Source organism: Schistocerca piceifrons, chromosome 4, assembly GCF_021461385.2.
Source record: "Schistocerca piceifrons isolate TAMUIC-IGC-003096 chromosome 4, iqSchPice1.1, whole genome shotgun sequence".
Lineage (NCBI taxonomy): Eukaryota > Metazoa > Arthropoda > Insecta > Orthoptera > Acrididae > Schistocerca > Schistocerca piceifrons.
The window spans coordinates 155,947,509-156,091,687 of record NC_060141.1 but is presented as its reverse complement, the minus strand read 5'-3'; positions in this window follow the sequence as shown (position 1 = coordinate 156,091,687).

Sequence of the window (144,179 nt, the reverse complement as noted above, 5' to 3'; positions counted from 1 at the left end):
TCGGCGAGGAGTTTGACAGACGGCGAAACTGATGGTTTCGCCGAATTTCACATTATCGATCTATAGTGTATTCCTTTACTTTTATTGAGGATTATCCGATAGCGATTGCCAGTATATGAAGTACTTGTAGGCGTTTTGTTTCTCGAGAATTATGTTTGGCTGGTCTGGTACTTTCACAGACAGACAGAAGATCAAAGTGGGCCGAAAGGCACCATTAACTTAACGCAGGTTGTAGAAGATGAAGCCAACACCAGGTAGGACAGCATTCGCCAAAGGCTGCTGTCTATACTGGACAGGATGAAGTCACGCCCGTCGCAAGTTGACTCAATGCAGACGGCAGGTAACGCCCCGGCCGTCTGGGTGGCCGCAGACGATTCATTGGAATCCTACACGATATGACCACCACTCAGCCGTTCCTCAGGCGTTTTCTGCAGTGAGGGCGATGTAATGTACAGTAAAGGTCCCACAAAGCGGGCAACAATGAGCCTTGGGAGCAGATTGTAGAGAAGACAGCTCCCGTCTGCCGACAGGAGGGCAGTATGCTGGTGGACACTGTGGAGACTCTCAACGTAATATGTAGTTATGTAATGGCTCTAGGCTCTCTGCAGAAAACAGCAGACGAGGTGTGAGGATTCTCTAAGTGTGAGGCTGCATATTTCTCGTCCCAATAATACCTGCAGCTGCCAGTCCCCCCTCCCCCCCCCATATAAACACTCATGCTCATAAATCAAGGACAATGCTGATACATGGGGAAACAACGCTCTGGTGGGCGGTTTGCGGGTTTAAATCACCTCGGGGTATGATCATGCGGTGGATTTGACCTGCGGTCGGCGCACAGTGGCGCTGGCAGAGGTGTGTTGGAGCATGTCAGAGTACGGTGCAGCGAGTAAGTGTTCGGGCGTTTTCAGACGTGCTAATGGTGACTGTGAGGGGTACAATACTAGGGTGACTGGAGGCTGGTCAGACGCGTCGTAGCATGGGCCCTCCGTGTGCCACAAAGTGTGATCTCAAGATTATGGCAACGATTCCAGCAGACAGGAAATATGTCCAGGTGCTACAGTACGGGACGTCCACAGTGTACAACACCACAAGAAGTCCGATATCTCACCATCAGTGCCCGCAGACGGCCACGGAGTACTGCAGGTAGCCTTGCTCGGGACCTTACTGCAGCCACTGGAACAGTTGTCTCAAGACGCACAGTCTAGAGACGATTGAACAGACATGGTTTATTCGCCTGTACACCTGTAAGGTGCATTCCACTGACCCCTGGTCACAGGAGATCCCGTAAAGCCTGGAGTCAAGAACACAGTACATGATCACTGGAGCAGTGGTCACAGGTTATGTTCACGGACGAGTCCAAGTATAGTCTGAATAGTGATTCTCGCCGGTTTTTCATCTGGCGTCAACCAGGAACCAAATACCAATCCCTTAATGTCCTCGAAAGGCACCTGTTTGGAGGTCTTGGTTTGATGGTGTGGGGTGGGATTATGACTGGTGCACGTACACCCCTGCATGTCTTTGTCAGATGAAATGTAACAGGTCAGGTGTATCTGGACGTAATTTGCACCAGTTTGTCGGTATTTACAGGGGTGCAGTGGGTCCCACCTTCCTCCTGATGGATGATAATGCACGGCCCCACCAAGGTGCCATCGTGGAGGAGTACCTTGAAACAGAAGATATCAGGCGAATGGAGTGGCCTGCCTGTTCTCCAGACCTAAACCCTATCGAGGACGTCTGGGATGCTCTCGGTCGAAGTATCGCTGCACGTCTCCAAACCCTTGGGACACTTCATGAGCTCCGACAGGCACTGGTGCAAGAATGGGAGGCTATACCCCAGCAGCTGCTCGACCACCTGATCCAGAGTATTCCAACCCGTTGTGCAGCCTGTGTACGTGTGCATGGTGATCATATCCCATATTGATGTCGGGGTACATCTGCGGGAAACAGTGGCGTTTTGTAGTACATGTGTTTCGGGACGGTTTTCTCAACTTATCACCAATACCATGGACATACAGATCTGTGTCGTATGGGTTCCCTATGTCCGTATGCTATTAGCGACAGTTTTGTGTAGTGCCGCGTTGTGTGGCACCACACTCTGAAATTATCCTTAATTTATGAGCATGAGTATATATGGTTCAAATGGCTCTGAGCACTATGGGACTAAACTGCTGAGGTCATTAGTCCCCTAGAACTTAGAACTAGTTAAACCTAACTAACCTAAGGACATCACAAACATCCATGCCCGAGGCAGGATTCGAACCTGCGACCGTAGCGGTCTTGCGGTTCCAGACTGCAGCGCCTTTAACCGCACGTCCACTTCGGCCGGCCATGAGTATATATATATATATATATATATATATATATACGTAGGTTGGAACTTAAATGGTGGCAACACTGCTGTGGAGACGCTATGCAATGGAATCTACTATTGTCGCTTACAGCACATTTTGTTGACATTCGTGCCTTACCCTAGAGCAAATGGACTCGCACAATCGAGGGAAAAACAGTCCCTTGTGAGCGAGCGGTCTAACTTAACGGTGTCACTATGTTTCCGAAACAGGAACAAAGTAGTTGGATCAAGATCGAATGTGCCAGAGGTCGTACACCATGACAGTGTCATCAAAGCCTTCAAGAGGCGTGCGGGGAATCGGCATTGCCATACGGAACAGAGGAAACTTGGGTAAAAGCCACAAACGAAAGTCGGCAAACTGTGGCAGACAAGCTTGCCGCGTTAGTGGACAGTGATCGACGCCATACGATTCGTGAGCTCGCCCACGAAACCAGATTAGCGCATACGACTGTGTTTCGCATCCTGAAGGAACACCTTGGCATGCGAAAAACTGCATCACGATGGGTTCCGCATGACTTCACGGAAATGCAGAATTGGATGCGTTACGACGCTGCTAAGACGCACTTGTCGCGCCATGAGCGCGAAGGAGAGGCTTTCTTACGCCGTATCGTAACACTGGATAAGACATGGGCCACATCTTACGAGGAAAAACTGAAACGCCAGTCCGACGAATGGCATCATTATGGGTCGCCGCCAAAGTCGAAAAGTGCGTCAGAGCCCCAGTTCAGATGGTTCAAATGGCTCTAACTAAGCATTATGGGACTTAACATCTAAGGTCATCAGTCCTCTAAACTTAGAACTAATTAAACCTAACTGATGACCTCAGATGTTAAGTCCTATAGTGCTCAGAGCCATTTGAAGTAACTGAATAACAAATACGTGATTAGACAGATAAGAAATACGCACTTGAAACAAAATGACCTCTCATAGGACAGAATAATTACAAAAACAACTACGTTTATATTACATATAATATGAGCGCTCAGATATCGCACATTAGCAACCAGTGGCAATATTAATGTTCATATTAATGACGGCGTGACCTCCACAATAGAATGCTCAATCCTCAGAACAACAGATGCTCAAAGCGGTCTCCCTGCAAGTCAAAACATAGCGCAGCCCGCCGAATCATACAGCTTTGGACCCTTCGGAGCAAAGCTGATTTCACAGTAACAAGAGCAGCATGAACTCGTGCTACCGATTCTTCCACATTCGTCGGCGGAGTAGATGTGCTCCTTCAGGTATCCCCACAGAAAGAAATCCTGGGGCTTAGCTCAGGTGAATGCTGTGGCAACACAACTGGGCCTCCACGTCTGAGCCTTTTCCCTGGAAATGTTGTGTCCAAATACCATCTGATATTAATTCCAGAATGTGGAGTTGCACCATCATGTTGGAACCATATCCTCTGCCGAACATGTAGTGGAACATCTTCCAGCGCATCAGTCAGACAGTTTGAGAGGAATGCATGATATCTTGGTGCAATCAACTGGTCAGGCAACATGTGGGGGCCCAAACATTTGTCGCCCAATATTCCGGCCCAGACGTTGATACCAAAGGGAAGGCGTGCGGATTAACCTCACAACAATGGAGGGCATTGTGCATATTGAAGACAACCTCACGAGCGAATGTTGCTTTATCCAACTACAATCCTGGAAATGGAAAAAAGAACACATTGACACCGGTGTGTCAGACCCACCATACTTGCTCCGGACACTGCGAGAGGGCTGTACAAGCAATGATCACACGCACGGCACAGCGGACACACCAGGAACCGCTGTGTTGGCCGTCGAATGGCGCTAGCTGCGCAGCATTTGTGCACCGCCGCCGTCAGTGTCAGCCAGTTTGCCGTGGCATACGGAGCTCCATCGCAGTCTTTAACACTGGTAGCATGCCGCGACAGCGTGGACGTGAACCGTATGTGCAGTTGACGGACTTTGAGCGAGGCCGTATAGTGGGCATGCGGGAGGCCGGGTGGACGTACCGCCGAATTGCTCAACACGTGGGGCGTGAGGTCTCCACAGTACATCGATGTTATCGCCAGTGGTCGGCGGAAGGTGCACGTGCCCGTCGACCTGGGACCGGACCGCAGCGACGCACGGATGCACGCCAAGACCGTAGGATCCTACGCAGTGCCGTAGGGGACCGCACCGCCACTTCCCAGCAAATTAGGGACACTGTTGCTCCTGGGGTATCGGCGAGGACCATTCGCAACCGTCTCCATGAAGCTGGGCTACGGTCCCGCACACCGTTAGGCCGTCTTCCGCTCACGCCCCAACATCGTGCAGCCCGCCTCCAGTGGTGTCGCGACAGGCGTGAATGGAGGGACGAATGGAGACGTGTCGTCTTCAGCGATGAGAGTCGCTTCTGCCTTGGTGCCAATGATGGTCGTATGCGTGTTTGGCGCCGTGCAGGTGAGCGCCACAATCAGGACTGCATACGACCGAGGCACACAGGGCCAACACCCGGCATCATGGTGTGGGGAGCGATCTCCTACACTGGCCGTACACCACTGGTGATCGTCGAGGGGACACTGAATAGTGCACGGTACATCCAAACCGTCATCGAACCCATCGTTCTACCATTCCTAGACCGGCAAGGGAACTTGCTGTTCCAACAGGACAATGCACGTCCGCATGTATCCCGTGCCACCCAACGTGCTCTAGAAGGTGTAAGTCAACTACCCTGGCCAGCAAGATCTCCGGATCTGTCCCCCATCGAGCATGTTTGGGACTGGATGAAGCGTCGTCTGACGCGGTCTGCACGTCCAGCACGAACGCTGGTCCAACTGAGGCGCCAGGTGGAAATGGCATGGCAAGCCGTTCCACAGGACTACATCCAGCATCTCTACGATCGTCTCCATGGGAGAATAGCAGCCTGCATTGCTGCGAAAGGTGGATATACACAGTACTAGTGCCGACATTGTGCATGCTCTGTTGCCTGTGTCTATGTGCCTGTGGTTCTGTCAGTGTGATCATGTGAAGTATCTGACCCCAGGAATGTGTCAATAAAGTTTCCCCTTCCTGGGACAATGAATTCACGGTGTTCTTATTTCAATTTCCAGGAGTGTATATTGCGGTGTTCACGAAGTCACCGTTGGCTTCCTGTTATTGTTGGAACCATACACAGAATTGCATCTGCTGATGGAGATCTGCAGGATGCAGATGTTGCGTGAAAGCATAATGATAGGGGAGCAGCCCATGCTCATACTGCACGTTAACGGCTGTGCGTTGCGAGACACGCAGCTGCCATACTACGCTACGTGTACTTCGCTGAGCTACTTGGTGTATGACCTCCAGAAAGGCTCCCTCAGTAGCCGGAGTATGGCGAGTCCGTGGATGACCTCTGTCATGCGATGGTGGAAGGAGAGAACCTGACTTCCGAAAGTGGCATATTCATGAGCGGCAACACGAGCCCGGTTATCAGATGCATCAAGAACCAGAAGCATATCCACATACTCATCGTTTGTGTATGCCATACGTCTGCCACACTGGTTTAGAGGTTTACAATGAGAAAATTCGATTCCTGTACGCATCTAAGTTGGAGTCTGTTAAGGGCACGTTACGCTGCTCGCAACTAGTCCCTGTCTGGTGGACAGCGCATACAGTATAAAAACCCCGTCAGTCCTGCGCGCTGTTCCGCCTAACGCACATTACCCCTCTGACAGATATTTTTCTGCATGATTCATCCCGACACCGCTTTATATACAGAGTGGCTCCAAGAACACTCTTCTGAGTTTGAACATTTCCGCTAGCCACCAGACTCCCCAGACATGAACATTATTGAGCATATCTCGGTTGCATTTCCCAGGGTGAGTTCCGAAGAAGAAGTATTGATTGAACTGCCGCATTAGTGGTTGTGGGGTTACACCTGGCGGCAGTGACCTATAGGTAACGTGGACGTGTCGCTCCTAACATGGCGCCGCGCGGGATTAGCCGAGCGGTCTAAGGCTCTGCAGTCATGGAGTGTGCGGCTGGTCCCGGCGAAGGTTCGAGTCCTCCCTCGGACATGGGTGTGTGTGTTTGTCCTTAGGATAATTTAGGTTAAGTGGTGTGTAAGCTTAGGGACTGATGACGTTAGCAGTTAAGTCCCATAACATTTCACACACATTTCATTTTCCTAACATGGCAAACCTTTTGCTCTCGCTTTCTGAAGTGTATGCAAGTTTGTTCCTGCGATCACCTATATTGTATCAAAGCGTAGTTTCTCCATCGTAAATTCGGTGTCTGGATTTATTACAGGATCAAAATAAAGAAAATTTTCCGCCTTCCACGCCGTTGAATTTATCTTCTTGCGCCATACTAGCCGTTAAGTTTGTTCATTTATCCATAGTCAGTATTATTTTCTGGAGTCTGATAAACTCAATATTTTTAATCAGGTTTAATTAAAAAATAATGTAAAATAATATATTATACTTTGCTTTTGCCGTTAAAATTATGCTGTTACGTAAGAATGAGAAAAATTCAATAACGGCATTGAAAATCGTACCAAGGCCGCATTAAAATACTGCCCATTACGGATACGAGCTGGGTGGTTGAACGTCAAATGGTGGAAAATGTCCACAGCTTTCGGTATGAGCGAGAAAGTAACAGAGACTGAGCGAGATGGCGCTCGGGAGGACGACGGTTCAAATACCTGGTCGCCCATACAGATTTGGGTTTCCCGTGGTTTCCGTGAATCGCTCTTGACAATTGCTCGGATGGTTCCTTTTAAAAAGGCATGACCGATTCTCTTTCCCATCCTTTCGTAATCCGAGCTCAATGTCTAGCGACTGCGCCGCCGACTGGAAAATTACAGACCAACTAGAACAAATATTCCAGAAACTGCGATACACTATGATGACAACCTATGGTAAGAAGGTACCGAGTAACACCGGATTGCAAAATTATGTAAGGAATATGATTTTGTTTGGAACAGAGATGACCCAATACCTGTTATATAAATGCGTGGTGTCTGATCTTTCGGACATGTCCGATAGAACAAACACCTCTCATTACTATAATTGGTTCGTCTCTATGGGCAATGAATCCACGACCTTCACGGCGGATGCACAGTTACCTTCGACCTCCTGTGGGAACATCAGAGTAACGAGCATGGAAGACATGGGCGGGGACTCTAGGTAGGTGGCACTAGGTGGGAGTGTGGGTCGGCCGGGAGGCGTGGCCAGATAGCCCGCGCAAATGATGTGAACACTGTGTCCGGATGGCGCAGTGGTTAACGCAAATTACCGTCTAAACTCACAATTGAATATAAGACCCAATCCTACGGAGCGAGAAAATGGTCGTAAGTAGATTTATCGCTTCCTAGCAAGCAGGAAATGCCGGGTTCGAATCCTTGTCCGGCACACATTTTCACTCATCGCTGATGATTCTACATAAAGTTCCGACGAGACAGATATCAATAGTTAGTTCATTCTCTTTTCCTTTCTCCCCCTTCAGTTTATATGATATGATCCCGTATGCCATTGAGGAAGAGGACCAAATATAATTGAGAGATATCTGGGACTCAAAAAACTAGATGAAATTTAAATTTACCAATCGAGAGGAGTAGTATGATAGTGTGAAACTTGTTTCGTCGAGGATAGGGAAAAGAAAAGGAGATTTGCGGGACACGTCATGAGGATAAATGACAAAATCTTGAACAAGAAGATATGGAACGCAACAAGCTTAGAGGGATGAGTCAGTTAAAAGCAATCAGGGAGAGCTGGACAGCGGTTGAAACAAGGGAGGAAAATCAGAACAGAGGAGTGAAGGACAGATCCAGCTACAGGAAAATTATGGAAACTCATAAGTGGATTGATACATGTATCTTTTTTCTTTTTTTTGTGTTTAAGTGATCAGTCGTCAGTCACGTGACTGATTTCATGCAACCCGTCAAGAATTCCTCTCCTTCGCCAACACCATCATCTCAGAGTAGCACTTACGCCATATTTCTTCAATTATTTTCTGGATGTATTCCAGTCTCTGTCTTCTTCTACAGTTGTTACACTCTACAGCTCCCTCTAGTGCGAGGAAGCTATTCCCTGATGTCTTCACACATGTCCTATCATCCCCTCCCTTTTCTTGTAAGTGTTTTCCATGTATTCATTTCTTCGCCTATTCTATGAAGAACCTCCTCACTGATCACCTTACCAGTCCACCTAATCTTTAACATACTTCTAAGCTTCGAGTCTTTTGCTTTCCGGTTTTCCCACAGTCCGTGTTTCACTTCCATACAACGCTGTGCTCAAAAACGTAGATTCTCATAATCTTTTCCTCAAATTAAACCTTTTGTTTAATACTAGTAGATTACTCTTGGCCAGAAATGCCCTTTTTGCCTGTGCTAGTCTGCTTTTTATGTCCTTCTTGCTCCGTCCGTCAAGGTTTATTTTGCTGCCTAGGAAGCAGAATTCCGTAACTTCATCTACGTTGATCACCAATTCTGATGTTAAGTTTCTCGCTGATCTCAGTTCTGATACTTTTCATTACTTTCGTTACTTTCGTCTTTCTTCGACTTACTCTCAATCCATGTTCCGTACTCATTAAAATGTTCATTCCATTCAGCAGATCTTGTAACGCTTCTTCAATATCAATGAGGATAGCACTGACATAAGTGAATCTTATCATTGGTATATTTTTCACCTTGAATTTTAATTCCGCTCTTGAAGCTGTCTATTACTTCCCTCATTGCTTCTTCAGTGCACTGATTGAACAGTAGGGGCGGAAGACTACATTCCTGTCTTAAACCCTTCCCCTTCTTAATCAAAATTAAGATTTCAGAATTATAGACCAGCAAATGCGAGCTAATGAAGAATTTACGTACGTCATTAGTAAATCTTAAGTGTCGATACGAACCACATACAAAAAATGTTCAAATGTGTGTGAAATCTTATGGGACTTAATTGCTAAGGTCATCAGTCCCTAAGCTGACACACTACTTAACCTAAATTATCCTAAGGACAAAGACACACACCCATGCCCGAGGGCGGACTCGAACCTCCGTCGGGACCAGCCGCACAGTCCACGACTGCAGCGCCTCAGACCGCTTGGCTAATCCCCCGTGGCGAACCACATACAATAAATATAGATAGACGTACATAGAGTCGTATTTTGTTAGTGAAATTTGCTGTATGGAACGCATGCGTACTCTTAGGTGATATGGTCCCAGAATGTGAACCCAAAGGATGTTTGTGCAGAGAAACTCTCATTAGCCGCGAGGTAATTTCAGCAGCAGTGTAGCTCGGCTCGCAAGAGCTCTGCGAACGGAGTGAAAAGTTAGCCGGAGTCCAGTTAGCAAGGTACTCTTAATTCTCATTTATCATTAAGCGGTATAAAGTGATGCGGAACGAATCTCCGGACAAAAGTCGTGCCGACTTGCGAGGCGCGGTGCGGCGTCGGCGCCGGCGGCGCTGGAGTTTCCAGCGCGGCAGCTGCGACGGCGAGGGAGGCAGCGAGCGCGCTGGAATTCACCGCGCTCGGGAGGAGCAAGGCGAGGGAAGTTTTCTGCACGCGGGTTGGCAGCACTTGCCTCTTCCCCCGGGCCGCGCAGCGCCGGCGGCGGCGGCCGGCTGCTGTCAGACTGCGAGCTAGTCACCTTAATTTAATTACCTGGCTGGCAACTCTGTAGCAAGTTTGCCGGCGAGCTGCTCCTCCAGCCGGCGCAGAATTTTATCTGGCCCGGCCCCAGCGCTGCTGCTGCCTGCACCGCCCTTGCCGCCCCCGCCGCCCCCGCCGCCGCCTCTGTCTCTGCTGCCGCTTCTGCCGGTGCTGGTGATAGCGAGTGCCGCCCGTCAAGCCGAAGTTGCCTCCCCTTTCTACAATACTTTCCGCACCAAAGCGTGGCACTTTTTGGCCATTTACTACAGGGTCGTTGCATGAACAAGACATTTTTTACTATTCTGTAATAGCTGGAGCTCATTTAGAATACTATAGAAAAGTTCAGAGGACGTAAAAATTAAAATATAAATGAAAGAAAGCCAGAAAATAGGCGCCAGTGCTTGAACTACCATGCGATAAGTTTAGTGAGCTCGACATACTACGAGGGCTATTTGGAAAATACAGTGAAATTCCGATGAATCTTTGCACGTATGTGTTGGGCAGTGTCCCTAGTGCGCCTGTCGATCGCGTCACTTCCATGTTCTCAGTTCCGAGCACACAATGTGCACGTGATGATGCCCAGAATAATAGTGTCTCCCATCCATGTATAGGTGTCCGCTGCGAGGTTTCGCCTGATTTAATGCAACCCCACATAACGTTCCTGTCATGCATTTCCTTCTTCATAATAGTTCTTGGCCACACAGTGCCGGAATAATGACGACGCCCCTCAAGCCACCATATACCCCGAACTTTGCTCCCTCTGATGTTCATTTCTGCTCACATGAACTGTTGGCAATGAAGACAAATTTTGTCACAGACAACGAACTGCAGACCAGCCAAGAGATGTGGCAGAAAGCAAAGGCGGCTGCCATCTATGACGCCGGTATTGCAAAGTTGGTACAAAGCTACGGCAGATATCTAACTCTGAGCGGCGACTGTAGAGAAGTGGCTGGAAGATGTACCAAACTGTTGTATAGGAAACATTTCTGATTTTCATTGAGATTTCCGTTTCGCCACGGATCGGATCTTACTTTCCGAACACCCCTCTGAAATACACGTAAAAATATTGGAAAAATGCTTGTCCGTAGTTAGTGACATCCTTCCGACGTAAACACCATGCTACTTTAGGAGAAATCGTTGCTGCTCCGATAGTATATTTGTAGTTTTTCGCGGCGGAAAAGAAGTACTAGCAATGTCGTATCGCAAAATTGCAGCACTGTGAAGGCGGCAAGCAATACAGGTCAAACTGGCATGAATTGTATAAAATACTTGTATACGCCAATGGTTACCTCGTGAGCGCAACTACACTACGCGAGGAGGAATAGTGCCATCTACATTCTGTAAATAAGGCAAGGTAATGCAGCGTGTTTGTTGAGTTCCTTAACTGACCTTTGACAGTTCTAGTGGTATATTGCAAACTGAAGAGACCAGCTTGTCCATTATAATCTCCTCCTGTTAGGAAATATTGTAACTCGGGTACACCGAAATGCACCTTCCAGGTCTTTTGTACACGCAGTTACCTCTGAGTGGCCGGCCGGGGTGGCCGAGCGGTTCTAGGCGCTACAGTCTGGAACCGCGCGACCGCTACGGTCGCAGGTTCGAATCCTGCCTCGGGCGTGGATGTGTGTGATGTCCTTAGGTTAGTTAGGCTTAAGTAGTTCTAAGTTCTAGGGGACTGATGACCTCAGAAGTTAAGTCCCTTAGTGCTCAGAGCCATTTGAACCATTTGAACCTTCGAGTGGACGCAGAGAGCGAATGCCCCAGGTAGCCTGGGGACACCGGAGCGAAAGGAAAAACACGGCGCAACAGAGTTAAAGAATCACTTTTTTGAAAACCCATAATTCATACCCTTTGTGACGCTTAAGCTTGAAATCTGGCTCAAAGTTGCTTCCATCCTTCCTCTGTAACGATGCAAAAGCGTGGCACCCTGCGACGTCACCCTCGGGATCGGCAACGCTCATACAGCAAGCTGTCGACACTGGGGGGATAAAAAGGCGACACATCAGGGGTTCATTTTACGTGTAAGGTGTGTTAACAACGTCACCTTTATGACCAAATTTCACCAAAATTCTGCTCAATGCTACCAAGGGCGTGTCACACGATGGATAGTTCGTGACAACCCATCATACCCACATTTCACCCCTTCTTTTGACGTCTCTGCAATGGAAGTCAGAATGGCGATTCCAAGCGTTGAAACCATGCGGGTTCCGTATGAGTAGCCTAGGAAAACATTCCAGACACACTGTCGCTCATATTCGACACGGGAACGCTGCAGAGGGCGGCATAAAGGGCGTCACAGGAATCACTCCTTTCAACAGGGCGTCGACGTCTACACGTTTCGCGATCGGAAACGACAGTTCTCAGTGCGATAAGGAACAGGAAGAATTTCTTCACGCCCTTCGACACTGTTTACACCCTCGGGTGTTTCAACCCTTCCCTAAGATCATTGTGGGGTTGCATCCCCATCGAATGTATCACACCCGTTTGGAGCGCAGCGAGGCCACAATTTTTGCTCCTGTCTACACTAGGGACCGTTCAAAATCTTTCGAAGGAATCTGAATGTGATCCAAAGAAGGCAAGGGTGCTTGTGATTTCTCTTCGCTCCTACTTTGTGTCCTCCTGTGGCGTGCTCACAGGGAGATGCGATTCTGACACATGCGTGAATAAAATATCGAAGAATTCCTCTAAGAGCCCCAATTCTCAAAATTCTTGGTGTCATTGGCCAACTTAACAGAAAATTTTAAACATATACCTGGATAGACTGACCCAGTGACGAAGTCTTAGTTCCTCCAAGTGCCTTGGACACTATCCGATTCGGGATGGCCTACTATGAGCGCCCCCCCGCCCCCTCCATGAAGCCGTTGGAGGAGAGGCTTGCATGCATCAGTGACACAGATAGTTGTATCGTAGGTGCAACCACAATGAATGGAGGGGTATCTGTTCAGAGGCCAGACAAACGAGTGTTTCCTGAAAAGGGGCAGCAGCGTTTTTAGTACTTGCGGAGCCAACAGTCTGGATGATTGACTGACCTGGTCTTGTAAGATTTACCAAAATGGCCTTACGGTGCTGGTACTGCGAACGGCTGAAAGCAACGGGAAACTACAGCCGCAATTTTTCCGAGGGCATGCACCTTTATATATGGTTAAATGATGATGGCGTCCTCTTGGCTAAAATATTCCGGAGGTAAAATAGTTATTACCCGTGGTCTAGGGGAGCCGGCACGGTAGCTCAGCGTGTTCGGTCGGTCAATCGATCAAAATGGATCATAAATGGATGTCTTACGACGTCCGCGCCGAGCAGATGCAACGAACAATAGCGAACAAAATGAGAATTAAAAAAAAAAAAGGGGTAGCGTCTTTGATTCATAATCAAAACGTTTTCGGTCCTGGGTTCGATCCCCGCCACTGCCTAAATTTTGCTAAATAAGAAGTCACCCTCATTCTGCCAACGGCCTTGTCAAAGAGGGTGGAGGAGCGGATAGAGGTTCAGGGCACTCTCTTGTCCTAGGGGTGGGAAATTGCCCCTAAAGGCGGAAGAATCAGCAATGATCAACGACATGAGGATGCAGAAGGCAATGGAAACCACTGCATTAAAGACACGTAACGTGTATCCACAAGACATGTGGCCAGTAATTGAAGAAGTAACATTATGATCTCTCCATTGGCAAAAGATTCCGGAATAGTCCCCCATTCGGATCTCCGGGAGGGGACTGCCAAGGGGAAGGTTACCATGAGAACAAGATTGAATAATCAACGAAAGGATAACGTTCTACGAGTCGGGGCATGGAATGTCAGAAGCTTGAACGTGGCTGGGGAACTAGAAAATCTGAAAAGGGAAATGCAAAGGCTCAATCTAGATATAGTAGGGGTCAGTGAAGTGAAGTGGAAGGGAGACAAGGATTTCTGGTCAGATGAGTATCGGGTAATATCAACAGCAGCAGGAATAACAGGTGTAGGATTCGTTATGAATAGGAAGGTAGGGCAGAGGATGTGTTACTGTGAACAGTTCAGTGACCGGGTTGTTCTAATCAGAATCGACAGCAGACCAACACCGACAACGATAGTTCAGGTATACATGCCGACGTCGCAAGCTGAAGATGAACAGATAGAGAAAGTATATGAGGATATTGAAAGGGTAATGCAGTATGTAAAGGGGGACGAAAATCTAATAGTCATGGGCGACTGGAATGCAGTTGTAGGGGAAGGAGTAGAAGAAAAGGTTACAGGAGAATATGGGCTTGGGACAAGGAATGAAAGAGGAGAAAGACTATTTGAGTTCTGTAACAAGTTTTAGCTAGTAATAGCGAATACCCTGTTCAAGAATCACAAGAGGAGGAGGTATACTTGGAAAAGGCCGTGAGATACGGGAAGATTTCATTTAGATTACATCATGGTCAGACAGAGATTCCGAAATCAGATACTGGACTGTAAGGCGTACCGAGGAGCAGATATAGACTCAGATCACAATATAGTAGTGATGAAGAGTAGGCTGAAGTTCAAGCCATTAGTCAGGAAGAATCAATACGCAAAGAAGTGGGATACGGAAATACTAAGGAATGACGAGATACGTTTGAAGTTCTCTAACGCTGTAGATACAGCAATAAGGAATAGCGCAGTAGGCAGTACAGTTGAAGAGGAATGGACATCTCTAAAGAGGGCCATCACAGAAGTTGGGAAGGAAAACATAGGTACAAAGAAGGTAGCTGCGAAGAAACTATGGGTAACAGAAGAAATACTTCAGTTGATTGATGAAAGGAGGAAGTACAAACATGTTCCGGGAAAATCAGGAATACAGAAATACAAGTCGCTGAGGAATGAAATAAATAGGGAGTGCAGGGAAGCTAAGACGAAATGGCTGCAGGAAGACATCGAAAAAGATATGATTGTCGGAAGGACAGACTCAGCATACAGGAAAGTCAAAACAACCTTTGGTGACATTAAAAGCAACGGTGGTAACATTAAGAGTGCAACGGGAATTCCACTGTTAAATGCAGAGGAGAGAGCAGATAGGTGGAAAGAATACATTGAAAGCCTCTATGAGGGTGAAGATTTGTCTGATGTGATAGAAGAAGAAACAGGAGTCGATTTAGAAGAGATAGGGGATCCAGTATTAGAATCGGAATTTAAAAGAGCTTTGGAGGACTTACGGTCAAATAAGGCAGAAGGGATAGATAACATTCCATCAGAATTTCTAAAATGATTGGGGGAAGTGGCAACAAAAGGACTATTCACGTTGGTGTGTAGAATATATGAGTCTGGCGACATACCATCTGACTTTCGGAAAAGCATCATCCACACAATTCTGAAGACGGCAAGATCTGACAAGTGCGAGAATTATCGCACAATCAGCTTAACAGCTCATGAATCGAAGCTGCTTACAAGAATAACATACAGAAGAATGGAAAATAAAATTGAGAATGCGCTAGGTGACGATCAGTTTGACTTTAGGAAAAGTAAAGGGACGAGAGAGGCAAATGGTTCAAATGGCTCTGAGCACTATGGGACTTAACTACTGAGGTCATCAGTTCCCTAGAACTTAGAACTACTTAAACCTAACTAACCTAAGGACATCACACACATCCATGCCCGAGGTAGGATTCGAACCTGGGACCGTAGCTGCCACGCGGTTCCAAACTGACGCGCTTAGAACCGCACGGCCACACCGGCCGGCGACGAGAGAGGCAATTCTGACGTTACGGCTAATAATGGAAGCAAGGCTAAAGCAAAATCAAGACACTTTCATAGGATTTGTCGACCTGGAAAAAGCGTTCGACAATATAAAATGGTGCAAGCTGTTCGAGATTCTGAAAGAAGTAGAGGTAAGCTATAGGGAGAGACGGGTTATATATACAATATGTACAACAACCAAGAGGGAATAATAAGACTGGACGATCAAGAACGAAGTGCTCGTATTAAGATGGGTGTAAGACAAGGCTGTAGCCTTTCGCCCCTACTCTTCAATCTGTACATCGAGGAAGCAATGATGGAAATAAAAGGAAGGTTCAGGAGTGGAATTAAAATACAAGGTGAAAGGATATCAGTGATACGATTCGCTGATGACATTGCTATTCTGAGTGCAAGTGAAGAAGAATTAAATGATCTGCTGAATGGAATGAACAGTATGAGTACACAGTATGGTTTGAGAGTAAATCGGAGAAAGACGAAGGTAATGAGAAGTAGTAGAAATGAGAACAGCGAGAAACTTAACATTAGGATTGATGGTCACGAAGTCAATGAAGTTAAGGAATTCTGCTACCTGGGCAGTAAAATAACCAATGACGCACGGAGCAAGGAGGACATCAAAAGCAGACTCGCTATGGCAAAAAAGGCATTTCTGGCCAAGAGAAGTCTACTAATATCAAATACCGGCCTTAATTTGAGGACGAAATTTCTGAGGATGTACGTCTGGAGCACAGCTTTGTATGGTAGTGAAACATGGACTGTGGGAAAACCGGAACAGAAGAGAATCGAGGCATTTGAGATGTGGTGCTATAGACGAATGTTGAAAATTAGGTGGACTGATAAGGTAAGGAATGAGGAGGTTCTACGCAGAATCGGAGAGGAAAGGAATATGTGGAAAACTCTGAAAAGGAGAAGGGACAGTATGATGGGACATCTGCTAAGACATGAGATAATGACTTCCATGGTACTAGAGGGAGCTGTAGAGGGCAAAAACTGTAGAGGAAGACATAGATTGGAATACAACAAGCAAATAAGAGAGGTTAGCACAGGAAAGGAATTCGTGGCGGGCCGCATCAAACCAGTCAGTAGACTGAGGACAAAAAATAAAAAAATAAAAAAGTAAAATGGTCCCCAATTTGGATCTCTGGGATGGGGCAGGAATGGAGAGGGGGGGGGGCCGGTTCTACTCAGGAGGACGTCATATCAGGAGAAACGAAACTGGCGTTCTACGGATCGGATTAATTGGGTATGTAGGTTACAAAATTTAAAAAGGGAAATGTATAGGTTAAAGTTATATATAGTGGGAATTAGTGAAGTTCGGTGGCAGGAGGTTCAAATGGCTCTAAGCCCTATGGGAATTAACATCTGAGCTCATCAGTCCCCTAGACTTAGAACTAACTAGCCTATGGACATCACACACATCCATGCCCGAGGCAGGATTCGAACCTCCAACCATAGCAGCAGCGCAGTTCCGGATTGAAGCGCCTAGAACCGCTCGGCCACAACGGCCGGCGTGGCAGGATGAACAAGACTTCTGGTCAGGTCAGTACAGGGTTATATATACAAAAGGAAATAGGGGTAATGCCGGAGTAGATTTAATAATGAATAAGAAATAGAAGCGTGGGTAAGCTATTACGAACAGCGTAGTGAACACATTATTGTAGCAAAGATAGACACGAAGCCCACGCCTGCCACAGTAGTACAAGTTTAGATACCAAGTGGCTCCGCAGATGACGAAGAGATTGAAGAAATGTATGATGAAATAAAAGAAATTATTCGGATAGAGAAGGGAAACGAAAATTTAATTGTCTTGGGGGACTGGTATTCGATAGTAGGAAAAGGAAGAGAAAGAAAAGTAGTAGGTGCATATGGAATGGGGGTAAGGAATGGAAGAGGAAGCCACTTGGTAGAAGTTTGCAAAGAGCATAACTTAATCATAGCTAACACTTGGTTTAAGACTAACGAAGGAAGGATGTATACGTAGAAGAGGCCTGGAGACACTGTAAGGTTTCAGATAGATTATATAATGGTAAATCAGAGATTTAGGAAGCAGGTTTTAAATTGTAAGACATTTTCAGGGGCAGATGAGGACTCTGATTTCAGTCTGTTGGATATGAACTATAGATTAAAACTGAAGAAACTGCAAAAAATTGGGAATTTAAGGGGATGGAACCTGGATGAACCGAAAGAACCAGAGGTTGTAGAGAGTTTCAGAGAGAGCATTAGGGAACGACTGAGAAGAATGGGGGAAAGAAATACAGTAGAAGAAGAATAGGTAGCTTTGACAGATGCAATAGTTATGGCAGCAGAGTATCAAGAGGGTAACAAGACAAGGGCTAGTAGAAATCCTTACCTAACAGAAGAGATATTGAATTTAATTGATGAAAGGAGAAAATATACAAATGCAGTAAATGAACCAGGCAGAGAGGAATATAAACGGCTCAAACATGAGATCGGCAGGACGTGCAAAATGGCTAAACAGACATGGCTAGAGGACAAATGTAAGGATGTAGAGGCGTATATCACTAGGGGTAAGATAGATAATGCCTACAGGAAAATTAAAGAGACCTTTGGAGGAAAGAGAACCACTTGCATGAATATCAAGAGCTCAGATGGAACACCAGTTCTAAGCAAAGAAGGGGAAGCAGGAAGGTGGAAGGAGTATATAGACGGTCTATACACGGGCAATATTACGGAAATGACGTAGATGAATATGAAATGAGAGATACGATACTGTGTGAAGAATGTGACAGAGCACTGAAAGACCTAAGTCGAAACAAGGCCCCGGGAGTAGACAACATTCCATTAGAACTACTGATAGCCTTGGGAGAGCCACCCCTGACGAAACTGCACCAACTGGTGAGAAAGATGTATGAGACAGGTGAAATACCCTCAGACTTCAAGAAGAATGTAATAATTCCAATCCCACAGAAAGCAGGTGTTGACAGGTATGAAAATTATTAAATTGATAAGATTAATAAGTCATGGCTGCAAAATACTAACAGACGAATGGAAAAACTGGCAGAAGCCGACCTCGAGGAAGATCAGTTTGGATTCCGTAAAAATATTGGAACACGTGAGGCAATACAGACCCTACGAATTATTTTAGAAGATAGATTAAGGGAAGGCAACCTACGTTTCTAGCATTTGAAGACTTAGAGGAAGCTTTCCACAATGTTGCCTGGAATACTCGCTTTCAAATTCTGAAGGTGGCAGGGATAAAATAGAGGGAGCGAAAGGCTATTTCCAATTTGTACAGATACCAGACGGCAGTCACTATAGTCGAGGTGCATGAAAGGGAAGCAGTGGTTGGGAAGGCAGTGAGACAGGGTTGTAGCGTATCCACGATGTTATTCAACCTGAGTACTGAGCAAGCAGGAAAGGAAACAAAAGAAAAATTTGGAGTAGGAATCCATGGAGAAGAAATAAAGACTCTGAGGTTTTCCGATGACATTGTAATTCTGTGGGAGAGAGCAAAGGACCTGGAAGAGCAGTTGAACGGAATGAACAGTGTCTTGAAAGGAGGATATAAGATGAACATCAAGAAAAGTAAAACCAGGATAATGGAATGTAGTCAGTTTAAATCAGGTGATGCTGATGGAATTAGATTATGAAATGAGACACTTAAAGTAGTAAATGCTTTTTGCTATTTGGGAATCAAAATAACTGATGATGGTCGAAGTAGAGAGGATTTAAAATATAGACTGGTAATGGCAAGGAAATCTTTTCTGAGGAAGAGAAATTTGTTAACATCGAGAATAGATTTAAGTATCAGGTAGTCTTTCCTGAAAGTATTTGTACAGAGTGTAACCACATATGGAAGTGAAACATGTGCAATGAATAATTTAGACAAGAAAAGAATATCAGCTTTCGAAATGTGGTGCTACAGAAGAATACTGAAGATTAGATGGGTAGATCAAGCAACTAATAAGGAGGTACTGAACAGAATTGGGGAGAAGGGGAATTTGTAGTACAACTTCACTAGAAGAAGGGATCGGTTGGTAGTATATGTTCTGAGGCATCAAGGGATCTCCAATATAGCATTGGAGGGTAGCGTGGAGGATAAAAATAACAGAGGGAGACCAAGAGATGAATACAGTAAGAAGATTTAGAAGGATGTAGGCTGCAGTAGTTGCTTGGAGATGAAGAAGCTTGCGCAGTGTAGAGTAGCATGGAGAGCTGAATGAAACCAGTCTCTGGATTGAAGACCACAACAACAACAATGAGCACAAGAGCAGCATTACAGTAGGGAAAGAGCAGCTGGCTACCCTGCCTGCAGGTGCTTGGCTCTCTCGTCACTATTCTTGCCCAACAGGTATATTTTTAAAAGTCTCGGTAATGGTGGTTGGGTACCACATAACATCAGTGTTACAAATCATTAGTGTGCTTACGACTCTTTTCCAGTGGGTACACACAGTTTTCGATTCTGAGACTGGAAATTGGTATTATCAGTTACCGCAAGAAATCAAGAATCGGACAAGAACGAGATTACGCTGGAAAACCCACAGTTTTTCATTCATTTGTTGCAGCATCTTCTCAAGATAAGGAATATCCTCAGGAAATTTCACGTGAAAGTGGTTTTCGATCCATCGTCTAAGACTGTAGAAATTCTTAATCGGTGAAGGGTGATTTATTATTGCGGAAGGTTGAAGTATAACAAAATACCCCGACAAACTGGTATGGCTTTTATAGATCAGATCACACGCACCGTGGGTGTAAGCTAAGTAAAACATCAACACTGCACTTTCATTTTGCAGCCACTGAAGTCTGGTGTTGCTGAACATTGGTTTCCACCTGGAATACAATGGAGTACGATAAAACAACAGTTTCCGCTGATGTAAATTAATTTTGGAATTTAATTATCAGATAGTCAGTGGAGATACTCAAGGGGGAAAACCTTGTTAACGTTACAGCTACTTCCAGCTGGGTAACGCACAGATTACGCCGAGGGCCAAGACGAGCGGCAACCCAGCGGACATCTGACTTTCGCAATTCCGCCATCGAGTGCGCTGTCTGCTGACCGTGTGGTCGGTGTTGCATTTACGATCACTACGGTCACGTACAAGACGCACACGGCACATTAATAAACTGCGCGACATCGCGAGTCGATGTCGGTCTTCGACAGTTAATCTGAAGATGTCCGGCAGGTGCCTAGATGAAATACCGCACGAGGCAGAAAACCATAATCCCTTGCACCACGAGACTCACAACACACTTCCATCCTTAAGCTGTTTATTGAATCGAGTACTTTATTGTCTTGCCAAACAGGTAGGAGAAAGGAATAGAGATGTATTTCTTGTGATGTTGTGATAGCTGAATGTAATGCCCACCAATGTACACATTTCAACTGGCTATCATTTAACTAAGGTATCACGAGTATTGGAAAGGTGTGAAAGTAAATACACTGCAAGAGAAAAAGTACATAGTGACAAGGCTAAAATTTTTGACGAAACAATTTCAAGCAGGTAAATTTCCGGTTTCTCAGAAATATCTCCCGATAAACACATGTGTTTTCGTCAGATTGTTACTGTAAGTGCGAAAAGGAGTAGAAGCGAAATGTAAGTAAAACTGTAGGACTTGCATCTTGACAGAAACGTCCCATTCGAATCACTTTAATATGTATTGAATTTTGTATTTAGTATATGCAGTTGACGTTAGATACTTTTCTTCTTCATTATCAATCTTTCGATTGGTTGTGAGGTCTCGACCTGGATCCATTAGAAGCTAGTTTCTTCATTTACGCGTAGTTAAAGAGTCTTGTCTGATACATAGCTTTTTACAAATAAATGTCAGTCGCGGTCTTCCTTGGGTTATCTTTCATTGTAGTATTTTATATATCTATATTCTCTTTCGGCTTGGGAGTATGACGACAGCTTGTCAGTGTATGATGATTGAGGGTAACGCTTTTAGCCCAATGTTTACATTTCATTATTGAAATGCGAACGATTTCCATTCAATTTTTGCCAACTGAGGGTCTATGACGGTGCAATGTATCAGCGAAACCGGTCACGTTTGAAAAACGAAATTTAAACAAACAGCAGGAAGTGTTACCATGAAACCTGATATATCATTTGTAAGACTACTTCTATGAAGTCTGTCTGGTTGTCGTAGTATGTGGCCAATCCATTGGTGTCTCCATTACTCTACTGTTCTCTTAATTGCCATTTCCACCCCAGCTCTTTGGAGGACTTTGTGGTTGGCATTTCTATCTGTCTATTTTAACAGGTCTCTCCAGCACGATACCTCAAATGCTTCAAGATTTTTCGTTTCATTTTGTCCATTGTCCATGTTTACATCCATGCATGCTACGCTCCAGATACAACTCTTAATTATACTTTTGTTCACTCCAATGTTAGTGTTGTTTGAACAAAGCGTTCTTTTATACATAAACACCTTTTCGCCTCTCTAATCCTTTGTGTTAGGTCTTCATTTATTCTTTCGTCTTCAGTTATTATAATTCCTACATATCTGCATTATATTCTTAATTTTATTTTATTCCCTCTAATTTTCATGTTTATGCCTAATGGTACCTTGGAGCACACGAGTATTTCACTGTTTTCAATTTTATATCCATCCCATACTGCTGCATTCATAGCTTATAAGATTGTATCAAGATTTCATTAATATGCAATTATCACAGCTATGTCATCCACAAACCTAACCATCGTTATTCTTTTTTTCATTTATTCTGATACTTTTACAGTGTTCTTTGCACAGTACATTTTTTATTGTACGTGTAGAAAGAGGAACAGGTAGGACATAAGGTAAAAAATGCAGTTCGTGAAATAATTTCGGAAATATTGCCAGCGTCCAATAGTGCTGGCATAAACAATTATCAATGGGGTTAAGCTACACAGTATTCCATGTAGGAGTGAAATTCGTGTTTTTATTCAATTTCATGCAAAATTCAGTATAATGGTCGTTTCACTTAAAAGTATTTTTCCATTAATTGTAAAGCATGTAAAGTACCCATCGTGAGATATATTTTAATTATGTAAGAGCAAAATAAGAGCCCTTGCATCCCACGTGGTACATAGTTTGTGTCTATATGAAGTAATCATAATATCTTGGGCGATTTTTTAAAATCTTCTGCTGGAGTTAGCTCTCGTGTGTTTTCTTTGCGTCCTGTTGTGATGTGGAATTCAGTAGATGGCTGTCGCGTATTTGCAGAATTATTAGTTCAACGCGTATTTTAAATCAAGAACTTTGGACGAGATAAACCCATTTTAACGCAGAAAACAAAAGTAAACACTTAATTGAGCAAAAAATCTGGCATCGGTTTGGAAGACTGCGAACGTTGCCAAGGCCACGAGAGCGGAGGGCCATCCAGTATGTAAGTCGGGCGGGTATACAACGCGCCTCTCAAATTACCACTAATGATTATGCTCCACATTCGCCAAAACTCTTTAAAAAGCAGTTAGGAGCACATTATGCAAATCCGCCGTCGCTACTAAAGTTTTTCCCTCAGTCGTTCCCCGCAGGATAATCGCACTCTTCCTTGCGCGCTCAGCCGTTCAACTATAAACGTTTAAATGAGGATGGAGGAGCATTTCGCTGACCTGGAAACGTCCTTGCAAACAAGCGCTCAGAAGTTTCGATGATCTGTACGTCAGTGGCTTAGAAATCATATTATGCCAAACAGATTCATAAAAGTGTTTTTATCACACTATACTCTCAGCTGATACTAGAGCGAAGTTCCTATACTTACCACGGCTGATGAATCTATAACTGTGGTAGTATTGTGAAGGACCCACGTGAGGCGCAAAGAGCTTAAGTAAGCTTGGGTGAGTGGTATGTGAAGGGGAAATATATGACGTTCTGAACAACTGTAAGCCCAGTATATTCGCTCTCTGTGGCACGGTATTACATGCCAGACTTAAGTACTTATTACAGAATTCTTGTTCATTGTAGAATAAAATTCTAAATACGTTGTCCCACTACAAAGCATTTGATGCACAGGTTGCTACGGGTGTAAGTGCTGATATTTTTATTGGTGACTGAGAAGAGATTATTGAACAAATTACACCAGTATTTACCTCATTTTCAGACTAATAATTATAGCTATTGGGAGAACAACGTAAGTACATGTGGAAAGAGGAAGCCATTCATGCTTATTTTCCCCTGGCTGGAGGTCAGGTATTGAAGAGCGGACGTGTGGACGAAAAATGGGTAGTCTGTACTCACAGGTATAGTCTACGTAGTCGTGCTGTTACGACTACGCAGAGAACATCAGATGGTAAATTATGTGACGTGTTTGCGGGAAGACAGAGGCAGAGAAAAAAAGCAACTTATGCACTGAAGTGGGTACATATTAACGTACCAATGTTCACAATTTCTGCACCTATAACCCTAACTCCCTGTATTTACACTGAAGGTAACGACGTACACGATTGTCATATGATCACTATTAATTTATTCATTTTCAACAGTGTATTTATTTCAGAAGTACCTCTGCACGGCCCTCACATCCCTCCACCTGGTTTCCTGAACAAATGCACATTTTCTCTTTATAAAAATACCAATTCATTAACAGCTTCACAGTATTGGATTGGCAATCACGTTGTAATAAAAGATATCAGAAATTAAAATGAAATGTAGCTCGACAAAAGACGCTGAAATTCACGTCTCGCCAGCAGAAGGAGGCTTGTACCTAAGGGCTCTTTTCTCATTTATAGATAACCAAACAAAGGTGCCTAGTGTATCACATCACGGAGGAGTGACAGTGAAACGCTGGCCCCACTTTACTGACGGAGTTGAGACGTGGTACTTAGGGAATGGCAAATTTGGGTGTCGACGGGGCCTTACTCGGTTACTGTCGGTTGCTCAGTTTTTTTTTTTTTTTAAAAATCACGTACACTTTATTTGGAACCAATTGCATATAAGGTTGACAATAAGGAACAATTATCAAATTTGACTGTTAAGACAATATCTAATTAAAATTCTTTAGACAAATTGCATTCACGGCTCAAGGCCTTATTGACCATGAATTCAAATTATGTGTCGGCTGAAGGCCCCAATAGTAATTACTCAAAAACAATTTGACGGCTGAATGCCTAGATAGTAAATTCTTACTAAATTATTATAAGAAAAGGACAAGCATATTAAGAAGCAATATCTAACGAAAAATTCTTAAGACAAATTGCATTCACGGCTGAAGCCCTTATTGACAGTCATCACAAGTTGACCAAATCAAGAGAGAATTGGGTCTCAGACAGTGCTCCAAGGATTGTCCTTGGAAAGTCGCTCAACTTCGTAAACGCTGAGACAGGCGGCCAAGAGTTGTATTCACTTAACCGGATGGCAACTCAAACTAGTGGCAGTTTAAACGCCGGCCAGTACCCTTGCAACATCTACCTAACGTCTGATAACCACCACAATGATGGAATAATTAATTTTACCAACTCCAAAAAATGTTCAAATGTGTGTGAAATCTTATGGGACTTAACTGCTAAGGTCATCAGTCCCTAACCTTACACACTACTTAACCTAAATTATCCTAAGGACAAACACACACACACCCATACCCGAGGGAGGACTTGAACCTCTGCCGGGACCAGCCGCACAGTCCATGACTGCGGCGCCCAGACCTCTCGGCTAATCCCGCACGGCTCCAACTCCAAACACGCCACTCGTTGCTCTTCGTCTCAGCGACCCGGCGAGCAGCTACACGCGCACAAACGGCGTGATCTCAAAATAGTGGTGGTTTCACTACTGGTTTGATGTTCACTCAACTCAAACGTCCTGGGTCCAGTGGAGAATGAGGATGTCGCCCTCGCAACTACAGCCCCTTGGTCCGGCAGTGCCTGCATGCCGCCAGTGGTCCCGGTATGTCCTCATGATATCGGACCTCACTGCCGCTCTGTCCCAACGGAACTACCCGACACACTCCCTTCCTGGAAAACACTTAACGTTCCTCCAAAGACAGTACCACCGTACAAGATATCGATAACCGCTGCTGCTGCCACTCATGGACAGACAATGCTAGCAAATGTAGTGGCGCCAGCAAACACAAGAAGAAAACGGGACGCCACTGGCCCTATTACACAATGCCAACCTACCAACGGCACCAATGCGAGCCGCAATACGGCTCAGTGTTTTTCTTGTCATTTCATTGTGTCAGTCGGATTCCAGGTCTTGTCCTATTTCCAACACCTTCCTTTTCTATATGAGCTTCGTCTCTAATCGCCTCAGTATATCATTCTAGGAACTCAGAGTTGTTGCAGTAAAAAATAGGGAAATTTTCGATAACACATGGAACGTATATCTGAACGATGATTTAGATTCTCCAGAAGGAGGATTTTTTATTTCGAGAATCAGAAACATTGGGTCCAGTGAGGTTCTCAATGAATCCGATTGCGAACTGGTATGGACAAGAATGACTAGGGTCGCTGGACTCAGATTAATGATCAGCTTTTTCTACCGAACACCAGGTTCAGACACATTTATCGTAATTATTCATATATAGCCTAAATTCGACAGCGTACTAATACCGCGAGCACACTGTAATAGTAGATGACGATTGTAGCCCAGTCAATATCTCCTATGAATACGTTATTGGCTATAAGGGCAAACAAAGAGCGTACTGAAGTAACACTGATAACTTTGTAAAACAGCTGTATCGAACTACTAGTCCCATAACCAACTTGGGACAGAAGCAGTCCAGATACGTTCCTTTGAAAATGGTCATCAGTGAGAGATTACAAGATTCTATTACAAGAACAATGGATACAAAATGCAAAAAGATCATGAAGAAACCTAGGAATGGGCAACATTTATTTAGTCCAGGCTGCCTAATCATTGCCTGCATTAAACTCTACTTCTCTACTCGGTAGTTATTCCAGTGTTTACAACATCTGGGGTCGGGAATCTGAAAGTAAGTTAGGGTGCACAATCATTTGCCGGCCGCTTCGGTCGCAAGTTCGAATCTTGCCTCGGGCATGGATGTGTGTGATATCCTTAGGTTAGTTAGATTTAAGTAGTTCTAATTTCTATGGGACTGATGACCGCAGCAGTTAAGTCTCATTGTGCTCAGAGCCATTTGAACCATTTGCACAATCATTTCAGGCCATCATAGATTATAGAAGGTGCCTGTAATATTGACCATTATTGCGACTGCATATTTGCGGCCGAATTACTAAGTGGAACGACTGATTAACGGGTTCATGAACGGAACGAAGCTCGCTTAGATCGGAATATCTCTGGTTAAGACCCAGAAGTTCTCTGTATTCCTGCATTCCGGCAGGCAGGAGGTGCTCCTCGACCTTAGCCAGAGAATTTATGAGGCAAGTATGTACTCCTGTAAGACGTACTGCCTGCAGGCTCGTTGAATTCAAACTTCTAACTCATGGCTATTCTTGAAGATATCTAACTCTCTGCAACCCTTCCTAGTCTTATAGACCGTAGAATCATTCTGTGGGGAGAGAGACTATTGCACAACAGTGCGTCGGGCTAAATAGCGTAACGACCTGAGGTTTTCGTAGGCTTATGTTTCGGTAACGCCTCCGTAACCTCGTGTTGCATGAATAGTAGTGATTACAGTTTAAGATTAAGCATCTTAAAAATCTGCTCTTAGTATACGATGCTGCAGCTAGTCTGTGACTCGTATGTTGCCTAGGAGGGGCTTGCCTAGCGGTAACTCTGCTATGAGCTATACTTCCATCGTGCCATGTAACCGTTGAAAGAACCATCAGTGTTTTAATGCTTTCCGATAGGAGTTTGCATGGTCTGCTCAAAAGATGTAGCACAAGCTGCGAATGAAGGTGGGTCTCCCAGTGTTCCTGCCATAACCTGAATAGCTCTTCTTTAAAGTCAACTTTCTGTTCATGGTTGCACTGCAACCGCATGTTGCGTTCCTGGACTGACACTGCTTTGTGATACAAGTACCTCAGAACTCTTGGTCTCCTCTCAGGATACGTTAATACTTGTGTACTATCAGAGATAGTTAGCAAAGCTACTCTGTTACGAATGCACGGGCATTCTGATTCATTTTCCTAAAAGCTATACTCACGTTTATGTACACTATAGGTGCATTAAAGTATGACAGAGAACATGATAGATGACCATGACTTAGAGTGATATAAATTCTTATCGCTTCCTGGCAAGAATTGTGGCATAACTCTAAAATGCAATGCTAGAAAAAAATCGACTTAGAGCTTATATTGGAAGGCTATAAGCATCCTTCAAATTTCAAGCAAGGAATTTTGGCAGTAAATTCCGTTACAGTCTATACAACAGTAAAATGGACACGTTGTTCTGCTCTCGTCGAATGAGAGGTGTTATCAGGTAATTACTAATTAATTCTTTGAATTGTGTCACTTTCCATGTTTTTCCACAATCATTTTAAGTTTTTCTTATGACTCCTCATGTAATACTTTTGCCATTTTTCTGCACCAAATAAGACGTTTTTTACTTACTATAATACAATGTGACTTCGAACCTCTTTCAGGCAGAAGTAGAGCTTAAATTAAACTAAAAAACGAAAAACAAATTCAAACTGTTGTATTAGAAAAACACAAAACGTATAATTGTAATTTATGAAAATTAATACAATTTAGTAAGGAACATCAATTACGTGCTATTTAAGCAACATAATTTTTGAAAATATAGAATCATAAATAGGCTTATGTAATGCAGGAATACTTCTCGCCCAGAAAAGGAATTCAGTATAAATGTTCTTTATACCAAAAATTTCCATTTTTTTCTTTTATGCACAAAATTTCAGTTGTAATCATCTGATCAGTGTCTTTTCCTTCAGACATGCACCCACACCTGCGAGTAGCAACGCTGAAGTGATACTGTTCTTGCCTCGGCGAACCATGAAGTACCATACCACAAAACCGTCACAACTGCGCACTGAATTGGTGAAATTACTAGATAGAGATGTGAGCTGTTTCGTGGACGTTGGAACATATCACACGTATTTTTCAGAGACATATACACTTGAAGCTACATAATTACATGCAGTGAGAAAAGGCAATAATTTATTACTGCGGTTTCACATTCTTGCACCTTTTTTCCCTCTCCGCTCCCACAGCCCCTCCCTCACACAGAAGCACACACACATACACACACACACACATACGCACGAACACACGCACACACAAAACCGAGTAACAAATAAAAACATTGTCATCCTTACGGTCTATGTGCGTGAAAACCATTTGTTCACAAAGACTTTGAATGCTTGCTTATATCCTACATTTGTATTTTCTGATGTCATATTTATTTGATCTATTCCTCAAAAAATTCATTTTAAGAACAATTATCATCCCACAAGCCTTTCACATTCTCGCTAAACAAGGTAAGGTGTACATCTGAATTTCATGTTGAAAAGGACTGTTTTTGTAAGGCAAAATTCTCTGCTGTATGAAGTAGGAAATTCATTTTATGCCTTTCACTCTACCATGGGCATACAGTTGATAGATGTTACTTCCAGCAGACTTAGATGTTGCTGTACAACTTTCGGGTTTTCAGGTGGATGTCAGTGTTAAAATACAGCGAAGTTTTGAAGAGCGTCGTACTCATCACCTCTTGGCGAAGATGATGAGTATGGCACTCTTCGAAACGTCACGGTATTTTAAAGTTTCCACCTGGCTGGAAAGCCTAGAGCTTGTCCAACAGTATAAACCGGGAAAATCTACATTCAAACATAGGTATTTTAAATCTGTATACACAGACAAGATGTGACATGGTTGAATATTAAGAGACAGGTCTTTTACACATGTTTTCTTTGTAATGATCATAGCTCGCAAGGCCTTTCCGAAATGAAAACAATGTCTGAGGTAGATGGAGAAAGTGATCGAAACATGTATTATACCAACAAACTACGGTACAGTGTTAACAGTCTCTAATTGCCATTTGAGATTAATCTGGTCGATCTGCCAGGTTTTACATCACTTTCGATTCTCGTTTTTAGATGTTTAAATTCAAATAGATGGTTCTGCATAGGAAGGTAATTTCGAATAGTTTCAAATAAAATTAATCACTAGCTTCATAAAATTATCTACATTCGTATAAGATTTCAATCAAGTTTACTTAGTAGAAGAAGAACGTCTCAGTCGAGATCACTATAAAAACATTATTGTAGATAAGCGGTTTCGGAGGGACTAAGTTACCATCTTCGGTTCTTCATAAAGGTTATTTCAAAAATCTCGTGCCAGCTACACACAAACCCTTTCACTGTATCTCTAAGTACATAAAACATGGGACGTCAGAATTAAAATTACCATATACTTCAAAATTCACCAAAACATCGTTTCCATAACACACAGCAATTACCAGGGCGTCACACGACTAACTGTCAATGGCCGAAGCATGAGACGAACTGACCACAAGAGGCTAAGGAGTTCTTCTTCTCTTACGTAATCACTACAGATCGCTCCTTTGAGCTCAACATCATTAAACTAATCAATCAAGTTTGCAGAGCTGCAAGAGTAGTGAAGTAACTTTCTTAGAATATGTGATCTACAGTTTTTTTATTCTTTTCCGAGTGCATATTAAAGGAAACAAGACACAATGAAGTTGATTAAAGTACTACAGTCTGTTTAAAAAATATATCTCACACATCACATATGGAAAATGTATAGGATAAAACGCTATTTTCTGAAATCAATAATGAACCAAAAACCGACATACTATAAATTTAATACGTAGCGTGAGATCTAGAGTACGTAATATACAGGGGTTGAAATATGTCTTGTGCACGAAATTTTTTATTACACACTAATGTCAAATTTTGACGTTTAAGTCGCTGTCAGGTAAACATGTTCTAATTTCGTACGTGTAGCAATAACAGATAGTACCTTATGTCATAACAGAAACAAAAAATGATACAATATTGCAAGAACGTTGGGATTTCGTAAACGATACTGATAAATGAGCCGTGGTAAAAATTGCGGTTTTGAAGAGCGCGCCGCAGCGCGTAGTGTGAAGCAGTCGCCCTCCGTTTCTGGCGGTGGCGCCGCTGTGGTAATCGCAACTTTGGTGTCTCCCTCTGGTGGGAAAGGGGAAAGGTTGCCTGTTTACGTGCATTTAAGGGGCGCTATGAGCTCGCCAGTAGGCGGTCGGTTGGTCTGAGTCGGTGCAGTCTGGGCGAGTCTGGTCAATTGGTCAGCCGGCTCAGTGTGGGGCAGTCAGTGTCTGTCTGTCGTCCGGAGTGCGAGTATGTGTTAGGCCGCCAGTCTGCTCGAAGTTGTTCAGGCAATGGTCATTGGCGGTTGAATCGATCGGTTGGCGGTCGCGCACTGGACACAAGATGACTTGTCCATCTTGAGCTCCGGGGCATGTGAGGTGGCCACGTCAGTCTAGTGGGCCGTGCGTAGTGGCTTCGCGGCCGACACGAGAGCAACAGGAGTCAACCCACGACATCGGTCTGGCCGCAGCGAGCTGCGACGCCGTGACACAGGAGATCGGCGCGAACTTCCTGCGTCCGTTGAAGCGGCTGGCAGCGGACGGTTCGGGAGAGCGATTTGGGGCTGCTGCGCCAGGTCTTCGCCAAAAATCGCAGTTATTAGAAGTTAAGTGGTCCGTGATATGTTGTTTCAGTTACTTGTTAAATAAATTCTACTTCTTTTCTTGGTCAGTCTCTCGTCCCCAGTTTGCGCGTATGTCTCTCGTCCGCATTTGTTAGGCAGTTAGTGTCTGTCTGTCTGTCTATCGGTCTGCCATACGTTAATAGCTGCCTCTGTCATGTTTGTCGGATTCGGTGTTAACGAATTTATTTGTTGAGGTGTAAAGGCCGAATTCCTGAAATATGTTTTTTATCTAGCCTATCATCTTGCGAGGTGGTATATGTGTAATGTAGAACAGGTGGGTACATTTTATGTAAACTTGTGTTTCATGGATTTTTATTTAAGTGGTCATTTTAGTATATAAAGTTGCCACCCTTCCACCGTAAGAGTTCTTTTAAAAACAAGTTGCACTTTCGGTGACAAATATTTTAATGTGAGTTTTGTACCATTTCCATCCCTCTTACGGGATGTTTGTGTGAGTTGTTAAAATTTTTGGTTTAAAGTAATCTGGTGTGATGCAGATTTGCACCAGTGTAGTCTTTCAGAGGTTGTTGTGAGTGGTCATGACTACGGCCGTGTTAAAAGGGAGCGGAAAGGTTCTCAGCCCGAAAGCTCATACTATCAAAAAAGAAAAATTGTTATCTCTGCCTCTGAATAAATTGTAACTTGATATTTATAGGGTGCTTTCTGATTATAACTTTAAATCTGTTTCAAAAAAAAAAGAGGCTCTTACGAATAAAATTTCCATTTGTTGAAATTTAATTTGTTTCCATCAGTTACTCCCTGGCAAATACTTCCACGCTCACATCGCGTGATTAAATGTGTTAATGTTCTTGATGAATCGCTAGTAAAGAAAGTAAATTCTTTAAGAAAAGACTGGAAAGTAAATTCACGGTTCAATAAATATACCGATAATCTGAGTTTCAGTGTGATAAGGCCTATCCACACTCACAATGAAGTATCAGGTACTGTGTTTTTCAGTAGGTTTCCTGGGATACAATTTTTCCTGGAATATTTTCTCGTGATTCGTTGTTTATTATCGCACTGTATGTAGTCTGGTAATGCCATAGGAAATGAAAATAGGTACTTGAAGGTAAGAAAACAGTTGAAACTAGGCAACAGCGAGGAACGAAACATTTTGTTTCAAATAAATACACTAAAGCGTGGAAGACAATCAGATTTACAAGAGCAAAATGTCGTTAGCAAACTGACTGAAACAACTTCAGTGTTTTGAAAGACAATTAATGCTTGCTCTGCCAATAACGAGGAAATAAAATCAAATAACTAGATTAAATCAAGTCACTATAACTAATAACATAATACTAGTCTAACGCCGCTATATGAAAACTCATTGCCGGCCGCGGTGGCCGAGCAGTTCTAGGTGCTTCAGACCGGAACCGCGCGACTGCTACGGTCGCAGGTTCGAATCATGCCTCGGACATGGATGTGTGTGATGTCCTTAGGTTAGTTAGGTTTACGTAGTTCTAAGTTCAGGGGACTGATGACCTCCGATGTTAAGTCCCATAGTGCTCAAAGCCATTTGAACCACTTTTTGAAAACTCATTTGACAGCTCCCAGTCATACACACATAAAAAAAGTTTTCCATCACCTCGGTTCAGAGTGTTCCGGAACCTGCCCACAAAATTGGAATAGCGGTCAATATAAACGTCATTTCCGCCGTTTTTATTGCTCATGAAAACCACACACTGAATGTTGTACCACCATAGAGCGAGACCTTCAGAGGTGGTGGTCCAGATAGCTGTACACACGGGTACATCTAATACCCAGTAGCACGTCCTCTTGCATTGATGCATGCCTGCATTCATCGTGGCATACAATCCACAAGTTCATCAAGGCACTGTTGGTCCAAATTGTCCCACTCCTCAAGGGCGACTCGGCGTAGATCCCTCAGAATGGTTGGTGAGTCACGTCGTCCATAAACAGCCCTTTTCAATCAATCCCTGGTATGTTCGATACGATTCATGTCTGGAGAACATGCTGGCCACTCTAGTCGAGCGATGTCGTTATCCTGAAGGAAGTCATTCACAAGATGTGCACGACGGGGGTGCGAATTGTCGTCCATGAAGATGGATGCCTCGCCAATATGCTGCCGATATGGTTGCCCCCCCCCCCCCCCACCCCATGAACCCTGGACCTCGCCGTTGGTGGGGAGGCTTGCGTGCCTCAGCGATACTGATGGCCATACCGTAGGTGCAACCACAACGGAGGGGTATTTGTTGAGAGGCCAGACAAAAGTGTGGTTCCTGAAGAGGGGCAGCAGCCTTTTGAGTAGTTGCAGGGGCAACAGTCTGGATGATTAACTGATCTGGCCTTGTAACAATAACCAAAACGGCCTTGCTGTGCTGGTACTGCGAACGGCTGAAAGCAAGGGGAAACTACAGCCGTAATTTTTCCCGAGGGCATGCAGCTTTACTGTATGGTTTAATGATGATGACGTCCTCTTGGTTAAAATATTCCGGAGTTAAAATAGTCCCCCATTCGGATCTCCGGGCAGGGACTACTCAAGAGGACGTTGTTATCAGGAGAAAGAAAACTGGCGTTCTACGGATCGGAGCGTGGAATGTCAGATACCTTACTCGAGCAGGTAGGTTAGAAAATTTAGAAAGGGAAATGGATAGGTTAATGTTAGATATAGTGGGAATTAGTGAAGTTCGGTGGCAGGAGGAACAAGACTTTTGGTCAGGTGAATACAGGGTTATAAATACAAAATCAAATAGGGGTAATGCAGGAGTAGGTTTAATAATGAATAAAAAATAGGCGTGCGGGTAAGCTACTACAAACAGCATAGTGATCGCATTATTGTGGCCAAGATAGACACGAAGCCCACGCTTACCACAGTAGTACGAGAGTATATGCCAACTAGCTTTGCAGATGATGAAGAAATTGATGAAATATATGATGAGATAAAAGAAATTATTCAGATAGTGAGGGGAGACGAAAATTTAATAGTCATGGATGACTGGAATTCGAGTGTAGGAAAAGGGAGAGAAGGAAACATAGTAGATGAATATGGATTGGGGCTAAGAAATGAAAGAGGAAGCCGTCTGGTAGAATTTTTCACAGACCATAACTCAATCATAGCTAACACTTGGTTCAAGAATCATAAAAGAAGGTTGTATACATGGAAGAATCCCGGAGATACTAAAAGGTATCAGATAGATTGTATAATGGTACGACAGAGATTTAGGAACCAGGTTTTAAATTGTAAGACATTTCTAGGGGCAGATGTGGACTCTGACCACAATCTATTGGTTATGAAATGCAGATTAAAATTGAAGAAACTGCAAAAAGGTGGGAATTTAAGGAGATGGGACCTGGATAAACTGACTAAACCAAAGGTTGTACAGAGTTTCAGGGAGAGCATAAGGGAACAATTGACAGGAATGGGGGAAAGAAATTCAGTAGAAGAAGAATGGGTAGCTTTGAGGAATGAAATAGTAAAGGCAGCAGAGGATCAAGTAGGTAAAAAGACGAGGGCTAGCAGAAATCGTTTGGTAACAGAAGAAGTATTGAATTTAATTGATGAAAGGAGAAAATATAAAAATGCAGTAAATGAAGCAGGCAAAAAGGAATACAAACATCTCAAAAATGAGATCGACAGAAAGTGCAAAATGGCTAAGCAGGGATGGCTAGAGGACAAATGTAAGGATGTAGAGGCTTATCTCACTAGGGGTAAGGTAGATACTGCCTACAGGAAAATTAAAGAGACCTTTGGAGAAAAGAGAACCACTTGTATGAATATCAAGAGCTCTGATGGAAACCCAGTTCTAACCAAAGAAGGGAAAGCAGAAAGATGGAAGGAGTATATAGAGGGTTTATACAAGGGCGATGTATTTCAGGACAATATTATGGAAATGGAAGAGAATGTAGATGAAGATGAAATGGGAGATACGAAACTGCGTGAAGAGTTTGACAGAGCACTGAAAGACCTGAGTTGAAACAAGGCCCCGGGAGTAGACAACATTCCATTAGAACTACTGACAGCCTTGGGAGAGCCAGTCCTGACAAAACTCTACCATCTGATGAGCAAAATGTATGAGACAGGCGAAATACCGTCAGACTTCGAGAAGAATTTAATAATTCCAATCCCAAAGAAAGCAGGTGTTGACAGATGTGAAAATTACCGAACAATCAGTTTAATAAGTCACAGCTGCAAAATACTAACACGAATTCTTTACAGACGAATGGAAAAACTGGTAGAAGCCGACATCGGGGAAGATCAGTTTGGATTCCGTAGAAATATTGGAACACGTGAGGCTATACTGACCTTACGACTTACGTTAGCAGAAAGATTAAGGAAAGGCAAACCTACGTTGCTAGCATTTGTAGACTTAGAGAAAGCTTTTGACAATGTTGACTGGAATACTCTCTTCCAAATTCTAAAGGTTTCAGGGGTAAAATACAGGGAGCGAAAGGCTATTTACAATTTGTACAGAAACTAGATGGCAGTTATAAGAGTCGAGGGGCATGAAAGCGAAGCAGTGGTTTGGAAAGGAGTGAGACAGGGTTGTAGCCTCTCCCCAATGTTATTCAATCTGTATATTGAGCAAGCAGTAAAGGAGTAGGTATTAAAGTCCATGGAAAAGAAATAAAAACTTTGAGGTTCGCCGATGACATTGTAATTCTGTCAGAGACAGCAAAGGACTTGGAAGAGCAGTTGAACGGAATGGACAGTGTCTTGAAAGGAGGATATATGATGAACATCAACAAAAGCAAAACGAGGATAATGGAATGTAGTCGAATTAAGTCGGGTGATGCTGAGGGAATTAGATTAGGAAATGAGACACTTAAAGTAGTAAAGGAGTTTTGCTATTTGCGGAGCAAAATAGCTGACGGTGGTCAAAGTGGAGAGGATATAAAATGTAGACTGGCAATGGCAAGGAAAGCATTTCTGAAGAAGAGAACTTTGTTAACATCGAGTATAGATTTAAGTGTCAGGAAGTCGTTTCTGAAAGTATTTGTATGGGGTGTAGCCATGTATGGAAGTGAAACATGTACGATAAATAGTTTGGACAAGAGAATAGAAGCTTTCAAAATGTGGTGCTACAGAAGAATGCTGAAGATTAGATGGGTAGATCACATAACTAATGAGGAGGTAATGAATAGAATTGGGAAGAAGAGGAGTTTGTGGCACAACTTGACGAGAAGAAGGGACCGGTTGGTAGGATATGTTCTGAGGCATCAAGGGATCACAAATTTAGCATTGGAGGGCACCGTGGAGGGTAAAAATCGTAGAGGGAGACCAAGAGATGAATACACTAAGCAGATTGAGAAGGATGTAGGTTGCAGTAAGTACTGGGAGATGAAGAAACTTGCACAGGATAGGGTTGCATGGAGAGCTGCATCAAACCAGTCTCAGAACCGAAGACCACAACAACAACTTGGTTGCCCTATCGTTCGGAGGATGGCATTCGCGTATCGTACAGCCGTTACGGCGCCTTCCATGACTATCAGCCACCCAAAAACAGCAGGGAACTTTTAGCTCGCTGTACTCGCTGAACAGTGTGTCTAAGGAATTCAGCCAGAGCCAGTTGTCTCCAAACACGTCTCCGAGGACTGTCTGCTTGAAGGCATATGCGACGGTCAACGGTGAAGAGAATCTGATGTCAATTCTAAGCGGTCCATTCGGCATATTGTTGGACCCATCTGTACCGCGCTGCATGGTGTCGTGGTTGCAAAGATGGACCACGCCATGGACGCCGGGAGCGAAGTTGCACATCTTGCAACATATAGCGCGCAGTTCGTAACAAGACGTCCTGCGGCTGCACGAAAAGCGTTATTCAACACTGTGGCGTAGCTGTCAGGGTTCCTCCGAGCCACAATCGGTAGGTAGAGGTCATCCAATGCAGTAGTAGCCCTTGGGCGGCCTGAGCGAGGCATGTCATCGACAGTTCCTGTCTCTCTGTATCTGCTCCATGTCCGAACAACATCGGTTTGGTTCACTCCGAGACACCTGGACACTTCCCTTGTGAGTGCCCTTCCTAGCACAAAGTAACTGCGGTATTGACCGTCTAGGTATGATTGAACTATAGACATCACGAGCCGTGTACCTCCTTCCTGGTGGAGTGACTGGAACTGATGGCTGTCGGACCCCCTCCGTCCAATAGGCACTGCTCATGCATGGTTGTTTACATCTTTCGGCGGGTTTTGTGACATCTCTGAACAGTCGTGGGACTGTGTCTGTGATACAATATCCACAGTCAACGTCTGTCTTCAGGAGTTCTGGGAACCGGGGTGATACAAAACTTGTTTTGATGTGTGTATATGAAGGCAGGGGTGCTTCACTGTAAACCTTCAGCTTTCGGTATACGTGACTGTTTGCTGTTTCAAGATACTGGAAAAATTTGCTCTGGCCACTGCTCGAACAGCTTGTGACCACACGCAAACAGTAGAATATGCTGTTCGGAAGTAAATTTCGTGTTGTGCTTGCTCGTGACCTTCGCAGAACGCTTCTTGAATAAACCTAATCTCTGTGCCCATTACATCAGTTTCTATTAACAGTAACCGAAAGAAAGTATTCTAAGGCGTGCGTAATTTCGAACCTCTTTTGCACATCTCACATAACTCTTATCAAATCGATGTACAAGGTCAGTAAAGACTTGTTCAACAAAATCATACAGGACAGAGGAGTAATGACTTCTTCAACAAAGTCAAAAGGGTAGAAACATAGTGTCGTTTGGATGGGAAGATTATCATTTTATCATCTGCTAGGTTTCAAATGATTGGATATGATGCACGGGTGGACAACGAAAAGGTAAGAAAACATACATCTTAAAGACGCAATCTCAACATTCTTCTGAAGGAGTTTAAGAAAATTACGGCCAATGAAAATCTGGAGGGCTGTTGGGGAATGTGAAAACGTATTTTGCAGAAATATGATTCAGAGTGTGAACACGAATCGGAGTGGGGTTCTGTAGAATGATGTTCCTCAGGTAGTTAAAAATCATTTACAGGGCGTCGTTTTAGAGAAAAACAGATGGTGGAAAGATATTACCAAGAAACAATTTTGATGGCAATTTTTAAATTCTTTTCTTTAAATTTGGCTTCTCCGCGTAAACCATTAAGGTCGCCATTCACTTTAATGAATGTGACAAAAATCAACGAATGGTAAAACTGAAAATAAGTTCACTGAGGTTCCTTCAAGGTCAACAGATTCGTCTAAAGCAAATATTTTTATTGTACTGTTACGCCACAGCATTCTTTCGTTGTACCTGCTTAAATTTTTTAAAATGTACCCGGTTGGCTCACGGCTGAGATGGCAGATTCTGGGTTGGTGTGCCATTCGGAAACTCAACAAGCTCTACTGCCAATATAACGGACTCAGGGCAGCAGGCGAACATTTCCGCACACCCTCCGAATGAGGGAAGCAGAAAATCAATGACCGTAGTGCTACATGACAATGTAGTATGAAGTAACACTCCGTAACTTCAGCGCAGAGTTCCACTGCCGTAGTAAATTGTTGTAGAAAGACTGTTTTAGGCGACCTAGAATAATTACTGAATACGCTGCGAGGCAGGAAGCACTGACGACACCAATAAACGAGGATGCGAGCATACATCCAGAGCTACCGTGATCTTGGGGTAGACTCGATTCTCTAAATAATAGAGCTTCCGGATCTCAAAGACACATCCAGCCATGCTGTTATTTTTTCCGTTTCGCTGGAACCAGAGGGAATGACAGTCTACTGAGTTTCAGTGAAACCACGACGAGCTGATCGATGATGGCCTGCCCGCTACCCGCTTACTGACTTCAACCCCATGTCATCAGTGCGGGCGACTCCTTCGCGCCCCTACGTCGCCGCCAGCATGCAGCTGAGGCTCGCTGACCTGTGGCTGCGACGTCGCTGATGAGGCTTCAGCGCTTCCTTGTGGCATGCGCTTACGTCCGGCCACTCCGACGCCCAAAGACACATAATAACTCTGTAAACTCTACCTGAAAAATGAAAATTACTGCCGACACCACTATGTCGCTCACACCTCCATCCATAAACTGGACCACTGTCCCACACTACATGCCTGGCCTCCGGCACACAACACGACCCCAGCTGCACAGGTGACAACGTACTATGGTAGGATGTTTCAGTGCATACCCCTGACTTCCATTTCCACAGCTGTCAGTTTTACCTTGGAGTTCCTTTACCCTAAAATACACTTACCTCGCAGGCACATCTTGCGTTTACAAATGTGGCACCAAAAAAGTGTGATTTGTTGTCTACGCATATTACGTCATATACAGGGTGCATCACCTAAAACTTGTCTCGCAAATAGTTCGGAAATGTAAAGTGCTATTGACGTGCGGTTTTCACAGAATGTACTGGTAGTTAGTGGCTCGTACTGTTAGTTAATCGCTGGCCGGAGTGGCCGAGAGGATATAGCCGCTACATTCTGGAACCGCGCGACCGCTTCGGTCGCAGGTTCGAATCCTGCCTCGGGCATGGATGTGTGTGATGTCCTTAGGTTAGTTTGGTTTAAGTAGTTCTAAGTTCTAGGGGACTGATGACCTCAGAAGTTAAGTCCCATAGTGCTCAGAGCCATTTTAACCATTTGTTAGTTAATCAATATACTGCTATAATAATTATAAAGTGTATTTTTGTGCCAAAATACCTTTTCTAAAAAAGTAACGACGCCTGTTGACGTTAACAAACCAAAAGTAGGGTTAATTAGAATGTCAGTGGTGTTTGTTGCAGGATTATAGTACGAGTCATTTACGAGATATCGTATTTTAAACACTTTGCATACCGACACTTGCTTGTGCCATTCAACCTGCGTAGTTGCTAAGGACTATGTAGTTATGTTTGCTTACGGTGTGCTTGTGTGTTCCTTGAAAGCACTGCGACCAACTAGTCAGTTGGTGTATGACAGTCCAAGGAGGAGTTTGTTAATGGACGATGGGATTTACCAATGCACATAGTAGAGGAAGAATACGGTTCGTTCTTGTACGGTGCATGCGACAAGATATAACAATAGACGTCAACCATATCGGCAATTATTTATCAATCTCTTGAACCAGTTTCGTGAATGTAGTAGTGTAACATCTAGACGACGTAACAGAAGGATACAAGTCACGACAGGAGAGGGGAGGGTTAATGTTCTTGCTGCTTTTGCAGTCGATCCGCACGTTAACTACTGCGCTGTCGCACGAGGAAATGGTACGAGTCAGGCAAATGCTCTACGCATTTTCTATCGACATACATTCCATACCTATCACATCTCTCTCTATCAAGAGCTCCATCGAAACGATTGTGGGAATCGTGTTATCTTCTGTACATGGGCATTATGATAGGATACTCCAGATATATCATGTATCTTCTTTAGTGCTGAAACCGCATTTACCAATGTTGTGGATTGGCAAGAGAGCCAACCCACTATGAGAGGAAGCCGAAAGGCACGCGTTTTAGCTCACGCAGGCTGGCGTGAGGTCTGGAAGAGGTCAAGGAAATGAGACTAACAAAAAACGTACGTAGCTGCTGGAATACTTAACTTTAATCCATAATCGGTGAACATCGCTCTTGACGGTACATGTTTTACAGCATCAATAGTAACTGGTAATGGCGCCTTGCTAGGTCGTAGCAAATGAAGTGGCTGAAGGCTATGCTAACTATCGTCTCGGCAAATGAGAGCGTATTTTGTCAGTGAACCATCGCTAGCAAAGTCGGCTGTGCAACTGGGGCGAGTGCTAGGAAGTCTCTCTAGACCTGCCGTGTGGCGGCGCTCGGTCTGCAATCACCGATAGTGGCGACACGCAGGTCCGACGTATACTAACGGACCGCGGCCGATTTAAAGGCTACCACCTAGCAAGTATGGTGTCTGGCGGTGACACCACAACCGAACCGCTGAAACATACACTATTGGTCTGTCGACAGTCCACATTGGCTTCGTCAGGTGGAACGTCAGTGTCGATGGAGTGTAAACGTATAGTGTGGGATGGTAAAACATCAGCTCATAGGCCCGTTCGTTGTAGACGGAACACTTTTTTTTTGGTCAATAGTCTACTGACTGGTTTGATGCGGCCCGCCCCGAATTCCTTTCCTGTGCTAACCTCATCATCTCAGAGTAGCACTTGCAACCTACGTCCTCAATTATTTGCTTGACGTATTCCAATCTCTGTCTTCCTCTACAGTTTTTGCCCTCTACAGCTCCCTCTAGTACCATGGAAGACACTCCCTCATGTCTTAGCAGATGACCTACCATCCTGTCCCTTCTCCTTATCACTGTTTTCCACATATTCCTTTCCTCTCCGAATCTGCGTAGAACCTCTTCATTCCTTACCTTATCAGTCCACCTAATTTTCAACATTCGTCTATAGCACCACATATCAAATGCTTCGATTCTCTTCTGTTCCGGTTTTTCCACAGTCCATGTTTCACTACCATACAATGCTGTACTCCAAACGTACATCCTCAGAAATTTCTTCCTCAAATTAAGGCCGGTATTTGATATTAGTAGACTTCTCTTGGCCAGAAATGCCTTTTTTGCCATAGCGAGTCTGCTTTTGATGTCCCCCAACCTCCTTCCATCATTGGTTATTTTACTGCTCAGGTAGCAGAATTCCTTAACTTCATTGACTTCGTGACCATCAATCCTGATGTTAAGTTTCTCACTGTTCTCATTTCTACTACTTCTCATTACCTTCGTCATTCTCCGATTTACTCTCAAACCATACTGTGTACTCATTAGACTGTTCATTCCGTTCAGCAGATCATTTAATTCTTCTTCACTTTCAGCGAATCGTATCATTGATATCCTTTCACCTCGTATTTTAATTCCACTCCTGAACCTTTCTTTTATTTTCATCATTGCTTCCTCGATGTACAGATTGAAGAGTAGGGGCGAAAGGCTACAGCGTTGTCTTACACCCTTCTTAATACGAGCACTTCGTTCCTGTTCTTCCACTCTTATTATTCCCTCTATGTTTTTGTACATATTGTATATGACCCGTCTCTCCCTATAGCTTACCCCTACATTTTTCAGAATCTCGAACAGCTTGCACCATTTTATATTGTCGAACGCTTTTTCCAGGTCGACAAATACTATGAAAGTGTCTTGATTTTTCTTTAGCCTTGCTTCCATTATTAGCCGTAACGTCAGAATTGCCTCTCTCGTCCCTTTACTTTTCCTAAAGCCAAACTGATCGTCACCTAGCGCATTCTCAATTTTATTTTCCATTCTTCTGTATATTATTCTTGTAAGCATCTTCGATTCATGAGCTGTTAAGCTGATTGTGCGATAATTCTCGCACTTGTCAGCTCTTGCCGTCTTCGGAATTGTGTGGATGATGCTTTTCCGAAAGTCAAATGGTATGTCGCCAGACTCATATATTCTACACACCAACGTGAATAGTCCTTTTGTTGCCACATCCCCCAATCATTTTAGAAATTCTGATGGAATGTTATCTATCCCTTCTGCCTTATTTGACCGTAAGTCCTCCAAAGCTCTTTTAAATTCCGATTCTAATACTGGATCCCCTATCTCTTCTAAATCGACTCCTGTTTCTTCTTCTATCACATCAGACAAATCTTCACCCTCATAGAGGCTTTCAATATATGCTTTCCACTTATCTGCTCTCTCCTCTGCGTTTAACAGTGGAATTCCCGTTGAACTCTTAATGTTACCACCGTTGCTTTTAATGTCACCAAAGGTTGTTTTGACTTTCCTGTATGCTGAGTCTGTCCTTCCGACAATCATATCTTTTTCGATGTCTTCCTGCAGCCATTTCGTCTTAGCTTCCCTGCACTCCCTATTTATTTCATTCCTCAGCGACTTGTATTTCTGTATTCCTGATTTTCCCGGAACATGTTTGTACTTCCTCCTTTCATCAATCAACTGAAGTATTTCTTCTGTTACCCATGGTTTCTTCGCAACTACCGTCTTTGTACCTATGTTTTCCTTCCCAACTTCTGTGATGGCCCATTTTAGAGATATCCATTCCTCTTCAACTGTACTGCCTACTGCGCTATTCCTTATTGCTGCATCTATAGCGTTAGAGAACTTCAAACGTATTTCGTCATTCCTTAGTACTTCAGTAGCCCACTTCTTTGCGTATTCATTCTTCCTGACTAATGTCTTGAACTTCGGCCTACTCTTCATCACTACTACACTCCTGGAAATGGAAAAAAGAACACATTGACACCGGTGTGTCAGACCCACCATACTTGCTCCGGACACTGCGACAGGGCTGTACAGGCAATGCTCACACGCACGGCACAGCGGACACACCAGGAACCGCGGTGTTGTCCGTCGAATGGCGCTAGCTGCGCAGCATTTGTGCACCGCCGCCGTCAGTGTCAGCCAGTTTGCCGTGGCATACGGAGCTCCATCGCAGTCTTTAACACTGGTAGCATGCCGCGACAGCGTGGACGTGAACCGTATGTGCAGTTGACGGACTTTGAGCGAGGGCGTATAGTGGGCATGCGGGAGGCCGGGTGGACGTACCGCCGAATTGCTCAACACGTGGGGCGTGAGGTCTCCACAGTACATCGATGTTGTCGCCAGTGGTCGGCGGAAGGTGCACGTGCCCGTCGACCTGGGACCAGACCGCAGCGACGCACGGATGCACGCCAAGACCGTAGGATCCTACGCAGTGCCGTAAGGGACCGCACCGCCACTTCGCAGCAAATTAGGGACACTGTTGCTCCTGGGGTATCGGCGAGGACCATTCGCAACCGTCTCCATGAAGCTGGGCTACGGTCCCGCACACCGTTAGGCCGTCTTCCGCTCACGCCCCAACATCGTGCAGCCCGTCTCCAGTGGTGTCGCGACAGGCGTGAATGGAGGGACGAATGGATACGTGTCTTCTTCAGCGATGAGAGTCGCTTCTGCCTTGGTGCCAATGATGGTCGTATGCGTGTTTGGCGCCGTGCAGGTGAGCGCCACAATCAGCACTGCATACGACCGAGGCACACAGGGCCAACAACCGGCATCATGGTGTGGGGAGCGATCTCCTACACTGGCCGTACACCACTGGTGATCGTGGAGGGCACACTGAATAGTGCACGGTACATCCAAACCGTCATCGAACCCATCGTGCTACCATTCCTAGACCAGCAAGGGAACTTGCTGTTCCAACAGGACAATGCACGTCCGCATGTATCCCGTGCCACCCAACGTGCTCTAGAAGGTGTAAGTCAACTACCCTGGCCAGCAAGATCTCCGGATCTGTCCCCCATTGAGCATGTTTGGGACTGGATGAAGCGTCGTCTCACGCGGTCTGCACGTCCAGCACGAACGCTGGTCCAACTGAGGCGCCAGGTGGAAATGGCATGGCAAGCCGTTCCACAGGACTACATCCAGCATCTCTACGATCGTCTCCATGGGAGAATAGCAGCCTGCATTGCTGCGAAAGGTGGATATACACTGTACTAGTGCCGACATTGTGCATGCTCTGTTGCCTGTGTCTATCTGCCTGTGGGTCTGTCAGTGTGATCATGTGATGTATCTGACCCCAGGAATGTGTCAATAAAGTTTCCCCTTCCTGGGACAATGAATTCACGGTGTTCTTATTTCAATTTCCAGGAGTGTATATTGTGATGTGAGTCTATATCTGCTCCTGGGTACGCCTTACAATCCAGTATCTGATTTCGGAATCTCTGTCTGACCATGATGTAATCTAATTGAAATCTTCCCGTATCTCCCGGCCTTTTCCAAGTATACCTCCTCCTCTTGTGATTCTTGAACAGGGTATTCGCTATTACTAGCTGAAACTTGTTACAGAACTCAAGTAGTCTTTCTCCTCTTTCATTCCTTGTCCCAAGCCCATATTCTCCTGTAACCTTTTCATCTACTCCTTCCCCTACAACTGCATTCCAGTCGCCCATGACTATTAGATTTTCGGCCCTCTTAACGTACTGCACTACCCTTTCAATATCCTCATACACTTTCTCTATCTGTTCATCTTCAGCTTGCGACGTCGGCATGTATACCTGAACAATCGTTCGCGGTGTTGGTCAGCTGTCGATTCTGATTAGAACAACCAGGTAACTGAACTGTTCACAATAATACACCCTCTGCCCTACCTTCCTATTCATAACGAATCCTACACCTGTTATACCATTTTCTGCTGCTGTTGATATTACCCGATACTCATCTGACCAGAAATCCTTGTCTTCCTTCCACTTCACTTCACTGACCCCTACTATATCTAGATTGAGCCTTTGCATTTCCCTTTTCAGATTTTCTAGTTTCCCTACCACGTTCAAGCTTCTGACATTCCACGCCCCGACTCGTAGAATGTTATCCTTTCGTTGATTATTCAATCTTTTTCTCATGGTAACGTCCCCTTTGGCAGTCCCCTCCCGGAGACCCGATTGGGTACTATTCCGGAATCTTTTGCCAATGGAGAGATCATCATGTTACTTCTTCAATTACAAGCCACATGTCCTGTGGATACACGTTACGTGTCTTTAATGCAGTGGTTTCCATTGCCTTCTGCATCCTCATGTCGTTGATCATTGCTGATTATTCCGCCTTTAGGGGCAATTTCCCACCTCTAGGACAAGAGAGTGCCCTGAACCTCTATCCGCTTCTCCGCCCTCTTTGACAAGGCCGTTGGCAGACTGAGGCTGACTTATTATGCCGGAAGTCTTCGGCCACCAATGCTGATTATTTATGAAAATTTAGGCAGTGGCTGGGATCGAACCCGGGACCGAAAACGTTTTGATTACGAATCAAAGACGCTACCCCTAGACCACACTTAATACTGACAAGTATTGCAGCTGTCTAACAAAACATCTTTCACGAATGCTAAAAGACGTTCCTCTGCAGACTAGTAGGAACATTTGGTGCCAACATGATGGCTGTCCAGCCCATAGTGCATGAATACTACGGCATATCTTTACGAATTGTTTCCAGATTTGACGCCTGTTGACTTTTTTCTGTGGGGAAAGCTGAAAGATGCTGTATACAAGAACATACCAACTACACACGATAATATGCAACGACGTATTGTTGCAGTCTGCACGGACATACACGCTGAAATGCTAGCATGTTTGCAGCAGTCGTTCCATAACAGACTGGAAGCGTGCTTTGCCGTTGTCGGTGGTCATTTACAACACAACCGGTGGTAGTCATCTGCCTCGTTACTGGTCAGAATCCACATAACTAGTATATGCCCTTGTGTTATGTACAAGTGTTGGTGTGGGAACTATTCAAACTACGATATCTCGTAAACAGATTGTACTTGAATCCTGCAACAAACACCACTGACATTCTAATTTACTCTGCTTTTGGTTTCTTAATGTCAATATGCGTTTTTCTATTCAAAAAAGTGTATGTTTGCACAAAAACACGATTTCTAAGTGTTATTAGACTCTGTTGATTAGCTTACAATACGAGCACCTGACTACCAATCCATTCTACGAAACCCGCACATCAGTACATATAATTACCGCTTTCCATTTCCGGAATATTTTCGGTGAAAGCTTTACCTGATTCACCCTGTGTACAGCATGATTTCGTTTAGTTGTTTGAAATTTAAACTCAATGTATTTTAACAGTCACTGCCTGTAAATACGCATTAAATGTGACATGTTGCCTTCAAGAGGTCATTTAACTATATTTTCGGTTTAAGTGGGAAAATATCTTTAAATACGCATTAAATGTTCTCATGTTGTCATTAAGATGCCATTTAATTATATTGCTCAGTTTAATTGGGAAACTCTACCTGGTAAACGAGGAGGAGTGTGGAGTGTCTGGAGAAGTGAAGGAGATTGTTATTGTAAAATATTTGTAAAATGTCTATGGAGATGAGGCAGATATGAATTGGTGACTTAGCAGGAGTCTTGTGCAAGCCATCTACGTGCTGCCTGCAGAGTCTGTGTGGGAAGACTTCACCACTGGGGCAGCTCCTTCTGTGCGTAATCTACATTGTGGTCGTGCTCGTCCTGGTCACCTACTTCCGATGCTGCTGGTGGCAAACTGGCAGTGTCGGTGATGGAACAAATCGGATGTGAGGGGTCGACAGTCTTACAGCCTTACAGCCTCACTGGAGCTGACACTTACGCTTCCTTCACCGCCGCCAGACTGCGGCTGCAGGGCACATGCAAATCAGCGCTTATCTCAGCAGGTGTGGATAACCAGTGCCATTCAGGCGCTGGCTGGCTGGTGCGCCTCTGCACTAACTCGTGTATTCTGATTAACAGAAATATAGTTTTTCCTGTTTCACTGCGCTTCATTGGGCAACTAACAAGAACCTACACACTACACCACTGCTTATAAAGAAACGGTTGAAGTGGCTCTAAGCACTATGGGACTTAATATCTGAGGTCACTACACCACTGCTTATAAAAAATGGTTCAAATGGCTCTAAGTACTAAGGGACTTAAGATCTGAGGTCATCAGTCCCCTAGACTTAGAACTAATTAAACCTAACCAACCTAAGGACACCATACACAATCATGCCCGAGGCAGGATTCGAACCTGAGACCGTAGCATCAGCGCGGTTCCGGACTGAAGTGCCTAGAACCGCTCGGCCACAGTGGCCGTCTCACTGCTTATACACGACCTGGGGTGGTGCCTCGATATTCTGACCTCCACCTGCCACTCACCATCAGCACCACCACTGCCAAAAGAGCAGGCACACGTTACAGTAGCTACAGAAGTATAAATTTTTTCGACGATTTCTGAGATTTGTCCTAGTTTTGACCAGTGTTTATGATTCGGGGAGTGTAGTTGTTCACTTGTAAGTTAACGAAGGAAAAAAGAAAACAGTTTAATATCTCGTTGACACTGCAGTCATTATGGACGGAGCACAAGCTCGGATTATGAAAAGATGGGGAAGGAACCCGGCAGTGCTATTTCAAAGGATCAATCCTGATATTTCCCTGGAGCGATTTTAGTGAAATTACGGAAAACCTAGATCTGTATGACCAGACGGGTATCTGAACCTTGGTCCTCCCAGGTGAGAACTCAGTGTGTAACTACCGAGCCACGTCGCTCGATTTTTTATAAGTTAATACAGCAGTCATTCCAACAAAAGTTGGTGCAGCTGCCATAAGTTGTTAAGTCGTATGTACATGGTGAGTCAGATGCCACTACCACTGTCGTTTTATGCAACCCGCAATGTAATAGCTAACCTTCATAACCCACACGCGAAATTTTCTTATTCTTTCACTCGCTATGCGCAGACAAATAGTCCTTCAGAAAAAACGAACTGAACTTTTTTGAAGGAACTTTAATGTACTAAAATTTTGTACTGGGATATGTTTTCGCTTGAGGTCGCAGTTTTCGAGCCATTCAATAAAAAAGGACATTTAAACACACTAACACTCCCAAACTCAGCTCCACCGGCCGGGATTTGTTGTACATTGTTCATGGAACTCCCTCCTACCACTGTACGAATATTTGCGACTACACGAATTACTTCTAGCAATCGTCTTTGTTTGGTCTTCATTGACTGGCCTTATTGCGCTACTGTCTTAGTCGAGCACTTGCAAATTGTAAAACTGACACTTGCGTAAATTTTACCTAAGAATTTTGTGAATTTTAACAGCATAAAATAAACAATAACACCTTTGTATTCGTTAGGTCTACTGACTACGGAACTACTATGCTTCTAAGTGCCAAGTTTGGATCGAACTGTAAACGTAATTAGTTTTAGCGTAACGTTCACAAAAGTTATTTTTAATTCATTGCGCTCAGGGATACGTTTAAATGCTACGTTGACTGTGTAACAGCTAAATCAACAGAGGTCAGAAAAGGTTCGGATTTCGGGAATAGCCCACGTAGTCTGAATTTTTTGTACTGTGGTAGAAGGGAGTGCCACGAACAACGTATTAGATATCCCGACAGGTGAGGGATGATTGTGGGGGTCGGAGGTTCGTTTCAAGGTCACTTTAGTGCGTTTTCTTGAACAACTCGAAACGATGGCCTCCAGTGAAAATACACCCCGATACAAAATTTAACTACGTTAAATTTCTTACAAGAAGGTCCTGCTCATTTTTTCTCTAGGACATACAGTTTGCGCGAAGCAAGCGAGAGAATATGTAAATCTCGCACTTGCTATATAATGCGAGATATAGCATTGCGGTTTGCATAAAACGACAGCTGTAGGAGCAGCTGAATCGCCCTCTATATTTTTACCTACGCCAAAATACAGATACAGTGACCTCTGCAGTAATAATGGTTGCAATTTTTGTTTTTTATTTTTCAACGACTTGTTTCGACTTATTTAGGCATCTTCAGGTTATCTTTCTAGATGGACGGGAGAGGCACCAAAATCTTCATAACGCGTTCCCGTTCACAGGAGCGAGTAACAGACTATGACGCGTTATGCAGATCATGGTGCCTCTCCCGTCCATCTAGAAAAGATAACCTGAAGATGCCTAAATTGGGCGAAACGCGTCGGTGAAACATAAAAAACTAAAACTGCAACCAAGACTATTTTTAACCAACACTGTTAAGCACTAGTTTGCTGTATGCCACATATGGATTGGAAGAATTTCCGTAGTAATAAATCAAATTTTACAACTTCAGTAGCAAAATTTGTACAATTTTGCTTCATTTCTGAATTTTCTCAAAATTTTCTTAACACGGTAAAGTCCAATAACAGTTATAAACAAAGGCGACCTTACATCATTTGAAGATTGTTTAGCCCTGTAGGCGCGTACGGAGCATCCCAGCATAATTTCGCGCGACTTTGCCCCTTATGCGGCTGAGCGCCGGGTGGTTGAGCTGGCCAATGCGCGTGTTATTAGCGCGGCGGCAAATCGGCTGGCCAGCCGCGTTGGTCTTTACCTCGTAATGAACAGGAGAGCGCCATCTGTCGCGGTAATGAGCACGTTTGCATGGCAGATTACAATCGTGGCTGATTCACCGCCGACGCGCCCGGCGTTGCTTGGCCGCTACGCCGTTTCAATAAGCAACGTGACAATTAGCTAATGACGGCGCTAATAATTCCCGCTATGAAACCTGCAGAGGCGCTCTTCGGCCGGCGGAAATGCTTATTTGCGCCGCGAGGCCAGATGATGCGCCCAATAGGGCGTATTACCGGCCCTCCGTGCATAATGGCTTTGCGACTGCGGCAAGTGCTGGCCGAGCATAGCGCTTGCTTCGAACTCGTACACAGCTGAGTGAAGCCCCGTATTGCACCCTCGTCCTACCCATAGCCGGAGGGCTATTGTTACAGATGAATTCGCTGCATTGCAGTGCCTCATGCTTTCCATTTCCTCACTGTTGAAATCATATTCTTAAGGTTACCGAATCTTTTAGAATTTCAGAAAGATGTAGAGCTGTAGAGCTACGTGTAAAGTTCAGACTAATGCACAGCTGGAAAAAATAATTAGCACGCACAATTAAGAGGTTTTCAGTTCACTCAAGATTTGTTTTTGCAACAGTGCGTATGTGTCTGTGTGGTCTTCAGTCCAGGGCCTGGTTTGATGCAGCTCTCCATGCTACTCTATCCTGTGCAAGCTTCTTCATCTCCCAGTACATACTGCAACCTCCATCCTTCTGAATCTGTTTAGTGTATTCACCTCTTGGTCTCCCTCTACGATTTTTGCCCTCCACGCTGCCCTCCAATACTAAACTGGTGATCCCTTGATGCCTTAGAACATGCCCTACCAATCGATCCCTTCTTCTAGTCAAGTTGTGCCACAAATTTCTCTTCTCTCCAATTCTATTCAGTACCTCCTCATTAGTTATGTGATCTACCCATCTAATCTTCAGCATTCTTCTGTAGCACCACATTTCGAAAGCTTCTATTCTCTTCTTGTCCAAACTGGTTATCGTCCACGTTTCACTTCCATACATGGCTACACTCCATACAAATACTTTCAGAAACGACTTCCGGACACTTAAATCTGTACTCGATGTAAACAAATTTCTCTTCTTCGGAAACGCTTTCCTTGCCATTGCTAGTCTACATTTTATATCCTCTCTACTTCGACCATCATTAGTTATTTTGCTCCCCAAATAGCAAAACTCATTTACTACTTTAAGCATCTCATTTCCTAATCTAATTCCCGCAGCATCACCCTATTTAATTCGACTACATTCCATTATCCTCGTTTTGCTATTGTTGATGTTCATCTTATATCCTTATTTCAAGACACTGTCCATTCCGTTCAGCTGCTCTTCCAGGTCCTTTGCTGTCTCTAACAGAATTACAATGTCATCGGCGAACCTCAAAGTTTTTATTTCTTCTCCATGGATTTTAATTCCTACTCCGAATTTTTCTTTTGTTTCCTTTACTGCTTGCTCAATATACGGATTGAATAACATCGCGGATAGGCTACAACTCTGTCTCACTCCCTTCCCAACCACTGCTTCCCTTTCATGTCCCTCGACTCTTATAACACAGCTGTCTGGTATCTGTACAAATTGTAAATAGCCTTTCGCTGCTTGTATTTTACCCCTGCCACCTTCAGAATTTGAAAGAGAGTGTTCCAGTCAATGTTGTCAAAAGCTTTCTCTAAGTCTACAAGTGCTAGAAACGTAGGTTTGCCTTTCCTTAATCTAGCTTCTAAGATAAGTCGTAGGGGCAGCATTGCCTCACGTGTTCCAACATTTCTACGGAATCCAAACTGATCTTCCCCGAGGTCGGCTTCTATTAGTTTTTCCATTCGTCTGTAAGAAATTCGTGTTAGTATTTTGCAGCCGTAGCTTATTAAACTGATAGTTCGGTAATTTTCTCATCTGTCAACACCTGCTTTCTTTTGGATTGGAATTATTATATTCTTCTTGAAGTCTTACGGTATTTCGCCTGTCTGCTGCAGTGTGTCGGGAATATATGAAATGATTAAATTTACTGATCAACAGCAAAAGCGTTTGTGAAGTAACAGGTATCGACTCATGCTGAAACACCTATATTAGTACGTGGTGTAGCCTCCAGTGGCAGAAATGCAGGCTCTGACTCTCCAGTGGATAGTACAAATATCGAATACTGACCTGGGATACGTTTAGCCATGCCTGCTCGACCTGTTCACGTAGTTCTGTAATACTTGTTGGCTGACGAGCCGAACGAGTAAAACTTAATTTTCTCTGCAAGATGTGCAGCAACTTCCCTCGTCAGTACGATCTCCGAACTTGTCTCAAACCGTGCACGTGTGTGATATAATGAGACGACTTCTCGTCTCATTCTATCCCATTATGTCTCGATTTGAGACAAGTTCGGGAGCCGGCCACCGTGGCCGAGCAGTTCTAGGGGCTTCAGTCCGGAACTGCGCTGCTGCTTCGGTCGCAGGCTCGAATCCTGTCTCGGGCATGGATGTGTGTGATGTCCTTAGGTTAGTTAGGTTTAAGTAGTTCTAAGTCTAGGCGACTGATGACCTCAGATGGTAAGTCCCATAGTGCTTAGAGCCACAAGTTCGGAGATCGTACTGATCAGGGAAGTTGCTGCATAGCAAACTGAGTTTCATGGACAGTGTGTGGGCGAGCATTATCTTGTTGGACCAACACATCGCCTTCCTGTTGTAAGAACGGCGAAAGGGCGGGTACAACAAAATTCTGCGCATGGTTAGTGCATCCTCCAGAAACATCAAAGGTAAAAGAGTGGTAGCTTATCGCACACCTGGCCTGGGATAGGACCAGTGCATTTTGGACGAATGCAGTCTACGAAACTGCGCTCACCAGGCCTACTTCGTAGGCCCAAAAATGTTCAAATGTCTGTCAATTCCTAATGCTGAGGCCATCGGTCCCTAGACTTACACGCTACTTAAACTAACTTATGCTAAGAACAACAAAAACATCCATGGCCGAGGGAGGACTCAAACCTCCGGCGGGAGGGGCCGCGCAGTCCGTTACATGGCGCCTCAAACCACGCGGCCACTCCGCGTGGCTCGTAGGCGCAGATGACTGTCACTTGCATGCATGCAGAATCAGCTTTCGTCACTGAAGACCGCGGCCGGTGTTTCCATTTCCCAAATGATCCCTTGATGACACCAGTCAAGCCGTGTACATCGACGCTGTGGTGTGACTGGAAGACGGACTAGAAATGTGCATGCCCGTGCTCCCACAGCTAAGAACTGGTTCGCAACAGTTCGCGTTGACTCGTCTGGGATGGCAGCTGTACGATGTGCCACTGCTGCCCTTACAGTACGACGATCTAGGCGGGCGTTTGTGTTGCTTGGACGTCCAGAACCTTGTCTACGGGTGTGAGAATGTTCACTTGACCACTGATACCAATATTGTTGCAGAATTGTAACAGCACGTCCAACCTGTGTGGCAATTCTCGGAAAGGAACGTCCCGCCACTCGGAAGGCCATAATTTGACCCCTTTTCAAACTAGCGCAGTTGGCTGTAGGGAGCACGAGTGCTTCACCGTGGCATGGTTGCCTGCTTGCTTCACATGTTTGCACCACACTAGCTATTTCTGTCTGTGAGCATTCTCTATTAAAGGGTCCACACAAATAGCGCTCTGGCAGCTACGCCACTACGCTATCTGTTGGCGGACGACGTTGGAACCATCATCGGTGCATCTGCTATTCCCCAGGTGGCATATGCCGTCATCGGATTAAAATTGACGGCGGCTTTCCATGTGTACTAATTATTTTCCGGCAGTGGTTTGTTACGCTAAAATTCATTTTTATTCAGATAAACTTGGTGTAGCAAAATGTTGCACTATATTTTTCAACGAATTTAATTTACTATTTAGGCAGCAAAATAAATGCGAGGAGTAGAAATGATGCACGATGCAGATGAGCATAGTATGAAAGGAGTTCCTGTGAAAGAGAAACTTAATTACCTCGAATATAATTTTAAGTGTTACGAGTTCTTTTCTGAAGGTATTTGGTTGGAGAGCGGTGTTGTACGGAACTGGAATGTACGCAGTAAACATAAAGGATAAGAAGAGGATACAAGTTTCTGAAGTGTCAAATGGTTCAAATGGCTCTGAACACTATGGGACTTAAAATCTGAGGTCATCAGTCCCCTAGAAAGTAGAACTACTTAAACCTAACTAACCTAAGGACATCACACACACACACATGCCCAAGGCAGCACTCGAACCTGAGACCGTAGCAGTTGCGCGGTTCCGGACTGAAGCACCTAGAACCACTCGGCCACAACGGCCGGCTTCTGAAGTGTCATGCGATATGAAGATGGTGAAGATAAGCAGGGTGTAGAGGATAATTAATGATGTTGTACTCAATGGAATTGGAGCAACTTGTCTAAATTAAGTGTAATATCTCCGCTGGTACACACGTCTGCCGACTCCCAGCGCCAACGGCCTAGGATGATGGGAAATTCGGACGTCGTATAGTGAGCAGCAGAGATGCTGACATGGGGTCATTCTGCAACTGCGCAGTGGGTAGCTTGACAGATGCCCTTCATTCCCCTAAGAATGGGCGGGCACCTTGCAAAATGCCTGGTGGGCAATGAGAAACTAGCCAAAAATTCGCGGACCCCAGCAGGCACTAAGATTGATTATAGTGAGGAGAGTATCACTGGCATGTGGCAGCAAGTTTGCGCCTGCCTTAAAAATACTAGAAACACGCTGATAATCCACGGGCACCTGCAGGCACTGAGACGGAACATAGACATAAAGTATCAAGAATTCGCTCAGCGAGGCATGTGAACTTTAGAACTTCAGAAGAAATCAGACTCTGATTCTCACTCACAGCCGAAAGTTCATCACTTTGTGACTTATGCTTTTCCTGTTCCATCTTAAATGGAAGAATCCTTGAGAACAAAGCACTCGACTGAGCGTAACAGTTTCACTACCTAACATCCATCCCTCGACACCACTATAGCGCTGGTTTGGCTACACAACCCACGGTGAGCAGTCGACGTGGAGACTGGGTTGGGGTCTGATCGCAAAAACACGACACAGTTGAGAGTTACCGACTCCCGCCGCACCGCCACGAGGCGATCCGACGTCACTACATGACTAATGACTATGAAGAATGGTGAGATGATTCATTCCCCCTCCTTCCCCTTAATAAATGAGATGTGTCCAAATCCAGTCATTTTGACCCTGAGATTTTTAATTTTGTGAAAAACGTACTGCAATAAAAGAGAACATTTCAAGTTTTAATCCTCCAATTACTCTGTTCTATTAACACATCTGTCCCTTAATCTCGTAACCTTTTTCTGTTTGATTTCGCTGTATGACGGTAGTGTAACTGGGTAACCTCTTTTGATGCTAATCAATTGTCAGGATGAGCATTACTGCAAAGGGCCTTTGATTCTAAAGCATTATGTCAGGGTGAAAAAACACTAAATAAATTACTTTTTCTCTCTTAACAACATATGGGCAGGGTGAGTTATTCCTTGGCTCGGGTATGAGGTAGAATGAAACGGCATTTTTACATAAGATAACTTTTATTGAAAGATTTGTACAAATGTTTCCTTACTGGGCTGTTCTGGCTGGGAGAGCGGCAGCTGTGTCGTTTGCGAAGCCTTCTGCTGCATGAGCGGCGGCGTCTGATTATGCCTGGTGGTGTGTATCTCATGTCGCTGTTTCGCCCAGTTGACTGGAGACGCGCATCGTGAGGTGGCCCGTTTAATTATAGAGAACGAAGTCGTGAATCAGATGGTGATACCTTGGATGTAGCGTCCCAGTGTTTCTCTCTCTATGCGGCCGCGTGTGTCAGTGTTGTGCGTCGGCCAGCGGAGCGGCCTGGCGGGTGAAGGCCAGTGTCCTGGACTCGAACAATGGACTTCACCTTGCCAGTCTTCGGCTGTCAGATCACAAGCTCACAGGTGACTCCTGATGTGAGGCCGTCTCCTTCCCGTCCTCACGAGTCACCCGGGTACGTAAAAACCAGTCTTCAAACACCTTCTAACTTCTGTCTTCTGGCGGCGAGGCTGCTGCTTTGCTATTCCATTACAGCGGCGGCCTTGGTGCTTCTGTGTACGATGTAGTCTCTTCCTGCATGACGGTCTTCAGCACCAGCTGAACTGTACTGGACCTGAACTCGAACCGAAACTGAACTGAAAACTACTGTCAGGCCCACTGCGTCTCGCTTATTTATTTACTTCAGTTCACTGGAGGTCAACGACTTCACGGTCATTGCCTCTTCTGTCACGTTGAAAAGCTTCTCGAAGAATCTTCTTAATGTTGGTCATTGGCTCTTGAAACGTAGGCGAGGGCCTTTGATCGCAAGTGACAATTGAGAAACACGTGAGCCGGTCGGGCGATGTCCTGACGGCTGAATCGACAGCTTCCGCTTATGCGGGGAGAGCGATGGCTTCTCCTGAACGTGCTGACTTGCAAGCGCCGGCCGTTGCCACTGCTGCTCTGCCCGCTGTTTGCCAGTGTGTAACTCTTCTAAACTAAACTAAGTTTTTCATTTATTTTCTAATTTCTACTTCACTTCACATTAATTTCACTAATTTATTTACCTAACGTAAGTACCACTCAACAGTAGTAGTTAGTTAATTTTTAACCCTAGGTTGGTGTGATCTCATTATAATCTGCACGTAATTTCATGTCACAGATGAGAATTTTCAGTGCACTATATTTTGGCATCAAACTTGGTGCTTCCATTTGATTTCATTCTCATGTTTTTGCTAGTGTGACGTTCTCTGCATTTTCAGACAGTACTCAGTTAGAATTAACTTCCTGTATCTTTATTGGCATATGCTAACCTCATTGTTTGAGATGCCAGGCACACGGTTGGTGTATTTGTGTGGTCTGAGTGTGTTGTAAGTTTACAATATGAAGTAGACAAACGTAGATGTAGGTATTATATTCATTTTGGGTTCCCATGGCCTCCCCCATATTCTATGAAATAGTTTTAAAACGAGTAGTTTCTTATTCTGAATATTCTGTTCCATGTTTTCATTCTTCTTTTTGCTCCTACCAGCCTTATCATCAGCGTCGTATTGTCTATCACAGGTGATTTTGTGGAGTACTTTTAGTTTGCAGTTAAGTTTTCTGTTGTGGGATATTGCTAAATATAGAAACTGACAGGCCAATTGAGAAGAGTTCAAGGCACATCCGTGGAGAGTACACAAAGTCAAAGTTCATAGGAAACCGTCAGGCCAAGTGAGGAACGTTTGACAGAGGGTGAAGAAACGATAAGTCACGTCTGTAGGGAGTGCAGTAATTCAGAGCCCACTTGAACCAGACACGCCAATAATGGAAAGTTCGGGAGTGAACGAGGAAATACATGGCATGTCTGTGGAAGACATGTCAAATCAGAGTCCCCTGGATCGAATTCTGGCACTATTAGTAAGCTGGACATCTCACTTACCGCCATGAGGTAGGAGAATGAGGCGCAATTTGCAAGACTGGAACCACAACTAAACGTTATAGTAAAAAAATTGATCTGAGGATCGTTGGAGCTAGACGCGAATTGGGGACCAAAACCAAAAGTATACGGAAGGAGGTTACCAACAGCCTGGACGAGTTAAAAAACCGTGTGAAACGAAGGCTAACAACCTAAAAATGCGGGTAAACATGTACATGACTGACGTCTCCGCAGACATGGAAGAGGGAAGTGAATCGTCCAAGGAAACACATACAAGGTTCAGTCCTCGAGCAAGAAGTGGCTGCAGTACCACATGGTAATGTCCCTATGACGCGGGTTACGCCAACGAGTTTGCAGTCCGCTTTCCCGATGCACGGAGTCGACATACCACTGCCCAAGTTCGGTCGAACGTGCAGTACCCACTCGAACCCATCCCTAAACAATTCAGGCGCGTATCTCTGTAAGAAAGTAGTGATAGAATGCAATGGTTAACTTGTTGCATGGCAGACCTTCGACCAAGGGAAAACTGCCTGGTCTGACGTAACCATTTGCGGGAACTATAATTATAAGGATTTCTGCACCACGTTTGTTTCAACGTACTGCAACGCGGCAAGTGTGAAGTGACCATATATCGGGGACAGTATGCGCCACAGTCACGCCAGTGCACGGCAACATACGCTGTTTGTCGTTTTGCAGGGAATTGGACGACAAAATGACCCAGAAATTGTGTAGCGTGATGCGCTCAGGCTTTCTTGTTCACGTACAACGAGCTGTCGTCGGAGCTTTGTCTAGAGAACAGTTCCTCAATATTTTAAGATCTCTGGAAAACACTGCGGAGTTGGAGAAACAATGGATGGTACACGCTAGCGCAATGAGGGCAGAAAATGGGGCGCCACAAATAATTGTGTGGCGGAATGACAGGTAGAACTGGCCCAAAGGAGAGAAAAAGGGCATAGGCGAGAGCGAGAGGACGTCATGGTCCACACGAGGGAGAGCAAGGCAGGATCGATGAGCCAGACCACGGGCGGCACGTGTATTGTGTGCAAGCGTCGAATAATGACAAAGAATGTGAGAGTAATGGAGGTTTACCACCACTGGTTCCACCTCAGACAGAGGAGCGTGAGATCGCACATGTGGATGACCAAGGATAATGAGATATCGCAGAGGATGCCTCAGCAGAGAAGGAACATCATATACGCAATGTGCGGTACTGACAATCACAAGCGCAAGCCGACCTAGAGTTGCCTGAAAAGGCGGAAAACGGGTATCCTTCATTGAGATAAGCGTGGAAGAAATTAACGCGAGAGCATGTCTGGATTCCGGGTCGGAAGTGACAGCACTTTCAACGTCTTTTTGTGTAAAACTGGTGGAAAGTGCTAGTGAGTTAGTTGAGACAACCGTAAAAGGTATCTCACTAATTCAAGCGTTTGAGAAGAAAAGCAGGAAGGTAGAAAAAGCGGAGTTTGTGTCGCTGAGCGACCGAAGAAGCGGATTCCAGGCGAATGCAGTCGTGTTCGGTGGGTTGTCATTAGATTTTGTAATCGGTAATGACCTACTCTTGAGTAGCTTGGTAATTATTGGACTGGGCCTCAAAAACTGTGGTTAATCTGTTCAAAGATACTGTCGCAGAGGATGTAGAGGACACTAAGGACACTATTAATTTAGTAATGTATAAGGGGACAAAGAATAGACGGCCCACGGAAGCAAAAATGTGATTTATTAGAGGGAGCAAGGGTTCTACCTGGAGAGAATTTACCGTCGGCAAGTCGTGATAATTCCACCCACACAGCCGACGAAAGAGAATCTAATAGATAAGATACGACTGCTCGCGAGTTAGAGACCCCAGCCTACGTATCTTTAGGATTTAGATGGGTATAGGCCGTTGATGAGTACGGTCCCGTGACAGCCCGTGTCACCCACGCGAGTACGAAAGACACTCCCGAAAGGAACATAATAGTGTGCACAAAGAGATCACTGTCAAACGGCTTGACGACGAGCACGCCGAGAAGATGACAAAGGTTGAAGGTGAACTTTCACAACAGTACAGAAAATTATGGCAGCAGAAAATGCTGAAGAGTTTGCGAAGTATCTGTCCACTCGCCTGTACTAAAAGTAAGCGTTGCTCCGTCTACGGTCGAAAAACTCGAGAAATCCAGACGGTTCTCAGAGCACCACAGGTGTTCCCATACATCGAAGTGGCGACATAAATTGATAAATTGATCACGTAGATGGCGTTCAAGGTACAAAAGTGGATGTGGAGGTGCAGAGGCTGATCCGATCGTAATATTTAAAAAGATTATCCGTGATACCCAGAGTTGAACCGGGGGCAGACACAAGAAATGAAGAAAACTATCATGAAATTCAGGGATACATACTCGTTCCTACTGGGAAGATTTAGGGGAGCGGTCCAAAAAGAGTAATGGGTGTTTGGCTGCCGATGAAGAAAGCGTACTCAGTGGCCTGCAGGTACGGAAAAGCTGCCAGGGAAGTGATACAGGCGATGTAGGCAGCCGGCTTCATATCGTGGGCCGCGTCGGAATATGTGAAGTCTATCGCAGTCGTACCTAAAAAGGACAGATCAGTCCGTTGATACTTCGATGCGAGCACGCTAAATGAGCACCGTTGAGGTAGACGGAACAATACATGAAACGATCCAGGATATATGGCACTAATTCTCGGGGAAAAGTTGGCTTTCAACTTTTGACACTACATCCGGTTTCAGTCAAGTTGAGACCGATGCATCCTGCTGTAAGTACATCTACATCTACATGGTTACTCTGCAATTCACACTTAAGTGCCTGGCAGAGGGTTCATCGAACCGTTTTCATACTACTTCTCTACCATTCCACTCTCGAATGGCGCGTGGGAAAAAGGAACACCTAAATTTTTCTGTTCGAGCTCTGATTTCTCTTATTTTATTATAATGATTATTTCTCCCTACGTAGGTGGGTGTCAACAAAATATTTTTGCATTCGGAAGAGAAAGTTGGTGATTGAAATTTCTGAAATAGATCTCGCCGCAAGGAAAACCGCCTTTGTTTCAGTGACTGCCACCCCAACTCGCGTATCATATCAGTGACACTCTCACCCCAACTGGTCGAGAACATGAAACGAGCTGCCCTTACTTGTAGTTTTTCGATGTCCTCCGCCAATCCTACCTGGTAAGGATCCCATACCTCGCAGCAATATTCCAGCAGAGGACGGACAAGTGTAATGTAGGCTGTCTCTTTTGTGGGTTTGTCGCATCTTCTAAGTGTTTTGCCAACAAAGCGCAGTCTTTGTTTCGCCTTCTCCACAATATTATCTATGTGGTCTTTCCAATTTAAGTTGCTCGTAATTGTAATTCCTAGGTATGTAGTCGAATTGACAGCCCTTAGATTAGTGCGATTTATCGTGTGCCCAAAATTTATCGGATTTCTTTTAGTACCCATGTGGATGACCTCTCACTTTTATTTGTTAGGGCCAATTGCCACTTTTCGCACCATACAGAAATTCTCTCTAGATCATTTTGTAGTATGAATTGATCGTCTGATGATTTTACTAGACGGTAAACTACAGAGTCATCTGCAAACAATCTAAGGGGGGGGGGGGGGGCTCAGATTATCGCCTAGATCATTTATGTAAATCAGGAACAGTAGAGGGTCTGTGACACTACCTTGCGCAAGGCCAGATATAACTTCAGTTCTGCCCGATGATTTACCACCTATCACTTCGAACTGTGACCTCTCTGAGAGGAAATCATGAATCCCGTCACACAACTGAGACGATACTCCATATGCACGCAATTTGATTAACAGTCGCTTGTGAGGAACGGCATCAAAAGCCTTCTAGAAATCTAGGAATATGGAATCGATCTGAGATCCTTTGTCGACAGCACTCATTCTTCATGGGAATAAAGAGATAGCTGTATTGCATAAGAACGATATTTTCTGAATCAGTGTTGGTTATGTATCAATAAGTCATTTTCTTCAAGGTGACCCATAATGTTCGAGTACAGTATATGCTCCAAAATCCTACTGCAAGTTGAGGTCAGTGATAAGGGCCTGTAATTCAATGGGTTACTCCTACTCCCTGTCTTGAATATTGGTGTGACCTGTGCTACCTTTCAGTCTTTAGGACTGACTTTCAAATCGAAACGAAACAGTACGTCTGCAACCGAATACTATTTGGGCTTAAGGACACCAGTTCGGCATCTGCGAGGGCCCTGAATGGTATGGTCACGTCTGCAACGACATAACTGTCGCGTCTGGAGCATTTGGAGAACGCATGTGCCACATAAATCAGCCGCTGTCAGCATCCCAGAGATCAGACGCGACGCACAGGTCTGACAAAACAAGATGGTCTATCACGGATTCGAGATGATCACGAAAATGAAACAGCCACCTCGCGTACGAGATTTAAGCTAGTACATTGAGCTGATTTCAATTTTTTTTGTTTTTTGTTTGTTTTTTGTTTTGGGTGGTGGTGGTGGTGGTGGTGGGGGGGGGGGGGCACTTCGTCAATTTCGCACAGGTGTTGAGTCCCCCATACACGCTCGTACGTGACGTTGTAAGCAACAGTCGCCAAGGACTGGAACATGCCACACTCAGAAGGAAGGTTACGGAGACAGTTACGGGATGCGGTATGTGCCAGTACATAAAACATCCGAGCACCATTGTACGAGGTGAAATGTATGCCATCACACCAGAAGCGTCAAATTACCTGATGTGTGTTGATCACTGTGGCCCTCTGCCGAAGTGGCAGTTTGGGCGAAAGTTTATTTTCGTTGTCGTGGATGCATTTACTAAGCTCCCCAGGATTTACGTCACAAACCGCAACACAAGGAGAGGCTGTGTTAAAATTTTGACAGACGATTATGTGCACATGGGGGATAAGCCCAAGAGGGTCCTCAGACCATGCTATGATTTTCACGCACCCGAGATGGAAGGCAGGAGTACTTTCTCCTGAATTAGAAAGTTTCCCTCTAATCCCACGGAACGGTACGTGTTCCAGCTAGCAGTACTGTTGAGAATATTTTATTCTGACAGACGCAATGCCTAGGTCCAGTATGTACCGAAAACGGAAGGTAATTCAATGAAACGGTGAATTGCAGTACGGGATACCTACCAATAGCCCACAGTTCTACAAACCAGGTAAGTCCATGAGTGACAGGACAGTCAAACCTCCGACGTGAGGAAGCAGAGACAACCCAGCAAGGTTTGAATTGGGCATGGGTGTTCGTGATGGAAAAGGCGACGAAAACAACTGGAAAAATGAATAGGAATTCACGTAAAATCAACGCAATTAATAATGGCTCACAACTATCTTTAATGAAATTTAAAATTCATAGCCTATTCTTCTTATATTATTATTCATAGTGGCACTTTGAGTTTCTTACGTGTCGCTGTTACGCAGTTTGCGAAAAGACTCGCCGTACATCTGTTGAGATCTTCAGCGGCCGGATCCGACGATAACACGTCGTCCGTTGCCAGTCTCACGTCACCACGTTGTAAGATCCTCTCTTTTTATTGTCTCCCTGGGTCTTACTTTGGTCCTCGTCTTAATGTGTGGGACGCATAGGGGGCGAGCTCACAAACCTTATTGATAGGCTCTTCTACTGAATGATAATTAATCGAAACCCTCAGCTGCCAACAGGTGTTTTTGATATACCTCAATGGGGACAGCTGAAAATGTGTGCCCCGACTGAGACTCGAACCCGGGATCTCCTGCTTACATGGCAGACGTCCTATCTATCTGGGCCACTGAGGGCACAGAAGATAGCGCGACTGCAGGGACTTGCACGCTTCCCGTGAGACTCACATTACCAACTATCCACAATCTACATTCGTAATGTAGACGATAACACGTCGTCCGTTGCCAGTCTCACGTCACCACGTTGTAAGATCCTCTCTTTTTATTGTCTCCCTGGGTCTTACTTTGGTCCTCGTCTAAATGTGTGGGATGCATAGGGGGCGAGCTCACAAACTTTATTGATAGGCTCTTCTACTGAATGATAATTAATCGAAACCTTCAGCTGCCAACAGGTGTTGTTGATATACCTCGATGGGGACAGCTGAAAATGTGTGCCCCGACTGAGACTCGAACCCGGGATCTCCTGCTTACATGGCAGACGTCCTATCCATCTGAGCCACCGAGGGCACAGAAGATAGCGCGACTGCAGGGACTTGTACGCTTCCCGTGAGACTCACATTACCAACTATCCACAATCTACATTCGTAATGTTACTAAAGGATATTTGCCCATTCACTCATTACTCGCGCCAACTAAGGTGACGATTCCCGTAAGAGTTCGGGCAAAGTTGAGCATTCGCACAGGAGAAGGTCAATGGCCGGGTAGCCTTTAACTATATGAAGATAGTAACTATTCCGAAAGAACAGATACCAGTGATGACCATGCACACATTTTCAGCTGTCCACATTTAGGTACATCAACAACAGCTGTTGGCAGCTGAGGGTTTCGATTAATGATCATTTCTTTCTAGAGAAGTTGCATGGTCATCATTGGTACCTGTTCTTTCGGAACAATTACTATCTTCATCTTGTACTGACAGCTCCAGGAAATTCTTTTGACGGTCACAGATTGCCACAAGTCATCACATACGTTCGTTTCATCGGTTGCATGAAAAATGCGTTATGATAGTTATTAATTTCTTCAATGACAATGTGACGGTACCATACACGTTCACGTACACGTAATGCAAATTCTTCCAACAAAGGCGCCACACCATTGCAGCTGCTAGACACGCGTCCACACAGCGGCTCACTCTCGGGTATACACAGCACCCAGCAACTGCTGCACGCTGCACTGGCGTGCGCCAAATCAAACTAACTGTTGAGACCAGTAAAAAAAAGAAATGCGCTTCCATATTCACGCAATAGTACATAACTCGGATAAGCCAGACAACAAGAGGTGCATCATTCAGTAAACTGACCAGAAGCTTGAGATAGACATATATCTCACACACAGCGCCAGTTTTTCAATGTGGTTGTCGATGACAGTTGGTTGCAAGATGGCGCCCCATCCTATAATGTCATCACTATCAGGAAATATCTTAATCGATTCTTCGGAATCGATGGAAGGTCAGGATGTCAACATCACTCAGCGTCTCTCGACTGGGCTTTGAGAAGTTCTGTAGAGGTGCCTTTCGGGCCAGCTGAAAATAGGAACAGACTAACACCTATATGAAACCAACAACATATTTACGACTGACACTAAAAAAGAAAATATTGATCTGATTTGAGGACTGATAACAGATAAAATTAAGAAACTTCCTGGCAGATTAAAACTGTGTGCCGGCCCGAGACTCGAACTCAGGACCTTTGCCTTTCACGGGCAAGTGCTCTACCAACTGAACCACCCAAGCACGACTCTGCCAGAAAGTTCCATATCAGCACACACTCCGCTGCAGAGTGAAAATCTCATGCTGAAAACATCCCCTAGGCTGTGGCTAAGACATGTCTCCGCAATATCCTTTCTTTCAGGAGTGCTAGACCTGCAAGGTTCGCAGGAGAGCTTCTGGAAAGTTTTAAAGGTAGGAGAAGAGGTACTGCCAGAAGTATAGCTGTGAAGAGGGGTCGTGAGTCGAGCTTGGGTAGCTCAGATGGTAGAGCACATGCCCACGAACGGCAAAGGTGCCGAGTTCGAGTCTCGGTCCGGCACACAGTTTTAATCTCCTTGGAAGTTTCATATCAGCGCACACTCCGCTGCAGAGGGAAAATCTAATTCTGGAACCGATAAAATTATATTCTAATGATGTACCTCGTTAATTCAAGGATAAAATGATATCCGAGTTACAGTAAAAGTCTTTCCTCCTAAATGGTAGATGTGACCAACTATTTGGAAATATTTTAGCGTTTCTTCGTCCTACTGCCACCGAACTGCGAGCCACTGTAGTGAGGGAGGACGTGTGCGTTTAAAAGCCCCGCCGTAGGGGTTGCCGCCTGCCATTCGTAGCTGGGAGGACTTACTCGCCGAAAACAATCCGGCGGTGGGGGCTTCGCTATTCCCGGCTAGCGACGACCTCTAAAAGCCTGCCCTGGCTACCCGTCTGGGCGTCGATGCAGGTGGCCGTTCGACCCGATGTGACCCCGCCCGCCTAATTGTGGCGCCCTGGACGCATGCAGCATTCAGCACGCGTCACGTTACGAGTCTGAAATTGGGCGTGGGAGTGGGCACTAACTGGTGGCGGCAGGCCTCCTAATGTCTGCAGTTACCGAGTCCATAAGTAATTTTGCTTGACTGCTCATGCGAAGTCGATCTGAATATTTATCGACTTCGCAGTGAAAGTCTCCGTTTTCTATGCAAAAAACATGTAATTATCCTTGCATGTAATCTCTTAGTTTGTTCAGTCTATCAATATATTCTTCTCCTGAAATGCGCTATTGTAACATTTTCAAAAATTCCATCTTCTACAGCCTTGTTCTCTTCGTTGGACCATCTTATGTCTCTAAATAAATATAAAAATATGAGATTTTAACGTACCACTGAGAACGACATGGCGCACAAGTTCAGACTGGGGAAGAACAGGGAAAGAAATCGGTCGTTCCATTCCAGAGGAATCATCCCGGAATTCGCTTTAAGCGTCATAGAGAAATCAATGAAAACTGATCTCAGGATGGCTGGACGGGGTCTGAACCGTTGTCTCCCTGTGTCCAGTGTCTTAACAATGCTCACCTACCTTAGACGTGGGGACATATGGAAGGCAAGGCATGTCAAATATGGAGGATGCAAGGTCTTTTATATATATCGTTTAAAAGCTCTACTCGCCTTCTTTTGCATCTCAAAAAGCACTGGCGATAACCTGTTTGTTGAGATGAAACAGACTTCATCTTTTGTGAAGCTGTAACGCCGGAAATGCATATACTCCTATTTCCATCTATTGTACTATTATTTTTTTTCCTTGTTTTGTTACCTCAAGATATGACATTTCTGTCTCTTTATATATTGTAATTGTTTTACTGTTTGTATATATATATATTTATGCACTCATGTCGATGTATAATTGGTTTGTTTCGTAAATATTATTTGTATTTTTACGCTGGGTCTTGCCTAGGGAAAACTGCTATCGAACGATTACGTCGATAGGTCGTGTGACGAATCAAAGTGTGTAGGATCTTTGGTAGTGTTAACTCTGCCGCGTGGAGCGCGGGCAGAACAGTGGGAGTCTGGCTGGAGTAGCGAGTGGAGCAGGTGTGTTGTGTGACGCTCCCGCGAGTTGCCGCGCTTTCGGGGTTTGGCAGCATGTAATTGCGCTCGACTCGCGATGATAGTTTCTGACATGGTGTCGCGGACGGGAAGCATTAGCTGGCGCACATCAAGAGCCCGTTTCGCCTGGTGACCGTGTCGAGAAGAAGGCGCGCCAACATCCAGCTTCTGCAACAGCGACGGCCGACAATGAGTGACTGTCACCACCTCCTCGACCGACGGCTTCAAACCTTCAATCAACCGACAAGGAAGACTGGACGCACGTAAAGTTTTAGAGCTGTATGGCAGACCTCAGCTTTTAATCTTGTTCCACTTTCGTAACTATAATTACAGCAACTTAGCATGAACGTTTGTTGCTCATTGTCCCAATTGCATTACCAAGCAGAGTCCCTTCCTTTTCCGAAATGAACCCGAGTGTCATTGAAATTCAAACGCCAGCATTAAAGTAATATTCTATTTCGCTACTTTAATTTCAAAGTTCAGTTAAAGTCTCAGACCTGGCTACAATATTCAGATTACACAAGCACGAATTAAGAGTGCGAGCTTTGTTACCATATTTTAGCTTACCTGTGACTGCAGCTCAGCTTGGTACGTACTACATTTTACTATTGTTAATTGTTCAGAATCATTAAATTCAAGATCAAAGTTAAATCTCTTATTTCTAAATTGCGTAGATTCAAGTAGTTTTTGAAATGATTGTTGAGGTAGTCCAAGACTAACCGTATTTTACTGGATTTCGATGTGCTTCAGAAAGAAAACTCACTATTAACTTCAGTCACTAAATTAACTTTCGATTTTCCGGTTTTATTAATTCTTTTGCTAAACCAAGTCAGAGTGTAGCGAAATTTATTACTTCTGACAAACTTTCAGATTTCACACTACACGTGTCAACCTTCAGTTGCCACGCTTCTAGTGTTAATTATATGTGTAATAACCTTTCTTTTTCAGTTACTATAGTAATTGTCCTTAGGACTGGCGACCGTGATTTCCCCCAAATCTCAAATATCTAATTACTGCTAGTTAATTGTTAACGTAACGGCCGCACATTTACTTTCTTTATTAACTTTGCCCCTTTTCAAAATTAATTTCCACCTGTTTCATTTGCATTTTTCCTTTCATTTAGATGTAATCCTTTCCGCCCTCTTTACCGACAGGTTAACTTCGGTGACGATTGCTTTTCCAAAACTCCCATTAGGTACACGCGGTTTCATTTTTCACTGTCATTAAGGTCGGTAAAAGAGGGGGAGGTTACACGTGGCGACCGTGACAGGACAATCTTCAGATTTGAGGTTGTTCTGGACACGAATTTTCTTTGGTGCAAATGTCGTAACAAAGTACTGGTTACGTACAGGCCATTACGTCAGCGAGAATAAGTAGTGGGAGTAATCCTAATTACATTTGAGATTTGTCATTTATATTGAAAATTATTGAAATGAGTGAAGGCAACAATTACCAAAATTTGGTAGACTTGGATACGGAACAATCGGTCGAACAGTGGGAAACGCGCACGGCGGTTCCCATTGTTCAGGGGCAGGCGGCTAGCATGAAAGACGCGACCGCCGAAACGCAACAAAGAGCAGAAATGGAATTCCAAACTTTAGAAAATGTTTCGGAATCGGAAGCGAAAAACAAATCTGTACCCCTTGATGATGAATACCGGGGAACATATATAGAGGAACCAGCTACGGAAGTAAAACCGGTAGTCTCCGGGAATTTAACTGATTTATTGAATGTTTTGATTAATGAAATCAAGAGTCAATCGGCAGAAATTATAGCTCTGTCTGCCAAGCAAGAAGCTCAGTCTGAAAAAATTGAACGAAAGCTAGACAATCAGAACAAAGCTATTAATGTTGTTAACAACAATGTTGGAGTTGTTGATACAAAAGTTGATAAAATCAAAGAAGATATTGTTGTAATTAATACCGAAATCGGTAATCTTAAACAGGAAATGATAGGCGTTCAGGCGGAAATTGCGAGCATAAATACTCGTTTTGATTCTGAAATTAGCAGAATCGAGAAAAGTGTAGGAGAAGCAGTTGCTCCGATCATCGAGAATAAGGTGACGGAACAAATTCAATTAATGAAAAAAGAGGATCAAAAGAAGGTGGAAACTTTAAAGGCTTTAGTGTCCGAAGTAGACACTAAAGTGAGGGAGCAGGCTAATACCTGCGAAGAGAAAAAGAGGGAAGTGGAAACGCTTGCGACAACCACTTGCCAAGTAATTACGAGAGTGTCGGAATTAGAAAAGAAACTTGACGAAAAACAGAGCTATGTGCCAATCTGTGCACATAGTTCGGAATTGTTGACGAAAGAGGAGCGGTTCGACCCCTTGAAAAAAGGCGGTATACACGCGACGGATTTCATTAAAAATTGTGAAAGAGTTTTACCCAGATCATGGACTAATGAGAGAAAAATTAATGCGGTTATTGATGTGCTGGCTGGTGATGCCAAGCGTTGGGGCTTAAACCTCAACATTACGAACCTGACTTTTGACGAGTTTAAAAATTTGTTTTGGCTGAATACTGGTCAGAGCAAAAACAGCAAAGTGTCTGGCGCGAATTTGTCGTATCGAGACCTTTCGATGCGAATTCGCGCGGTTCAATGAGGGAGTTTTGTGAGGGCTGGATCCGCAAGTTGGAATATTTGCGTGATCGCCGCACGGAATCCGAAATAGTCTGGGAACTCTACAAGAAGCTTCCAGATGATACAAAACGCTACGTAGGAAGCAATTACAGGACAATCAGTGATTTCCTGGAAAGAGTTGAGGACGAGGACAATTGGCGCAATAATCGCGACAGTGGTAGAGGCCGTGGTAACAACAACGGGTACCACCCCAACCATAACAACGATAACCATGGGAATAATGCATACCGCAGCAATGACAATAATGGTTCGGACCGTAATAACAATCGGTACAATGCAAATAATAACCGGAATGACGGAAACCAGTATCATACTAGCGTGATACGGGCTGCGCAGAATAGTAATAACGCCAGAGGGTGTGACCAGCCGCCTCAGCAGTATCCGGGGAGCGTATCTGCTGGGACGAGACAGGGAAACCATTAGCCGCGCCGGTGAGGGGCCGACCGGGCGTGGAGAAATTTTGGCGGCCCAATAACAGGAGAAAACCCAGGTGTCGTCGTTATGAAAATTCCGTATGGAATAATCAACGGCGGGAGAGTGTGCCAGTGTTAGGAGAAAGGAGTGCGCCCACAAGTAGTAAATCAGCTGTATACATGGCAGCAGAAAATACATTCACTGTCAGTGAGAACAATTTAAGTAGTGTTCCGGAAATCGATTATAAAGTGGCAGCTGTAATACCCACAGCGGAACTGGAGATTGAGTTTAAGAATGATTCGCAATTGTTGAGAGAAGATCAGATGTCGGATAAAACGTCCGTCATCGAGCGAGGGGATGCAGAGAGGGATGAGGTCTGGTTAAGGCAGTTCGGTCGCTTATACGACGAACTAAGAGATTATAGGGGCCTGTACGGGAGGAGTGTTTATAGGGAGCGCGGGCAGGATTTGCCGCGTTTCGTCCCGCAGGAAGATAGTATTTGTGAAGTAATGGAAAGTTCTGGCCCTAACCGGCAGACTTTACCAGAAATAGTTGATGTTAATGGGCAGCACGAGCAAGATTCGTCGTGTTTCGTCCCGCAGGAGTTAGATGTTGAAGGAGTAACGGAAAGTTCTGGCCCTAACCGGCAGACTTTACCGAAAGTTATAGTGGTAGAAGTAGCCAACCCATCCGACGCAAACCTCCAGTTTAAACATTGCGAGAGTATTAAGGAGAAAGATTACGAAAATTTTAGTGATAGCCGGACACGATTGGTAGAAAAGCACGTAGATTACAGCGTGTACGAGGTTAGAGCTGACGTTATACGGTCAGACGGTAGCAGTGTGGGTTGCGCAGATCCAGAGGAAGTAATTGCAGATACTACTGGGCACATTTCTCCAGGTAGATTGGCGGATGAGATTAATCTGACCAAAGTGGAATCAACGAAGGTGACGATTAGTGAATTGATAGCAAAGCAACACTCACTAGTTGACGAGTTACAGGAAAAGGTTTCGGTATTGGAGGCGAAGCTACAGACTAAGCCTCAGGACAAACGTGTTAAAATTAAAACTGTATGTAAACAGAGGCTGAAAAAGCCGCCAGATAAACTGGATTTAGGATCAAAGCCGGATGGTTTTTTCTGGAATGACCTGGATATAGACGAGGATTTACTGTGGGAAAATAAAGAAACAGTCGAGGACAAGTGTAGACAGATAGTAGTGTCTGTTAATATGCACGACCTACAACTAAACGTGTTGATTGACACCGGTGCAGAATTGAGTGCTGTATCTGGGAAAATATTTGAGTTACTGAAAGACAGACCTGGCATCGTAGTTATGCCAGTAACAGGAGTGAAAATTATCGGTGCTACTGGGAAGGCCAGTAAACCGGTCACAAAACAGATTTTTGTCAACTTCGAGATATGTGGGGCACGATTTGAACAAGAGTTTGTCGTCGTGCCAGACTTAACTACGGAAGTAATTATCGGGTTAGATTGGCTGTTAAAGTACCGTGCAGTGATTAACTGCGAAAGCAAAACGTTGACATGTACGTCCCAAGATAAAACAATAGTAGTTAGCTTTGACGAGGCAGGAGACGGTGTGCATAGGCAATACCAGCCTATACACATTGTTAACTGGCCGGATGGTATTGACGTAGGTATGAATCTGAACTACTGTAATGTGAAGAATCTCGGCATTGACAATAATGTAGAAAGTGAATTGGAAAGTATTGTAGAAGGTGTGTCAAACGTAACACACGAACAAAGACGAGGCCGGCTTTCCCGTACCTACTGCCATCACAACCACAGGGTATGGGGCAAATATGAAGCAGAATTTAAGAGAATTATGAACACCTTGAGACATGAATCGACGGGATTTTCTCCAGAGGAAATCCTGTTGGATGACAGAAGTAAAAGTTTAGTGGAAGAGATAATCAAATTCCCTCCACGGATTGACATTAGTATTGGTGTGAAAAAAGATCGTTTGCGAGAAGTAACGAAGCTAAAAGCCGATGCTCGCATACGTCGTCATGACGCTAAAGCGCGTTTTGTTAAGTTTGCGATCGGAGACTTAGTACTTGTAAAAGCTCATGAGAAATCGAGCGAGATAGACAATGAAATCTCTAAATTTAAGTTTGTTTATAATGGACCATATAAAGTCATTGGTATACCTCACACAAATGCTTATTGCTTAGAGTATCCAAGCTCTGGAAAGCTATTAGGTTGTAGACCTGAAATTGTACCAACCTAGGATTGATTAATACCACAGAATGGGTAATTTGTACAGTATGTAAAATAGAGTGTAAGATTTAACGATTTGCTAGATTGCCATGCTTTTGACTGACCAAGGTCATTAAAGAAGTTGTAATTAATAAGTAATTAATTTTGATTAAACAATTTAATTTTAATCAATTTAATCATGATCTAATCAACTGAAAAATCCAAGCTGCTAGTTTAAGTTTTCAGCTGAGTCACAGTAGATTAAGCAACGTAAATATGATTTTGTAACTAGCTGTAAGATTTCATGAATATGTGTTTTACTAGTCATTGCCGATGTACTTAGACGCTGTTTTAAGTTTCAGGCTAGTACATGCGTGTGATGATGGACAGTGTTGAGTTATCCACTGTGATAGTATTAAGGGACTCCTTGAGATTACTCGGGAGTGAGTTTTTCCTAAAGAATTCAGTGAAACGGACATTCTGGAAACGCCGTCACAAGGGCGAGTGAGATCAAGCGTGCCGCACACGCGGGCGCAACAATACTGGCGAGGCGAGCCGCTGTCGGCTCTTGTGCCGCTGTTGGCTCTTGTGCCGCTGTCGGCATTCCTTGTACTTGCGAGTACGAAAGGCGGAATAGTTTTTCTTCCCGGACAGCTGATGTGAAAGAATTCTGCTGTCAATATTTATGTTTTTTTTCGATCTACTGAATATTATTTTCTTGTTTAGCGTTAAGTGGAATCTCATGACGAGATATTAATTATGAAAAGGTTATGTAAAAATGTGTATTCTATGCAATTAATTATTAATTTGCGTATTTTGATCTACCTGTTTTTATGACCATGTACTCTGATTAATTTTGCAAATAGTATTCCATTTCTCATAGTGTTACGAATTTTAATGATTTTGGAATAGCTAAACCATTTTCTATATCTTCCATGAATTTTAATATGTTGTCAACCTGTTTTATTTTGTGCAAGATGACAGAGTGGAATAAGATTAGGAGTGTCCCCACTCAATTATTATGGTCTAAAAATTGATTTATGATTAATTAGACGAATGCTAAATTTTGTTGATGTTTTGAGCATATGCATTTCCGCTGTTTCTTTTTTGGGACATTTTCTGAGTCTGTTTACGTTACACGAACATCCTCAGACAATGTGGGGCACGTGTAATGCCGGAAATGCATATACTCCTATTTCCATCTATTGTACCATTATTTTTTTTCCTTGTTTTGTTACCTCAAGATATGACATTTCTGTCTCTTTATATATTGTAATTGTTTTACTGTTTGTATATATATATATTTATGCACTCATGTCGATGTATAATTGGTTTGTTTCGTAAATATTATTTGTATTTTTACGCTGGGTCTTGCCTAGGGAAAACTGCTATCGAACGATTACGTCGATAGGTCGTGTGACGAATCAAAGTGTGTAGGATCTTTGGTAGTGTTAACTCTGCCGCGTGGAGCGCGGGCAGAACAGTGGGAGTCTGGCTGGAGTAGCGAGTGGAGCAGGTGTGTTGTGTGACGCTCCCGCGAGTTGCCGCGCTTTCGGGGTTTGGCAGCATGTAATTGCGCTCGACTCGCGATGATAGTTTCTGACATGGTGTCGCGGACGGGAAGCATTAGCTGGCGCACATCAAGAGCCCGTTTCGCCTGGTGACCGTGTCGAGAAGAAGGCGCGCCAACATCCAGCTTCTGCAACAGCGACGGCCGACAATGAGTGACTGTCACCACCTCCTCGACCGACGGCTTCAAACCTTCAATCAACCGACAAGGAAGACTGGACGCACGTAAAGTTTTAGAGCTGTATGGCAGACCTCAGCTTTTAATCTTGTTCCACTTTCGTAACTATAATTACAGCAACTTAGCATGAACGTTTGTTGCTCATTGTCCCAATTGCATTACCAAGCAGAGTCCCTTCCTTTTCCGAAATGAACCCGAGTGTCATTGAAATTCAAACGCCAGCATTAAAGTAATATTCTATTTCGCTACTTTAATTTCAAAGTTCAGTTAAAGTCTCAGACCTGGCTACAATATTCAGATTACACAAGCACGAATTAAGAGTGCGAGCTTTGTTACCATATTTTAGCTTACCTGTGACTGCAGCTCAGCTTGGTACGTACTACATTTTACTATTGTTAATTGTTCAGAATCATTAAATTCAAGATCAAAGTTAAATCTCTTATTTCTAAATTGCGTAGATTCAAGTAGTTTTTGAAATGATTGTTGAGGTAGTCCAAGACTAACCGTATTTTACTGGATTTCGATGTGCTTCAGAAAGAAAACTCACTATTAACTTCAGTCACTAAATTAACTTTCGATTTTCCGGTTTTATTAATTCTTTTGCTAAACCAAGTCAGAGTGTAGCGAAATTTATTACTTCTGACAAACTTTCAGATTTCACACTTCACGTGTCAACCTTCAGTTGCCACGCTTCTAGTGTTAATTATATGTGTAATAACCTTTCTTTTTCAGTTACTATAGTAATTGTCCTTAGGACTGGCGACCGTGATTTCCCCCAAATCTCAAATATCTAATTACCGCTAGTTAATTGTTAACGTAACGGCCGCACATTTACTTTCTTTATTAACTTTGCCCCTTTTCAAAATTAATTTCCACCTGTTTCATTTGCATTTTCCTTTCATTTAGATGTAATCCTTTCCTCCCTCTTTACCGACAGGTTAACTTCGGTGACGATTGCTTTTCCAAAACTCCCATTAGGTACACGCGGTTTCATTTTTCACTGTCATTAAGGTCGGTAAGTGAGGGGGAGGTTACAAAGCAGAGTTACTTACATCCATTACCTGCTTCGATTGTATCTCATTTCGGGTGTGATTTTGTGCCTCCATCTTCACTCACCTAACAAATCAGTCTGCAAGAAATGCTATTCCTTTCAGTTACTCGCAATATGAAATTCCATTTTCCATTTACTTTTTTTCATTCATTCAACAAACGCAATACCAGTCTTTCACAATGTCTTTCATAGTTAAATATCTATTTAAAAGGTAACATACTCGTTCTCCGATAAGGCGATAGTATCAGCCTCAAAATGGTTCAAATGGCTCTGAGCACTATGGGACTTAACATCTGAGGTCATCAGTCCCCTAGAACTTAGAACTACTTAAACCTAACCAACCTAATGACATCGCACACATCCATGCTCAATGCAGGAGGGTTCGAACCTGCGACCGTAGCGGTCGCGCGGCTCCAGACTGAGGCGCATACAACCGCTCCGCCACAGCGGCCGGCTGTATCATCCCCAGAGCTTTCAGTACCATATTCGCATTTTCTTGTTGCTTTTCTCAAAGATACACGTTTCAGGACCTCTTTCTGAGAGAGTCAACTTCAAGCACGCTCTAGTTCGGCCCCCGTTTCTAAACTGTTCAAAATTAGGAAGAAAATTACTTACGCTCCATCTCTAATTTGGAACAACTTACAACGAATATTCACCTAGAAAATTTCATGACAGCTCGATGACTCTGGATTATTCATGTTAATGTAACGTACACAACATTATAAGTGAAAGTACTTTGTGTCAGAGTATGGGGGAGGAGGGGAGTGGGATGTAGTTTCGCGAATCCCTATTAATTTTCGCTGTAGATCGAGTCGCCTTCTTCAAGGTTTCTGGAAGCCATAGATTCATAAACATCAGCACTCTTGAAGACTTCTTTTTTCATTGGGATCATCTCTGGAAATATTTCAGTGACCTACTTTCATGCCTCTTTCGAGGTGCATGTACAACAATAGTCGTTTCGTTTCATTTCATCAGTTACAGCCTTTCTACGTCCACTGCCCTGTAGTTGGTAATATTTTCTATTAAACATTCGATGTAATCTTGTTTTTGTTATTTGTAACTATACAACACGGAGATTAGTTGTCATATCATGTTTTTCATCGACCAATATTTATTTATTATTCAAATATGGGCTCAACAGTGCCACGCGAGGTACAATCAATTAATGTCACTTTTGATATTAGGCCTTCCTTTGTGTCCAAATTTGTTTCATCCTTTCAGAATGAAGTCTCTTTTTTCATCAGACCACGGCGCTCCAGTCCGTTTTCTAATTTGCCCCTGACCAACGTTGCAATCAAATATCTTTCGTCTGAATGTTTTCCTAGCTTTAACGTCTGCCTGAGCTATACCAGCTACGTTCAGATCCTCCTTAAGCGAAGCGATCCATTTAATTGGCTCAGTTTTGACCTTAATTTTGTTTTCGTAGAATTCTACTTCTTTTTTTTTGTCAACCTAGTGGATGCCATTCTTTTAATGTGCCCGTAAAATTTAAGCCTGCTTTTGCTCATGTTACCATGCATGTGTGTGTATTCTTCTATTTCCTTTTTACTTCTCAGCCTATAAGTTTCTCTATCACTAAATTTGGGGTCTAATATTTTTCTATCAGTCTTTCTTTCTTTCTTTTGAATTTCTTCAGTAGTCCTCTTTCTATTGAAAATAAAAGTTTCTGCTCCATAAAGACTTTAAGTTTGATTACAGTGCAGCAATGTCTAAGTTTACTGAATTTAAAAAGTGATTTTTTACTATAAATATTTTGTTTTAATCTGAATGCAGTTGTCAATTTTTGAAAGCGAACTTCTTTTGCAGATTTTTCCAGGCCGTTTCCTTGTATGACTTCCCAAAAGTACTTAAATTGAGAAACCCTTTTTATTTTTCCATATTTCGAGTTCGAAAACTTTTGTGCTTGTTTGTTGCCTGTCACATATTCCGTTTTCTCGAATGATATTTGTAGTCCTACTTTTTCCGCAACTTCTTCAAGAATTTCAATTTGCTTTTCAGCTGTCATAATATCCCTAGTTAAAATTGCTAGATTATCTGCAAAGGCGAGGCCATCTACTCTAAAATTACTTCTATCTAACTTTATTGATTGATTTATATTTTGACACGACAATCTACTATAATATTACTCCCATCTAACTTGATTGATCTATATTTTGACACGACTTCTGCTTCCGCAATTCTGTTATTACCTTCTTCAAAGCACAGTTAAGCAATAATGGAGAGAGTTCATCTCCCTGTCTTACTCGTAAACCAGACCTTATATCAAATGGTTCTAAAATTTCTCCCATGAATTTAGCTTTAGAGCTAGTGTCATTTGACGTTTCCTTAATCAGTATTACAGTTTTATTATCTAGCCCTTCTTCCTATAAAATTGGGAAAAGAAATTCACGATCAATTGAATCATAGGCCTTTTTAAACTCTAAAAATGTACATACAATATTGTTACTAGAAATCCTTTGATTCCTAAGAATTAGTTTTAAATTAAGAATTTGTTCCAGATAGTATCTAATTGGTCTAAAGCCTGCCTAGTATTCACCAACTTTAGGTTCGAGCTATTATTATCTATAGGTTATCTACCTTTACCTCTTTCATAAAAATCACCCCCAGATAATTAGAAGCTTTACATAAATTATTTTCCTTGTTGTTTACTATAAATATTGAAATTTAACTTCACCAACTTACAGATTACCTACTTCTTACTTTGACAGGTTCACTGTTAGGTTCCGTTCCGGAGATTTTCTCTGAGAACAGTACTGTGCTACCTGAGTTACAGAAATATATGAAGATGGTATCTTCTGTGATGAATGCACACGCATTGCCCGAAATCTTACGGGAATCGGTAAGATTGTCTGCCGCGAGTAATGAGTGTAATGGTCAGGGACACTACGACTGTAGTGTGTGGACATTTAGTTGGGAATGTGGGTCTCACGGGGAGCATGCAAGGGATAAATCCCTGCAGTCGCACTATCCTCTGTGCCCTCGGTGGCTCAGATGGATGGAGGGTCTGCCATGTAAGCAGGAGATCCCGAGATCGAGTCCCGATTGGGGCCCACATTTTCAACTGTCACCATTGATGTGTATCAACACCTGTCGACAGCTTAGGGTCTTGATTTAATTATCATTTCACTACAGAAAATTGTCTCATGAACCGAGTCAATACGTCAACTTGCCGCTAGCGCCATGCTATTCTTTTCGAAAGGCCTCTCTGCGTTTATTTGTGGTCTGGTCCACAACGGTAACTTATCACATGTTAACAACACTACATTTATACCGATTAACAAAATACAATAAACGTGGTTTTTAAGGTAAGTGTAGAACTTGAGACATACAAGTGAACTTCAGAATGCAGCCAACATCTCTAAGAATTAATACGTGCAACAAGATTATGATGCGACCTGGATAGTTTAATATTCGTAGCTGGATTGATATGAATTCGCATGGCCACCAAGAATGAATTGCAGTGTTGATGAGATCATGAAACGTGAGCCACAATCGCAACTCACCCTACTGGCTCTGCTCAGGCACGATTTAGTGGACGACCGGTTTGTCTTCAGTCAGCAGACTTCAACCTTGTTACGTGTCTACTTTTAATTTGAGAGCAAACGCTTCAGTGTAGTCTCCTTCCCCAATATAGCTGGTCCCACGAAGTTACACATGATGTGAATTAAGCGTGATGGACGCATCTAACGGATTACAGCTGTGTTGTGGATATTACATACTTGCCGGCAGCGCTCTACTGAGTTTAAGCAGGGATTTCATATCCTTGGCTACTTGGTTTCAAACGCAAGACTTTATTCATCGACTTGCAAGTGATCCTAATGTAACATAAAAGGACTCAATGCTGCGCGAATAAATGGGCGATTGGGCCAGATTTTTTTCGTCACATCACTGGTAAGCATTAAGCGGCATTAAATGCAGTCGCCAAAGATCTAGGATTATAAATACGGAGCAATGAAAGATTGAACGGTGACATGAACAGCTTACGAAGATTGAGATTGCTGGCAGACTTTTTGGAAAGTCCTTTGCAAAGTATCCTTCCATATCCCACATTCCATAGAATGTTTAGAATGTTGGATGTTTTAAGTCAGTCTGGGACAATAAGAGAGTTGAATTAACGGAAGAGAAAGAGAATTTATGAAGAATTCATCAATGGGCTCTTCAGTTAGCGCTACAGAGTCATACTAATGGCGAGAAGTTTGTAATACGCGACTCAGGAAGACAGGGGTTGTACGTCATACTCTGGCTTGGTCTGAAAGTTCTGACCGCGTATGGAAACGATTCGAGAAAGAATTACTTGTCCACATACATTTTTAGCATAACGTAAATGGCAGTATTATTAAGACAATTCGACTTCTGACTGATTGGTACCTACAGTTGTTCTTGGACTGTAGTAGGAAGGGTATAAAATCATATCAGTACGTTACGTAGCCACTATCACACACACACACACTACGATAGCTTTCACCGTTTCACCGCATATGTACGAGGTCGTGCTGAAAAGTAAAGCCTCCGATTTTTTTATGTGAGAACTGTGCGAGCTTTTTAAATAAAACAAACATTATCAACACTCTACATCCTTAGTCTTCACACCCACATATTTATTTCTCAACATAGTTATCCTGACGACGAACACATGTCTACCATCACTGTAGAATGTGTCACTCTGTTGTCGGAGCCATAACCTCACCTTTCATTGCACCGCTTCGTCACTATCAAAGTGAGGTCCTCGAAGGTGTTCTTTAAGTTTTGGGAACAGATGGAAGTCGGGTGGGCACAAGACGGGACAGTATAGAGGCTGATCGAGGACAGTAGACCGAAGGAGTCGGATTGTTGTAAAGGTCGCGGCGCTCACGTGTAGTCTGGCATTGTCAAGCTGAAAGAGAGGGTGCTCCATGTGTGGACGCTTAGAAATTGAATTACAGCACGCTGTTTCTCACGCGTGACATACACTACTGGCCATTAAAATTGCTACACCAAGAAGAAACGCAGATGATAAAAAAAGGTTAGTCATTGGACAATTATACTATACTAGAACTGACGTGTGATTACATTTTCACGCAATTTGTGTGCATAGATCCAGAGAAATCAGTACCCAGAACAACCACCTCTGACCGTAATAACGGCCTTGATACGCCTGGGCATTGAGTCAAACAGAGCTTGGATGGCGTGTACAGGTACAGCTGCCCATGGAGCTTCAACACGATACCACAGTTCATCAAGAGCAGTGACTGGCGTATTGTGACGAGGCAGTTGCTCGGCCACCATTGACCAGACGTTTTCAATTGGGGAGAGATCTGGAGAACGTGCTGGCCAGGGCAGCAGTCGAACATTTTCTGTATCCAGAAAGGCCCGTACAGGACCTGCAACATGCGGTCGTGCATTATCCTGCTGAAATATAGGGTTTCGCAGGGATCGATTGAAGGGTAGAGCCACGTGTCGTAACACATCTGAAATGTAACGTCCACTGTTCAAAGTGCCGTCAGTGCGAACAAGAGGTGACTGAGACGTGTAACCATTGGCACCCCGTACCATCAGGCCGGGTGATACGCCAGTATGGCGACGACGAATACACGCTTCCTGTGGTGTCACCGCCAGACACCACACTTGCTAGGTGGTAGCTTAAATCGGCCGCGGTCCATTTAGTACATGTCGGACCCGCGTGTCGCCACTGTGTAATCGCAGACCTAGCGCCACCACCAAGGCAGGTCTCGTGATACGAGAGAGCACTCGCCCCAGTTGTACGAGAACCTAGCTACCGCCCAGTTGTACGAGAACCTAGCTACCGCCCAGTTGTACGAGAACCTAGCTACCGCCCAGTTGTACGAAGCCTTTCTCTCTCATTAGCCGAGAGACAGAATAGCCATCAGCTAAGTTAATGGCTACGAACTAGCAAGGCGCCATTTGTATCAGTGCCTATAGCTTACGAGTATTCAAGAGAGATGTATTCCAAGGACTAATTAAAAGATAAGTAATAAGCATCTACATACTTTTCTTCTTATTCATTTATAAGTTCTCATGTTCCAGACTTCACGCCCGTCTGCTTTATGCCGTGCGTGCACTATCGGCTACAGCGTTAGTCTAGAGTTCATTTTCAGCAATCTCAACTTCACGGTGTCGGCCCAGCTACCGACACAACACTTCCAATGTGCGATGTCGCCAAACACGGTTGCGACCATCATGATGCTGTAAACAGAACCTGGAGTCATCCGAAAAAATGACGTTTTGCCATTCGCGCACCCAGGTTCGTCGTTGAGTACACCATCGCAGGCGCTCCAGTCTGTGATGCATTGTCAAGGGTAACCGCAGCTACGGTCTCCGAGCTGATAGTTCATGCTGCTGCAAACGTCGTCTAACTGTTCGTGGAGATGGTTGTTGTCTTGCAAACGTCCCCATCTGTTGACTCAGGGATCGAGACGTGGCTGCACGAACCGTTACAGCCATGCGGATAAGATGCTTGTCATCTCGACTGCTAGTGATACGAGGCCGTTGGGATCCAGCACGGCGTTCCGTATCACCCTCCTGAACCCATCGACTCCAAATTCTGCTAACAGTCTTTGGATCTCGACCAACGCGAACAGCAATGTTGCGATACGATAAATAGCAATCGCGATAGGCTACAGTCCAACCTTTATCAAAGTCGGAAACGTGATGGTACGCATTACTCCTACTTACACGAGGCATCACAACAACGTTTGACCAGGCAACGCCGGTCAACTTCTGTCTGTGTATGAGAAATCGGTTGGAAACTTTCCTCATGTCAGTACGTTGTAGGTGTCGCCACCGGCGCCAACCTTGTGTGAATGCTCTGAAAAGCTAATCATTTGCATATCACAGCATCTTCTTCCTGTCGGTTAAATTTCGCGTCTGTAGCACGTCATCTTCGTGGTGTAGCAGTTTTAACGGCCAGTAGTGTAGTTACGTTACAAGCCGACATGTTGCACGCTACAATTCGGAGGCCTCCAGCTGCAGAGAGCTGCAAATGTTTAAACATGAAAAATACAGCTGTAGAATCTTACGTAGAAGGGAATGGGGATCGTAGAGCGTTGCCCGTAGAAGCCATAGATCCTTGTTCAAGTTCTCTGATCCGATAAAGAGCCAGAAACTGTCCAGTCCGCCAGCGAAATCCTGCCTCAGTTACGCTACAGGCACAAAAATGCTTGAAAAAAGAATTCGCATTTCATAAACAACCATTGTGCGATTATTTCGATGTTGATGGTGTCCAATGGATAGTCCAGCGCCATGTTCATTAATAATACGCTCATTTAAATGTTCAGTATGTTTATCGTTTAGTGTATAACCAACAGTAGCAAACTGGAACCTCTTATGTAGTACGTTACATAGCCACTTCATTGGAAACTCGCATCAAAAATCCAGCTGCATATGCAAGTGTCTCTTGGTGCTGTAAGAGCTACACAAAATTTACTTTATCACTCACAAGCGGAAAGAGAAACAAGCAAGGGAAACAAGGCTTATTTGTAAAAAAAAAGTCTCTCTGAGTGAATAATGTGTTCACAGTTTTCAGTGGTACTAACCGGAAGCTATTCTCCTCTGAAACACGACTAGTTATAACCATGAAGCTGAAAACAGAACGCCTATAGAACATTTTATATAAGGTAATTGACTTACGGAGCATATACCACTGATTTAAATAATTCAAGTTGCCGAGAACATCCATTTAGGGTGAAACTCACGTACACGAAACCATCGATAAACGCAAATGACTAGTGGTGTGTAGGAAACACAATAGGAAATTTAAGTTTTGTGTTATCACACGAGATTCGTACCTGTCAGTAGATGATTAAAGTATTAAACATACTTATGAAAAGCTTTATACAGAATTGCATGTGAAGCTTCATAACGGTATATATTTAAACAACCTTGAACTAGTGTTAATGTTAGACCATTTCACAAGAAAGACAACTGCGATCATCAGACGGATATCAGCTGCCTGCCGAATATACGGAATAAAATTTTAAAATATCGCCTATTAAGATAAGTACGATGAAATTTACTGACCAAAGAGCAGTAACAACTAAGATAATGATATATTGTTGCGTACTTAAGCGAACAGAAATCTTTGTTTGTTTTTGTGCTCCGATGTTGACATGTAGCGGAATGAAGCCGCAGCTAGAAAAATTAATAAAATTTATCTCCATGTTTGGAGGAGTTAGTAAAAAAAAACTAAAACTAAACTCCTCCCGAACAGGCCATGAAGGCCCAACGGCACTGACCGGCTGCCGTGTCAACCCGTGCCGCTACTCCTCAGTCAAGCAGCTCCTCAGTTTTCCTCACAAGGGCTGAGTGCACCCCGCTTGCCAACAACGCTCGGAAGACTGGATGATCACCCATCCAACTACTAGCCCAGCCCAACAGCGCTGAACTTTGGTGATCTGACGGGAACCGGTGTTACCACTGCGGCAAGGCAGTTGGCTTCGAACAGTCACTAATAACTTAAAATACTGTATAAAATACACACGGGAGCAGTTCCAAATATAGATTTAAATAAAAACAAACTGTATACATTTAACTTTTCGGCGGGGCTGGTTATAAATAGTTTGTTCCTTCGTCATAATGTTCACAGCAAATAGTTCCACCTACCTCAGTACGGTGGCAGATCACCAGCCCGTTTCTCTGCATACGTATGTACTGCACCGACAGCGTAAAAGCAGCGTTGAAGAAAACGCCGTCAATACTTACGCTGCAAAGTCCACGAAAACTCAGGTAGCAAACTATCCTGTAAATTCTTGTAACACTTTTCGGGCGGAAAGTGGTTACTTCGTTCTCTCAGTAAAATGTAAAAATTCTGAAACGAGTGTTTTATTCCATTTCAGTTAAAAAAAAAAGAAACCTGCCATCAGCTCACATGTAATTATCGAACATCATCACTGTCCTCAGCTCACAGTTGATGCAACCCACTACACACGCAAGGCAGCCAAAAATGTGCTTAAGTCCAACCCGAACAATTACGCGATTTCACGGTCAATACTCCGCTACTATATCTGAGTTTCGCATTCAGTCCTTTTCAGTGGATTTCTGTTAAAGAAATTGTTTGCCAAATATTCCATATACGGATACGAAACATGCCACGCGGAATTTTACAAATGCTGAAAATTCACATGCGTTTATCTTTTCAACAAAACAATTCTAGAACTTACAAATTTCACAAAACTGTCCGTAAATGCAACTGCTTCTACGGCAATACAATATGGACGCGAAAATTCCAATAACTTCTTCATTTTACACATAATGCAGATGGACGCTTTTAACATGACCTCCCCGTTCATTAGCTGCACAGTGACTCCTGAATGCTGCTTCATCCATAGCCTATAACTACCTGGCAGTGTGCGCGTACTGCTAAACTCTGATTGGTTGATCAAAATGACCAGCCAATCAGGACAAGCGTTCGAGATCATTCTCGCGCCGAGACTGTCCTATGCCAATCACTATTTCCAGTTGCATTCACATCATTTCAGTATGTAAATATTAATATGATGTTTAACAAAACGATACGAAAACTAATCTGGGAATTTATTTAGAAAACTATTACTCTGCAAACGGCTATTCTGGCTGCCCTCTTACAAAAGCAAGTGCTCTTAGACATACGTCATCAGCAACAAGGGGAACACACAACTTTCCCACTACACACTTACGTAATGTGGTACATTATACAATACTGAATTTCTACGTATAGGGGGTCCAGAAAAGGGCTCCCTGATTTCAAAATTAAATATCTCGAAAACAAAGATCGATAGAGGAACGCAGTAAACGGTATGTTTATTGTGAAAGCTGTAAGAAGTTTATACAGCAGTTTGAAATAATAGTTACAAAAGCTGCTAACAGATGGCGCTGTACGCTGTACAGCTCATATCACCATACATAAGTGAAATAATCGTATGGAAACAATCTTTGCAAACAATCACATCACAATGTTTCCAAAATGTTCACCATTGGCACTACAGAGGTGGCGCAAACGAAGAATAAAATTCGCCATCACATTTCGTAGTGTCTCAACCGAAATGGATTCACATGCCACAGAGATCGCCCATTCAAGCTCGTCCAGCGGGGCGGGGTGCTTCGGGTAGACCATGTCTTTCACTGTGCCCCACAAAAAAAAGTCACAGGGCGTCAAACCCGGCGAATAGGGAGGCCAATCCATGCCTGCATCAGAAAATTTGGGATATTCCAAAGCAATGACTCGATTCCCGAAGTATTCCTCAAGAAAGCGAAACACTTGTTCGGTCCGATGTGGTCGGGCTCCATCTTGCATAAACCATTCAGTACCTGGTCGATCCTCTAACGCTTGCTGTGTGGCGACAAATTGCTCCAAAATTGCAACGTAACGTGCACCAGTGACCGTTTCTTGAATGAAAAAAGGGCCAATAATGCCTCTGCTGCATACTACAGCCCACACAGTAACTTTAGGAGAAAACAGGGGTTTCGCTCCACACCAATATGGCTTTTCGGAACCCCAAAATTGCCAGTTCTGCTTATTCACGTATCTATTCAGGTGGAAGTGTGCTTCATCTGTAAACCAGATGCAGCCAACATTAAATCCTTCACTATCAATCATTGTGAGCATCTGATTAGCAAAGGCAACCCTTTGTTGCACAGCTCGTACGGGTGTGGCATGGTGCGTTTGAATTTTGAATGGAAACATATGTAGGCTCTTTCTCAGTATTTTCTGCGTGCTGGAACGCTTCAAACCAGTCTCAGATGCAATTCTACGGACGGATAACATTGGATTTCGCTGAATAATCCCAGAAACTGTAGCGATATTTGGAGGCATAACTGCGGTTTGCTTGCGGCCAACATGCCCCACTAGATCATCAGTTACGCTGCCTGTTCGTTGAAATTTTGTGAGGAGCGTACGAATGGTTTTCGCATCGGGTCCTTTTGGAACATTAAATCGTGCTTGAAAACTTCGCCTTGTTGCCGTAGGACTCTCTTCTAACCTGTGGTACTCTAGCACCAGAAAAACGCCTTGTTCAATGTAGTACAAGGTTTTAATCTCTTCCTTCGGTACGCTAACCTCCTTTCACGTTTCAATAGTGGAACTGATCGCTCTGGGTTTCGGATCACTGTTTATACTAGGCATTACGTATGGCGATTACAGCGCCATCTGTTAGCAGCTTTTGTAACTATTATTTCAAACTACTGTATAAACTTCTTACAGCTTTCACAATAAACATACCGTTTACTGCATTCCTCTATCGATCTTTGTTTTCGAGATATTTAATTTTGAAATCAGGGAGTCCTTTTCTGGACACCCTGTATATCCCATTTACACACTCTCACTCATTCTCATTCATTCCACAACAACAAAACAAATAGATATTAATTAAACAATAATCTTTTCTGGATTTTATATTATGAAAATGAATAGTAGTTAACGTTTTTAATACGAAAATCCAAATAAACTGACCTGACTTTTTGTGAACTCCAATAATGATTTAAAATGATACTAAAAGAGTAACTGTTGCTATGCCTAACTGAGTTTTTTAGTCTAAGTGTCGGTTTGGGGTGTTTTCGGTAATTTCCTCTAACTCCGAAATTATGACGAATACAAGGCTGAAATTTTTATACCATATTCTCTTGAATAACGAAAGGTAGTGTATCGACTTTAAACAATATTAAATAATATTTAATGCAGTTTATTTAGATTATTAAAAGCACTCCGTCGTCAGGCCACGAGTGGCCCACCGGGACCATCCGACCGCCGTGTCATCCTCGGTGGAGAATGCGGATAGGAGGGGCGTGGGGTCAGCACACCGCTCTCCCTGTCGTTATGATGGTATTCTTGACCGAAGCCGCTACTATTCGGTGGAGTAGCTCCTCAATTGGCGTCACGAGGCTGAGTGCACCCCGAAAAATGGCAACAGCGTATAGCGGCCTGGATGGTCACCCATCCAAGTGCCGACCACGCCCGACAGCGCTTAACTTCGGTGATCTCACGGGAACCGGTGTATCCACTGCGGCAAGGCCGTTGCCCAATTTAGATTATTAAGGGTCTGAATATTCAGTCACTCAAAGCGACACAGATACAGCTTACCATGGCTAGCATAGCGACAGGTGTGAGTGAGTCATTGCTAACACGCAACTGGCTGTCTACTTCACAGCCAACGGCTCCAATGCTGTGGGCTGTTCTGCAAAGTAGCTTACTGCAATAACGTTATTGCGTATTGACTCACGACGTTACAATTTCATTTCAGGTCATCTGATGATGGGCTATGCCCAAACCACGTCGTAAGCACAATAAAGGATTCAATACCCTCTGAATCTGTGTTATCTAAGGACTTCCTAGCATTTTTAAATTCGTTTTAATAGAGTTATTGTTATCATGGTCGCACACCTCTTCCAGTACTTCCGGTCCGACCCACAATAAATAGAACCTTAACGAGAGAGACAAGGAGCGTATCGATCCATTTGAGCTTTGGTGTTTGTAATGATGGTAGTGTGAGTGCCAGGACTGGGTTGTGCTGCGAGTGAACATATGCATTTGACCATTTATTTAGAAACCACATAAAATGTCGATTTACAATATTTCCTTAAAACAACAACAACAAGAATTTGTTAACAAAAGAACGCTTCATCAACAGAAGCCAAATGCAGGAGACAATAGCGAGTAATTTATCTTATATTCATTTCAAAGGTTAAAAGTAATAACAAACAGAAATATTAAAATCAAGTAATGAATATACACTATTAAAAACACCAAAAGCCAAACAGGACTCGACTGTACAAATTATGCAATACACAGTTATAATTAAAATATTAAATGTAGGAAGTAAATTCACACTGTTACAGTAAACGAAGGTTAAGGCAGAAAAGCTAAGAAGATAATCCAATAGAATACACAGGAGCCGGCCAGTGTGGCTGAGCGGTTCTACGCGCTTCAGTCTGGAACCGCGCCACCGCTACGGTCGCAGGTTCGAATCCTGCTTCGGTCATGGACGTGTGTGATGTCCTTAGGTTAGTTAGGTTTAAGTAGTTCTAAGTTCTAGGGGACTGATCACGTTAAGTCCCATAGTGCTCAGAGCCATACACAGGAATTTCAGTACCACATAACAGAGCCTGCTGTCCTCATGAATTATACGCAGCGAAAGAATAGAATTGCCACTACGCCCGACGTTTGTCGAACAGTCTGTCACTGAGATATGTGTGCTACGGTAAGGTAAAGTCACTTTAGTTCACTAATCACCGGGAAGTGAATCTGCAATCCAACTTGAAACTTCTGTCCAAAATTGGTCCCGCAAACATTCATCTACATCTAGATGGATGCTGTGCAAATCACATTTACGTGCCTGGCAGACGATTCATCGAACCACCTTCACAATTCTCTATTATTCCAATCTCGTATACTGCGCGGAAAGAACGAACACCTATATCTTTCCGTACGAGCTCTGATTTCCGTTATTTTATCGTGGTGATCGTTTCTCCCTATGTAGGTCGGTGTCAACAAAATATTTTCGCATTCGGAGGGGAAAGTTGGTGATTGTAATTTCATGAGAAGATTTCGTCTCAACGAAAAATGCCTTTCTTTTAATGGTGTCCAGCCCAAATCCTGTATTATTTCTGTTAGACTCTCCCCCATATTTCGCGATAGTAAAAAACCGTGCTGCCCTTCCTTGAACTTTTTCGATGTACTCCGTTAGTCCTATCTGGTAAGGATCCCACACCGCGCAGCAGTATTCCAAAAGAGGATGGACAAGCGTAATGTAGGCAGTCTCCTTAGTAGATCTGTTACATTTTCTAAGTGTCCTGCCTATAAAACACAGTCTTTAGCCTTCTCCACAACATTTTCTGTGTTCCTTCCAATTTAAGTTTTTCGTAATTGTAATACCTAGGTATTTAGTTGAATTTACGGCTTTTGGATTAGACTGATTTGTAGTGTAACCGAAGTTTAACGAATTCCTTTTAGCAATCATGTGGATTACGTCACACTTTTCGTTATTTAGGGTCAACTGCCAATTTTCGCACCATTCAGATATTTTTTCTAAATCACTTTCCAGTTTGTTATGATCTTCTGATGACTTTATTAGTCGATAAACGACAGCGTTATCTGCAAACAACCTAAGACGGCTGATCAGATTGTCCCCCAAATCGTTTATATAGATAAGGAACAGCAAAGGGCCTATAACACTACCTTGAGGAACGCCAGAAATCACTTCTGTTTTACTCGATTTACATTTAACAGCAGTGTAAATTAATATAGTCAAACGCACACAGCCGGCCAGAGTGGCTGAGCGGTTCTAGTCGCTGCAATCCGGAACCGCGCGACCGTTACGGTCGCAGGTTCGAATCCTGCCTCGGGCACAGATGCGTGTGATGTCCTTAGGTTAGTTAGGTTTAAGTAGTTCTAAGTTCTAGGGGAGTGATGACCTCAGACGTTAAGTCCCATAGTGCTCAGAGCTAAACGCACACAGAGCGAGCGAATTCATTCACTACACATTTCTGTCTTCTACTTCCTGTAAATAGAACACCGTCCATGTCATATGCAGGCTTATTATACGTACTGCAGCCTGGAGAGAGCTGCATGCGAGACAAGTACACGCTCACAACTCAAGTCTAACCGCATTTCTCACACTTTAGTAAGTGCCCACCACACACTCGTCTAATGAAACTAATCCGGACGTGCCGAGCTCGCTTCTATCAAACACCACGCCTTTCTTCCCAGCCATCCACCAGCCAATGCCTATCCAAGTGTGCTTCCTGTTTGACTGTTGCGCTGTGCCTTCTGGTGGTCAACGTTCTCCTCTCTGTGGTACTCAGCGTTGTGTTCGTAATGTGCAGCGGTCTCCCACATTAGCTCCGGACGGGGCTGTTGTAGGCTTAGCATCGTACTCGCTAACAGCGCCCACGCGCTGCTTCGCTGGCTCGGTCACAGCTCTGTTCGCGCAACCCTTCAGACTTTCTGCGGACGCTTGACGTCAGGTGACGGCGCAGTCTTGATGCTAGCTGTTATGCACAAAATCGACCCACAGAAGAACAAATGTGTACACTATTGTGCAATACACTATCACCAAGCATCTTTCCTGTCGTGCCAACCAAAATATTCTCCAGTTCTTTGTCCACACTGTGGGAAGAGATGGACAAAATCTCAAGAAAGTAATCATAAAAGATCGAGAGACCATGCATGCGAGTAGGTGTATCAAATCAAAAAGGTTTCCAGTCTGTCTCTTCGGCAGGCTCTAAGACAAGCTGATAACCGTCACTGATGGAAACGCTCAAAAACTTGTGACGATGATGATTAGTTTCAGAAATAAAACGCTTTCAACTCTATGTGAACTTTTCTTTTTATTTACAGGAGCATGACCGGTCTCACTCCGTCTTCAGGCCACGAGTGGCCTACCGGGACCATCCGACCGCCGTGTCATCCTCGGTGGGGGATGCGGATAGGAGGGGCGTGGAGTCAGCACACTGCTCTCCCGGTCGTAAGATGGTATTCATGACCGGAGCCGCTACTATTCGGTCGAGTAGCTCCTCAATTGGCATCATGAGGCTCAGTGCACCCCCAGAAATGGCAACAGCGCATGGTGGACTGGATGGCCACCCATCCATGTGCCGACCACGCCCGACAGCGCTTAACTTCAGTGATCTCACGGGAACCGGTGTAACCACTGCGGCAAGGCCGTTGCCGCATGACCGGTTTCACGATATAAAACATATCATTTGGTGTATATCTACAAGTTAGAAAAAATACAATCGACATTAGGATTAAAAAACCGGACACCTATCCAAATAATCATGCTCTGTGAAACCGATATCGGTCTTGTAAACTGACATTCGGCTGGGAGACCTGCCCCCCCAAAAAATGGTTCAAATGGCTCTATGCACTATGGGACTTAACATCTGAGGTCATCAGTCCCCTAGACTTAGAACTACTTAAATCTAACTAACCTAAGGACATCACACACATCCATGCCCGAGGTAGGATTCTAACCTGCAACCGCAGCGGTCGCGCGGTTCCAGACTGAAGCGCCTAGAACCGCTCGGCCACCCCGGCCGGCCCCTCCAAATCCCCATCCAGTGATGCCTGTGGACTGAGAGCGACACGGTGGCCGGTTGGTACCTATGGGCCTTCATGGCCTGTTCGGGCATAGTTTAGTTTTTAGTGGCAACCAATATAAAAATTTCACACGATAGTAAAGCATTAAGTCCACGATACGGGAAGAAAGGTTGCACTCTCGGTTCAAAAGGGAGCGCTCAAATGACGACAAGGGGAGGTTAGTACAGATTCAGGCGTCTGTGAAAAGATCTATGCGCGAAGCATACAATTATCACCGTCACACCTTAGCGAAATGTCTTGCAGAGAACCCGATAAAGTTCTGGTCTTACTTAAAATCGCTAAGCTGGTCTAAGGCTTCCATTCAGTCCCTTGTAGATCAATCTGGTATGGAAGTTGAATATAGCAAAACGAAATCCGAAGTTTTAAATTTCACGTTCAAAAAGTCGTTCACACAGGAGAATCGTTCAGACATGCCGTGATTTGACCATGGAACAGACTCCCGTACGGAAAACATAATATTAAGCATCCCTTGGGTAGAGAAACAACTGAAATATTTCAAAGTAAATAAATCGCCAGATCCGGAAGGATTCTCAGTTCGATTTTGCAAAGAGTACTCTTCGAATTGGCCCCTTAGCTAGCTTGCATTTATAGTGAATCTCTCGACCAGCACTAAGTCGCAAGCGGTTGCTAAAGGTTGCAGGTGACTCCAGTTCATAAAAAGGATAAAAGAACGACCTGTAAAATTACAGACCAATATCCCTAACTTCTGTTTTCTGCAGAATCCTTGAAAATATTCTCCGAGTATAAAAAATTTTCTTGAGACAGAGAAGTTTATGTCCACAAATCAGCATGGTTTTGGAAAGCATCGCTAATGCGAAACTCAGCTTGCCCTTTTCTCAAATAATGTACTGCGAACAATGGATGAAGGGCAACAGGCAGATTAGATATTTCTAGATTTCGGGAAAACATTTGACATGGTGCACCATTGCAGGCTGTTAGCGAAGGTACGAGCATATGGAATAAGTTCACAGATATGTGAGTGGCTCGAAGACTTCCTAAATAATAGAATCCAATACGTTGTCCTCGACGGCGAGTGTTCATGAGAGACAAGGGTATCGTCAGCAGTGCCCCAGAGCAGTATGATACGACCGCTGCTGTTCTTTATGTACATAAATGATTTGGCGGACTGGGTGGGCAACAGTTGAAACGTCCCCATATAACTATTTATAACATTAGAACCGCCAATATTCGCATTTTGAAAAGCAGAAAGTGTGTCTTGACTTATTTGAGAAAACGGCGAGGACGCAAAACCTGAATCTACAATATTTGCAAGATTGTGTCCTGTCATTTCGGATTCCTGAGGCAAGCTGTTGCCGACCGATCGATCGATAATGCTTCCCTGTTCACTAATTGTTTCACTGCCTACACCATTATTTGCAGCCCGCTCCATTTCCCTATGTACAATTACCAAATTATTACTTTGAACATTAGTTAATTCATTACACGGTGGCGCTAACACACTGCTTTCGTCTTCACTGTCATTTCTCTGTTTACTTTGGAGCCTAGTATTACGTTTTTCACACGCCATTATTGTCACAATATTTCACACGATAACACAGAGAAGCACAATTTGAAGAGCAAAAATAAGAGAACACATTAACAAAGCACTGAAAATAATATCTAGTTAATTGCAGCTGCGAAATACTTGGTGCAAATCTACATGCATGCCACATTTGCTTTACTGTACAACAATGAAAGACTGCAACTACAAAGGAGATTTTCTCTACAATTACACGCTAGCAATAAACAAAAGCTACACTAATTACACAAACTACAAGAAAAAATCAGAAGATTCCAGTGAGGTATCCTCGGCTAAGGGTCGACATATGAAACGTCCCCTTATAACAATTTATACAAGACTGTGCTTAAACTGACACACAATATTTTTTAGCGCAACGCAATGTGACTTTCAATAATCCCTACAAAAGAATGGCCCTGACTAACATTAACCTATACCTTTCACAAATCACTTACCTCACAAAAATCTTCGTTACTCTAACTACTGCAATACAGCGAGCGCCACAACTGTCAGCTAAATAAAAGATTCAAACTACGGAAGGCACTAACTACTGATAGGCATAGTTAGCAAATGAAAGATTTTAATAGAGAACAAACAATGTATTTACCTTAATAGTCATCAAAAGTCATAATATATATAGCAGTTCATAACATCCAGTCTTACAAATTTCAAAACTCTGCCATTTCTCTCCCCACATCCAGCACTGCTGGCGGCTCACCTCCAACTGCGCAACACTATGCGCTGTTAACATTCAGCTGCCCAACACTACAATGGCAGACAACAATGCAAACTAGCCACACACTGCAGACAGCACAGCCAGTGATTTTCATACAGAGCGCTTCGTAACGTTGCCAATAAGAAAACATAAACAGCCTACTTACATAGCCCCCATGCTCCCCACAGAAAAGTTTACAAATTGTTTTGGGCAGTGGCCAGTAATGATTTGATAAAATTTTTCATAATTACAATAACAAAGATATCAAATGCACACACTTATTAATACAATGTTGGTCAAAAGCTAAAATTTTCTCACAGTCCATGAAGACAGACCTGATCATTCATCACAGTAAAATTGCAGTGTTTTTCTCAAAGTCTGAGCAGTAAAAGAAAATACACACGGAAGTAGTGGATTTCCATGCAGTCTTGAAGAAGTAGTGTTGTCCTTCCAACGGAAAGATAGTGCTGACTCACGACATGCAGACAGGTAATGGGCCACAACAGAGCAAACCCACAGCAGAGTCATTCGAAGTTTTGTAGAATATTGGTAGGTAGGTCATCACAGAGTAGACCCACTGTAGTCCTGGTAGAGAGTATGGTATTGGTGGGCCACCGGAGGTGCAGACCCACTGCAGTCCTTGTAGAAATAATGGTATTGGTGGGTCATCAAAGATTCAGACCCACTGTAGTGCCTGTAGAGACAGCCAGCATCCATCTGTTGCGACTGTGCAGGTGCACAATCACCATCGAAGAGTCTTGCGGACATAACAAGTCCATAAACCACCACTTGTGCACTCACAAAGTTTTTGGAATTGTCCTTAGAACCAGCAATGCTGTTAACCAGTCCCTTGCTGAATTATTAACACACGTCCAAACACTAACAGTCCCAACTTCTCACATATTGTGCATTACTATGACCAACAGAAACGTGTGCAGTGAAATGATACTTAATTTGAAGAACTGGTGTCTATACAATTATAAATTTACAACATAAGAATACAATTACAAAGGTACAAAATACATCATTAAAGAACATAACAATACAGATAACATTTGTAGTAATAGGGGCTTTACAAAAGAATAGAAATAAACATATACATCAGTGTTACAGGAATTATGACGTAAGTACATACATAAAGATCGGAATAACTTTTGAAATATTAACTTCACACATGAGCATTAAAACAAAACAGAATAAATATCGTCTAAGCATCTTTACAAGGTAAATAACATATTGTCAGAAAAATTCTACAACATAAATCTTATTAGCTAGACACATATAGACAGGAAAAACACATATTCACATAGTGTAATAACACAAAAATACAGGACAGGGTTTGTTTTCAGTGTAACATTTGTTACTTCAGTCCAACCCAAAACTTCATTCCATAGATCTTTCGTCTTATTTCAACATTTGTTTCCACCAAAAAAATCCTATTCAAGCATGCTTTCTGTATTTATTTTGTATAACTTCTCAATGCATTTCTTCCAATTCATCGCAACCCATTCTCTTATATAGTATACCCCCTATTAAGCCAACTTAAATCTACTGAGCTCAGATGCTAAACTAAGGGACGAGGCAATGTAGCAGCATAAAACAATAAATACAAACAGCAATGAAAAAAAATGGAAATTGTCAAAGCAAGCTACAGTACATCTAAATTACCAAGCAATGCAACATTACAACTAATATGAGCCAATGTGCAGCAACAAGAAAAATAAATCAGTAGTAAAACTAGCTTAACAGAGTAATACGAAGTGAAATTTAGTAGCACTATGCCTGGCAAACAGCACCAGCAAATGCAATAACTTATATCTAAACATGAAAAAACTCAATCAGAAAATATATTACACTAAAGATGGCCATGTCTAGTACCTATGTCACATCTTAATACTAGAGTGATGCATCACGATAAGTTACTGTAGCAGACAAGTTACCAAATCGTTTAAAAAATTATTTACTGTGCTCTCTTTCCTAAGAAAGTACATCATAAATGTATTCTTTCCTGGGTCTGTAGACAGAAAAAGTGATATTAGTACATCTATCAAATTTTATAATAACCAATGCTGCAGTGCAGCTAGAAACTAGATATTAAACGAAGTGAGCAAATATATATAGCCTATATAGAGCAAAGCATGAGATGTCATTCACTAGGCAAATGGCGTCTCCAAAGGCAAAAGAATCTCTCACTAGAAAGACAATAAATGTAAAATGTTTCTCATTATTTCATTAGGCATTTCAGTAAATATCATAAATTAAGAGCTCTACAATGTAATCATATGTTTTCAAGTTTGAGTGTGTCGTATTTGCGATGCTTTCTACAAAGGAATGTTAATAGTGAGGATAATGGCCTCTTTTTTTTTTCTGCACCTGTGCCTCTGAAAGGCACACACTAAAGCTTTTTTCCAGGCGACTCACACAGCTGGTTGCCCAAGACGCATTACGTGCAGGTGGTCACATAACTTTCTTACCGAAATATTTACGACACCAGTTTGCACTACAGTGACAGTCTCATATAAAAATTTCACAGTTCGAGAATTTGCGTTTCAAATCTGTAGAAACAAAATTCTATAAATATAACAGTGTCCAAAAAATATTCATCAGCATTGTAATACACTCACGCATTTACATACAGTTCATAACTCTTAAAGTATGATTCTTGGTTTCCAACAAACTTTTCCACAAATCAGAGTCCCTAACCACTACTCATTATTCCTTACCTTATTATACATATAGATATCGTCGACACTTTTACAATATTTCATCATAACAGATATGTAGCATAATCAAATAACTCATATAGCATCAGCTTATTGATCATAAACATACCGCAACAGCATAATACACATAGTCATCGTAATAATAACATCATAACACATCAGTCAACTCTCAAAATCGTCGTAGCTGCCTCCAATAATTTCAAAACCTAAAAAAAATTCTCTGCTCATGTCAAAAGTGTCATCTGCCTCAAACGTACTTTAAAAATCGTGGTCCCATACCAAATATATCATTCAAAGCTCTCATAATATCACAATGGGTCCAAAAAAATATGAACAGTTCACAAAATACAGACAAAATACAATTTCGTAAGTGTGAAGCTATCCAACAGTGTAATTATGTAAACATCTGTCACTGCCGTAGTAAAAAAGTTTGTCTCTCTCAGTTAAATGATCAGATAGCTGTGTAATTATGTGTTAGAGAAATATGTTACCGATGTGTAAAGTTGTGTAAGCAAATACCATATTAGCTAGGGCTCCTTGTGCTTGCCAAACACATGATACACAAAGTAAGCGTGTACCCCCCTGAGGATTAATGTAATTATACCCTCAGGTGTTACAGATTACAGCAATGGAATGAAATGTACCACGGAAAACTTTCTTTGTAATTCAAAAATCTTTAAAAATAAATGTTTTAAGTACAAAATTAATCACTCAAATGCGTGTCCTGTAGCGCTAAATGTGCGTCTTGCTGTAAGATAATTCTGTGGAAGTGTCGTAGTTATCATTCTCTGTAAGCAAAGTTCTGCTGAAGTCAATGTACTTACCTCATCATAAATGAAAGTGAAATGCTTTGCATATAGATATCTTAGTTATTACGTACCTTACCGTGATCAAGAAAGTACTATCATGTAACGTATTGTTGTGCTACGAAAAAGGCTGTCTCATTGTATCTATACCACAAATGTTACTACTAAAACATGTTTTACTTTCCAGAATAATTCAGAAAAACTGTGCAGATATAAAACAGAAACACTGCAAAAGCAACAATGTAAATTGTGTCACACATTATTAGCGTCGTGATATAATCGTGTAGCTGTCAAAGAAACCAAATACTAAGTCATCTTTAATCTCACAAAAACTACTTCAAATAAGGAATGTCTTTTCAAGTAAACCAAAATGTTGCATTAAAATTTCATTAGCAGTATATGTTCTAAGTATGTAAGCCTTATAGTCGTTACGTAATCGTGGAACTAACAAGCAAGAATGTACGCACACAGTAACACTGTGTCCTCTGTTCACTATCGCAATGCAGTGGTAATTTCTGTTTAAATAAGTTCTCTTGATTCTTGACTGGATATTTAACTTCAGACATTGTTGCATGTTAACAGATTCTAAGTCTGACAAATCATACCAGTAATGTAAAGTGAAAAATGTTATAGTAAAGACTAAGTTAAAAAACAGATTATCTTTCAATAAACAGTTTTACATGTGAAGTGTGGTGCTATCCTTTACTCTTCATAGTACTCACAGTTTGATTTGAATGCAATTATCATGCGGTATACATCGGTAAGGAATGCTAAAATTTTTCTCAAGGTTAGCGTGTATGCTATTTTTCTCTGAGCCAGCCGGCGCAGGTGGCTGCCTGCAGTGCGAGTCATTATCTGTTTCTTTGTTGGCGCGCGTCGTTACTGGGATTTGGAGACCTAACTTCTACAAATTCACCTTGTCGAGAGGGCTCTGCTCTGTTTGAATCCCGCCAGTTCTGATGCAATTCAGCTCTGTCGTTACGATCATATCATCTGTCGTCATGTCGGTAGATACCATAGTTTCTTTCTTGTCGGTCACGTGGTGGAGAATTTCTCCCTGAATCGTAACTGCGCGCTGGACCATTGCGTCTGAAATTGTTCTGTCTCCCTTGATAATAATTGTTTTTGTTCCCATATTGTCTGTTTCTATGGTAATCTCTGTCATATTCATTACTACAGAAATGCGATCTTTCTCTGTAACTATTATTACTCTGCCAGTGGTTGTCATATGGGTGGTGTCTGTTTTGGTCACGATTTGCGTTGTAAGAATAGACTTGTCGTGTCCAGTTATTGTTTCTGTCGTCACGGAATTGTGACGGATGTGACCTGTAGTGATTGTTTTCCTGTTTTCGCATCCTGCGACTGTCTGTGTCAATTTCTAATTCTTGTGAGAGTCCCTGAAAAGCTTCAATGTCGTCTTTGCAACGTCCTGCCAAAATAATATTTCTTAAATGTTCAGGCAATTTCATTAAGCAAATACGGATGAGTTTTGAAGGGCTGTATGGGTTTGAAACATATTGATTCTTATGCAATATGTCTTCAAAATATTTGACAAGACTGGAAAATTCAGATTGTTCAAAGTGTTTCATCATCATGATGCTATGTTTTACTCGGTCTTGTGTAGCTTGAGACCAATATGCTGAGAGGAAGGCATGATAAAATTCTCCTTCACTGTGACAATCGTGAATGACCGATCGCATTCTTACAGCTGGTTCATTCTCTAAGTAGCCACACATGTAGCCACACATAAATTCTAACCTGTGCTCCAATGACCAGTTGGAAGGAAAACAATGAGAGAATTGATGAAGCCACGCTAGTGGATGAATGTCGTTGCCAGAATTCTTAAATGTTTTGAATTTACTTGTAGTAATGAACAGCTTATAGTCAAAATCATCATGTCGGCGAGTCGCATGTCGGTCATTGTTACGTCGTTTCGGCGGTTCCATCTCAAAATTCGGTGTACCTTGCCAATTTCTTTCATAATTTCCGAAGTGCCCTGTGTTATTATTTTGTGGCTGTTCCGTATATCTATGTCCCTCTTCCCTTATGTCCTCTGAAATACGTAATTCTTGTATTACCTGTGTCAGCTCATCTTGTACTTCCCGGATTTCTCTTTGGTTTTGCGTATTGATTTGATTCTGATTTCGTTTGAATTTCCTAATTTGTTCGCACTCTTCTGTGTCATTAAAGACTAGCGGTTTTGTGTCATTCAGATTATCATCTACCTTGGTAGATAAATTATTTAGCTGATCCGAAAGTTCAACTACTTTCTCTGATAATGAACTAATTTCCTCCATGGGTCTCTCTGAACCAATTTTCAGAGTATCTACTGTGTCCTTTAAGTTTTCCTGAGTTTTTGCAAGTTGCATAACCGCATCGGTAGATGCAACTGAGTCAATTTTAGCTTGCAAGGTTTCATGATTTTCATGAACAATAGTTTGCAGTTCTTTTATGGCTGCTTCGTGATTCTGTGATGCATTTTCATGCCGCGAAAAAATAGGTTGAAAATGCTCACAAATTTGTGTTTTTACGTCATTACAGACTTTTTCACATTTCGATTCAATGTTGTGTAACTCAGTAGTTAAATCTTCACGTGTTTGTTCAAGAGTTTGTTCCAATGAGTCTAACTTTTGAAGCTTTTGCTGTGTTTGTCTCTGATTTTGTTCCATTGTGTCTAACTGTTGCTGTGCTTGTCTCTGGTGTTGTTCCATTGTGTCTAACTTTTGAAGATTTTGTTCCATTGTGTCTAACTTTTGAAGTTTTTGTCCCATTTGTTGCATTAATTGTAATAACAATGCACTGGTGTCTGAAACGTGTTCCTCAGTGCTATTCGGCAATGCATTTGAACCGCCAATATTCGCATTTTGAAAAGCAGAAAATGCGTCTTTACTTATTTGAGAAAACGGCGAGGACGCAAAACCTGAATCTACAGTATGTGCAAGATTGTGTCCTGTCATTTCGGATTCCTGAGGCAAGCTGTTGCCGACCGATCGATCGATAATGCTTCCCTGTTCACTAATTGTTTCACTGCCTACACCATTATTTGCAGCCCACTCCATTTCCCTATGTAAAATTACCAAATTATTACTTTGAACATTAGTTAATTCATTACACGGTGGCGCTAACACACTGCTTTCGTCTTCACTGTCATTTCTCTGTTTACTTTGGAACCTAGTATTACGTTTTTCACACGCCATTATTGTCACAATATTTCACGCGATAACACAGAAAAGCACAATTTGAAGAGCAAAAATAAGAGAACACATTAACAAAGCACTGAAAATAATATCTAGTTAATTGCAGCTGCGAAATACTTGGTGCAAATCTACATGCATGCCACATTTGCTTTACTGTACAACAATGAAAGACTGCAACTACAAAGGAGATTTTCTCTACAATTACGCGCTAGCAATAAACAAAAGCTACACTAATTACACAAACTACAAGAAAAAATCAGAAGATTCCAGTGAGGTATCCTCGGCTAAGGGTCGACATATGAAACGTCCCCTTATAACAATTTATATAAGACTGTGCTTAAACTGACACACAATATTTTTTAGAGCAACGCAATCTGACTTTCAATAATCCCTACAAAAGAATGGCCCTGACTAACATTAAACTATACCTTTCACAAATCACTTACCTCACAAAAATCTTCGTTACTCTAACTACTGCAATACAGCGAGCGCCACAACTGCCAGCTAAATAAAAGATTCAAACTACGGAAGGCACTAACTACTGTTAGGCATAGTTAGCAAATGAAAGATTTTAATAGAGAACAAACAATGTATTTACCTTAATAGTCATCAAAAGTCATAATATATATAGCAGTTCATAACATCCAGTCTTACTAATTTCAAAACTCCGCCATCTCTCTCCCCACATCCACCACTGCTGGCGGCTCACCTCCAACTGCGCAACACTACGCGCTGTTAACATCCAGGTGCCCAACACTACAATGGCAGACAACAATGCAAACTAGCCACACACTGCAGACAGCACAGCCAGTGATTTTCATACAGAGCGCTTCGTAACGTTGCCAATAAGAAAACATAAACAGCCTACTTACACAGTCTGCGGTTGTTTGTTGATGATGCTGTGGTGTACGGTAAGGTGTCGAAGTTAAATGACTGTAGGAAGATACAAGGCGACTTAGACAAACTTTCCAGTTGGTGTGATGAATGGCAGCTAGCCCTAAATGTGGAAAAATGTAAGTTAATACGGATGAGTAGGAAGATCAAACCCGTAATGTTCGGTTACCGTATTACTAGTGTGCTGTTCGACACAGTCAAGTCGTTTAAGTATCTGGGCGCAAAGTTGCAAAGCGATATGAGATGGAACGAGCATGTGAGAACTGTGGTATCTAAGGCGAATGGTCGACTTCTGTTCATTGGGAGAATTTTGGGAAAGAGTGGTCCACTTGTTACGGAGACCGCACGTAGGACGCTGGTGCGATCTATTTGTGACTACTGCTCAAGAGTTTGTGATCCGTTCCAGGTCAGACTGAAGGAAGACGTCGAACAAATTCAGAGACGAGGTGCTACATTAGTTACCGGTAGGTTCGAACAACACGTAAGTGTTGCAGAGATGCTTCAGGAGCTCAAATGGGAATCCTTGGAGGGAAGGCGACGTTCTTTTCGAGGAACAGTACTGAGAAAATTTAGAGAAGCGGCATTTGAAACTGACTTCCGAATGATTCTACTACTGCCAACATAAATTGCGTGCAAGGACCACGAAGATAAGACACGAGAAATTAGAGCTCATACGGAGGCAGATAGACAGTCAGTACCCTCCGCCACGCACCGCACGGTGGCTTGTGAAGTATCTATGTGGATGTTGATTTGGCTGTGGAAGGGGGCAGCCCCTTCTCAAAATAAACTATTGTTACCCGCACCGAGCAGGCGTCAAGGATTAAACTATCCAGTTGAAAAACTGATATGTTAAATGTAAATGTCGTGTGACTAGGGCCTCCCGTCGGGTAGACCGTTCGCCGGGTGCAAGTCTTCCGATTGGACGCCACTTCGGCGACTTGCGCGTCGATGGGGATGAAAGGATGAGGATTAGGGCAACACAGCACCCAGTCCCTGAGCGCAGAAAATCTCCGACCCAGCTGGGAATTGAACCTGGGCCCTTAGGATTGACATTTGTCACGCTGATCACTCAGCTACCGGGGGCATACAGTGATATGTTGAAAGTACGTTTATCAACCACGAAAAGAGCAAAATGAGAAATAAAAGAAAATTAAAAAGTTCCAGCTAGTAATGTTGAAAGCACGTGGTTAAGAGAAGTTCCAGCTAGTAACGTTGAAGGGCAGTTGTTAAGAAAAGTCACTTCATACCAGGAAGCGGCAGACAGCAACCGTCCAGCCGTCTCGCCGTGCAGGCCACACTGCTAGTCAACATGCTTATGTGAGTCACGGAGGCCTCTAGCGCCACCATGCACATAGTGAGATTGTGGTTGTTGTTATTCGTGCTGCTGTTGCTATACGCTCTTGCCTCTATTCTGTTTGGGTTTAACGACTTTTTATACTGAACTGTTTTATAGTTTATGTCGTAGTGCTGTGTAACGGAACCTCAGTTATTCCTAAGATATTTGAATAATGTTGAACTTTCCTCGCTGTGTGTGTGTGTGATGGCGCTAGTGCGCTTTTAGGCACACATGATCACACCGACTAGCACTGTAGTCCTGCGTAGTGAGGCGGTTAGAAGACTGCCGTCCGCCCCTTTCTGTTATGAAGTGAGTTTTCTTAACCATTGGCTTTCAGTGTTACTAGCTGGAGATTCTCTGAACCACTTGCTTGCATCGTTACTAGCTGTGACTTTTTAATTTTTTTATAATTTCGTTTTTTACTCTTTTCACTGTAGGAAAATGCGATTTTAACATGTCAGTTTTTCAATTGGTCTGATCTCTGACGCCCTGCTTGTTGCGGGTAACGTTAGTTTATTTTGAGATGGTTGAGTCCCCCTCCTTCCCGTATCATTCGCTTAATGTTTTATTGTAACGTATTTCGTACTGGTTGTCATTGAGCATGACTGTTACGATAGATCTTAGCTTTTATGTCATAATGTCGATTGTATGATATCTGTCTTGTAGATGTACAGCTGAAGATGTGATTTTAAGTCGTGTAACACGAAACCGGTCGTGCTCCTGTACATATAAGCTCATATAAGTGAAAGCGGTTTATCTCTGAAACATGGATTACTTCAGCTGCAGTGTCCCTCTACAAAAAACTATTTAATGGTAATAAATCAGCTCCTGCATTATCCTTACTTCATTTCTTTTTGTCCTTGCCATCAGATTTCAACAGTTACCACTGTACCAGACCTCAGGCTGTACATTTCTGTATTTAAATTCTCTAACCTTCCTATTGGTTAGTGGATCTAACAGTCCACCTTCCGACCCCTGGAGCGTGAGCTATATTTATCCTGATCCTTTTTTTGTCAGAACAGCACTAGCGTTCATCATCCTTAATTATCTATTGGATATATTCCAATATCTGTCTGCCTCCACAGGTATTAGCGTCTAAAAGTCCCTCTACACCACATCAATTATTTCACACGTTCCTTTCTTCGACGATTCTGTGAAGAGCCTCATTTTTTTCTCATTGCAACTAATTTTCAGCATCGTCCTATAGCTTCACATCTTCAACAATTCGATTTTCTGTTAATTGTCAGCCGCGCGGGATTAGCCGAGCGGTCTTAGGCGCTGCAGTCATGGACTGTGCGGCTGCTCCCGGCGGAGGTTCGAGTCCTCCCTCGGGCATGGGTGCGTGTGTTTGTCCTTAGGATAATTTAGGTTAAGTAGTGTGTAAGCTTAGGGACTGATGACCTTAGCAGTTAAGTCCCATAAGATTTCACAGACGTTTGAACATTTTTGTTAACCGTCATGAAGTCTGTCTTTCTTCGGTTTAGGCTACTCTCAATCCCTCTTCTATAGTCTTAGTATCCATTATTTCGCCCGGACCGTCCGTAAGCGAGATTTATTTGCTTTTTAGCTTGTGACAATAGAAACTGAAGTGCAAGTAACACACATTAATGGCATAATTTTATAAAATAAACAGAATTAAAACTCTAAATCTAAATTTTGAACGCATTCAAAGGCTACCTCTGTCTCTTCAAAAAAATCGTCCAGGTTTACGGAGAAAGCTAGTCTGCTACAGCTTGTTATAATGTGGGTGATGGTTTGAAGTTAATCGCCACCGTCGCATTGAGACTATAAAACCCTTCCCAATCGGTACAGGTGCAATGCCCCGTACGATCCTGTTTTTTGTCTTCCAGACGCGTAGCAGTGATTCTATGACGGCTGACGTTGCACCGGGTCTTATGAGGGTCTGATGTTCCTCATGGGCAAAGCTATTCCACATTTATGACCACTTCCTGTTCATGATGAAATCCTTTGCTTGCAGCGATTTTGCCAATGTGAGGGGTGACTGCCTGCAATTTTGTCGATTCATCCTTAGGTGAGGCCCATCAGAGTAGATTTGTAGCCGATGAATTATTATGTTGGTGCGTTAAGTTCGTAACGTTTTTGTTTCGCATGTTGATATTCCGTTGCTATGGTTTTATGTATCGGTTGTCATTTTTTATTTCTAATTGACTGTTGCTATTTGAGATTTGTCATTCGGTGATAGCGAGTGGAGCTGTGAACGATAGAAAATGGAGTCGCATGTGGAGAAAACGAAACATTTGCGACATATCCTTCTGGTTGAGCTCAATAGAGGGGTGACAGTAGCGGGGAGAGATAGAAACATATGTACCGTGTATGCGGATAATGGCACTGGACAGAGCACGGAGAGAAAATGGTTTTCTCGTTTTAGGGATGATTATTTTGACATTAGAGACTTTCGCTTTCAGGAAGACAGCCGGGGTTTTGTGATGGTCGTTTAAACGCTTCACTGTTCAATGATCCACGTCATTGTACGCGAGGACTGGGAAATGCGATGATCTCTGACCATTCCACCATCGTGCGACATCTGCATGAAATGGGTAAGGTTCAAAACGGGGTTGTAAGGGTTCCACCTGCTCGAAGCGAAAATTACAAGAACAGGGGGTGGTCACAGGTGCATCTCTGCTTGCTCGTCATCAATTGTCTCGTGAAAAACACCGACAATTCCCAACCTTTGTTACTGGTGACAAGAAATGCCGTCTTTATGCTAACAGAAGGAAAAGAAAGGAATGGTTGAGCCCAAACAAAGTCCGGTGCGCATTGTAATATTTCTGGCTTATTCAGCCATCATATTAGGCTCCAGGAAGCTATTCCCAGGGCAGTGGAGATGCAAGAAGCATAGAGATGACGCAATGTGGGATGAGGTACCGGTGACAGATGTTAGATTCGGTACCATTCCCGTGAGATGCTGCTGCTCTGTGTTTGGCTGCTGTGTTTAGCGGTAGGGCGCCAAAACGTTAAACTTTAGCTGCTATTATTAATTAAACCTGGCATCCAAATTACTTCATTTTTTTAAATAAACATCTCTCAACAGCCAGCTATCAATCAGTCATTTCAAAATTATTAAAATCAAAGTATTACTAAAACAAAAGACTGACGATATTACTGCCGATGCACTTCGGTGGCGTTCGGGTCACGCCTTGCTGGCTTGGCCGCGCGAAGTGTCTCGGTCAGTCTGGCTCTCCAGTTCTGACCGTTCCAGTAGACAGACATGTTGTCTGTGGCAGGAAGTATTTCATGTTATTTTAGCCAGATACAATGACTGTGGAAAGATGTGTTCAATACGTTGTGATCAAAAATAGTTTCTCGTGTCTATATCAATGAAAACACGAGTGGCATCTCAAATGAGTTATAGTTTATTCGTAGCAGCAGTTCCTTGCGAAGTTAATTTGAGCCTCAAGAAAAAGAATCCACGACCTGCGTGCTGTTTTCTGTGCTGGGGATATCATCATCATGAAGACAGCAGGTTAGTGAAGTGTACAAGAACTTATGCGTTCCACACAGGGCAGTGGAAACAACTAGCCACCTCACGTGTACTGCATGCACAGTACAAATGAGCTCAGTGACACGTCATCTGCGGTAATGCAGAGGAGGTAAAGAAGGGTGAAAGTATTAACACTATCTCACTTTTATTCCCTTTTTCTTGTTTTAGCATCCACAAATGATGCATGTGGTGGATCAGTGCTGGTGTGGCGTGCTGCGAATTGCTTCCGCCGGATGTAACGATCACTGTTGACATTGCCAACAGCTGAGAAGTCTCGGCAAACGCAGTCCAAGAATAACGACCAGGAGGACTGCACGAAGTGAAGTTACACCACGAGAACGCCAGCGCCGTTTCTAGTAGACTGACAAAAAACACCGCACAGGGGGTTTAGGTGCGAAGTCATTCCGCAACGACCATATTCACCTGAGCTTGCGCCCTTCACCTTTTCCGCTCTCCATCGAACAACATTCAAGGAACTTCCTTTCCGCACGGAACTGCGCTGCGAGCATGGAGCCACGAGTCCTTCGTGTCAAAACTGCTATGCAGTCCGAACAAGAGACAGCCACGGCAAAAGCACCACAGGCGCAAAGATGCGAGCTGGAGCCAGTGCCGAGTTCCACCAGGGCCACGGGCGGCGCTGAGGACGAAGATACCGACTTCATCTCGGCCAGTTGCCCACCGAGTACAATCCGCCAATCACCGGACGACAACGGGCACAAGCCTGCTCGGAAGACAGGAGGGCAGCTCTCGCCCTCTTGGTTATACACATAGGACTGACTTAGACAGGGAACATCGTTCAGTGAACTCTTAGAAGTGAACAGACAGTTGTTCTAAACTGCGTTTGCTATGTACTGTGAAGGTGAAGTTTACCTACGATTATTTGCACTTAGCCATTGATGGTTGTGACTTAGGAACTAGGGATGAAGGGTACACTTAGCATGAAAGGTCAAGGCCCCTATAATGTCACTCCTCAAACAACAACCAGCAATTCAAGAAATAAATTAACAATTTAGTTTAGACCACATTAATCAAATAGCTAACATACAACCAACATGTGGCCATCATTAAGATAATATCTAAAAATGACAGCTTCCTTCTTAAGCTAGCAGCAAATTACAATTACTTGACGAACAGTAAGTTACATCAGAAGTGATTTAAAGAAATGTGGGATGTGGCATTAATAACACAAGTAAGACGTTACAGTTCATATAATTGAATGGTGAGTCACCTAACGTTACCGCTGGATATATTTCGTAAACCACATCAAATACTGACGAACCGATACCACAGACCGAACGTGAGGAGAGGGGCTAGTGTAATTGGTTAATTCAAACCATACAAAAATGCACGGAAATATGTTTTTTAACACAAACCTAGGTCTTTTTTAAATGGAACCACGTTAGTTTTGTTAGCACATCTGAACATATAAACAAATAAGTAATCAGTGCCGTTTGTTGCATTGTAAAATGTTAATTACATCCGGAGATATTGTAATCTAAAGTTGACGCTTGAAACCTCCGACGTTCAGTTGCGTGTTGTAACAAACACGAGCCACGGGCGTTTCATAGGACGTGGAGGACGCATAAATTGGCCGTCCCGTTCTCCTGATGTTGCACCTCTGGACTTCTTTCTGAGGGGTACGTTAAAGGAGAATGTGTACCGTGATGTGACTACAACCCCAGAGGATATGAAACAACGTATTGTGGCAGCCTGCGGCGACATTACACCAGATGTACTGCGGCGTGTACGACATTCATTACGCCAGAGATTGCAATTGTGTGCAGCAAATGATGGCCACCACATTGAACATCTATTGGCCTGACATGTCGGGACACACTCTATTCCACTCCGTAATTTAAAAGGGAAACCACGTGTGTACGTGTACCTCACCCCTCATGGTAATGTACATGTGCGTCAGTGAAAAAGACCAATAAAAAGGTGTTAGCATGTGGACGTAATGTGCTGTTCCAGTCTCTTCTGTACCTAAGGTCCATCACCGTTCCCTTTGGATCCCTACGTAGTTCGGTGCTCTCCGATACACACGATCGAACAGCGGAGGAGTGGTAATCAAGCGTCAACTTTAGGTTACAATATCTCCGGATGTAATTAACATTTTACAATACAACAAACGGCACTGATTACGTATTTGTTTATATGTTCAGATGTGCTAACAAAACTAACGGGGTTCCATTTTTAAAAACGTAGGTTTGTGTTAAAAAACGTACTTCCGTGCATTTTTTTTATGGTTTGTATTTACCAATTACACTAGTCCCTCTCCTCACGTTCGGTCTGTGGAATCGATTAGTCAGTATTTGATGCGGTTTTTCGAAATATATCCAGCGGTAATGTTAGGTGACTCACCTTGTATATATATATATATATATATATATATATATATATATATATATATATTTCAATTATAGATGCGAGTTTATCAAACGGGCAGTGACACCAGGCTGACCTGGGCAAAAAGTAACTTAACTTCAAATGCCGGAAGCTGCAGATCAGTCGTCCAAAAGAACACCTAAACGCCGGGGCCCAACCGGAAGTCACTTCCCACAAGACGACACGTCACAATGGTCTTTATTGTGTTATAGTTATATACGGTGTTGCAGACTTCAATATTCAGCTAGTCACAGAGATAAGTAAACCTTTTTAACTCATTTGTAATTTTGTTACTAATTTGTAGAACCTTCGTTCTCCTATCCAGTTACCTGACGCTGGGGCACAGATGTGTAATATTGGCCGGATGTACGTTACCAGAAGCCGTTTCACAAACTCACAGACTCGGCCTACTAATATTGGCCGGATGTACGTTACCAGAAGCCGTTTCACAAGCTCACAGACTCGGCCTACCGTTACACGAGTGGCAACTGTGCCTTCCCAACAGCAGCGACGAGACCTCCACAAAACTGGCGACAAGGGTTTACGAAAAAAACCACGAGCTGTCTATAGCCGTGGACTCTAAAAGTTATCCTAGCTTTGATGGAATGCTGTAAATAGTGATGCAGAAAATATTATTGTTGACTAAAGGGTCTGTTATGTGTATCTGTTATATTTATTAAACGTTACGAATGTGTGGACCAGCCTATCAGTTTTCACATTCCTTGAGACTGGGATCCTGTTTTCGCTGATCTAGGGGCCCAATGTGGCTTACAGGTGGTAACGAGATGAGAGGAGTAAGCTGGTGTAACCTGTTATTGTCCTGATAGCTTCATTTAGCAAAACATCGACTTTTCCCATGTGTGAACTACCGTATTGGAAGCGAGATGAACGCTGGGGACATTTTTTTTTTTTTTCGTTTAAACACTACAGAGTAGCCCACCACCTGGGTTATTAAGGTGGGCCGTGTGCTACTTAAGACAAGTGACAAGCCAGGCAGCCTTAGGTCTCTTAGCCGTAATGGCTGCTTGCAAGTTAGGTTAGCTTGACAAGCCCCCATTCCGTTACCGTCCCTGCCACGTGAAGGCGGACCTTTTTCTGATGTTTCTGCCCTGGCTGTTGCTCTGTGTGTTGGTACACTCTTTGATACAGTGAGTGACGTTTATATGAAAAATAATTAATAAAACTAATTTAATTAATTAAGTACAAAGTAAAACAAAATAGAAATAAAAATATATACACAAAAGAAGACAAAGAAAATGAATTCTAAACTATATGATATCTAGCAAGAACCAAGTTCTCCCTGATGCAATTTTAGAGTGCAAGGCTATACATGTGCCCCAAAATTAAACTGAGCTAGATTTCTCTATGTGAGATTATAAATGGTGTTAAAATTTCACATGAAACATAAGAGCGTAATGAATATTAAGATATAATGGTATTGGTAAATTCTTGCATAAACAATCTTAGATACAGGAAGTATTCAGGTAACTATGTTTAAACATAATAAGATTCCTCTATTCAAAATTTAAAAATTAAATTTAAATATGAGATAACATACAAATCATCAATTGTTAGAGATAAGTGGTTACCAAAGTTAATATAATTAATAAAAAGAATATAATTATACTTAGTATAAAAGAAAATGAGTATAAATAGTGAGTTTTTTTTAAACATGGTGTCTCCTAAAACCTGATTCTCACACATGCAATTCCTGAGTGTGGAGGCTATGTATGTGCCTGTAGATTGAACATAACTAGATTCCTCTATATGACATTGTAAATAAAGTTTCAAATTTCATGTGAATAATAAAACAATATGAATATTAACATATAGCAATACAATTATACAATTATACCTTTGCAGGCTATTAATCATAAATGATACCAAAGCTACCCCAACAAAAATGAAAATACAAAAATATTCAGATAGCTGAAGGTTATACATGATCAATTCCTCTACACAAGATTTTATTTGGGACAGTAGATTACTACAGCAGAAACAATGTTAATGCATCTTAGAAGCTAGAAATGTCTATAGTAGACAAATCAAAAATTAAGTTTCATAGAAGTCTAAAATGTGATAATTCAAGTGTAAAGTTACTTAAATTGATTACAACTAAATCCAGTACATGTGGCAAGACAAGTGACAAGGTTGTGAGCCAGGAAGGGGAATCTGCATGAACGTCCAATGAAATCTCAGATATTCTGTGAGCCAAAACTGGGAGCCTACATTTATATGTCTAATGAAATACATCATCAATTGTGTGACACAGTCATTGTAAGTTTGGTCTATCTACATCCACACAGTATTAATCAATATCTATTTCGCTGCCTTCTACACCTTCTGTCAATAGTATTCAGTATCTGTTCTAGTGTCTGTGTCAGTGTCGGAGTTTGTATCTTCCCAAGTATTGTGTTGAGGTTCTGTTACTATCTGTGTTCTTGTTCTGGCAGTAGGATGTTGATTTTTGTATATGTCAAGCAGTGTCGTTGACACTGAGTCAGCCAGACTATTTAAGGTGTTCCATTTATCTGGGTCTCCAAGAACCGCATTGACCTCGTCGTCTCTTACAGGAGGTCGTACATGGTCGAGTAAGTTACACGTTAACACAACATGTTCTGGCGTTCCAAGAATGCCACATGTGCAAACCTCGGTTTGCCTTACTCCCATATGGTGTAGATGTGTTGGGTATGGTCCATGCCCAGTCAAGTAGTGAACCATGCCACGACTTGGATCTACATGCTTTAGTTTTATCCTCTCAGATACATTTGGAAAAAAGGAGACGACACTCCGCCCTTTATCTGATGTCTCCCGTTCTCTTTGCCACGTGTCTAATTTCCATTTGTGTAGCTGTTGTTTAGTTTGTATGTTTTCTCCTGTTATTTGGAATACCGTTTCGAAATCACCATTCTTCAACCAATATGAGGCAGCTCTACAGCGAATAGTGAGGCGTATTGGGCATGTTTCTAGAACCACATACAGGGCCTCAACTGGTGTTGTGCTAAACGCTCCCGACATCCTGAGTAGTACACTTCTTTGTCCTATCCTGACTATTGTTTTGTAAGTCAATAGACATAGACGATGTGCCCAGGAACTAGCTGCAAAACATGCAATGGACTCAAAAAGTGCTGCAAAACGCTGGGGACAGTAGAATCCTCCTGTAGTCTATGGCCATCGCTGGTTCTCATTTCCGTATCGTCTCGAACATATAAGGCAGGATAAAGTACACAATGCGCAGCCCAGCTAATGGAGCGTAACGCGATGCCAATACGGAGAGTATCCGTGCGCATCAGGCCGGAGATATACGTCACTGCAAGAAAGAGCAGTTCAATTTTGCAAGTGACGCTGTCGGAACGGCGACACTCACCGTGACGCGATCGGCGCGCGGTTCGCGACTGGCAGCCCGAGGTTGCAGCGCGGGACACGTGACGCGAGACGCCGCGACGGCCTCACGCGTTGCGGCGACACCCGCCGAAGTGAGGGGCGGTGCGTCGAAAGTGAAACTTGTCGACAGAGAGCCGTGTCAGCGCCAAGTCGCACGGCCGACGCGTCGGCGTCACGGCCGCAGGCGGCCGAAACGAATGGCGACCGTACCGGGATCGGCCGCACCGGACCGGGCCGGGACGCGGCGGGCGGCGGGCGCGGACAGCGGCGTGGATTATGCAGCGGGGGCGGCCGCGCCCCGCGAAGAACTGGGCCTAAGTGCCGGCGCGCCGGCGCTAGCGGCCGTGTTAATGTTTATCATTAAACCAGCGATTCTTGATGCGGCCCGGCCGCGCCGCGCCTCAGGCCCGCCTGAATATTGCAGCCGCAGAGCGAGCGAGAGGGAGGAGCCGGCGCGGCGTCCCCTGACAGCGGCGTGACAGCGGCGCAAGACCCGGAGCCCGCGGGCCGCGCCGCGCCGCGCAGCGCAGAGCCGGCCGGCGCGCGTTTTTACTTTTTGATGCGCGCTGCGGCGGCCGCTCCGCCCTCCGCCGCCACACACGCCCGCCTCTCCTCGCCGGCGACGCCAATCTCTCGTGACAGCTCCGAGGTATAACCGCGCGCCATCCATCTTTAACGAGCCTTCCTTCCAACTCTCGCCGGGCCCGGCCCGCCCCCGCTGTTGCCTTTGTGTCGCCGGCTGTCTGCGACAAGTGCAACCGCCCCCCGTCCGCCCCACTCATTGTTGCCTGCCTGCTAGCCTGCTCTAATATTTACGCCCCCGCCGACACTGACGTCGGCGTCTCCGCAGTCTAGATTGGTGGCGTCGGCGTAAACACCTGCTATCAATTGTGCTGTGCCTTCTCGAGTATCAAATATTTGAAATATTCTTACCTCAAAGACGCCAAATATTGATTCCATTTCTTCATATCTACATCTGCTTCTCCTCTACATCTACATTACAGTCAAGGCCATCGTCTGTTGTGCCCCAACGAAGTATCGTAGGACTCTATATACGAGGGGAATTGAATAAGTAATGGAACACTTTTTTTCTGACAGCAGGTCGGTTTCTATTGATCTGATGGAAATACACTACTTGCCATTAAAATTGCTACACCAAGAACAAATGCAGATGATAAACAGGTATTCATTGGACAGATATATTATACTAGAACTGACATATGATTACATTTTCACGCAATTTCACTGCTTAGATCCTGAGAGATCAGTATCCAGAACAACCACCTCTGCCCGTAATAACGGCCTTGATACGCCTGGGCATTGAATAAAACAGAGCTTGGATGGCGTGTACAGGTACAGCTGCCAATGCAGCTTCAACGCAATACCACAGTTCATCAAGAGTAGCGACTGGCGTATTGTGACGAGCCAGTTGCTCCGCCACTATTGATCAGACGTTTTCAGTTGGTGAGAGATCTGGAGAATGTGCTGGCCAGGGCAGCAGTCGAACATTTTCTGTATCCAGAAAGGCCCGTACAGGACCTGCAACATGCAGTCGTGCATTATCCTGCTGAAATGTAGGGTTTTGCAGGGATCGAATGAAGGGTAGAGCCACGTGTCGTAACACATCTGAAATGTAACGTCCACTGTTCAAAGTGCCGTCAGTGCGAACAAGAGGTGACCGAGTCGTGTAACCAGTGGCACCCCATACCATCAGGCCGGGTGATACGCCAGTATGGCGATGACGAATACACGCTTCCAAAGTGCGATGTCGCCAAACACGGTTGCGACCATCATGATGCTGTAAACAGAACCTAGAGTCATCCGAAAAAATGACGTTTTGCCATTCACGCACCCAGATTCGTCGTTGAGTACACCATCGCAGGCACTCCAGTCTGTGATGCAGTGTCAAGGGTAACCGCAACTACGGTCTCCGAGCTGATAGTCCATGCTGCTGCAAACGTCGTCGAACTGTTCGTGGAGATGGTTGTTGTCTTGCAAACGTCCCCATCTGTTGACTCAGGGTCGAGACGTGTCTGCACGATCCGTTACAGCCATGCGGATAAGATGCCTGTCATCTCGACTGCTAGTGATACGAGGCCGTTGGGATCCAGCACGGCGTTTCGTATCACCTTCCTGAACCCACCGACTCCATATTCTGCTAACAGTCTTTGGATCTCGACCAACGCGAACAGCAATGTTGCGATACGATAAATAGCAATCGCGATAGGCTACAGCCCGATCTTTATCAAAGTCGGAAACGTGATGGTACGCATTTCTCCTCCTTACACGAGGCATCACAACAACGTTTGACCAGGTAACGCCGGTCAACTGCTGTCTGTGTATGAGAAATCGGTTGGAAACTTTCCTCGTGTCAGCACGTTGTAGGTGTCGCCACCGGCGCCAACCTTGTGTGAATGCTCTGAAAAGCTAATCATTTGCATATCACAGCATCTTCTTCCTGTCGGTTAAATATCGCGTCTGTACACGTCATCTTCGTGGTGTAGCAATTTTAATGGGCAGTAGTGTACATATTCCTGGGGACATGAAAGAATCACCTCTATTTTTGATAAGGGTAGAAGCTCAAGCGATAAATTAAAATATGTGCTACAGTGAGCACTTTCACCCAGGTCTCCTGTTTACGAGGCAGATGTGTCAACCACCACAACACCACAGCATGATGGCTATCAATTCGTTTCTTAATCTACTTAAGGTTGATTGATTGATTATATCAATACTTTTTTTAATCCAACCCAAATATTATACTTAACTACAACCCTTTTATTCTGCACGGACTACCCTAGTCCAACGCCCTTCCTACCTCAGGTACAGTCAGGACTCCCCATTACAAAGATGGGGTGCTCAGCAATCGACATAAGAAGGGCATAATGTCCTGAAGGTGTGAACTGAAGTTTGTGTTATGAAGAGCATTGGACTAGGGTAATCTGAGCAGCTAATCAAGGCACAATGCTATTACGATAAATTCGTTAGCAAGTTGGAGACCTGGGTTAAAGTCGTAGCTTTGGCATAAATTTTAATTCATCGCCTCAACCTCTGTCCTTATGAAAGACAGGTTGGTTTCATTCAGGATTCCAATACGTCTTATTTTACCCCATTATTTTTGCTACAAAACCCTGTTTTTAACGTAAACTTCATTCAATGCGACAGCCTTACACTAAATTGCTGGAAAGGCCTGTATGCCCGCATGGTACCACTCTACTGGCCGACGTATGAGTCAAGTTCTTGCTGCATTACTGACCTTCCCAACATCGACTTACTCCTTCCCACCGAGTCCGCCCTTCGTTGGTCCAAATAGACGGATGTCGAAAGGTTTGAGTTCGAGCTGCAGAGTGGACGAGAAACAACATTCCAAAGAAGTTTTGTGACAATGTTGGAGAAAAAAAGTTGTTATGATCAGTCTTGCAACGTGCAAGCAATTCCGTAAAAGTGGTCCTTCCTTGCTCTTTATGGTCTTCTGTTAATCGGCGAGGAACCAAGCGGGCTCACAAATTTGAGTACGCCAGCCAGCGGACGAATGTCTCAGCACTACCGAAAGAGACGTCCAGTTGAGTAGCGAGGTGTTTGATTGTAATCCGTCGATCATCTCGAATGAGAGTGTCCGCACGTTCCAACTGGAGGAGTCACAGCTGTGTGCGACCGGCTGGCACGTGGCAGATGGACAGTTTAGCGCGAGTTTGTTGTGATGATGACAGACGACTCGCCCAATGACTCACCGTCCTTTTGTTCACTTTCAAGTCTCCGTAGACATTCTGCAAGCGTCTGTGAATATCTTCGATGCTCTGGTTTTCCTCCAAAAGAAACTCAACGACACCTCTCTGCATGGAACGCATCTCCGCCACAGTCGCCATTTTGATGGCTATGTATAGCGCCGGCACTTATCACAACTTCAAGAAATTATAGGGGCTGAATCGGTAATGTTACACGAGTCCAGCAAAAAATTCTGAATTTTTTTTCAACCAAAACTAGTCGAGAAAAAGAAATGCGTTTCATTACTTATTGATGTGCGGCTGATCCCAGCGGAGGTTCGAGTCCTCTCTCGGGCATGAGTGTGTGTGTGTGTGTGTGTGTGTGTGTGTGTGTGTGTGTGTGTATGTGTGTGTTCTTAGGATAACTTTGGTTAAGTAGTGTGTAAGCTTATGGACTGATGACCTTAGCAGTTAAGTCCCATAAGATTTCACACACATTTGACCATTTTTTGAACATTACTTAGTGAACGCCCTGCGTACATAAGCGATCTTACGGACAGTGTGAGTAGCAATCTGCGACTATTTGCTGACTTTGGAGCCCAAGGTGAAAGTGTCTTCGTTGAGTGACTGTGGGAGATTAGGGATGGTTTAGAAAGAATTTGGTGTGGTGAATGAGAGATTGCTCTAAATGTAGAAAAAATAGTCCAAATAAGCAAGAAAAAGCGTCCTGTAGTGTTGGAATACACTAGCAGTGCCGTGATGCTTGACACTGGCACATCGATTAATATCTAGAAACATCGTTGCAAAGCCGTATGAAATGTGACGGACACGAATGGTCGGTAGTAAAGAAGCCAAATGGTCGCCTCGTTTGCTGGGAGACTTCTAGGAAAGGAGAGCGGGTATATAACATTAGTGTGATCCAGTCTTATTTCTCGAGTGTCTGAGATGCCCATCAGGTCGGATTGAACGAAGACATGAAAGCAATTCAGAGGCGTTACGCAAGTATTACGGAGAATCCTTGTAGTGGAGACGGCGCTCTTTCCGCGAAATCCATCTGGTCTCTACGTGTATTCAGTTTTGCGCTTGACTTCGTACACTGCATGAGTCGGGAGGTAAAGTACATGCTTTGAGGGGTAACGGTGATTCTAAACAAAACACTTTAAATGAACGTTTTCCATTTTCTTGACCGTCTCCGAATCAAAAATGATTCAAATGGCTCTAATCACTATGGGACTAAACATCTGAGGTCATCAGTGCCCTAGACTTGGAACTACTTAAACCTAACTAACCTAAGGACATCACACACATCCATGCCCGAGGCAGGATTTGAACCTGCGACCGTATCAGAAGCGTGGTTCCGGCCTGTAGCGCCTAGAACCACTCGGTCACAGCGTCCGGCACCGTCTCTGACAAACAGCATTTATCCGACATGCAGCTCTTTGCAAATCACTAGAGTGAGTCGCATATCCTTCTTCACCAACGCTCACACGAGAAAACAGTCAAAGCGACATGAGGTACCTAGCGTTATCTTTACTGACATTTCAACACATTTCCTGTGGTAATGACACAGTACCTAACTGAAACGTATCCTGGGCGTTAGATCGGTTGCCGTGCAGTCATTTCTTGGCCACCAAGGTCGTTACTTTACTGTTTGTTGGGTTAGCTTGAAAGCGAAGTCTACAAGCACAGCATTTGCAACTGGCTGAAGAAAGATTCTACTGCCGCCAACGTACATTTCGCTTAATGACCGCGAAGACAATATGAGAGATCTTAGGGCTGTTATGGAGGCACGTAGACAGTCTATTTTTCCTAGCTGCATTTGCGAGTCGAACAGGAAAGCGAATGACTAGCAGTGGTACAAGTACCCTCCGCCATGTACGGAGTAGTGGCTTGCAGATTATGTGTGTAAATATATTCTTCAAGCTGTTGTGAAATACTTGGCAGAGCGTATTTTTTGTTTAGTGAATGCTGGAGTTTGGAACCTCTCATTCCTAACTGAAAGACGATGATGATTATTTCACACTTTTATTGGAATTACATTCCGTCTGTCGTTTATCTCAAAATGACCAGTTTCGAGCAGTCACCCTATCTTCATTGCTCGTAGCTAAAGAATGACCACTCTTAACGGAACACTATCAATTTCATCGTGAGACTGAGTGTGCCGAAACCAGTCGCTTTGGCATCAGAAAAATAGCGATCGACAGACGCAAAAAACAATATATTTACTACAACTAAAGATCGCGTATAACTTCCTGCCCACAAGTATGTTGAGTTTTAACTTCTTAGAATGTACAGGAATTCTGGAAAATTAATATCTGAACGAATTCTGTGAACGCTACTTGGCGCATACAGTTCGTCTAGATACTCCGTGCGATCGCAAACATATGCTTTCAGTTGTGTGATGCCTTTCTGTGTGTCAGACATTTCAGATATCCCTGTCGGGCACTAAATATTGATATGATTCCTCTAAATCTACAGCTATACTGTACAAAGCTGTGTGAAGTGCACTGCAGAAGGTATTTTCAGTGCAGTGTGAGTTGGAGCTTTGACATCTCATTTGTAACTGGAGCACAATGAAGATTATTTCGTAATTTTGTTGGAATTTTCAGAACTCTGGGAAGTTAATATCTGCAGCAGCTGTTTGTCGCCTGTTACTGTCAATCTGTTTTGGGAAGATTTCCCGGGAACGTTCCCTGGAGTAGGCTACAAGGATTCTTGCGAGCTTTTTCAGATATGTAGACATACATTTGTTGTTTGGCCTGATGGCAGGCAGGGAGAAGTTGCACAGCTTTTTAGAATATCTGAGGTCAATCGGCCCAAATATGTGCTTGGTCATGGACGCGGAAAACCATGGAAGCCTTCCCTTCATTGATATGTTATTAAGGAAGAATGACGTATTAGGGAACCCAACTCACGCTGATTTATATCTTCAGGCTGATGGTTGCCAGTATGGAGATCAACGTAAAGGAATACTAAGTTCCTTGGTTTACAGATCCAACTGGCTATTACTTTCCGCCAGAATGTTATAGCGAAATACGTGTGAGTCGCGCAATGGTCTATCGAAGAAAGTAACGAGGTGACCCCTAAGCCTGCGACCATTTTGACTTACGCAGGCAACATATCCAACAGGATTAGTCGTAAACACGCTGTGAATATATTTTTCTACTGTAATCTAAAATTACGGCCATTTTAGTTTTTGTTTTTGTATTGGGCGGGTGTCTGTCCTATTCCCTACAGTTGTAGCATGTCATACACTGGTCACATCTTCAGGGCCATGGAAGACCACTGTATGGAGCATCCCCGTCACAATAGCTTACAACAGGCGAACAAACACGTTATTGCAAAACACTGCCTTGGTACCTGTCACCGTACTGAATATGGCAACAAAGTAATCCTTGCGTGCACTTGCAGCTACTCGAATAATGTTATATTGGATGCAGTTGAGATTAAATTAAGAAGTGAGACTTACAAACGGAGCCAAAGCATTTTGCTTGAATTCTGCTTGGCATCCTGCTCTCACCCTGTTCGGACAACAGATATTATGCCATTTGCTCACGCGCTAGTCATTTATGCTTTGTCTCTTGTCTTTCCACATGTGCTATATTATGGTTTCTGTTCGGCGTTACTCCGCCTAACGGGCGTTAAAATTTCCTACCGTAGCATTTATGGCTTGAAAATGACGATGTGTTCAGTTGTAGAAGTATTGTCGAATGTCGAGGAAGTCAGTCAGCTGCATCATCGTAAGTTACTTGAACAATTCTGTAAGCATTCGTGCGTCCTTCTTAGCACATTCTCAGTGTGTTAGATCTATCTGGTATGGCACCAACACTACTCTAGGAAAGATGTCATAAACGTTTTGTAAGCAATCACCTTTATGGATTGACTGCATTTTCCCAATATCCTGTCACCTGCCTTACGTACGACTGAACTTTACATATAGGTAATTGTATGAGGTGACTGATTTCAGTTGCGGTTCGTTTATACTGCAGTTATAGAATACTCTGTTTTGGTGTTTTGTGAAACGCACAGTGTTAAGTGTTGGAATATTTAAAGCAGTTTGCCTATTTTCGCATCGAATCTATTTTCTTCTGGTAGTACTTGCAGACGTATTATCGTGCTGGAAGATACACAAATTTTATTAGTAATATTTGTTATTTTCACACCGAGGACAATAGAATACAATTATTTATATTTACAACATACGTAGAATATGTGTTCTAGACTTGCCAAAGATTTTTACAAACTATATGGATTCCGGCGCCCAGAGTTCGGGAGTCTTAATTCCTTGGACACCTCATGAAATTAGGTCGTGCAGTGAGCACAGCAGGAGGTTCTCGTTCACAGGTTGAATGTCTAATAATGTATCTCTCCAACACTTCAGGTTCTGTTTGAATCGCAGCCCTCTAGTTCAAAGTCTGTTCAATGCTTTCCCCGTCTTTTGAATTAGTTTCAAACCAGCCGCCGGTTCTACCTTTAGGTTTTGGGGCAACTTCGATCTGAAAGTTGCGCTTTACTTCCAGATATAGGATATCTTGTGCCTGTTTCCTGTTTTATCTTGTCAACATATACCTTTGATCGTCGTCTGATATCCGGGGATTCTATGCTTACAAGGTAGTAGATTTTGTCAACCGAAATGCTCGTAGGCACCCTGTTAGGAAGCGGCCTTTCTCACTGAATGAGTGAGCTGCTGCTGTGTGTTCTGCTGTCGAGAAACGTGGAACAAATGTACGAAATAAATATATACAATGGCAAGAACACCGAAAAATCCGTAATACAGAAGGCGAATGGCAGACATAAATTTCTTGGAAGCGTTCCAGGATACAGCAATGTATACGTGTAGGAAATTGCATGTAAGACATCAGCGTGACCAACTTTAGGGTACTATTGCAGCGTTTGTGGTCCTTTCCGATAGGAATGAGAGTAGACACTGAAGAAATTCACAGCCCACTGTTAAGGTTGTAACGCCGGAAATGCATATCCTCCTATTTCCATCTATTGTACTATAAATTTTTTCTTATTTTATTACCTGAAGATATGTCATTTCGGTGTCTTTATTTATTGTAATTGTTTTACAATTTTTATATATATATATATTTATGCATTTATGTCGATGTATAATTGTTTGTTTTGTAAATATTTGTATGTTTACGCTGGGTCTTGCCTAGGGAAAACTATGCTATCGAACGATTACATCGATAGGTCGTGTGGCGAACCAAAGTGTTTAGGATCTTGGGCAGTGTTAACTCTGCCGCGTGGAGCGCGGGCAGAGCAGAGTCTGGCTGGAGTAGGGCGGCGGAGCAGGTGTGTTGTGTGACGCTCCCGCGAGTTGCCGCGCTTTCGGGGTTTGGCAGCACGTAGTTGCGCTCGACTTACTATGATAGTTTCTGGCACGGTGTCGCGGACGGGAAACATTAGCTGGCACACATCAAGAGCCCGTTTCACCTGGTGACCGTGTCGAGAAGAAGGCGCGCCAACATCCAACTTCTGCAACAGCGACGGCCGGCAATAAGTGATTGTCGCCACCTCCTCGATCGACGACTTCAAACTTTTAATCAACCAACAACGAAGACTGAAAGCACGTAAAGTTGTAGAACTGTATGGCAGACCTCAGCTTTTCCAACTGTTCCATTTGCATCACTAAAATACAACAACTTATGAACCTTTGTTGCTCATTGTCCCAATTGCATTACCAAGCAGGGTCCCTTCCTTTTCCCAAATGAACCCGAGTGTCGTTGAAATTCAAACGCCAGCATTAAAGTAATATCATTCCATTTCACTGCTTCAATTTCAAAGTTCTATTAAAGTATTCATAGCTGGCTACAATAAATAAACAGAAGTATATTTAGATTACACAAGCACAAATTAAGAGTGTGAGCTATGTTACCATATTTTAGCTTACCTGTGACTGCAGCTCAGCTTGGTACGTACTAAATTTTACTATTGTTAATTGTTCAAAACCATTTAATTCAAGTTCAAAGTTAAATCTCTTATTTCTAAATTGCGTAGATTCAAGTTGATTTTGAGATGGTTGTTGAGGTAGCCCAAGACTAACCTTATTTTATTTTATTTCATAGTGCTTCAGAAACAAAGTTCACTATTAATTTCAGTCACAAAATTAACTTTCAATTTTCCGGTTTTATTAATTCTTTTGCTAAATTAAGTCAGAGTGTAGCGAAATTTTATTAGTTCCGACAAACATTCAGTTTTCACACAACACGTGTCAACCTTCAGTTGCCACGCTTTTAGTGCTAGTTACATGTGCATTAACCTTTCTTTTTCAGTTAGTATAGTAGTTGTCCATAGGACTGGCGACCGTAATTTTACCCAAATGCCAAATATCTAATTAACGCCAGTTAATTGTTAACGTAACGACCGCACATTTACTTTCTTCATTAACATTACCCTTTTTCAAAATTAATTTCCACCACTTTCATTTGAATTTTTCCTCTCATTTAGATGTTACCCTTCTTCCCTCTTTACCGACAGATTAACTTCGGTGACGATTGCTTTTCCCAAATTTCCATTAAGTACACGAGGTTTAATTTTTCACTGTCATTAAGGTCGATAAGTGAGGGGGAGGTTACAAGGTAGTAACACCAGAAAAATAACAGAAATGCTTGGGGGCATTAACCGAAATCTTTGGAATAATGGCGATTTACATTGGTGTTCAAGACTTAAGGAAAAATGATGTGTCACTGCCAAGTAAATTAGTTCGATGAAACTTGGAGCAGACATAGAAGGAGCTGCTACAATATAACACATAAGATGTTCCATTAAGTTTCGGGAGTGCAGCCGCAAGAAATCTCCTTCTTCTAATATTTCGGCTGTATAACGTTCAGCCATCTTCAGAGTGAGCCGCAAGACTGCCGCTCCAGTGCTCGCTTCGTCCCTTTATACTAGTGTACCGCGCGACTGCTTTGGGACATGAAGTATATAGGAAGCCGACGCACACCGATCTGTCTTTACGTGCAAATAGCTGCCACCATCCTGCCCAGACAATGAGTGTTCTACGAACTTTGACCCACAGAGCTCATATTATTTCTGACGAAAGCAGTCTGCAAGATCAACTTTCCCACTTACAAAGAGTGTTTGAAGACAATGGGTACTCTCCACAACAAATACAGAGGGCACTAAAAATAAAACCGAAAGAGGCCACAAAGAAAGCAGAAGAAGATGAAGAAACCGTTAAATCGATGGCCATCCTGCCATATGTGGGTAGCCTCTCATCAAAAATAGGACGCATCCTTGGCAGACACAAAGTAAAAGTGATTTTTCGTCCTCCACACAAGACAGCTGCACTCGTGGGCTCCGTGAAAGATGATTTGCTGCTCCGAAAATCTGGAGTTTACAAAATTCCATGTGAATGTGGCCTTTCTTACATCGGACAAACAACTCGTACTGTCCAAGAAAGATGTACGGAACACCGGAGGCACACACGACTTTTACAACCTAATAAGTCGGCAGTGGCAGAGCACTGTATTGATAATGGTCACAGTATGTTGTATGACAACGTCGAAATTTTGGCAACTACATCAACCTTTTGAGACTCGATAGTGAAGGAGGCGATTGAAATTCGCTTGACGACGAATTTAATTAATAGAGATAGTGGTTTCAATCTTGATAAATCATGGAATCCGGCACTTGCTGTAATAAACTCACAAGGACGTCGTCACAGTGCAGCTCACAATAATATATCGATATGCCAACGCAGATCACTGCGGAGTCATAGATATAATTCACGCATTGTGCACGTCTCTGCCGCCGACCAACGTCTCTGGCGCATTTGCATCTGTGGCCGCATGCGCAGTCGCGCGGTACACGAGTATAAAGGGACGAAGCGAGCACTGGAGCGGCAGTCTTGCGGCTCACTCTGAAGATGGCTGAACGTTATACAGCCGAAATATTAGAAGAAGGAGATTTCTTGCGGCTGCACACCCGAAACTTAATGGAACAGTCTTTGCGCCGCCAAAACCTGAAGATGCACAACACATAAGATAATTGAAAGAAATACAGAACGAGATGAAGCCACTGCGATTTATGATTGTGGCCTGGACATTACAGAAGGCAGGGCATCGTTATTAAAGGGATCTGTCATCACCTCGGACGGCAATGCATGCCCTGCAACATACTCCATGCTGGCCGTAAAGTTGAAAAGAAGTTTGCGTAGAAGGACATTCCATTCTTCCACCAGCGTGGTTGACAACTGCTGGATGTTCGTCGGTTTATGTGGAAGTGCAGGCCTCTGTGACCGAGCGGTTCTAGGCACTTCAGTCCAGAACCGCGCAGTTGCTACTGTCGCAGGTTCGAATCCTGCCTCGAGTATGGCTGTGTGTGACGTCCTTAGGTTAGTTGGGTTTAAACAGTTCTAAGTATAGGGAACTGATGATCTCAGATGTTAAGTCCCATAGTGCTTAGAGCCATTTGAACCACATGTGGACATGCTGCAATACATGCTACACTTGCTCTATGGGATGTAAATTGGGGGAACCGAATATCCTATCGTTCCAACGGCTCTTGCACCTGCGCTGTTTGATGCGGTCGGGCATTGTTTTCCATAAGAAAGCAGTCAGGGTCGAATGAAACCCTGAAACACGTGTATGGGAGAGGAGTACAGTGTCACAGTGACATTGACTGGTGAGAGTACCGTGTTCAAAGATTTGGAAATCCTGACACCAACGCATCATTATGCTTCCCCACACCGAAACACACGGACAACCAAAACCATCATGCAGGGTACATTACCTCTAGCCATATGAGGGTACATCCAGAATCACTGTTCAGACTGACCCTGCTTTCATCCGAGAAGAGCTAGCGACCCAACTCCTTACTGGTCCAGTGCTTACGCTCTTCGCACCGTCGCAAACGGTGCCGACCATGTGAACATGTCAAGGTAACAAAATGTGCTGGGCGTCAGGCAAAAGGACCAGCCGTATGCAACCGCCGTTCCACTGTGGAGGGAAGGTTTCGTGCCTTGCAGTCCTGTTAAATGTGACTGTAACTGCGCGCTGTTTGAAGTAGGCCCTTTTTCGCCTTTTGCTTAACATAGCGGCAATTGCTACTGCAGTTAAAATCTCCTGGGTTATTAGGCCGCGTCATGTTCCTTCTAAACTGATCGACGTTTCGACCCCTCTGCTGGGATCTTCCTCAGGATCTTCTGGTGTCCACTAGTGCTAGGAACACTGTCCGAGACGAGTGTCGGGGAGTTTTCAAGTGTTAGTGCTGGATAAGTGACAGTATTGGTTAAAATTAATATGGCTACGATTGGTGGGCCATAGTCATAAGCTAATATTCCCGCTCTGATGCAGAAGGGGCGTTGTTAGCTAATCTCCTGTGGATACCAAAGTGTACAGAAAGCCGACTAACACAAACAGGTATTTAGATGCCACTTCGCACCACCACCCAGCCCAGAAGCAAGCAGTACTGAACACTCTGTCTTCACGTGCGTTCCGTATCACCGATGACGACAACTTGGAATCGGAGTTGAATTTTTTAAAGAGGACATTGAGGGCAAATGGGTATAATAGTTATTCAATCGACAGGGATTTTAGGCGGAATATTTATACCACTAATAAGAATGACGAGGAACCACCCACTCACTTACAATCGTTTCTGGGGTCACTGACCGCATAAGCAGAAATTTAAAGAAAACTGTATTCAGACATCTTTCTTTAGTAAAAACAAAATAAAATAATTTTTCCGACCGAAAACGGATGCACCTGGTTGCCTCCATAATGCAGATGTCTATCAAGTGGCATGTGGCTGCGGCAAAGTGTACATAGGCGAAACGGGAAGAACTGTTAAAGAACGCATTAAGGAACACGAATGGCGCATGCGGCTAAAGCAAAGTACAAAATCGGCAGTAGCGGATCATCATGAGAACTGTGGCTCTGACATTGATTTTAATAACTTACGTGTACTGGCTAAGGAAACAAACATTTATGAAAGAAAGGTCCGAGATGCGGTTGAAATTTCTGAGAATGCACCTAATTTCAATGTGATCTCCACAGAGTAAGACGCACAGTGGTTTAGGTGGTCCGGTCATATTCTAGGAAAACAATAGTAAGATCAAAATGGCTCTGACCACTGTGCGACTTAACTTCTGAGGTCATCAGTCCTCTAGAACTTAGAACTACTTAAACCTAACTAACCTAAGGATATCACACACATCCATGCCCGAGTCAGGTTTCGAACCTGCGACCGTAACGGTCGCTTGGTTCCAGACTGTAGCGCCTAGAACCACTCGGCCAATGGTAAGATCCACGACTTGCCTACACACCCCATTTTCTGCAGCTTCCGTACATCTTTTGAGTTAAAACTGGAATGGTTTCCCTCCAAAGGCCATTACCGTTTTCTGGCGTAATTCTTCTCCATCTGTATTATCTGTAATGAACCCAGTGTGGCCAGATCTGTAAAACTCTCACCTAACACACCAACCATCGAAAAATAAAGCACGGTTTGTTGGACTGTTATCGTAAATAAACTCCACTCGAACAGGTCATGAAGGCCCAACGGTAGTGACCGGCCGCCGTGTCATCCTCAGCCCAAAGGAGTCACTGGATGCGAATATAGAGGGGCATGTGGTCAGCACGCCGCTCTCCCGCCTGTATGTGAGATTACCAGACCGAAGCCGCTACCTCTCGATCAAGGAGCTACTCAGTTTGCCTCTTGAAGGCTGAGTGTACCACGCTTGCCAGCAGCGCTCGGTAGACCGGATGATCACCCATACAAGTGCTAGCCCAGCCCAACAGCGCTGCTCTGACGTGAAACGGTGTTAGCACTGCGGCAAGGCCGTTGGCTGGACTGATATCCAGACCGAATAGAAAGAACTTCTATTGGTCCACCAGATACAGAAGACAGTAAATACCGGACTGTAAATATAAAGACTGGAGACAACGAGGTAGACGAAGCAATTCTGCTACCGTGAAAGCAAAATAACACCTGACGGACGAAGGACCACAGACGAAGAAGGAAATCCTGCCCAAAAGAAGCCTACTAGTATCAAAAACTATCTGTAATTTGAGGAAGAAATTTCTGAGGATGTACGGTTTGAGCACAGCGTTGTGTGGAAGTGCATCATGGACTGTTTGAAAACGGGGAACCAAAAGAAACCAAGCGTTTAAGACATGGTGCTGTACAATGATGTTCAATACTGATAAGGGACATAATGAGGACTTTCTCCTCAGAATCGGCGAGGAGAGAAACATGTGGTAAACTTTGACAAGAAAAAGAACAGAATAATCCGTACGGTCTATGACATCAAGGAAAAACCTTCAAATAGTTCTACAGGTATAGCCGTAGAGGGTAAAACTAAATGAGGATATCGGGTGCACGTGCTACTCTAAAATGAAGAGATTGGCTTAAGAGCGGAATTCGTGGCAAGCTGCATCGAACAAGTGCGTCTAACAGCATGTTCTCATCGCCTCGTGCCGATATGGTGCAGCCATGGGATACTATATTTATCTCGCTAAATTTGTATCGTATATACATGCAAGGGAAGGTATAAGAATGGACTAAGAATACTGTCCGAGATGTCGCTCGCTGACGGTCACTAGTATTCAGTACCACATTGCTTAGCCCGCCTGGCTAGCCGCGCGGTCTAACGCGCTGCTTCCCGGCCGATTAGTGACGAGGTCCGATATGCCGGCCAGCCTATGGATGGTTCTTCAGGCGGGTTTCCACCTGCTTCCGCTAATGCGGGCCGGTTCCCCTTATTGTACCTCAGTTACACTGTCGGCGATTGCTGCGCAAACACTGTCTCCACGTACACGTACAGGGTTGAACCGTTCAATCGCACAATAACCCTGTGTTCGGTGTGGGGCGGCGGTGGGGTGAGTGGACTGCTGTAGCCTGTTGTGGGGTTGTGAACCACTGAGGGCTAGGGCGCGGACGAAGCCTCTAGGTCACCGGTTCAATACACACGTCGGCGAATGTAGTTTATATTTAAGTGACAGCTGCCACCTGTGCCACGGACGCGAAAATCCGCTGTCTTTCACAGGCTGGTGACAGCAGCCACTGAATTATGCATCGTAGTAGCTGGACGTGTCTCTCCTGATGAAAAAAAAGAAATATACATTAGCAGCTGCATGTTCCTAACTGCTATTAGGGAAATTTTAATAACGATTAGATCCTTCCCTTACCAATCAATAATTCTATGAAGTGTCAGGAAATACAGGACACTGCAATACACACAGCTATGAGTAATTTAACTGGTGACAGGTTGAGCTGTGTTCACACTTTCAATGAGATGTCTGAATGTGCAGGAAAGGTAGCCCATTCTTCCTCATGAGCTGAAGCCAGAAAAGGCAGTCATGTTGGGATCTGGGACGAATCCGACGTTCTAACACATCCCAAAGACGTTCAGGTCTGGATTGTGGACAGGTGAATCCATTTTTGGAATGTTATTGTACACAAACCATTGCCTCGCACATGCTGCTTTAATACAGAATGCTTTGTTGTGCTGAGCTGTCTTCGAAATACTCTTCTATTGCACGTAGTATACAAAATGCTGTACATTGTGTTCATCTCCTTCCGGTTTTAGCATCTGATGATTCGCAGTAAGAGGATCACACCCTAACCACTGAGAACGTAGCTATGCCGTAACACCACCTCCTCCGTACTTCACTAATGGCACTACACTTGGTGGTTGGTAACGTTCTCCAGGCATTTGCCAAACGCAGACCCTTCCAGCGGGCTGTCACTACTACAAATCACTCGTTTTCAGTCATTCACCGTCCAGTGGAGTCGCTCTTTACACCACATTAAGTGCCACGTAACACTGACCACATAAATGTATACCCCATCCCTTTTAACTCCTTATTCACAGTCATTGCGCGAACTGGGCTGCTGGAAGCATTTTAGAGCTCACAAGTCATTCTTTCTGTTGATTTCATTCGATTTTTTACAGCCACACTCGGCAACGCTCGACCGTCTCTGACCATCAGTACAAGAGATGTGCCTGGTCTTGGTATACATCTTCATCTACATCTACATGGTTACTCCGCAATTCACACTTAAGTGCCTGGCAGAGGGTTCATCGAACAATTTTCGTACTACTTCTCTACCGTTCTACTTTTGAATGTCGCGTGAGAAAAAGAAACACCTAAATCTTTCCGTTCGAGCTCTGATTTATCTTATTTTATTGTGATGATCATTTCTCCCTACGTATGTGGGTGTCAACAAAATATTTTCGCATTCGGAAGAGTTTGTTGGTGACTGAAATTTCGTAAATAGATCTCGCTGCAAAGAAAACCGCCTTTGTTTCAGTGACTGCCACCCCAACTCGCGCATCATATCAGTGACACTCTCACGCCTATTGCGCGACAACACGTAACGAGCTACCCCTCCTTGCACTTTTTCGATGTCCTCCGTCAATCCTATCTGCTAAGGATCCCACACCGCGCATCAATATTCCAACAGAGGACGGATAAGTGTAATGTAGGCTGTCTCTTTAGTGGGTCTGTCGCATCTTCTAGGCGTTCTTCCAACAAAGCGCAGTCTTTGTTTCGACCTCCCCACAATATTATCTGTGTGGCCTTTCCAATTTAAGTTGCTCATAATTGTAATTCCTAGGTATTTAGTCGAATTGACAGCCCTTAGATTTGTGCGATTTATCGTATACCCAAAATTTATCGGATTTCTTTTAGTACCCATGTGGATGACCTCGCACTTCTCTTTGTTTAGTGCCAGTTGTCACAGAAATTCTCTCTAGATCATTTTGTAATTGGAATTGATCGTCTGATTATTTTACTAGACTGTAAATTACAGTGTCATCTACAAACAATCTAAGGGGGCTGCTGAGATTATCACCTAGGTCATTTATGTAAATCAGGGACAGCAGAGGGCCTATAACTCTACCTTGCGGAACGCCAGATATCACTTCTGTTCTACTCGATGATTTACTACCGTCCATCACTACGAACTGCGACCTCTCTGAGAGGAAATCACGAATCCAGTCACACAACTGAGACGATACTCCATATGCACGCAATTTGATTAATAGTCGCTTGCGAGGAACGGTATCAAATGCCTAGAAATCTAGGAATATGGAATCGATCTGAGATCCCTTGTCGACAGCACTCATTACTTCATGGGAATAAAGCGCTAGCTGTGTTGCACAAGAACGGTATTTTCTTGGAAGGAGAGACAGCATTGGTCGTATTTTTTTGTTTTATTAAACGCAAAATCGATTTTCGGTCACTTAGTGACCATCTTCAGTGCTGTAATATATAATTTAAATTGGTAGGCACTGGTGTCAACAAGCTTACAGCGATCACATTGTCAGTTTATGTGATCGCTGTAAGCTTGTTGACACCAGTGCCTACCAATTTAAATTATATATTACAGCACTGAAGATGGTCACTAAGTGACCGAAAATCGATTTTGCGTTTAATAAAACAAAAAAATACGACCAACGCTGTCTCTGCTTCCAAGTATACCCATTATATGGCCGTGGTGCACAGGACACTCCATGGAGTCGCCAATCAATAACGGTATTTTCTGCATATGTGTTGGTTATGTATCAATAAGTCATTTTCTTCAAGGTGATTCATGATGTTCGAGTACAGTATATGCTCCAAAATGCTACTGCAAATAGAGGTCAGTGATATGGATCTGTAATTCAGTGGGTTACTCCCACTTCATTTCTTGAATATTGGTGTGACCTGTACTACTTTCCAGTCTTTAGGAACAGACCTTTCGTCAAGTGGGTCGTTGTATATGATTACTAAGAAAGGCGCTATTGTGTCTGCATACTCTGAAAGGAACCTGATTGGTATACCATCTGGACCGGAAGACTTGCTATTCTTAAGTGATTTGAGTCGCTTCGTAACACCTAAGATAGCTGTGGTAGTTCATTCGCGTCTCCACTTCTCAGTCACATCACCCAACAGTCGACCTGGACAGCTTTGGAATGGTTGAAATGTCCCTGCTGGATTTGTTACTCAGGTGACATCCAGTGACTAGTCGACCTTCGAAGTACTGACCTCTCCTGACCGACCCGCTCTGCTGTCATTGATTCTCTACGGGCGATCTCTCCCTGCCTCTTTTTACACTGGTGGGTCCGCCTTTCGTGACATCCAGTCATAAATGTAAGCTGCATTTTCATTTCTGCTTTATTCCAGAGGCAACCGCTTGCGGCATTCCGTTATGACCTTGGGTCTTTCGCCGTTGGATGCGCCGTTTTCCTTCTAAGTGGCGTAGCCCGGACAGATGCGGATACTGGTTTGCTTTTGCGTGGTATTTAGTCTGGCAATGTAAGCTCAGCCACTATTTTCCACAGATGGCCTGTTGATGTCATAATGGAGTGCCTGTGGAATAAATCAGAGATAAAAATATAGCTGTTGGTTTATTTACTGTCGGCTCTATATGCATCGGCTGTCGACCTCTCGTCCCTCCTAGCGAGGATAGAGGAAGACAAATCCAGTCATCAAGTCCGCTTTACTAAGGGATATCGACATACTGTTTGTCAGCTAGCGTAACTGACGGAGTTGTATCCAAGCGGCACCCACGTTACGCTTGATGGCGCCCGAATTTGTTCAGAAGGAATGAAGTGAAGTGACCTTAGAGATCACAGAAGAAATCATATATCTATGAAGTTTTCTCCAAATGATTCCGATAAATTTCTTGAGTGATGGCTGGTGCACAATCATGTTGAAGGTAATGGCCGCATGCAGGCCACAGAAAGCGAACGGGTGTTTTCCTGTAACTTTCATGAGTGAGTGTCGGATGTAGTGGAATCAAGAGTCCCATTTCATCCCATGTAATTACAACCCCACCCGTCTCTCTCTCTCTCTCTCACACACACACACACACACACACACACACACATACACATACACATACACACATGCACAAACACACACACACATACACACACACACACACACACGCCTAGTTTCCGCCATCTCCTGCTTGAATCATGGTACTATGGCAAGTGGAGATGCTACTATGGAAAGTGGAACGCATCGGTTCATGTTGTTTTCTAGCATTAATTTGCAGCAGCGTATATTGTTACTCATTAGGGAGCTAGTTCGACGTCTCGAGATTCCAATAGCAGTATTCTCTAAGTCCTGTGACTTGAGGTGAGCAGAGGGAGACGTGTGGGGCGTTCAGCATGGCGAGGTAGTTCTGGGTGGAATGGTTACTCGCCGGTTGCTGTTAATTACTGATTGGTAATGATCTTCTTGGCTGTGGCCCATCTAGCCAGTTCTAGGATAGGAAAGTTTTCTCCCCATTGAAGTATTCAGTATATACTACTGACATTCTGATACATCAAAGTCGCATATAGTAGCTTTGTAGCTTTTTCTGGATGGAGTGTCCCAAGCGTTGGATGCTTGTCATCAAATGTGTTGATATCGCAGATAGATCTCCTCCTAGAGTTGTCTGCCTTCCCAAAATGGGCATCCACCTTACAGTGACCTACCCTGATCGTGACCAAGGCACCTGCTTGCTCTCGTACTTGGAAACACTAGGCCTCTGTTAATCACTGTGATTATGATGAAGCTACTGATAGAAATCAACGACATACGGGGAGATTACAAAAAAAAAAAAAAAAAAAAAAAAATGGCTCTGAGCTCTATGGGACTCAACTTCTGAGGTCATTAGTCCCCTAGAACTTAGAACTAGTTAAACCTAACTAACCTAAGGACATCACACATATCCATGCCCGAGGCAGGATTCGAACCTGCGACCGTAGCAGCAGCGCGGTTCTGGACTGAAGCGCCTAGAACCGCTCGGCGACAGCGGCCGGCAGTATATTAAATAACACGCTCTGATGTAGGTACAAGAATTTCATTTAATCAATTAATGTGGCAGCACTGAAAAGATTGGCAAAGAGTTTTTAAACTGTTACAAGTTATTGGACTGGCAATCTCTGCTCTGTAAACAGAAGAAACATACTCCTAAGAAATATTTAAATACACCGGTAAATGAAGACGAGCTACAGAGAGATTCTGTCGAATGATGCTACAATGGCAGGAGAACGTTTAGCATTACCTGAGAGGTAGCTTGAATGACTCTGAGGTTCAGCTGCGTCACACTTTTGAGCTATCTTGGGAATATTAATCTGCTTGTCGTGACGAGCGAGAAATAAGATGTTTAAACGGTTTACGTGTCGAAAAATGGCACCCTCCACTACAAGTCTAAACTCAAGCACAATGTTACACATGACGCCTAAATTCTTGTGGTTTGGAGGCTGACTGTACCTGCCGCAGAAACGTGTGTTGAAATCTTCTCAGCAGTTCAAAAGGTTAGACTGCTCCCTTTGATGCTAATCTATTTAAAACATCAGCTTCCGAAGAACACAGTCAGCAGACCAGAGTGGCACTACTTTTTATGGCCAATCTGTGTCTCTTCCATGTTTTCTGGAAGGTACTCTGGATGATAAGTTACCAAGAACTGGGTTCTGATAATGGAGATCTTTACCCTGCACATGAAAGTTGTCAAATTCCTACAAAGACTTGATTTAACGGAAATCGCCATCTTGCCAACAATAAAATTTTTAATGTAAGTACTTCACCACTCTCAAAAATCATGGAAAGTTCTTCTAAATCACTGTATCACCATTATCTGCTTAGCATCTCCTGGCGACCCTCAAACAACAAATAATATCCATATACAAATTTGCATATTCATTAATTACCAAAGTTTATGTATAAAGGTATAACTTCACTTATTTCTTCATCTAAGTTATGATGATTTTTATTGCTATCCTTTGAAGTCGTAGTTGCCCAACTTATTGTCAAATGTACACGTACAGAGACGAACTGTGGCAAAGTCCTAAGCGCTTGTAGACAGGCACACCCTTGACACGTCTCTGATTCCGCACGCCTATTAGTGGGCGCAAGAGCAGCAGTGTAGTCTGCCTGCAGGCATCTAGGACTCTCATCACAGTTTGTCTCAGTACAGGTACATTTTTAAAGTGTTCAACAGAGGCACACATATGGCATTGGTTGTGTTGCCAAACTCGAGGTCTTAGAGGGACCCTTTGCCATTTCATTCAAGAATGTATCAATGCCCACCCCTTCGTGATCACTCCATAGAAGGACAAGGGAGAGATGACAGGAATAAGCAGCATCTGAAGCTTCAGATCACGTTCAAATTTCGTCGAATAGTTTTGAACGGTCCCTAGTGGCTCTACCCTGCAAACCAGAGCAAAAACTGCGGTCGCAGTCCACGACCTTGGTCAGTAGGGCTGCTGGCCCACAATGTCCTTAAAGACTTTTGAATCGTGTCAAAGGTTGTCAAGAATGTCGTCCTGTTGCTCATAAAACTGCGACAGCCGTTTTCCACCGCAAAGTGTGTGGGAATCAACGCCCCAAAGACAGGGATGGTCTCACTGACGCCCTTTCTACCAACAGCCTTTATACTACCGTCCCCCTCCCCCAAGCCTTTCCATGAGGCCTTTTCGTGCCGATAGTAATCGTTTTGTTCGCCCAATGATTTTAGAAATTACGATGGAATTTTATCGATCCCTTCTGCCTTATTTTATTTTAAGCCTTTCAAAGCTCTTTCAAATTCTGATCCAAATACTGAATCCCCTATTTTCTCCCTATCGTCTCGGCATTCCCACTGCACTTTTAATGATACCATCCATGTTTTCTGTTTCACCAATGGTTGCTTTGATTTTCTATTTGCTGAATCGACCCTTCTGAAAATCATTTCTTTGCCTCCTATTTTCCTGTTCAGAACGAATTCTTTTCCCTTAATACCATTTTCTTCTGCCGCTAATAATGCCATAAATTTTCCTAGGCGGAGATACTTGTTTCCATAACACTTCTCTGACCCTCATCGTATCTATACTGAGCTTCTGCATTTCCCTTTTCAAACTTTTTTACTTCTCTACCACTTTTAAATTTTGAAATTCCACTTTATCTTTTGTCATGATTACTTCTCCCTTGGCAGTCCCCTTCCAGAGAGCCGTATTGGAAACTACTCTGGAATCTTTTGGCAGTGGGGAGATCAGACACTTTTTTAGTTATGAGCGATATTTCCTGTAAATACACCTTATGGGTCTCTAATGCATGGCTTTGTGAGTTAATGAGCACTGCACTCTCATTTAAGTGTATGGCCAAAAGGGTCAGCCTTCAGGAATTGTGAAACGAATATCTTTGCTACGAGATGAGGAAACCGTCTGTTGTGCTGAATGAGGCCTAAGCGCTGTAGTGTGCGAACGAGACAGACCAGAACCTACGTCATAGGGAAACCCAGTAGAAGCCGTTTGTGGCCAAGGAGACGTAGCAGTGTTACATATGGTGGACCTAAGATTGGCCATAAAGGGAAACACTTATGGACGCTATTTAATTCTGTAGCAATGCAGGAAATGAAGGCACAATAATTTTAATCTACCATCCTCCATAAATTTTCATGGTGATCCCAATAAATCTTGAATATTGATCATATCTATAACAGTTCAGGATTTACTGTAAAAGTGGAACGCGCAAGTTTTGTAACAAAGACCTGAATATTAAAATCTGAACGCTTTGATCGATCTTAACGATCGATATTTCATATAGAAGCGCATCATTAAAATGATTTATGTTGTAAATATCAACTGTGTAACTTCATTTGTTTAAAAGATACAGTAAATTTAATTTATCAGTATTTTCAGTTGACCATCAGATCATCATTTCCTCCACACAAAACCCATTGAACGATGACAGCATGACATCTTATTGAATCATTAGGTAATAGAATATTTGTTGTAAAGTTTAGTGAATAATACTTGCTTTTGTTCTCTATTTATTTATCAGAAAGTACATTGGTGCAAGGCTGCTGGCCGTGAAATTCAAAGTTAAGAAGGAAATTTTATTGATTTTACGTAAAAGAATTTAACATTTATTATGTAATGGATATTATTGTTACTTTATTATAACGTAAAAGTGTTCAAGCTTTGATTATTTAAATATGTGAAAATGAAAACTCATGTATAATAAGCTGTAGGCAATCAGATGGACGGCTTCAGGAAAGGGAACGGCCCTAGTCAGTTCAGCGAGGATATTCGGCGCGCTGGAAACGTGACCGGGGACTGGCAGAGGGACAGTGCTCGTGGAGACGCGAAAGCGGACGGTCGGTCATTAGGTAGCTAGGAAGTGAAAAGACTTAGAAAATTTCGCGTTGTGTGGTATTGCGGGATTTGGTCTCTGAGCGGTGAGCAGTCGCGCACTTGTTGTGAACTCTAAATTTTCGCATAGTTGACGAGGTGGACTATCGAACTTGTATTCGCGATAAGATTGTGAATAATCGAGCTGTGTCAAATGAATATGCGCTTAAGTGTAATAGTAGTTTGCTTTTGCAATAAACATTATCCTAACCAAATTGCAACTGTGTGGCCGCATCATTTATGGGTCGTTAATTCAGTTCCCTATATTATTATTACAGTTATCTTATGTTATATTAACTTTGTATTTCGCAAACTTGCCGTCAGCCAGAAAATTTAACCAAAAGGCTACAAGTGTCTAATTTAGGGTGTGTAATATGACACATGCGGTTCAACCCCTAGACGAGTTAGAGCCAAGACATTTCGACGAAGAGCATCCGTATGTGAGCCTGAACATCTTTGGGATATTAGCTCGCAGCTTCCATTGCGTTCTGCGTCCACATGCAACTGATCATTGGTGATTCTTCCGCGTTTCAGGGGCAGTTTCGCACCCCTGTCGAAGAAATTCTGTACGCTCCCTCGCTCTCTTTGACAAGCCCGTTGGCTGAACAAGGGTGACCCCTTGTACCGGCAGTCTTTGGCTACCATTGTTGATCTTTTTTCAAAATTTAATGATGACTAGGTTCGCACCTTCAACCGAAGAAAATGTGATTACTAATGGAAGACACTGTTACTAGGCCATGGGTCACCAGTTTAGAATTAGAGACAAGAATTATAGGCAACGAAATAACCGGCCAGTCAGCAAAGAGCTTTTTCATGGAGTGGACCTTTGTTTGTACATCTGCCTTACACAAGCTTTGTATGTGCTGTAACTGAAGTAGTACTTGATGAATGGTACCGAATATTGGAAACTTCTCAGATAGAAAGAGTCAACCATTTATTCATGGAAGCACTCGGTATTAAAAGTTAAGACATTCACGCCGTCATACAACATCAATAATAAGACTTCTAAAAGGACACTGGTGTTATGCAGGACATCTCTACAGAGTCAAACTTTTACCCTCTCCGTATTGAGAAGACCACCAGAGAGAACTGGCAGATCTAAATCACCTTCTGCTCAGCTGTTCTCACTACGTAACTCAGCACGCCAAACTCTGTAAGGCAGTCGGCAAACAGGGGATTTCCATACCCACTAGGCCGGCCGCGGTGGTCTAGCGGTTCAGGCGCTCAGTCCGGAACCGCGGGACTGCTACGGTCGCAGGTTCGAATCCTGCCTCGGGCATGGATGTGTGTGGTGTCCTTAGGTTAGTTAGGTTTAAGTAGTTCTAAGTTCTAGGGGACTGATGACCACAGCTGTTAAGTCCCATAGTGCTCAGAGCCATTTTCCATACCCACTAATGTCACGAATCTTGCCCAAAAACAAAAATCTACGTCCACATCGCAAGGTATTTTCGAGACACGGACATTCGTCTCTAATTTTCAAGATATGAAGACACCGAGCCACAGTTTAAACATTACGTTATTGACGAAAGAGTGAAAGGACTGTTAGAGTTTAATATAAACACATAGCAGTTATGTCTCGGGTACTAACACCATAAAAATATTATTCACCTTGTACTACGTCATGAGTCATGAATGAACAACAACGTGATCTGAGTGATATTAATGAAATATTAGCTAGTAAGCACACTTTCATAGTGTCATAAAATACATCAAAAGGTACTTAAAGTAATACAGAACTATAAGCAAGATGTTCAGTCACTCTAAAACAACCCATCAAGTAGAACTGTGCATTCTCTTGAAGAGAAAACGCCTGCAATGCAAATTTAAACTGCCCTTTGCCTTACCTAACAACTAATGTCAAGAAGCATGAATCATCAAGGATCCAACTGTCGACGTATTCACGACTGTACCACGTATCTCGAAGGAATATGCAGTTCAAACAGTCTTTTATTGACCAAAAATCGCTCGTGAAGAAGAAAAGGTAGTATTCGCTGGAAACAGTCTATAATGCTATGCAGAAGGCGGCTTGTTTCTAATAAGTTGTCCTCGTATCGATGCTGACGTGAATAATGGATAAATGAGAACAGATAGACTGAACATAAATGTCGTAAGACGAAGACTGCAACTAATATCTGCAGATGGCTAGAACAAATGTAGATACTAATCCTCACTATAATAGGCAAAGACTCGTACTGGACAAAGACCAAAACTTGCTCACAATGGAAACAACTGCAAAGCTGAAAATATGCTGTAATGCAGATGTATGAAAACGCAATGCTAGTAAACAACGATCTCAGTATGAATCCTGAATACTGCATTTTAGAAACGCCCGTCTCAGCAACACACGAAAGAGTAACGTCTGAACTTAACAAGTAGAAGGATGTGAGCTGCTACAGGCAGCGACCATGGAAAGATAAAGGGCAATTGCCTGCCACACTGCCCTATTTGAACTGAATCTAACCACCAAGCCACCTGGTTGGTAGGCAGGGCTCCCCGTTCAAAGTACAACTTGCGAATGTGCTTTACCAGGTAATTAAAGATGTGACTCCCTTGCATACGAGAGCATAGAATAGATCGTCTTTGAGCCACGCAAGTGATTCGCAACACGTGGACAGATACTCAATGCGAAAGACGTTTCTAACACGTTGCTTTCAATAGGTGTGTACCAACCAACTGAAGCCAGAAGAAGGAATCTTATGTAATACTTTTTATATTGACTTGCGTGCAATATTAATCCATAGCCCTATTAGATTTGATGATTCAGATAAAACTTACCTCGAGTGAATATCACGTAACTGGATAGATAAAAAAATCTACTCACCAAACGGAGGCAGGTCAACATACACGTACAAAAGTACTGAAATTTTCAAGCTGTCGGAGCCAGTGGCAGTGACGAAAAAGGCAGTACTGAAGTATAGGAAATGCGCAGAGTTCGGAAAAGTCACTCAGAGCCAGGGTTCAGGGGAGACTTACCGGACGGGATGAGAAATAAAGACTCAGGTTTCGAATCTGGTGCGCGTTGATGAGGAAATTTTCAGCAATAGGTAGGCCACGCACGTAGGGGATGTTGACATCAGTGGTGTCTGGTAGGAGTGGAACAGGCACCAATTTCAGACGATCTAAGAGTTGACTGACGTATTTAATATCTCGGGGACATATTTGTACTGTAGGTATCTATCAATTAAGGCAGATACGCGTTCGGTGGTTGCTTTGAAGCCAGCAACTATGGGACGGTCAGAACGACTCAGTTTTCGGATTTTAGGAAAGTGGGGGTAGTGGTTTGGCTGGGGTAAAATGTTCTATGGATTGGGTTGTTAGACCTTGCGAGGGGCCTGAGGCTGTAAGGAGAGGCTGTAGGTCAGTTTGTATCACATCTGACAGATGCTGTACCTAGAGGAAACAGGTTGCGTAAACCCTCGCTACGCCTGTCGGTCAAGTACCACAGTGGTAGATGCCTTGTCAACTGGGGAGGGGGGAGGGGATAATGACGGAGTCATCAGTCTTTAGAGAGCCTAGAGTTCTGCGGAGGAGAGCGTAAGATCATGTAGCTGCCTGAAGAAGGACTGTGAAGCAATGGTGGTTGTTAGGAATTCTTGGAATGCTTGTAAACGATGATTTCGAGGTAATGGTCGTGGATCAAGTTCGGATCGTGGTCGGAACAGTTCGAGGCTGGGTTCCAGGGTTCACTGTCAGGTTCGGTGAGGAAATTGTTGGGGCTGAGTTGCAAAGTGATTTTTCGAGTTGACATTACGTGTGAAGGAAATAGGTCCTTCACCAGAGTAGTTTGATTAAATCCACGTTTTTGAGTGAAAATGAGGCTCTTGAATATTAAAGATAATACATGAAGCGAGGGTGACGTAAATGAGAGTTTGAGAACACTGTTCCATTGTAACCGATCATGAATTATGATTGCTGGGGAACATTTATAGGAGAGGAGTCGTGCTTGGTGATGTGACCGTTTAGGAAGCTGGCGAGGGAGAGGAAGGGGAACATAGCTACGGTCGCAGGTTCGTCTCCTGCCTGGGGCATGGATGTGTGTGATGTCCTTAGGTTAGTTAGGTTTAAGTAGTTCTAAGTTCTAGGGGACTGATGACCTCAGATGTTAAGTCCCATAGTGCTCAGAGCCATTTGAACCATTTGAAGGGGAACATAACCCTTAAGCCGCGCGGTCTCAGGTGTCTTGCCACGGTTCGCGTGGCCCCCAGGTCGGAGGATCGTGTCCTTAGCGTAAATTAGTTCAAGTTAAAATAAGTAGTGTGTAAGTCTAGGGACCGATTACCTCAGCAGTCTGGTCCCATCGGAACTTACCACAAATTTCCAAAATAACTGTTGAGGTAGTTTACGAGAAAGTGGGATAGTTTTTGAGGGGAAGTCTTCCTGCTGTAGTAGTTTGAATTTGGCTTGGCTGATGAGACCATCAAAGGAAAAGTGAGGGGCAGATAACAGCGGTCTGGTGGAGTGGAAAATGGCACATGAGGCGATAGATCACAGATTAACCGACTACGTTCAAGAGATGGCTGTAAAAGGGGCTGATATGGAATAGGTCTACATCGAGAAACAGGGATATTCAGTGACAGGCCTTTGGGGGAAACTCCAAGGGACAAGCAGGTTTCGAGAAACAGAGCGTAAGATTTTAGTATTAATAGCATAAAAGTATGTTTTCGACAGGACCGAATTTTATGGTCCTAGGGGAGGCTTTGGACTGAGATCGTGGGAGTGGCAAAAAAGAAGAAGACGAGGGAAAACGAGAGAAAAGAGGAAGTAAAGTAAGGGATAAAATAGGAAAAATCGGAAAAATTGTACGAAAATCATGGGAACAGACTAATAAGAGGTAATGAGGACGTCGAAATTCCCCTCCAGAAAAGTAAACGAAAAATTGCGATTGGGAAAGTCGTGAAAACAAATAATATTTCAAACAGACTTCTCCGAACTCACCCCATTTCCTATACCTTACCATTCCTTTTCCTTCACCCCTCTTCTTTTCCCTTGAACCCTTCTGCCAGAGGAAGGAATCACTGCCTCCGAGGGTTAGCAAATTTCATTACCATTATATGCACGTTCTGCTATCGCCGCTTGGTAAGAAGATTTTTTTATCTATCCAGGTAATCATATTTTCAAATATTCATTATTTCGATTTAAATACGACTGTCAATTATTAATAACCTATGAAAAGGCTGATATTGCATAATAAAGAAAAAATAATATAAAATTAAAGCAATTACAGCTCTCGGTCACGAAATTTAAGTCTTTTGACCAGGTTTCGACACTCCTATGAGTGCATTCATCAGAAATTAAATATTCAAATTGGCCTATTACGTAAGTACAAAATTATGGAATTTTTTTATAAAAGTGTAAGTACTGACTAACAGTACAAGGTAGAAACAGTACTTACGTGTCCTGTATAAGATGAATAAAAAGCGATAAGTCACAAAAATTTAAAAAAGAATACATGGAAGGCGAGCCACTATGGACTGCTTATACATATAAAGCCACAGGTAGCAACAGACTGAGGCACCCGCGTTAGCAATTGCGGTCAGGGGAACATTACACCACGAGTGCCACATAGTAGCCGTAAATATAAGTGGGCTACGTAACATTTAAAATGTAGACAGATGAATGTTAAGATGAACAGTATTTAGTACATGAACTAACAGGCAAAGCTTTATTTGACAGCAGCAGCAGACATGGTAACTTTTTGTTTATGTAAAAGCTTAGAACTACGGTTTGAAGACTGAAAACTGATTAACTCTATCATTGAATCTAACGCAAAAATGTATTTTTCTAGTCCTTTCTTGGGGCCCATCTCCTATCAGATTCAACGTCTTCTTCTAATAAACACAACTGTAACGTTGCCTTTTCTACCAATATTAATTTTAAAAAATAAACTTCATTCATAAATTAAAATCGAAGCGTTCCCCTTTGGAAAATTTTGGCGTCTATAAGATTTTCTGCGACACCTGCTCTTCTTACCACATAGGACAAACAGATATAAAGAACATATTTTAAGAAGAAATGGCACTAGCACCGAAAATTCGTCTCTTGCCTACCGCTTTCTGATTACAGGTCACGCGCCTAAAGCTGTTCACAATATCAACATTCTGCACACCGATAATAAAGGGCGTAGATTAGATATTCTCGAAGAGTTAGAAATTTTTAAACAACTTTCTCGAAATGATAACCTCATTCTCAATGAGCAGCTACAACTGCGTAATAAAAATTTCTTCAACGGTGCAAAGCCGTTACTTAATATTTGATTTCGGGATTCCTCGTGCAGTTACCGAAATGTTTTTTCCTTCTATTTGAACTCATAATTTTTCGTTTATTAAATGCTTTATACTGGCTGCATTTCATGTTATATCGTTTTTCTACAGGCTGTGTCATTCAGCCATCTTTGTATTTTCTACAATGGTGTTTTCGTCCTTTAAACTGTACTTCTAAGCTCTAATGCCGACAAAATATTACCTTATCTGCTACTGTCAAACAAAATATTGCCTTTTACGTCATGTACTTAATAATGTCCATCATAATTTTCGCCTTTCTTTATTTGAATGTTAAGTAGCCAGTTTGTATTTGCGGATACTAGATGGCACTCTTGGTGCAATGTTCACTTTCCCGCAGTTGTTAACGCGGGCGCCTCTTGTCTGATGTTACCTGTAGCTCGACATACACGAGCAGCCGGTAGTGGCTTGCTTTCCATGCATTCTACTTTAGAAATTGTGATTAAAGGCTTTATCGCTTGATATTTATTTTATACATGTCATGTAAGTACTGTTTCTTTTTGTACTGTTAATCAGTTTTCAGTCTTCAAACTGTAGTTGTAAGCTTTTACATAAACAAAAAGTTACCATGTCTGCTGCTGTCAAATAAAACTTTGCCTGTTAGTTCATGTACTAAATACTGTTCACCTTAACATTCATCTGTCTATATTTTAAATGTTAAGTAGCCTACTTATATTTGTGGCTACTAGATGGCACTCGTGGTGCAATGTTCACCTGACCGCAATTGCTAACGCGGGTGCCTCAGTCTGTTGCTACCTGTGGCTTTATATGTATAAGCAGTCCATAGTGGCTCGCCTTTCTATGTATTCTTTTTTAAATTTTTGTGATTAAAGCCTTATCGTTTGATATTTATCTTATACGGGACATGTAAGTAAATCTTTTTTCTTGTACTGTTAGTACTTGCACTTTTATATAAAAAAATTTCCATAACTTTGTACTTACGTTATAGGCCAATTTGAATATTCAATTTCTGATGAACGCAGTCATAGAAGTGCCTAAGCCTGCTCAAAAGACTTAAATTTCGTGACTGGGGGCTGTAATTGCTTTAACTATAATCTGTAAACGGTCGCTGATTATGCAGTCGTGTTTAAATTTAAAAAAAAAATATATTTCTTATATGTTACTGTTATGAATTTGAGGAACTATCAGAACCCTTTGGATTTAGCTCTGTAGCTTCATCAATGACTGGCAGAGAGTGGAGAGTAAATGAAGCAGTGTTAATTTCCAAACAGTAGCTGCACTGTGCATGTCATGCAGACATCTCATGCTACATGTACCGCAGCGTACTTTACATCTTTCAGTGGAACGTGCACAATTTTTGTTCGGTGAGACTTGGGGTGCGTACCTCGCTGAAACTTGTGCTTTTTCTGCAGAAGGGGCTGCAGCTGTATCAAAGCGAAACAAAAAAGATTATTTTTCAGCCCGCAGCATCAGCCATTCTGGCGGAGAGAAAACAGTGACGGCAGAGCGGCGCGGCCGTCCCCGGCCCGTCAATCACATGACTTTGGGAAAGGGGGAGGGAGTGGGGGGGAAGAGGGGGGGGGGAAGCACTCAGGAAGCTCTTGGCGATTTCATACGGCGCGGCGCGTCTGTGTCTGTGTGTGCCGCGGGGCGATGCGGGCCGCGCGTATTGTTCTTCGCCGCCGCCGGCGCTGTTCCCCTCCTTGCAGTGTTTTTATTTTTTTAATGAGCTTAGCCGCAGCGGCAACCACCTGATTGACAAGCCGATCCTTTTGAAAGCGAATAAAACCCGACTGCAGAGAATGGGACGACATGATCCCCCTGGTTATAAATACACAATGTGTGCCGAGACGTAGTGAGTGAGAGCGAGAGGGAGGGAGGGCTAACGTCGGTCCCCGCGCGCGGCGTGCCACAGCGCCACGCCACACCACGCTGCGTAGCGCCACGCCGCGACACGAATTTTTACGCTCGGCTTTGTGGCGTCATAAACATTTCACGCCCGCCCGGATCACTCCCAGCAGGGGCGGGACTGCGGCAGAAACTCTTCCGGCGCCGGCGCCAGCGCCGCCTTCCGAGGCGGAGTTTAAGTTTATTAGACTGAGCGCCATCGGAACGTATCGCCGGCTGTTCTGCGCGAGCCGAGGGGTCGCAAGATGTGCTCTCCGGGGACTGTTTAAAGTCCCGAGGAGTTCATTGCAGACAGCTACCTGCCGCCTCCCTCACACCCCTTGTGTCTTTTTATCACTTCCTTGGCGCTGCGTTGTTTTTTTCTTCACTGTCCTTCACAGTTTGGCAGCGTTTTTCAACATCTGGGAAGACTGCTGCATGTACTGGTAGCTGACAATGTACTTACATAAATGCAACACAGCGTATACAAGGGGAGGAAGAAGACACTACGGTTCCCTTAAACTATTGATTCAATAAATCATTGCAAACATGAACACGGCACAAAATTCTTTGTGAGGAAAGCAATTCCAAGACTGAGATTACTGTAAAGAACCCAAAGAAATGTAATTCATCCACGAAAGAAGTTGAAATTTCTCATGTTGAGAAATGAGAAGGAGCGATCTGTTTTACTTGTTAAAAAAGTTTCTATAGCCAAGATCGCATAAAGACTTATTTACTTTTGACAATCGGTTTCAACAGACTCTGCTGATATGAAGACCGGAAGATGACACCAAAGCCTGCTTAACCCGGTTGTCGAAAATAAATAAGTATTTATGTCAAAAAATGTTCAAATGTGTGTGAAACCTTATGGGACTTAACTGCTAAGGTCATCAGTCCCTATGCTTACACACTACTTAATCTAAATCATCCTAAGGACAAACACACATACCCATGCCCGAGGGAGGACTCGAACCTCCGCCGGGACAAGCCGCACAGTCCATGACTGCAGCGCCCTAGACCGCTCGGCTCATCCGGCGCGGAAAGTATTTATGCTATCTTGGCGGTAGAAGGATTTTTACCCAGGAAAAAAATAATTCACCCCACCTATTTTTGAGGATTGCCCCTTAGTCTGGACCCTTGCCAGCTGAAATTAATGGAGGAGATTTGTTGATGTTGTGGTCCTCAGTCCTC